The sequence below is a fragment of the Chroicocephalus ridibundus genome, chromosome 7, assembly GCF_963924245.1.
Source record: "Chroicocephalus ridibundus chromosome 7, bChrRid1.1, whole genome shotgun sequence".
Taxonomy (NCBI): domain Eukaryota; kingdom Metazoa; phylum Chordata; class Aves; order Charadriiformes; family Laridae; genus Chroicocephalus; species Chroicocephalus ridibundus.
In genome coordinates this window covers 26,372,082-26,507,133 of record NC_086290.1, presented here as the reverse complement: position 1 = coordinate 26,507,133, position 135,052 = coordinate 26,372,082, and the positions used below count along the sequence as shown (strand labels likewise).

At 43.2% G+C, this 135,052-nt stretch overlaps 1 protein-coding gene and 1 long non-coding RNA gene across 4 annotated transcripts; one reads left to right on the top strand and one right to left on the bottom strand.

Annotated features, from left to right (window-relative positions):
* The first annotated feature begins 16,258 nt into the window (after positions 1 to 16,258).
* On the top strand, positions 16,259 to 122,778 carry CHN1 (chimerin 1). Of its 3 annotated transcripts, XM_063340472.1 has the most exons (14): positions 16,259 to 16,596; positions 16,804 to 16,940; positions 39,613 to 39,651; positions 43,751 to 43,806; positions 49,974 to 50,005; positions 50,838 to 50,951; positions 67,026 to 67,314; positions 89,511 to 89,588; positions 103,210 to 103,294; positions 115,490 to 115,663; positions 116,370 to 116,447; positions 117,610 to 117,747; positions 118,776 to 118,881; positions 121,842 to 122,778. In XM_063340472.1, exons 2-14 carry the CDS (start codon positions 16,820 to 16,822, stop codon positions 122,011 to 122,013), a joined length of 1,482 nt encoding a protein of 493 aa, XP_063196542.1. In that variant the 5' UTR covers positions 16,259 to 16,596; positions 16,804 to 16,819; the 3' UTR covers positions 122,014 to 122,778. The 3 variants fall into 3 exon arrangements, with proteins under 3 accessions (XP_063196542.1, XP_063196540.1, XP_063196541.1); XM_063340470.1 differs by lacking the exon at positions 16,804 to 16,940 and having other exon boundaries at positions 16,554 to 16,596; XM_063340471.1 differs by lacking the exons at positions 16,259 to 16,596; positions 16,804 to 16,940 and adding an exon at positions 39,032 to 39,098.
* LOC134518150 (uncharacterized) lies at positions 26,789 to 67,019 on the bottom strand. The gene is made up of 3 exons (XR_010071884.1): positions 66,268 to 67,019; positions 30,733 to 30,858; positions 26,789 to 28,041 (listed from the first exon to the last, which is right to left on the bottom strand). It is a non-coding gene; the product is annotated as an uncharacterized LOC134518150 (long non-coding RNA).
* Positions 122,779 to 135,052: the final 12,274 nt, after the last annotated feature.

Sequence of the window (135,052 nt, the reverse complement as noted above, 5' to 3'; positions counted from 1 at the left end):
TGAAAAGGTAAAGCCTCTGCGTATTTGCATTTATTGTGTGCGTTGACCAAAGGCAATTAAACTGCACACAACTCGGAGCCCAGTGTGAGGATAACGCCTGAGGCCGCTGTTGCTTCATTGCGTTCTGATTTAGGAGTTATGCCTGTCACTCCAAGGAAAAAAACACGAAGGCTGTATAACAGGGCACGTGGCGGGGGGGAACCAACCCGCTTTTTAATGTCTGCACTGTAAAAAGACCCGGGTTTATATCTAACTATCCAATCCCTGTAAGCTTTTTTCTTTAAAATGCCAGTAGAGGCTGGGCAAAGAAAGAGGTTGCCGTGATGGAACGAGATGACAGAAGTGTTGGATGAGTTGTGATTTCAGCTACCAGAATTACAGAAGTAATTTTGCTGGGAGACAGACACAAACATTTTAATTGGTCATCATAAATGATAATGAGGAGAAAACATAGCGAAATTAAGTGCATCCTAATAAAGTAAGGTAGGTTAAATTGCGCTGAAGGAAACTTCAGCAATGCTTCTTGACATGATTAATATACTCATGACAATGCGTCTAATGAAGGTTGTTTGCATTTATGTGCCGCCTGTTGCTTCCCTCAGTAGAGACATAATTAGAACTGCGCTCATTTACATTGCAGAACAGCCAGCGCGAGATGGGCTTACAGCAGCCTTTTTTGCTTTACGTTCATTTTTAACCGGTGCATCAGCAGGAACAGAGGTATGGTTTATTTAACCCGTGTCTTGTATAACACTGTAGGGTAGGTCCAGATGACACTATCATGAAATAATTTGGATTTTCAAAGTTTTATATTCTTTAATAGTAAGTCTCCTGTCCTTTAAATCTTAATTTTAGGTTTTAATGACTTTTTTTCTTCATGGAATTTAAGATCACGATCTTTCTTGTTCTTTGCTTTCTTCCTCTTCAAAATATTTTTCTCTGAGCCCCTGAAAGCGCGTATATATTTAGTGTGGAATTTCTTCTTTTTGCACATTGCTTCCTTTTTGGTTGCGTTAACTCTCCTTTCGATAACTTAGGAAAGGAATTTCTGCACACCGTGTATCTTGTCCTCTTCAGCTAAAATAGATACGAGAAGCTTATGAAATCTTGGCATTTACCTCTTCCTAGAACAAGATACATTTCAGAATACATATTTAGGTCTGGAAGGACGTCCTGGATCTCCAGTATGGAGTTTTTAGTGTTGAAAAAAATTTCATGATGGATGTTCTGCAGAGCTCCTGAGTGCGGGTTGTTCGCTGGTGGCTTAATTCTGCGAAGTCCATCTCTCTTCAAAGAGAGTTTCTACCTGCCTGGGTGTGGGGTTAGCTATCGTCTAACTACGGGGCTGCCAACAGACTAACAAGACACGTAAACTTGATCCAATTTGTGTAATTATTTTAAGCCTTGCTCAAAGTCTCTCTCCCTCTTCTATTGCCGTTTTTATCACGATGATGTATGTTGTTCTGAGCACTTTTTTTCCCTGTTCATTTTTGAGGAAGGGGAGAGAAGGTTCTTAAAATTTTAAATAAACTACTTAGAATTTTACTTGGGATTGAATACTTAGTCTGAAAAGCGTTGTGAAATGTTTATGCGAGTACATTTGTTGTTTTTAATCCCTAGCTAAAGGAGTAGTAGCTTGAGCTGCATAAATCGATTGGAAACGGTTACAAGCATAAAAAGTACCATACGGCTTGAAGCAAAGAAAAGGATTTGTGCTTCTGGGATCTTCTGTTTGCGTCTGCTATTGGTATTAAGAACAGGGGAGGGGGCGGGCAGTGTCTGTAACCGCTCTGGGCAGCAGTGATACCCCGGCTTACAATTGCCGAGTTTAAAGGCGAAGCGCGGTGTAGCTTCAGGAGCTCTGGCAGCGGAGGCTGAGGAGACGAGCTTCAGGAATAGATTTGGGAGGAGCGGAATGGCAGGTATAACCAGGTTTTCCTCACGTAGCTCTTGCCGAGGGCGAGCTTAATATATCAAAGTACAAACATGAGCTATTACAACCCCATTGAATGCCGTCTGTCCCCAGGTGCATTGAATGCCAGTCTGATGGGTGCGTTCAGCCACCCGTAAGACAAAAGTTAAAGGTTGGGGGTTTTTTTTCCATTGCCTAAAAAGTCCCTGCTCTTGTTTCACTGCAAGCTCGTATTGGCGTGGTACATAAAGAGTATTTCCCTCCCTTTAACTTGAATCACTTGTTCGAGACCATTAGAAGGCAAAGGGGTTGGCTGCTAGTCAATAGTACAGAGAAGATAGATGTCTTCATTTTAGCTCTGGTACCTCATTCTGTACTTTGGTTATCTTGCATTTCTGGGTTTTGAAACCACCTTTGAAACCTTGAAGACACCTGTGCAACCTGCTCTGGGTGACCCTGCTCTGGCAGGGGGTTGGACTAGATGATCTCTGAAGGTCCCTTCCAACCCCTGATGTCCTGTGACTCTGTGAAATACTTTTCCAAGGCACCTTTGCTCCCTCGTACGCCAGCCAGGAGCTTTCCAGCCCTCAGGTTCACCACAGGGGGTGAGGCCTGTTGCTCTTTAGTCAGCCTGAACCGAAAATATTGTCCTTGATAAATCACTGGACTGATGCCTTTTAGAAACTGAATGACTTCAAAAAGCCTACTCATTTGTTTATGCTTAAAAATAAAATGGGAAATTACATCCACGTCCTACATCTAGGATCCTATTCAGGGGAAAAGGGAGACGAGTAAAGAGAGAACATGCCCTCTGCTTTAGCAACAAACAAAATAAATTGCCTTTCTGAATCACAGACTGGCAGGGGTTGGAAGGGATCTCTGGAGATCATCTAGTCCAACCCCCTGCCAGAGCAGGGTCACCCAGAGCAGGTGGCACAGGAACGCGTCCAGGCGGGGTTTGGAATGTCTCCAGAGATTCCACCACCTCTCTGGGCAGCCTGTGCCAGGGCTCTGCCACCCTCAAAGGAAAGAAGTTCCTCCTCATGTTGAGGTGGAGCTTCCTCTGTTCAAGTTTGTGCCCGTTACCCCTTGTCCTGTCACTGGGCACCACTGAAAAGAGCCTGTCCCCATCCTCCTGACACCCACCCTTTCAGTATTTATAAGCGTTGACAAGATCCCCCTCAGTCATCTTTTTTCCAGACTAAAAGGACCCAAATCCCTCAGCCTTTCTTCATAAGAGAGGTGTTCCAGTCCCCTCATCATCTCGGTGGCCCTTTGCTGTCCCCTCTCCAGCAGTTCCCTGTCCTTCTTGAACCAGGGAGCCCAGAACTGGACACAGCGCTCCAGATGTGGCCTCACCAGGGCAGAGCAGAGGGGGAGGATGACCTCCCTCCACCTGCCGGCCACACTCTTCTTGAATAAATTGAGACAATGAAATGGAGGGGGGGCAAAAAGTCCGCACCATTTGCCCGCTATTCCCTCGGAACAAGAAGGTGCTGCATGTCACATCTCAGTTGTGCCAGCCCTTTTCTCTGACACAGAGACGCGTTCCGCGATGATCTATTTCTTCAAAATGTTTACAGTGGTGGTAGAAATGTTTTGTTCTCACTGGAGGTAAGTGGTATAAACATCCTGTTATCCCTGACTGCGTGCTGAGAAAGATACTCTTAAAGGCGATATAATGTATAGTACAGTCATTCCAGTCGTCTATAAAACGCCAACAAACTTTATAGTCAGCGTGCTTATGATTTCAAAACAAGTGAAAGGCTAATATTTCAGTTTTCTTGTTTTCTGTCCTCCCTTTCAGCAGAATTGCTTTACAGGGCTAATGATTTTTGCTGAAAAAATAGATAATCCTTGTAAATGCCAAACAGATGCTGTATATTTCACTGGGTGACAGGAACACTTTGAACACTTGATCATTTGTTGAATATTTAATGAATCTCAAGCTAGTAAGTTCATAATTTATGACTTTCACATATATGTGAATATATAAAAGATTTTTTTATGCCGTCTCTAATGGCTCACCCAAACTTTTTAGAGCTCCGATTCTAGTAGGACTTAAGTCTTTTTTGTTTCTTCTGTAAGTTCTACACCACTCTCTCGAGTGCTGTGTGAGAAGGCTGCTGGCCATAGGGCTTTTAGGGCTCCATTTCCAGCTATGACACAACTGGAATGCTCTTCCCGAGTTGTCAGCATAGTTTTTGTCACTTCTGCCCTTCATAGCGCGCCGCATCGGCTTCCTTGGGATGGAAACATGTTAACGCTGACTTGGATGCTTCCCCCCTGCGCCCTCTTTAAACCGTAAGTACCAGTTTGTTATAAACTCCGGCCTTTTCCTTGTTCCAAAGATCTGGCAACGTCATTTTGTTTCGGGAAAGAGATGTGTGATCTTTACCTGCTCTTATAATTTCACATCCACTTCAGATGTTTTTGGTGTTGCTTTTCACCGATGGGGTAAGGGCACACACCACGGCCCCCTGCTTACCGTAACTGCCCTTCGTAACAGGCCGGGCGTGCTCGTCGGGGTGCATACAATCCTGCGGGCTTGTCTACCTAGAAAACACCACCGCTTTGGCCGAGCCAGATTGTGACAAACACAAACTTTTCACGATATTAAAGTTTTGGTTTGCCACATCTATCGATTTATTTCAGTCCCATTCGTGTTGCTGGAGAATACGACTAAGCAAAATTAAAAAAAAATAAATAAATAACGTGCATACGTATAGCTACTAAATCAATACAAACCCACTTAAAATTTTGCAGTACTACATTTTTTTTTTAAAATATTTGACTTAAACCCAAGCAGCTTTCCTTCAGCGACAATTTCAAAGAAACTTGTGGGTGTTTTATGAAGAGGTGAAGATTAATTTTACCCTAGGGAAGTTGGCTTCCTTCTATAATGAGGCCTCCCCCAGCAAATACGAGAGCAGGATCTGACTTAGCCAGCTGTTAATCACCATCAGTGCTTCTGTCGGTAAATGCCATCTAGCCAAAGAAAACCTGAGTTTTTTCTTCTAACTCGATATTGTGTTTCCTTCTAAGGCCCAAAGTCACCCCTTGGAAGCCGCTGTCACACCTGAAGCCTTACAGTAGCTTAGTCTAAGCAGGGAAGCTTTTTTCCTGAACATTTTCTCAATTTTACTCTTCAGGCGCTCAGAGATGGATGCTATTAGTATTCATGAGGTATTTGAGCGCGGCCATAAGCCTCCCCCCTGAAAGATGTGGACAGTTGGTCTAACCTACCAACAGCCGTGCAGCCCCTCGCCCGCGGGTCCCAGCAGCCCCCGCCGCCGCTGCCAGCCCAGCCCAGCCCCGTACGAGCCAAGAGACCTTGGTGTGAGACCTAGCCTTCAGGTACCTCGGGTATATATTAAAAAACACTTTGAAAGTGCTGGTATGCGGTTTTGTATAACTCAAAAAGCGTTTTTCAAAGCCCATACCTGGAATACCTTTTGGGTTCTGTCTTTTTTTTTTTCTTTCAGAATTCCAGTGGGAAATGAAGTTATGTCAATATTCTGCTTGCTGAATTTTGCTGTATTGAACTGTTAAACAGGCTGCTACGTGCTCAGAGCAGCAGTATTTAGGATGATCTAATGAAAAAAACTTCCTTATAGCCTTGTGTGTAGGTGCATACATACAAAATTAAATGAAGTGCACTTATTGAAGGTGTTTTGACTTTCTGCAAGTGAGAGTTAACTGCACTCTAGTCTTTTTTTTTAAGGAAAAAAGTTAACAGTTCACTTCTCAGTCTCCCGCTTTACTGCAGAGTAAGGGAAATCCTCTTGCTTCGTTATAATCTGATATTGAGAGGCTTATGGACGTTAAAGAAGGTACCTACGTGTCAGCCCGGGGTGAGCCCAGCAGAACTTCGTTGCACCGCTGGGTACCATTCGTCGTACCCTGCAAAGGTTTAGAAAGGAAACGTCGTCTTGTACACCAGAGCTTGTACAAGCTGAAATTAAAGTGAAGTGGCGCAAAGTATTATGAAATTATTTTTTCAGAATAATCAAGTTGTAACCGCTCTGTTCCCGAACGGGAATTATTTTTGGTGCTGCAATCTGTATTAAGGGTTTATCCAAAAAATAACACAGGAAATACTATGTACAGTTACTGGAGCAAGGCATTTTTGGCAGGTTTCCACGGCATGCTCAAAGTCTGAACTGGCCTACGTTCGTCTTTCATTTGAAAACGTGGAAAGATTTTTGGGAAGCGCTGACTACAGCTTAAACTCCCCCCCCCCCCCGAGCAGACGGCTGAAGAGTTAAATAAAGGAGATTTATAAATCTGCAAGTAAAAGTGTCTTGTGTTAGTGATGTCTTGCTTATACAAGACAATGGATAATAAATTATTAACCGAAAGAGGTAAGTAATTCCATTTCCTACTGTTCTTTGCTGCCTGTAACAAGTAATTCGAAACCTGGGAGTCCCTAATTTCTCGGGAACGAAATGCCATCTAGTGGTAACTGCTGATTATCTGGAGCAAATACATTCTTTACATTGATAAAGTTTTTATATTTTTTTTTTCCTGATATTCTACATTTTACGGCACATTAAGCTCTTGAGAGAAGAGGAGGAAAAAAAGAAAAAAAATCAAAACTAAAATTTGGCCTCTAGAATAGACTCCTGAAAAAGTAACTGCCGTGAACTGGCTCCTGGAGCAGCATAACACTTTGCTTGTACAGCAATAACACACAATAAAACGCCCCCTGTAATTATATTTCAATTTATTAATGAATGTAAAGCGGGGATAGGAGACAGCAGTCACCCCCTGCGTGTGACTTGAGCCCACTGACGGAGGCACTCCCGCTTCACAAACACAGCTGACCGAAGAGGGCTCCGCAGTGTTTCGTGTGTCAATGGTTTTTCACACCGTTGTGATAGGGGGTTTTGTTGTTGTTGTTGTTGTTTACGGGTGTGCTTTTTCCATGTGCGATTTGAATTTCTCCATCTGCCGGTCTGTGTTACCCTGTTCCACTGCAAGACGCTCGCAGCAGCGGTCGCCAGGGCTGTAATTAAACCAAGGGTCTCTGAGAGGTATTCTGCAGAATCTAATCATCTGCCCTGGCGATGTCGTTGTAGAAGTCGATGAAGATGGCCTGGCCGCAGTTTGGTGGGCTGTGAAGGAGTTTGTGAATGGATAAAGAAATCCTTCATTTTGATTCTTGTCCTGTGTGATATTTGAAGTAAACTGCGGCAGACTAAGGAGTCTGATTCAGGAGGGCACCCCCAGCACAGCTCACCAAGAGGGTCACTGGAGAGCTGACGCTGCTGTGGGCTCACTGCTCTTACTGGGATGCCAGCACCGGCACTCCAGCACTCATCCAGCCCTCAGGGACGCTGCTGGTCACGTCCCCAGGCCATGGCATCGGGCAACGCCAGCGCAGCTGCAAAGGAAGAGGGAGCAGAACCAGGACAGGAGCAGCACTGGTTTAGGTGGGAGCGAATTGCCATGGAAGCACGTTTAGGTAGGCAGAACAGAGTTTGCGGAGCGCTGGCAAATGCAGTCTGAAAAGCGTCAAGAAATCTGTCTTGTTTGTCCTACCTAAAAATACATGAGGAAATCCCTAGATCTGGGACAGTTTCTTAAATAGCGCTAGAATAGTGCTTTTCTCCGAGTAACAACTGTGGTCTTGCAGGTGTTTGGCTGCATCTGCCTCTCAGGTATCCTGTCAGATACAGCAGGATGCTCTGCAGAGGATACGATTCTTCGCTGGCAGAAGGAAGGTGTTCTGTTGCGTGCACAGGAAAGAAAAAAAACCTGAAGAGCAAACATCCATGCGATCCAACCTTGGAATAAAGGGGAAAGAACAGTGAAAACAATCTGATCAGTAATGATCCATCCAAACTTTGTGTTTTCTGAAGCTATCAAGCTGAACACAAATGTAAGTCAATCAGTATATAGAGCCTACACAATGTTCTTCATTCCTTCAAAGAACTGGACAGAGCACAGGCAATGTTACTTGTAATTTTTTTATATGGGTAATGTTTATATGCTATAAAAAGGAAACATTTTAATGCTGTATAACATGATAATCTAGATTAATGCTTTTATTTTGACACGCTCAGAGAATAAGCTAATTGGATTTCTTTGTCCCATGTTCCTTTAAAACATGGGACAAAGTTTAAGACACATTCTTCTTAAAATATATATCCATCTGGGAGCAGAAAGGAGAGCAGTTTTCCCTTGGTGGCCCAAAGAAGCTGTTTTTTAAGGACAAGCAGCAACTTGGCAGTAGAAACTTTGCCGCAGCCCCTGCTGAAATGGTGAGGGCTGGGTCCCCCTGCTCAGGCACCACTGTACAGCGTTGGCCCAAGAGCTTTGCTGGGTTGGATCTTTACAACATGTATTTCCTTGACTTACTGGGGTTTAAGGAAAAAAAAAAAAAAAAGAAACCTTTTCGGAATCTGCTCCCCTTATCAGTGACTTGTTGCTGCGGATAAACTGAATTCTGACGTTGTCATGTTTGTACAGGCTGAAAGCATTGGTATCGCATCTCTACTGTGTGTAGAAAACCACTAGGATCTGAATTTTGGGAGGACTAAACCAGGAATTAGTTTCCCATATATCGGATTGGGGACTGCGTGAGTTTACAATTGAAGGCGTGAGGTTGAATTCCAGCTCTGAGGCTGGTGTGGTGACGTGCAAGTCAGAGTGCAAGATCGGTTGTGTGATCTCTGATTTTGTTTAAAATAAAACTGCTGCACGCACAGCTGAAAAGCCACCAAGTCTTAGTAATTGTCTCTGGCATTGTCAATTTAGGACCTGGATATCTGCTAATTTAGTTTTGCTTTCTCGAGGGGCTTTCCACGTGTCTTGGTTAACAATAAGTAAAACATGCGCAACCACAGGACGTACTTATTTTATTATTAAAGGAAGGGAAAATAACACTTTTTTCTTCCTTTCCTCTCCCCTTCTCCCCCAGAAAAAAACAGTGACATCAGGTACAGAAATGAGAAATTTCTCTCTCTGGGGACCACATAATAAATTATGCTTTTTGGCCCAGATAAAAGGGCTCAGAAGGCATCAGCTAATTTTGTCCTTTCATAAGGAATCTTACTGTTGTAAATTTATCGTTCACTAAAACTGTTGTGAGACGGGCAGATCAATTAATGAACAGTGAAAATCTCAAATCCTAATTAAATCCCACTGTTACTTCCAAGATCATCTTATTTCCTCTCCAGGAATACTTGATATAAACAGTTTGTTTAACAGGAAAAGCTATTGATCCCTTCAATAACACTTCAGAATCATTAAGAGGAAAAACTTTAATCTCCTTCAGCTCTTTGAAGTTGCTTTGGTTAATGTCATCTCTTTGCAACCCTGAAGAGCTAATGCTGGTCTGGAAATGTATTTCCAATGTTATTTGATGCTGCTTTTTGCGCCCTGCTGCTGTTACCTGCTGGCTCACGGCGTTAGCTGGGCTAAGCGCAGTAAAGCGGAAAGGTACCACTAGTGTGTGTGCTTCCTCGCTCCGTTTGGAAGGGTTTATATTCGCTCTCAAAAGTTTTCCTGGTGGAAGAAAGCCCACCTTGCTCAGAGATTTGTTGAACTGCAAATTAGCTAACCAGTGCTTCTGCTGTCTCGACACTTTGAGACTTGGACATAAAAGCATCTTCAGGTGATTAAGTTCATTGTACAAAGGCACTTGATAACTAGATTGCATATATTTATACATCAAGGAATTCTCAGAACGTTTCCAAAGTTCACTTCTTATTCATATAGTCCATTTTCTAAACTATCACATAAAATTCAACTTTGAATTTGATGCAGTTTGTCTTACCAGGACCTATACACCCGTGTTGATATAAAGCACGTTATTAAGCTTTAAAATACCTTTAAATGTTTCATGTGCTCTAAAACTTGGACATTCTTTCGAAGAACCCTAAGTATCCTAGAAGATGCAACTCTGAGAAGCAAGTTGCGTGAGATAACTAATACCCTCATTAAAAACATTTTTTTAATTATTTTTGAATGGCTTCAGTAACAGATACATTGGCTTCTCTAATAAGTAGAAATCACTTTTAGGGCCCCGGTATTAGAAAAATTAAATAATTCTGCTACGAATGTGCAACTTAAGAATGTTGTCTTAAAGCAGTAAAAGAGTAGACAGAACTTTTCAGCTGGTACTGGGAATAAAACCTGCAAATCAAAGAAGAGCTAGTACACAGAGTGTCTTTTGTGGAGGTTCTATATAACATTTGAGGATTGCAGGTTTGGGTTGCTTATGAGAAGGTTTAATTTCTCTAGCAATTCTTCAAAGCCATCCAGTGGATCTAGAGAGAGGGATCCAGTGGATCTAGAGGAGGATCCAGAAGACTCAATTCATTGCATGAAGAACCACCTCCAATTCTGTGGCACAGCTTATGGCTTGAAGTAAGAGATCATCTGCTCAGGGTTAAAGACATTTTGGAAGTCAGAACTAGAACTATTGTGCAGGTTAATTTTTTTGATGGCTAGTTTGTTCTTAGCTTTTAGTGTTCATAGATTAAATTCTACTCATAACATTTTATTCCTAAGACTATTTTGCCAATGGCTTGCCTTCTGTTTTTTAACTTCCAATTACCAATTTTTTTTCGAATATATACAAGCACTACTTCAACTAATGCCTTAATATGTATTTCTAAGCATGGTGTAAAAAGAAAATATTATGAAAGTTAAATAGAAGCTATAAGCTGCATTTTACAGCCAGTATAAACACACTTGGGTGTTTTATAGCCATCGGTATTATCTCCTTTGACACTTGAGGCTGGTCCCTAGGAGACAGAAAGCAGAAACTTCCTGGAATTTCTTTAATTAGCCTGTTCATTTCACTTAATAAAACAAGCAATCAAAAACATCTTGTGTTTCATATGCAGGACTCTCAAAAATATAACTTCGAGTATGTAGTTCTTACATTTGAACAAAAGCGTAAGCCATTTTGAAATTTCCTGATAATTTAATAATTTTATTAATAACTGATCTTGCATTAGAAGTCTCTGCTGATGGGATATGTTAGTAAGTGTGCACAGGGGAGATAAGGAAGCTCATACAAAGTCTGGTATTAAAGCATATTCAGACCAGCTGCAAATAATCACGCCCCTTTTGCAGTTATAAGCAGTTTGGTCACTCACCTATTTTGATATTGCTTGTTCTAAACATCACCCGGAACCTGTTGCGAGAGGAAAGCTCTGAGTGCCAGCATCAACCCCAACACGCTGAGCACCAGCATTAGGGTGACCAGCACCTTGTCTGCATGCTCGCACCCTCAGGGAGCTCACACCCTCACGGAAGATACGGCTCACTTAGTTTTGGCCAAGTCTAAAAATGTACGTGGTAGTGATTATAAAAGAAATCACTCTGTATTTTCCCTTTCTATATAGTGCACAATTTCCTAATCCTTTTCCAGCCTCCATCCTTAGATTTGTGGGAAACGGTAAGACCAGCCCTTCCTCAGCACAATTGTAGTGCTGGAAGTACCCGTAAACTTCTTTGAAAGAATTAGAGGAGTTTGTCAATGTTTATTAAACAAATAATAAGGTAAAGGTGAAAGCTTGGAGGAAAATAGGAATTGAGGTAGTTCTTGACGTGAAGGACAGGGCAGGATACCTGTCGGAGAACCTGAAAGTAGTCACCTAATTCAGAGCACAAGAAAGTGTACTTCAGATGAATTGAGTCCAGCTTTTTCTGTTCTCCAGCCTACTTATGCCAGCAGTGTTAGAGCTGACATGTCACTGAGGGGGGGCAACGGTGGACATTCTTGGAAAGTGCTGCTGGTTTTATCTGTTGCATGGGAAAAACTGGCGAGGAAGAGTAACTCAGGTGCAGGTTTTCTTTTTAATGGAAATGACATCAAAGATTTTTGTGTGATTTTTCCAAGACACACAGATAGCATCTGCTATACCCTATCTACAGTACCTGTTCATTATGTAATTCTCATCACATTTATGCGCATCTCGGAAATCCAATTAAGTGGGAGCCATAATGTAAAAGTCCTTAAGAATTAGTTTAGAAAGGACTTTGCTCAGGAGACATAGGCAAGAGGGAGCTTTTTTCCTTTGATGCAGTTTCACTCAAAAATGGCATGATGTCTCATAACATCAGTCCAAACACAGCTAATTGTTTAGATGTTCAGCAAATAGTTTTAGTTTAGTTTTAAAATTAAGATTTTGCTGCTTCCCCTTAGATCTTGTGGCATTTGCTTCTAGTGTAACCAGAAAAAAAAAAATCTAACTCTAAAGGTTGTCATTGTCACTTCTGTCTGTTAAACGCTTTTTCACGACCCAGAGAGCCAAAGGCAGGCGCGTTAAGCCCATTTTCCCTTCCACTGATGTGCATCACCTACTGTGTATTAAACCACTCTAAGTTGTTACGGGATATTGTGCAATTCCTGTGATCAGGATAGGATGCCAAATGTGAGCTTATAATGTGGTAGCTGTGATTTAAAACAGAAGGTATGGGGGATCTGTAACACGTATCTCACATTCTTTGGCAATGATTGTCAAATTCAACATGCAAATTCCTCCTAGTAACTGTTACTTTGCTCGTCTATATCCTGTAGATAAAAGGAAAAAACCCAAACAATTCTCACCACAACCTACAGACTAGCATAGATTTCAGTAAAACACCGGTTATGTCTGGTTTACAGAGGTTGTTCATGGCTGCTGTACTTGATGCTGGGATTCTGTCTCCCTCTATGCCTGTACAGCCTTGCGTAATATTGTGTTTAAACGACTTTGCCATTAATAATGAACAACAACAGCGTCCGAAAGACAAGCTCAAATGCCAGTTCTCTCATCAAAGGGAGAAAGATTATCTAAAATGCTGGTAATGTGCAATGACAATTCTGGGTTTGGTGACAGGCTTGATGTTACGTTCAAATAGCTGTCATCTATATAAACATTAATTTTAACTAGCAAGCTTGGGAGTCAGTCTTTAAACTTTTTATTGATGACTTTTAAATTAGATAGAAAAATTGAATTTATCTTACTGAGCAAGTGGTAGAAATCTGCCTTGCTGTTTTTCAAGGAGTAAAGGTTCCATTGCAAATAGCATAAACTCAGTAAGGCAGCCGCCCCCCCACTTCCCACCTGCCCCACAAACTCCCAGCAATTGCACATTAGAAGCTAAATTAAAGTTTGCACGTGACAAGGCTTCTATGGTGCTGTTTTCCTGCTGCCAAGGGGGTATGTTGCAGGAAGACAGTAACTGTGATAAGATGCTACCCCTATTCATCAGGTAACATCTCACCGTGTCTTCACTTTTACTGTTTCACATTAATACAGGACAGCTTTAATTTATGTGGTTTTTTTTTTTCCTTCACACAACATTATATTTACTAGCTAGGAAACTTTCTTTACAGTTGTGTATAAATCTTTAAAAATGTCAGTGATTAATTTTAAAAATCTCATTTATCACTATATGATTAGTGAATTAGTTAAGGTTTCAAGGATAAATGTCAGGTAATTAGGAGCAATTTTGTACCAGACCCTCAGACAAGGTGACGGATCAAAGAAAGGCCTGTGGGGAAAATGGGCCACCGCCCCCGCGGTGCTCAGCACCCAGAGCGAGGGGGCAAAAGGAGAGAGGCCAAAAAAACCAACCCTAAATGCTGGAAACCAAACCCAAATCCCAGTATTGAAATTTTTACATGAAGAATGAAGCAGTAATAACTGGCTGCAGTATTTATGGAGACTTGAGAGACAGGGCAAGAAACTAACTAAAGGACAAAAAGCAGGCCAGAAAATTGCATGTTACACACACACATATATCTATCTTCTGGAGACTTTATTCTTAAAGTACACCTACCAGGTGTAATTATGCTTTTTCTATAGAATGTGATGCTAACGATTTTGAAAAGGAAGGCTTTTCAAGGGCTAAAGTGCCAGGGGAACAAGACACCGAGCTCACCCTTCCTGGCGTTTAAATCAATAGCAAACTACCTTGGTGGCGCAAAACAGGATCCTCTTTTGTGCTCTCCCCTGCAAAAGAGGAACCGCAGGAGCTGGGGTCTCTCCGAAGGAACAGCCCTTCTAGCTTTGTGCTGGTTGCTCCGGAGCATCCCTGTTTCCTCCCCTCGCCCCTGCACAAGGGGACGGTGAGCTCCAGCTCCCTTCTAACGAAATTCCCAGAGTTGTAGTTAAATCATTGTTATTGCTGGTGCACTAAGATGTGCTGGCCTGATAAGGCACTATGTAATTTTAAGATAATGATGTTGTTAAACAGAAATTGCCATGAGGAGTTTAGGTCCATTCAAAAAGCAGGGTGTGGGGGAAGGGACCTTCGCCTAGTGAACTTCGGGCTAATTTTTTTCCTGATTCGCACTTTTGATTTCTTCCTGCTGTGTGAAGGCTACCAGCCTCTGTAAAAGCCAGCGTTGCCATCGGGTAAGATGGTACATACAGTGTACGGCCACTCTCCTTGTCACCCCCAGCAGGTTTCTTGTGCCAACACCTGTGAGGGCACATCGGGAGCTCTGGGTACCAGCCTGCCGGTGAAGCCCTTCCAAAGCTGCGGCTGTTCCCTGCAGGCTGCTGGAGCATGGGCCAAAACATCCTCCCAGACCAAGCACGTAATCTAATTAGAAATAATGAGTGAGCTCAATTTGGTTTTTGAAAACTCAGATCAGCTGCAGAACTCTTCCTGGCACGGTAAAGTACGACTCTAGTAACTAACTGTGAAACAGCCAACACACTTCCCTAGGTTTTAGCCATAACTGCATTTAATGCAAAGGCATTATTAGACAATTGAAATGACTAATCAAATTGCTCAGACTGATCTTAACAACTCTAGTATTGATAATGCCTGTTATGAAAAATAGTGTTACTTTCTCTGGACAGGAAAACATTTCCAATGTAAACATGCAGTTCAGTAGATAGCAACAAAGATTCTGGAGTAGTGGAAGAGTAAAAGCTGGCTATTTAATTGAAGGAAGTTGGAGTGAAAGCTTGCGATTTAATTCCAGGAAATGTAAGGAAAAAAAATCTGTACGAAGATCCAACTTATTTCCAAAAAAGTAAAGCAAAACACTCCACGCACACAAAGCTCAAATCACGTAGGCAGCATGGCAAAGATTTTTTTTTTTGTGCTGCTTTTTTCCAAACAATTTTTCATCTGTTTTTAACCTTCTTTTAGTCTTGCAATTAAAATACTATTTCTCAGTAGTCCAGCTGCTCCATAAACTCCTGCACTTCATACATGCAAAATGAAAACGTTGTGTAAAATCAGGTCCATCATGCTAGAATTCATTTGGGAAGGAATAAAATGGAGGAAATGATCACTCTGGGATAAAATGTTTATTTTTTTTAACTTTGCACACTAAGCAAAATATATCAACGTAAAAATTCTATGCTTTGAAATATTTTACAGGCATAACAAACCCCCATGTTTTTCTTGTATTAAACGAGATTTAAAGATATTGAAAACTTTCCCACACAATCTTTCTTCCCCTTTTGTTCTCCACAAAAAAACTAGGTAGAATTCAGAGTATGAAAACCCACGTGCAACTAAATACATAAAACACCCCCTTTTTTTTTTTTTTTCAGACAGACCTTTATGTTCTAGCTGCACTGTTGAAAGAAAACGCATTTTATGTACGTGCCGACCCGGAGCTGCCTTCACACAACAGGAACCACTAATTGCAGCGGCTGTAGATGCAGCCTACGGACGTGCTCTTCCTCCTTCAGAGTGTCCTACAGCAAAACCCCTGTGCGGAACACCTAGCACCTTCTGCGGTAGCCACCACAGTGGCCCGAGCGAGGGTGGGACAGGCTGTGTGATGCTCCTAACGCCACCTGCACCATCCGCTTGCCCTGGCCGCTGTCTCCGAAACCTCTGCTGACAGCTGTGGATTTGCACAGCTGTAACGGATTAAATTTGAGTAAACAGTTTGTGTCGATCGTGCCCAGGCTGGATTTGCATCCTCAGAAGATACAGCTTGCATGTGAGAGGTGAAGTAATACTTGCGAGTGAAAGACTACTGTATCCCCAAACACGGCGGGTGTGATCATCCCGCGTGTGCTGGGCAGAATCTGCTGAGTGCTAACCGACCTCTGCTTTAAATACCCGTTTTCAGGTTAAAAATGCAAACTGTGTAAAATGAGTTACAGCAGGCACAACGCTGCCTCTTCAATTAAACGCTTTTAGCTCTGAAATTTACAGTCCTGGGCAGTGAAAAATGAGGGTGGCTGGGCTGGCTGAAATGTCTTGCACAGAAACATTTTGAGGGGGGGAATTCCCCAGTTTTTGCTCTCTCCGTGCTTGCTGGCGTTTTAAGTGGAAATTTTCTTCCCGCTTTGAAAAAAAAAAAAAAAAAAAAAAAAGTCCTCTTTCTCACAAGACCGCCGGCTCCCCTCCCCGTACCGGGTGGGCGCAGCCCTGAAGAGGCTCAGGCCGGCCCTGCCGGGCTGTTTTCCACAGAGAATCTCCTCAGGGGAGAGGGGTCGCCAGGGACGGCCCCGGCGGGTGCCCGAGGGCCGGGCCGGGCCGGGCGCTGTGAGGGGATGGCGGAGGGGTTGGCCAGGGCCGCCGTCCCCTCCGGCGGCGGGGGGAGCCGGGGCGGCCGCCCCGCATGAGGGGACGCCGCTTCCCTTTGTGCCCTCGGCGGGCCGGCCGCGTTGCCATGGGAACCGTCCCGCCGGCTGCGGCGGGAGGAAGGCGGGTCGTGTGGCGGCGCAAGATGGCTCCCCGAGGCGGCGGGCCGCAGCGTGAGCGCGGGCGGGGAGTGGGGGGGAGGCGGGAGCGGGGAGCTCCCCGCCGCTACCGCGCGTCCCCGGTTGTCGTCGTCCCCCCCCCCCTTCTCCTTCTCCTCCTCACCCTGGACCCTACCCTCCCCTCCGCCGCCCCGCCCCGCCCCGCGGTCGCTGGTGCCGCCGGGCGCCCCTGACAGCCCGGCGCCCAACTTGTGTTCGCAGGCGCGCCCCGCCGCTGATGCCGGAGCCGCCGCGCCAATGCCAGCCCCGCGCCGGCCGGCTAGCTCCCCCCGCCGCCCCCCGGGCCCGCCCCGCCGCCGCCGTCGCCACCGCTGCCGCGATGGCTCTGACCTTGTTCGGTGAGTAACCGCCGCCTCAGCCCGGCGGGCGCGGGGCTGCCGGCCCCCATTGTCTGCCGCACGGCAGCGCCTGGGCGTGGGCGTCGGGCCCGGAGGGGCTGCCGCAGGGCCGGCGCCCGGCGGGGCGGGGAGGGTGGGGGGGAATAACGCGCCCCGTGGGCAGCCCCCGGTACCGGCCGCGGCGTGGGCTCGGGCTGCGAGGAGCGATCGGGGAATAAAAGTTACGGTGCCTCAGCAGGACCCCCCCGCCCCCGACCGGGTCGCCTGAGGAGAAGAGCGGCCAAGCCGTGAGCTGGCTGGTGAGGGAACCCCCCCCACACACACCCCCCAGCTCTCCTGGGGTACGGGGCTTTTAATTGTCAGTAGCGGTCAGATGCGTGTCTATAATTGTGTTTAATATCCCGAATTCCTGAAAGGAGGGTTTCAGGCGGCTGTGAGTGTTGGTTGGGTTCACAGCTGGAGACGGCGTAGCGGGAACCAGCGTGTGAAAACTGTAGTTTTAACTGTTGAACATGTGGGTTCCCTTAAGTAACGTTATTAAGCTTGCTTATGCTTTAATATGCTTAATTTTACAATGGGGAGGGGAAAAAAAAAAAGAGAATCTACAGACTGCTTCTAGCATCATTAGGTAAATGCAACAATGCAAAGGAAAGCAGAAATTAGCGTGACTAACATCAGTACAGAATTAAGAGGATAATCGGGATACTCTTTCCCCTAAGAAGCTCATGCACTGGGAGTAATTTCTAGTGAATAGGTTTAAGTGATGATAGGAAGTCTATTTGTAGCGTTAAGACTGTGGATTTTACTTCCTGTGTAAACAGATAATTTGTTTTCATTCATCTTGTGGTTCGTGGGCTGGTACAATTTCTTAAAAGACTAAAAACTGTCTCCTGGGTTTTCATAAAATTTGACACCTGTTATGTTATTGTGGCATATTAAGCCTTGTCTGAAAACAAGTTTAGCACATGTTGCAAAATAGTTCTCCGTAGATAAAATCTATGCCGTATTGGATTTAGCTACAGTGCTGTCACCTAAATTTATATTTCCTGCCTGAGTTTTTCAGGATGCAGAAGGTTGTAAATCATAGTTCAAGTGGAGTAAACCGTCTCCGTCGTTGTAGGCCTGATCTTGTTACTTGGTTCATGTGAACCCCTGGATTTCAGGAGGAGCCGGTGCAGGTACAGGGGCCCTGCACATTGTTAGTCGCAGGGTGGGCATTAAATTCTTTAATTTAGGAGCACAAGTGAACACAGAGAGTGCTCAAATGGCAGACTGGCTTTTGTAAAATAGCCTATTGTGCATATTACGTTATATCATTGTAACTTCAGCTTGTTAAGAAAAGGTGTAAGTTGTTACACGGACTTTCAAGGTAAATATTGTAGTTGTCCTTAACCAAAAACCAAATTTTTAGGCTATTGCAAATACACACTTTTTCCATGGTGGGTAGTTTATGTGTCATTACAATCTTTGGCTGCAAAAATTAAGAATATTTTAATTTCAGCTTTTAAATAAAATGGCATTGCTAAGTCAGGTACCTGGTTTTTTTTAAACTTACATGATTCTTTTTTAATTCACATGTATTCTATCAATTTAATGACATTTTTCTATTAATATAAATTTGCATTACAAAGTGAATTGAATTAAGTGTTTTTGTGTGCTATCACTGTTGTTAGAGTAAGTGACATTGATACATGTAGAAGATAATGAGCAAAGAGAAGATAGAGTGGGCTGCCCTGCTGTGTGTAGGTTTTAAATAATATCTTGCCAAGGGTAAAGCCTCAAGGTTTCACCCTTTTAAGGAAACGCAAAGTGATGATAAAACAATGCAACAAATAAGGCTAATATGTGTCAACAAATGAATGTGGTGCCTTTTGTAAATGCAAAAGCTTTAGAGTACATCTTAAACTGTGAATGCAAGGGTGGGAGTGGGAGTTGGGGAAATGCAGAAAATGCGCAATGTGTTTGCAGATGAGGTTGTGATTAACTTATGGTTGAGTTAGCACACCTTAATGCGTTGCTGTGTGTCCTCTGAGCTGAGGTAGCTTGCCACACTGTCTCCTAGCATGTAACAAAGACGGACCACAACATGCTTGCTTTGAACTTCAAGAGCAGCATTCAGCCTCTATCTTGATTTTTGGCAGCCTGTGGATAGTTGCGTTTTCAGTTACTGCACAACAGCCGACCCGTAGTAACGCATTAAAAATACAACTCACAAAAGAGTGTTTTTTAATGTATTTCAATGTGAGCCCCTACCAAAGCAACATGAGCAAATCTGGGGAAAGGCAGAATAAATGTGCCAGAATGATTGTATCTGTTTTGAGGGATTAAGCAGCTATAATTGTACTTTTTTAAATTCACACCTATCTTGTAGAACTGTCTTGAGCAAACAGGTGCTGAGGGAGGTGTTTGCTTTTGTTCTGCTTAGTCACATAAATTCTAGGTTCAATATTGCATTTTTTTTTTCTAACCCGTAATGGTATATCACACTGAACCAAATTTCACACATTCCAGGGCTGCTTCTAATAGGATGTGCTACAAAGCGTGCAAAACTTGAGATAAATTGCCATGTCAGCTTGGGGAGGAAAATCCACCAAGTTTGCTGCGTCCCTTTCAATGAGTGCGTGTGTGTGTGAGCACAGCAAGAAAGAGGAGAGGGATGGGAAATGTCATAACATGCTTTCTCCATGCTCTTGATACTGTTTTATGGCTATTTCGGTGCATAGTCCAAAGACTGTACTAAAAGGGGAGAGGAATAAAGATCCGGGTGATGTTGTTGTGAATTCCATATTAAAACGGACACGCGGTTATCAGGCAGTTGAAAGGTCAGGTATGTCTTATTTTTTTCTATTTGCCAGAGTGGTCGGGATTTTCCAGTTCCTGTTGGAACAGTAACTCCTTTGCCGCTGTCCTCAAAGCAGCACCACAGAGCACTGGAGCACTAACTGCAGTTTGCACTCTTTGGAAAGTTGGCTGGAGAAAAGATCTTCTGGTGTATCAGCAGCATTTTTCTGCTACAGAAACAGGCTGTTACCCTTGGGCTGTATGTGTCTCCTGGCTTCTTACTCCTTTTCAGTTACAGCTTATTGTCCAGATTATGATGAAACATTAAAGCACAAAGGAGGAAAACATTAAGACTCTTCACTTTCTCGGTCTTAGTTATTTTAAAATTCTTTTCGTCATCTTGTCATGTTCTCCCAGTCATGATCTTCCAAGGTATCCTGTGCTGAGTGTTGGCTGTATGGAAGGTGGTAGGGAGCTGCCCCTGTTCCCAGAGCGCAGTGGTACACCAGCTGATGAGTGTGTGGTGTGGGTTATGAGGGAGAGGAGGTCAACTGCTCCACAGAGATGGAGAGTAAGAGCAGCCCCTCTTGGAAGCAATCGGAGGTGGGAGAGCATGGAAGTTGTTGACTGAAAACACACTGTTACTTACCAAGCACGCTGGCTACTTCAGGGAAAAGTGTCATCGCAACAGGATTCATAGTTACGCAAAACCATGGTGTCAGAAATGGCCTGTTGTGACCATAGGTGGTCACCCATATGTGACATGGCATTTTGTGATACCAGTAGAAGTAGGGTTTTAACAGTATATTGAGTTTGTGTTGTAGTAGCCAAGCACTTAGAGTCCAGGTTTGATCTAACAGAGGAAAGCAGATCCGCATCAGCAGAAGACTGGAAGACAGTCAATATATGAGAAGCAAAAAAGAAAGTGCTGCCTGATTCTGTTGTTTGTCACAAATAATAGATGTGATAAATTTGATATCCATATTCGTAAATTGCCTACCAAGAGTTGTCAGGGATTATAAAAATGTCTTTGTCCACAAAACAGTGCAGATTTTCACACCTGGTCTGTATAAATATTAGGAACTTGAGTGGATGTCCAATTCTAGTGCTGTTTTTCATCCTACAGGAGATTCACGTTCCCTTACAAAAGGTTGTGGTGATTGCAGGTGTAGCCTCTTTTTTTTCCTCTCTAACCATTTCTTTCTCCCTGCTGCAGCAGCTGGCATAGTGTATAAGCTGGTGTCTTTTCTCTGCTGTTTCAGCACAAAGTCCAGTGGCTTCATGCCCAGCCTTTGTGAAGCTGGGCTGAAGCCACTTAGAATCATAGAATGGCCAAGGTTGGAAGGGACCTTTCAGATCATCCAGTCCAACCATCAACCCAACTCTGACAAAAACCATCACTAAACCCTATCTCTAAGCACTGTGTCTACCCGTCCTTTAAATACCTCCAGGGATGGTCCCTCAACCACTTCCCTGGGCAGCCTGTTCCAACACTTAATAACCCTTTCAGTGTAAAAATTTTTCCAAATATCCAGTCTAAACCTCCCCCGGTGCAACTTCAGGGAGGTTTAGCAGGGAAGCAGCTGAGGATGCCCACTGATTCTGCTCTGCTGAATCCCTGTGAGGGGTAGCAGTTTCGTAGAGACAGGAAGAACAATCAGTTATGTTGCTTATGTTGCTATGGCTAGACTTCTGAGCGCCCATCTGTTAATACCCTAAGCTGTGAGATCTCACAGTGACACGGCTGAGGTGCGTGCTGTCATTCCACTTGGATGACTCAAGTGTGGGAAAGATAACAAACAATGTAGAGGAAAAAGGAGGGGAAGTGTTAAGTTATCCCATTGCTACTGCTGTTTACTTGTGTCTTTGAATGTCCTGGGAAGTGTATAAAGAAAGTGAGCACTGTACTTGAAAGAAAGATAGTTTTATGTTATGTTTTAGCGCTTATGAGCTGTCCTTATGTTTTATGAATTCCATTTCTGTGCATCTGTTTGCTCATCAACTCTCTTGTGTGAACAAAGGAAGACATTTCAAAACAGCCAGGAGAGATCTTCATGGACATACTTGTCATTAGTTATCCATGCTCTTGCTTTCTTGCTCAGAGCGTGGGAATGGATGAAAACTCACCCTCCTGAATATTGGTGGTTAAGAAATGAGAAGTGAAGCAATTCTCTTTTAATCTTTGAAGTGCTTGCACTCTGATGAGTGGCTACAGATGAATGGGATTAGAGACAGAGCTGTAGTCAGCATGACAGATACGGTTATTTAAGGAGATGATGAACAAGGGCGGTTTTTAGAGAAATTTATAGGGAAAATACTAGATGAAAAGAAACAAGCTATACACTGCTACAGGCAGCAAGAATATGACAAAGAAACCAATTATACCTCCATTTCAGGTGTCCATACATTGTTGAAAGAGCACGCAAATATTAATTTGCCCACTTAACAGAATTACTTTCCACAGCTGCAAGCTCTGGTGTCACACTGCATAGAAGTCATTTTCTATGAATCTATTTAGTGCTATGGGTATGAAGCAAACCTTTTGAAATAAGTTCTTCCATACTTGAAGTGCTAATTAACAAATGACTATTTTAAGTTCTATGCATCTGTGATTACTGGTCTCCAGGCAGACTGTACTTACTGTCTTGTAGCTGCTTCGAAAGGCTGGGAATGCTTATGTTGGTACAAGCACATATTTTCTAATGTGGCAGTCTTAAAGAGAGAAATGAAATAACTTCATTGTTCTCTAAATAAGTGTTTTGCTTGTTCAGGGAAGGCTTTTAAATTTTAGAGTGCTTGGTTAGCTTAGTCACAGGTACATAGAAAGTAAATGTTCCTCTTAAAAATGGCTCACAACCAGGTAATGCCTGTGGATTATCTGCAGGCTAGGAAATAATAAAAAATTAATCTGCTTATTTCTTGTCTTATGTGCAGAGCCTTCTAAGAACAGGAGGTAAACAGATCACCTACAATTCAAGTTGTTGTTCTCTGTATTTTTATATGTGGCACTGAACTACACTTAAAACTTGTGGCTAGCTGTGATGGTAAAAGTTTACTGTCAGAACCCCTTAACTAAGGAGTCAGTTTGTGCCAGAGAAGTGTTTTTGAATCTGTTCCTTAACTGGAGTAGGTAATGGAAGTTTGTTCTTGGAATTGGGGCATTTATAGTAGCGCTTTTGTCATTGCAGGGAGCATAAATGTGGAGTGCTATAGGAATGGTACCTACCACTGATGCTTCCAGGACAAAAAAAATGCATGAAGAACTTCATTGCTCATCTTATGCTCTTGAAGCGGTTTTCAAAGTGAATACATAATCCATGTTGCACTGCCTGTGCTAGATCTTTTTCATCAGTAAAGTAATGAACTCAAAGTGATCTTTATAACTGGGTTACAGGAGGTGCTCTTGAAGTGTTAGCCCTTGCTTAAAATACTTGGGCTTCATTCCATGCCGACTGACACAGGCTAATTTTAAAGATTTAAGCAATTCAGCATCTAGTCACAATAGGAACTTCAATTAGTCTAATTAGAGAAAACAATTTAGGGACGTTAGTACAATGTTTGGGCTTTTTTAACAGGATTTTAAAATGAAGGTGATTTGTTAAAAATAGAAACCGTGTTAGAGAGAAACTCAATCATCCGACTCCCATTCAGGTATCTGCGAGGGAAAGTGTCCAAGTGCTGAGAATCCTAAGATTATTTTCTCCTAGGTGCTGTGCTAACCTTACCTAATTTATAGAACCTAATGAAGCAGATAAGGAGAGCAACCTTGAAGAGGTTTTGCTGGCAATGCAATCTCAAGAAAAAATCGAAAGGAAAACCTGCATCGGAACTGGGAAAAGAAGATGGATCTATTAACTAGTAAATTGGTATCAATTGATCAAAATATCAGAGAAGTGGCACTAACACTTATAAACGAGGATGAAAAAAATTCAGTCAGGGATTCTCAGCTTAGCGCTTAGAAGTGTGCTTCATGCAGTGGCTGGTATAAAATTGTGTTTTCTATTAATTATGAATATTGTATAAGAATATTAAGATACCAGAAGTTTGAGGATTGTTGCTGAAACTGGAAAGGGCAGGTCCAGTTGTGTGCACAAGTAATTAATTAAGATGAGGTTTTGGAATTTTCTCCAAAGAGATTTTCTTGCGATATCATCAGCTCAGGCACACCACTGAACGATGACATCCCTTTCCTCTTTGGCATCAAGTGACCTGCTAGGAAGCAGAGACAGTCTGCATAGCATGGAATCTCACCCAACAGTGTTAAAGTGAAATACACTCTGGATCTGAGGATCCAGGAAGAGTTCCCAGGCTTTGCTGATGCACGCTTCATGTCAACCAAGGACTGATGTTTTAGGTGTAAATCTGGGTTTTCTTCTATTTGTTTTAGACTCAGCTGATCCTTTCTGCCTTGTTGGATTTGGGGACTTTATTCTCTTACTAACTCTCTCCAAGAGTTCTTGGTTTTTTTAGACATACTGAAAGATTTCTGTGTGACAGAAAGCATGTCTTGGTGTCAAGAAAATAATGTGTTTACATACAACGGCAGTACCATATTTATGACTTAAATACCACTTTAATCAGTAAACTCAAAGCATAAACTTAATACAAGCCTTTTGGAAGGCTGTGTTATTTTTGCCAAAGAAAAGCACGTTAATCTGGATCTTCCAAGGGTGCTGGCATAGGTAACTGCTCTGTGCAGTCTGACAGTTAACTGTGCGTTGTTAGATGGTTCTTTTTCCTTCTTTTGAACTTGAGGCTGAGCAGCAGCATCTGAGGCTATTCAGCTGCTCCACCTTGTGGACAGAGATCGTACAGTTCTGCAGAGGCGTGTCTTCGGTTGAAATGGAACAGAACAGACCCAAGGCCTGGCCCAAGGGCAGTTTTGTAGTTACTAACAGAATATGAGATGCTTCCTGCTCCCTCGTAAAATCACGAACTGGCTTGGCTGTGATTTCAGTGGGGTGGATTGTATCTGCCTTGTATGTCTTCATAAATGACAGGAGAAAATTAAAAACCCTCTAGATTTCCCTTTTTTGAGTCTGTCTTGAAAGAAGGAAAAGTGTCATTTAAAGTCACTGAAATATTTGGCCTTCTAAAGCACTTAACAATACTGCTAGGACTTTGTGATTGCATGGCATCTGGGCCTCAAGCACCCTCTCTGGCCAGACACAAGAAGATGCTGGGAAGAGTTCCTGCAGTTCTCCATGGTGTTCCCAAGGGTTTACCTGTATGGTGGAGAGGTGGGTCAATGTCCCGGTTCTCGTCAGGGAGAGGAGGGTTGATCACACCCAGCTGGGAAGCCAGGAATATTTGCTGTGTGTGCAACAGCCTCTGTGAACGTGAAAGAGCCGATTGACATATGACATTTCCAGCACTCAAAATATTTGTTCATCTTCTTCGTAGTTACTGGAAAATGTGCTTGTAAAACCCTGTTTATTCCCATGTAATTCTGATTTCCATGATATACTTTGATACATTCATCCCCAAATTTATTTTTGTGACTTTGTTAGCCATTCTGTTACAAGCATCGTGGAGAGACTGTCAGCCTGCTTAGCTTTTGGTGAAAATTTTGTTTAATGCTGATAGGATGTGATAATGTGGTCTGCTTTTTCACATGACCAAATCTGAGTCCCCTGGGAGAATGCATTAGGAAAACTGCATCCTCTGGTTGTGCGCCACTGTCAAAGTTGCAAGCTAGACCTTGCTGCTCGCAGTAGCTGTGCTTTTGGTCTCGGTCATTTCTGTGGGGAAGCCCACAGTCATGTCCATCTTCAGTGCAGGTGGCAGGATCTGGCTCTGTTGAACGAATGCCGTGGTTGGGGATGGATGTTCCTGATGCTGATGGGAGGTGGTGGTTCCCTCTCCACTCCACTCCTCCCCATCTCCCTCACCTTCCTTTGTTGCAAGAGCAGCTGCTTATAGGTAGCTTTGCCATTTAAGAAGCTGAAATAAAAAACATAGTTTCTGACCTTGATCAGAAACTGAATGTCCTGGGGCAGCATGCTTGTGGGAAATTCCTACTCCAAAAGTAAAGGTAAAACACTATTTCCTAAATACTGGAATTGTTTTGTTGCCCACTGCATGGTGCTGTGCTACAGTGGCCAGCAGAGCCACAACTGCAATCACTTAAATTATATAGCAAGTACAATACAGCATCATGTACAAAGTCTTTGAGCACTGCTGCGGCAATGGAGAAGGAAGTATAAAATTATTCCTCGTGCAGAGTAAATGTGGGACTGTGAAAAACAGAATGATAGTACAGCTCTGAAAAACAAACCAAGAGCTTTAGTGCAGTACCAAACTGTTCCTTGCTCTTGCGTTGGCCAGGTACAAGTCAGTCTCCTCAATGCTGAATTAGTATCTGATATGTATACAATCCAGAGCAGTCTATAAAAGTTGCTGATAATTATTTCGTAGGGCTAGTCTTCCATACTTTTTCCTCTGTGCTTTATGGTTTCCATATGAATCTGGACACAACGCTTCAGTGCGATCTTGAATCATTTTTCATTTAAAAAAAAACAAACCCCAACCCAAAAAAACACAACTCACAAAAAAAACCCCAAACAGGATGTAGCTCTTCCTTACCTCTGCCTTACTGGCTGAACATGCACACATGGGTATATCCTTCCAATAAAGGAAGCATGGTTTTGACACAGCAATTAATTTTACTGATTTCCTTTTCAGACTTTTCAAAGAGTACATTTATAAATGGGACTTGAAAGTTTTGGAAGAAATCTTCACTGGTTTAATAGAGGCAGAGAAGCATTTAAAAATAAAATAGTGATTCTTCTTCCTGGTGAGAAAACATTCAAAAACTTTGTGTTGCATATTATTTCAATGATCAAATTTATACGGTAAAGGAATTATGTCAGGTACATTTTTATTGAGAAATAATATTTGTAGTGTAACAAGGTAAATATTTGCAAGTATGTAAAGGAAAATTACCAACACACACCCCTCCTCCGCCCCCCCCCCGAAAAAAAACAAACCAGAAAAACAAAGTTGTTTGCAGCAGTGAGCTCATGTGCGTATGGCTGTGCTGTTGCTTTATTGTGGTTCTCGGGGAGTTCCTGGCTTCACTGCGTATCTGCCAGCTTCCACATGGTGTCAGAGCAAGCTGTGGTCACAGCCCCCTCCCAGCACCCCTGCCTGCCCCTTGGTGGCAGAGCAGCAAGTGTATCAGTAACTCGATGGAGCATCTCTTATTCCTTAGCTTTTATTGAAACTGTACTGTATATGAAGATACCTTCCACCCCGATCCACCTCCGACTGCATCAGACCAAAGCAAGATGATTGTTTTGCCCTAACTTGCTCTTCTGCAGGTTCAGAATTTGCAGGAGGTGAAAACGTAGCCCCAGTGTCACTGCCACCCCGAAGTATGGTGAGCCCTGGGATGAGACAGAGTATGCTGCGCTCCTGGGACGGTAACTCAGGGGGATGCCATGAGATGAGGGAGTTGCAGACTGCTCTGTCTGAGGGAGAGCTCACAGAGGTTAACTCGGCTGCTAAGCTTGTTTTTTTCCACTTAGTAGAAAGGCCTGTGAGAAGCAGGAAGAGCTTTTTTCTGCTTCTTAAATGCTTTGTTGATGGGATAGCCCTGCTGTTAGTCATGAGTTTTAACTGTAAAAACTCTTCCTTTTTTGGAAGGCATCTCGCTTCTCCCATTGCCGTGCAAGAACAGCCGTGGAAGACATAGGTGGGGCTTGCCGTATCTCAGAACTGTATTAGCATCTACCCTGATTTCTGTATGGAAATCCTGTGTATCGCAATCTCTGACAATTGCTTGCAGCGTTCTGTCTCCCCACAGTCCCAATCAATCCACGTAGGTAGGCCAGGACCATTTTTAAACTATAAACTGGATTTTTGATCTGTCACATGCTACAGCTCTCCATGTGTCTGTCTGTATGTATTTTCCCATGCTGCCAGTTGCCATGATGGGGTTCTTTTTATAAAGTCAAAGTAGAGCTCAAGACACCAAAAAAGCTGTTACCCAAAGAGGCAGTGCTGGCTGGGGGGTTATTGGGTTGGCAAGACTTGGGAATAGAGACACTGATCTCTGATCTGTAGGATGACTTCATCTACGTGGGTCTCTGCTGCTCTTGCCAGCAGCTGTTCCTATTTTCTGTTTAGACGTGACGTTCTGTAGGACAAAGTCTGCTTTTCACTTGTGGACATTCTCACAGGGTCTCAGTTCCAGTAAGGATGCATCAATATCCCAGAAATGCAGCTAATAATTGTTGAAAACCTCCTGTTTAACATGGTGCCACGATAGAGTGAGAGGTAATAAACCTGGGTTTCCATTATTTGCGGACCGATTTGCCTGTGGAAAAAAGGAGAAATAACTTCAAAACAGAGACAAGAAAACCATCTGAATTAATTTCCTGGCTTGGGGGGGGGGGAAGTATGGAGTTACCCAGAAAAGTACTTGGAGGTTATGCCCGAGCATCGATCGTATTGAGCTTTCTGGCCAGCTCTCCTGTTCCTACTGGGCAGTGACAAACCTTTGTGCTCAGCTCTCCTTCCATCAGCCTGTTCCCAGCTCCCCCGCCTGCACAGCTCTGTTTTCATCCTCCCAAAATGAAGGGACAAATGGTGGGCCCATGCAGAAAACCTCTCAGTGTTTGCAGAGCTGCTAAACGACCTTCAAGATGATCGTTCGGCTGTTGCTCCAGCCCCACAATGTGCTGGGTGGCGCAGGAGTGGACCCAGAGCACAGCTTCACCACGGACTGGACCTTGCGCCTACTCTCTCTCCTTTCTCTGGTTTCTGCCTAGTGCAGCAGATGAACTTGCAGAGGAGGAAAAGAGTTATGAAAAAGATGGTTTTAATTCTATGAACAGGGAGAGGCTGGTGGGTAATTATCTTTTGCCATAGTTCTTTGGCTGCAGTTACAATAGTGAGACAAGGAATTGCCAAAAAGGAATGTGAAGTTTTTAGCTTTTCTTCCTGGAGCATCCTTCTTTGGACTATTGGAGGCCTCTTGGATGTTTATATGAGAACAGGAAGAGGTAAGGAATGACACTTGGAGCTTTCATACTGGGGAGGAGTTCACAGCAACTGAAGAATGACTTTTGGAGTAAAAACTTAATTGCAATTCAAGAAAAGACATCCCACCACATTGTGTCCATTTCCCTTTCTCTGACCCTGCCAATAATGTTTTTTAGGAGTTTCCTTCATGACACTATAAAAAACGATCCTGATTCCAGGCAAGGGTACTTTACTTGGTAGTCTGTCCTCCTCCTCCCAACCACGAGTGTTGATGTATTGCATCTGTTCTGGAAATAAGGACGTAAATACAAGCCATATTTTTGCATGAGCAATGGCGTGTGTTATTGATGACTGTTTTAGAAAATGAAAAGTCTGTTTGTAATAAGAATCGTAATAGCTTTGTTATAACTCTGATGGGCTAAGAATTTAAATGGGTCAAGTTTGGGGAAGGAGAAGCAACAGCATCTATTAGACCATCTGACACAGTTAGAGAGATACGTGCTTTGGAACATGTGAGTCCGTCTTGAGGCCAGTTATAACAGGAGTCAGAAATCAGATCTGCTCTTAATTTTCTCCAGGTGACTCTGATTTTTGCCTGGGCTGCTAATGGGTGGTTTGGTTTTGTTTTGTTTTTCCCCCAGGAGGCTCATGAATGCACAGCAGCTATCTTGGTCTAAAATGCAAGGGAGGACAAGTTCTCAGCAGATTTTTACCAATGGGTAGGGAAGCAGGGTCAGTGTTGTGCTCTTTTGTTGCGGTTCAGCTTTTGGTAAAGCCCCAACACTATTTAAAAGTCTGTTTTAGAGCAGGAAGGTGAATGTATGTTCATTATCTCAGTGCTGCGTATGGAAAAAAAAATTCAAAGCAGCCAAGCGAACAGTGATAAAACATGCCTCCCCCTTCAGCAAATTAGGGCATTATGCAGTGGATGGAGGGGTTGTATTTCAAAAGTGCCCGAAAGCTCATCCTTTAGTTAGGGTCTCTTCTGCTCAACCTTGAGCAGACTGACTTCTACGCAGGGGAGGGGATTAATTTACAGCTAGAAGACACTTTTATATCATATCATATTGGTTTTTTTCATTATTAGGGTGACTGCTCGGAATATTTGTGTAATCGAGCTCCAATCAATATTCCCTGTTAGATATGTTAGAGAAATCAAGACAAAGACATATTTTTGTGAATGCCTTGAGGCACTGGCTGTAACGGTTGTCACTGACTTGAAGTTACGGTAAAACTGATGTGCCCTTGTTGGTATTATTAATGTTTGGAAGAAGTAAAACAAGTGATGGGAAATGAGCTCAGTCTCTGTGCAGGCAGACTTTTAAAATTGCACACAAAGAAGGATTTGTGGAAACAAAAAATAGGAAAGGAAATGTCCAAGGGTAAATGTTTTCTCCTACATTACTCTTTGCTATGGTCGGAATGAGAGCAATGTAAGAGCAATAGCCTCGGCAGGTATTTCTGCAGGCTTTCAAGCAAACTTCACTGACCATGTTGGAAACAGCGTCTCCAATGAGAACCAGTCTGGAGTTAATCCAGGGAAGTTTGATTACAGTGTTCAAGTTTGTGTTAACCTGATGCTACTCTGAATTGCTTCAAGACTTTACTGTACTGATACAGAAGATACTTGGACAAATTATCTGTCAAATCTAAAAGATGCAGTTCATCCAATAAAGGCATATTTCTGTCAATTTTGAACTTGTAAAATTAACTCGCAAAAAGACTGTTCAAATAAGCCTTAGGGAGGGTGGGAAAATGCCTAACTCATTGATCCAGCACTTTGGGGATGCAGCCAGCCACAGACAGTTTTGCCACAATGAGTTTAAAAAAAATAATTGACAAGCTGTTTTTCTTTGAAATGCATAAATTAAAGAGGCATATTTGATTTTGAGAACATTTTCAGTTGGAAGGTGTTTATTGTGTAAACCAGACATTGTGGGATACCTTTGAGTTTGTAGAGGTCCTATAGCGAGATGAATCAGAGGGTGACAGAGAGCTGGTGCCTGGCTGTTGCTGTACTTACAGGTAACCTGCAGAGCCATGTCAGGTAGCGTTTCCCATCATGTCTGTCTTTTCTCGGGAAGCGAAGACAGTGTTCCCAGAAATGCTGAAAACTGGCTGCAGCGTGTTGTCTGGGTGCTGTGATACCCTGCTGGGAAGGAAAGCAACATTAAATTCTGTCTTTGTTAAATGCCCACAAGGTGGCACTTGTTATCTTTTTACCTCTCTGAGGTCTAAATTTTTATGCTTGCAGCAACACTAAGAAATCATTTTAGAGGTTTTGAAACTTTTCTTAAACATAAGCTAACTGTGCTTTCATGGGAGGGGTATTTCCCACCCCTCCATTAAACTACGGCCAAGAGAAAGAGAGCAATAGCTGTGTTTGGCTTGTGATCATGGCACATGTGAAAATTCCAGCTTAAAATTAAAAAATAGTTTTAATTTTTTTTTGTTATAAAGGATTTTTAAAATGTTTATTTGTCACCACTCGTGCAGTCAGATGACACTATTTATCTGGCAAAGATGAGGAAAAATGAGTACTTGCTTCCCTTACTTGGGTTAAATGAAAATCTAGAAACAGATCACTTGCAACCTGGCCTAATCACTTAGAAGATAAGTTCATTTAACAGCAGCAGTCCCTGTGATAGGCAAAATATTACTCATTAAAATTTTTCCATCATTCATAAAGAGGCAGTAATAGTAGATCTGCTAATAAAGGGCATTGAACTCTAGCTGTTGTCGGTGGGTCTTTTATTCAACCCCATTAGAAGCATTCCCACAGAATTTATTATTGCCAGATCAGAGGTTTGTGGAGCCCAGGATGCTAGTGTGATCTCTTTCCTCTCTCCCCCTCGAAACTGATGAAATTATTCAGTGCATGCCCTTCTTTAAGCCCTTTCACTTTTGCCGAGAGTGCTTTCTTGTCTCCCACTTGGTCATACTAGAGAAATGGCAGTAGCCCTTGTCGTTTTCTGGGCGTTGTTCACGCTTGCTTTCTCTTAATCATTTTAACTCCACTAATAATTAGAAATCTAATTATACTTGTTTGGAGTGGTATAGGCAAAACCATGTGAGGACGAAAGGTCCTCCCGTAATAACATTTGTCCCATTAAAAAATTCCTGGGTCACAGTGTGTGTGATGTAGCCGCATCCTGTAGTTTTCCTGATGCTTTCATTACCAGTGCCTGTTTTCACTGGTTTGTATCTTTCCCTTAGATTGCATTGTACTCTTGTTCTCCTCCCAGGTGCGAATGCCTTTGGAAAATGTGAAGAAAATAAATTCATCTGCTTTTGTTTTCTTGCTTAAGTCAGTCAAATACAGTTTAATTTTAAAAATCTAAAGCAGCCTGGGTGCATGGGGTTTTATGGACATGAAGGAGTGTAGCTACCTTGCGCCAAAGGTCAAGGCAACAGAGTAAACCTTTGCATACGGGGAGTTGTCGCTGGTGACTGTGCCCTCTGCCCACAGGCTTGAGCGTGTCCCTGTAGGTGGATGGCTTTAGCGGTGGAGTGACTTTCTTGTGTGCCAGCTTCTCCAGGGCTGGCCTGGAAACGGTTGGATGCGGTTGAGCTGGCTATTTATCAAACACACATATAGAATATATGTTCCTTTTCTGGGTTAGATGAAGGTGGCCCGTCCACCTAGTCATAGTCAGTAGTTGGTATCACCCAGAGATGCGTCATGTTATCATAATCACTACAAGATCCCAATTCATCCCACCTTTTACCCCCCCCAACGTAAATTTATTAAAAACAGCCATAATCGGGTCGTTACAAGTCACAGCTGGCATAATCAGGTCAATATTTGTATACTTGCTTGTAAGCTGTGCATTCTGTCAAATCCGAATCAATACCCATGTGCAATTCTTAGTGCAAGTACATAGAATTACTGCTTTTAGATAATCCAACCCCTCCAAGTGCCCTCATCCCGGTTCCTGTAGGGTAGTTACCCTGGATCTTCTCCATAAGTGCCCATCGGCAGGAGGATCTTTTCCAGTCACTAGGACAGACGTTGGCAGCGATCGAGTTACTGTTCATGGGTGTTCTGGCCCCTCCAGCGGTCCTTTCTCTGTGTCCCATGGGATGTACATCCCGAATCTTCTCCATTAGTGCCTGACAGCTGGAGAATCTTTTCCATTCACCAGGATAGGTGCTGGTGGCGACTGTGGCTCTTGATGAGGGGCCACCCCGTCACCCCCCATCTCTGAGCCATTAATGTCACAGTCCATGTGAGGGTTGTCCTAAGTCAGGCGCCCATGCTCAAGAGCTGTCCCAGCTGTGCCCAACTTTAAACCTCGTGGTCCGAGGCCCCAGGCAATGATTCACCGATCATATTGCCAGTGTTTGTAACCTCTGTCTGTCACTTGCTGTCCCCTGGCAGGAGGCAAAGTGGGTAAGCTGGCAGTAGCTCCTTTCCACCTAGAGGCCATTCGCCTCTGTGATCAGCCTGCAATGGTGTCTGCCTGCTTGAGGAAGAGCCTTGATATGTCTTAAAAAGTTTTCAAAGCTCTTTTTTCTTTTTTTTCTTAATTGAAAGGAGATTGTGTGCCAAGAGTAAGATTAAAGTGGCATCAAAGACTCAATAACGGTCTAGAAGTATCAGTCATCATATACAGAGTGTCATAGGGTATATTGCATATTTGGGAATCGGGAGAAAATGTGGCGCTCGGTGCCTGTTCTCAGCCCTGCGGGGATCTTCCCATAAACAAAGGAAATTCTGTGACGCCCTAGTTGTGAAACCTCACGTGTTTTCCACTCGGGCCCAGACCACACGTGTCAACAGGTTCTTGTCATTAATGTCTTTGTTTTTAGGGACTAATAAAGCGACATTACTTTTGGATTAACATTATTTATTCAGTCACTTTTAAAGCCCAACATTTTTTGTAACACAACAATATAATAGTTTTTATTTAAGAGATGGGGAATATACCAAAAAGTTGCCTGAGATCTCTAAAAAAGCATGGTGTTAAGCCCATGTGAGGTATTTGAGTCAGAACTAATTTGTTACCCCCGTGCTGTGGAAAGGCAAAGACAAGACAAGACTGAGCCAGAGGATCGTTTCCCTGTTTATATTCATGTGGAGGAACGAAATGCTGAAGAAGTGTTTGTTCCTAAGAAAACATTTCATGCAAGGCAAGAAAGGCTGACAACGGCTTGCTTTCCTGTTTGCTGAGCACCAGCTGAAATGAACTTCTCACCAGCCTCTGGCAGCAGTGTGCGTGGTACCCTGCTTGCCAGGGCAGGGCTGGGTTGGTTTCTGCAGGACCTCGTGTGACGGGCAGGTAGCAACGCACGGCACTTCTTGCTCTTTGCATCAGGGCTCTGGCTCTGCCCAACACCCCATTACAGATCGTCATTTTACTTACCGCCTGCTGATGGCAGAGGCATAGCGGAGGGCTGGAGAGATGCTTTGTGGAAAAAAATGTGGATTCCTAGGTCTCTCCTAGGAGTGACAAAGGACCTTTGCTGTGTGCCCTTCCTTCTTCAGTACACATGCAATGGACCGGGATATTTTGGCCGTTCTCTGCACCCTCTGCCCTGCCGCCCCCTCTCCTGGAGCCACCTGCCACCACCTTCACCTCCTCCTGCTGCCGGGAGCATGGGGGCTTCTGCAGAATGCTTCCAGCGCTGCTGGGTGCTGCCACAGTCAGCGATCAGCTTCTCATACTTACCCTGAAACCATAGTATTGTAGCCCATCTGTTTTACTACTGCTGCCCAGGGCGGTGGCAGTATTCATCCTTTAATTACCTTAATGCTGTTTGAGTTTTATTTTGGTTGGAGTGCATAAAAGCCCTAAGTGCTAGGGTCTGCTTGGCTGCTTCTTAAAATGCTTCATGGTGGCTTAAACTTAGTTTCTGAAATGCTGTTGGCACTTGCACTCTGAAAAACAGAGATGAAACAACATTTTCTGTTTAACTGCGCTGTTTTTGTGCCTTGAGAATCTCACCAGCAAATAAATTATGGCTTTATTTCTGTAAGTCAAGTGATTTTTATTTGCATCCTTTGGGCATAGAGAAGGTGCTAATAAGGAAGATTTTGAGGCTGAGGAAGAATTTTCTAGAAGTTGTTTTTTGGGCACAAAAAGGAGTCTGTTGTATGGGTCAGCAAACGGCCACATCCGCTCCTCCTGCATCTCTCCAGGAGTTAAATTTTGATACATGCTGCTGCCAAACAAAGCAAGATTAGCATCTCAAAACACATGTTAACACTTACTGGTTAGTGCCTAGGCTGTAGCTTACAGAAGAACGTTTTATACTTTCTTGCGTCTTTTCATATTTATCACTTAGACCGTTCTTTGGTCCTGGATGATTTCAGAAAACATGAAATTAAACTTTCTTCTCCTGATCGTGTTGATGTTTGGTGTGCATGGCTAAGAACTGGCCTCTTCCACAAGGTTCACCACCTGAGGTCTCACCTGTGTTCAATAGGGATATTGCCAAATGAAATCAAAGTCTGGGGCAAGAGCTGCTGCGTCAGCAGATAGTTGATTATTTCCTCCCAGACAGTGTTAAACTCATCTCCAGCGTGATGTTACAGATCACCATGCTGCAGGGAGTGACATACAGTAAAAGACAAATAAAACTGAATTCTCTACAGGAAACTTCACGATAAGTCCTAAATTGCTTTATGGGGTTACCATACGTTGTTAAGCTGCTGCTGCTCTACCCTAGAGCCGGCTGATCTTCAGTGGGGAGAGGGAAAGAACCATTTCAAGCAGAGGTAAACATTTTTATTCTTTCTATAAAAGGAATACACAGAGACAAGCAGTCTAAACAGTTTGAGGCTATAGTAACAGTTTTCACATCTACAGTTAAAATGTACACTCTGAAAGAACTACAGTTGTCCAGATTTATATAAGGGATAAAATGGAAATGGGTAAGAAAGAAGGAAAATAATGAAGGAAAACACTATGTTGTAATGTGACAATTAGTCACATTTGTGTTTATGGAAAAATGCGAGATGTTCTCATAGCATTTGTGTCTGTATATGAACTTCTCCTAAATGGCTGTATGATTTTCTATTCCAGAAGCACTTTTTTGTGCAAGCATGTATTTCTGATGATGACTGTCTGCTTTTCACTTCTTAATTGCAGATGGTTCACACCCAAGATGCATAGTTTCCTTTTTCTTTCATTAATTTCTGTGCTTAAAGGAGGGTACGCTGGGCCCAGAAAGCAATGGTCCTGCCCCACTGGACATTTCTGAAAGTGCTAAGGATTATTTAAGAAATTGGGATGGCTTCTGTCCTTGAGCATTGGAGAGAGAGAGACGGGCTGGCAAACAGTTGCCCTTGGAGAAGCTGAGAGACAGAGAACCTGTCACGTAGGGTACTCAAGAAATGTAGGTCCACATAGGTCCGTGCCTAACTAGAAGCACCAGCTGTTATGGGTCTATGATAAGATGCTTGCTTTGAAGATGAGTTTGATTTTGCTATTGGTTCAGGAGCAAAAACTGATTCCACAGGGTAAAGGACTGTAAATGTATCTTCATGTGTCCTGCAGCATTGCTTCCTCCCACCCCTTTACCTTGCATATCACTTTGGGTCTCAGTGGGATTTCAAGCAGTGCATCAACTTAAGATATTCTTACTCTTTTCTTTACACATGCATACATATTTATACTATGATAGGTCTATTTAGGAGCTTAAAAGTACAGTTTTGTGCATACATCTGTTTCTTTTCTAATCTGTTTCAGGCTGAAAAATTATTAGATACCAGTATGGATTCAGGGTAGAGAATTTGAAGAAGTCCCATTATATTATGTAAACATAAAACTTACACCCTTCTAATCAGAGCAAAATCCTGAAGAACTGAAAAACTGTCATTGCTTGAAATAGTGGGATATTATCAAAACGCCTTCACTTTTAAAGGTTAGGAAGACTATTCAGCACCAGCATCTGTGAGTTTGAAACTGGGCTGAGTTCGAAAAGTGGCAATGTATGTACACGGCCAGTGTGCCTGATGGAAGATGTGCTTGCTGATGAGAGCGCCTTCATGCTGGCAAAAGGCTCCCCAGTGTTGGTAGGATCAGCTTATGCATTTCTGTTTTCTGTAGTGCTCCAGACCTTTGGAGAAGAGCAGCTTTAAGCTGAATTGCGTCTCACTTAAGGCAGAAAATACAGTTAAGATAAAACATGATGCACAGCTTGTAGAAAATGATTTTATTTTATCATGGAAGCATTTAGCAGAGCTGAGATACTGTGCTGATGGGAGCTGTACAAAATCTGAGAACTGACAGCATAGAGTTTATTGCGTTAATTAGAATGTGGTACAGTGTTAGTGAGAAAATGTATTTTGAGTTTAGCATTTTCTGTGTTTTTTTTATCATGCCTTAAAGTGCTTTTTGGGTACTTCAGATGCCTAATTGGAGATGCTGTATGTGGAAGCCTGTGCTATCTGAAAATCGAGCCCTTTTCCTAATAGTGCATTTCAAAATACTGATGATGTGTTAAATGGGACCACATTGATTAATCTTTAAAAACAGATAACTAACACACTGGTCTGATGTTTATGCTCATTCTGTTTTATCTTTCTGTAGTGGAGTGGTTTTAGCAGTAGAAACGTTCTTGCACAGAAACAAGCACTACAGACCCACTGCTGTACCGTTATTACTGCGCTGTACTTGCTGCTACAGTATTTTATATCAGATACCTTTTTTTATTATTATTATTTTTTAAATCACAATAGAAATGACCTTTTGTTTTTTCATTACCTCATGTGGGATGGCCGGAGGGTATTCTCACACTGTAAAGGCAGTAAAGCTCACCGACAGATTTTCTAACAAAGTCCTTGTGCACAGCTGCATGACATAAATCATGCCTTGCAATTTCTGAATGTTAAATGTTTGTTGTATGAAAGTTACTGCTGTTCTTGCCTGACTTTAACAAGGCTTGAGGTTTTTTGTTTGGCACAAATATTGTTGCTTTTCAGTTTTAGAATCATGCTGCCCTTAGTTGTAACAATTACATGGCTTGAGCGCGAGCAAGTATAGGTTAGACTGCCAAGATATTTGTATTTTCGTAACAGTCAGCTCATATTTTACAAATGCAGTGTGTGTTGTCCTTTCCTTAAATTATTTATTTGTAAATTCAACTGGTGCATATATTGCCAAAAACCAGACTGCAGCAAAAGAAAATTCATCTAGTGAGCTGAGAGTTTGTCTAAACCCGTTATTTTTACTTGCAAGTAAAAAAAAGGGCAAGTTTTGCCCTTTTTCCATGTGACATGGCAGTGCTAAGGATCGCATTACAACGCTTCTGGAATGAATCGACTTGCACTGCCTTAATTAAAGGTATCAAAGTAGGAATGAATAACCACAGCTGCATTTGTTGCTGCTGATTTTCTTTCACTGCCGTAGTACAGCGCGGGCTGCTGAAGGTCTCTGTGCAGATCGGAGGTGCTCTGGCTGATCCCCAGGATGTGGTAGCGCATCTGCAGGACTTTCCAAAGATCAAACCCCATCATATGCTGGGGGATGGCAGTTTGACTAATTGCTGCCTTAATAATAAAGTCATAATGAATTGTATTTATAAGCCCCACTACCACTGAGATAGTCCGTAAGGACTGCACGTTCTTCATGCGTAGCCCTAAAATACAGGGTAAAAACCTGAGCAAAATGATAGCTCAGGCAGGGCAGAGAGCGTGCTGGGAGGGTCCGGGCAAGTCTGTGCCAATTAAACTGGAAAATATCTCATTCCGCTGAGCTCTAATTTAGAGATACTTTGACGTGACTGCAGGTGGGAGAGATGGGCTAAAGCAAGTATCTGAAGTACATGGATTGCTTATTCTAAGGGGGGGAAAAACAAAATCCTTTCCTAGCTTCAGGCTCAGTTTTGGAGACCTTAAGGACTCTCAAGCGGAGATGTCACTCAGGCCAAAATTCAAGGAACAAGTTCCCAGATTGCTTGATCTTTACATAACCTCGTAATATAACCTAGAAATTAGGGTTTTGTTGGATGCAGCAGGTAGTCCCAGTGAGCAGACGATTGCAACCAGAGCTCAGAAATGAATGCTGCAGTGAGAAGAGGCTGCAGACAGCAAGGCTGGCTGCGTGGTTGTCTCAACTTGTGACCCTGTTGGTGTGATGAGTACTGAGTAACTCCCACCAGCTCGGAGGCAGATAAGCACAGCATCTCGCAGAAAGCCTCGGTACCTCGCAGCATCAGAACTGAAGCTGGTCAGAGTGGTGAAACCGTGGATCAGACACAAAGTTTGCAACAGAGCCCTGAGCTTAAAATGTCAGATCAGTTGTCAGCAAGTTGTAAGGGTGACAGAAAACCCTGGGATGTTCATATTTTTTTATTGTTTTATTTGAGAATTAAAATTTGAGATTAGAAATATGGTGGTACTTTTAATACATACTGACTGCTTCCAAGCACAGCTTGTACTCAGTATGAAAAAAAACCCTCCTTCTTTTCAAAATCTTTCATAGTATTTACATACTCTGATTTTATTTTAGGAGTTGTTAATTGCTATCCAGAAGAGGAAAAAGCTAATGGCGGGAATAAATTGCATGAAAACAGATTTATCAGTGTATAAATTGAGATTAACAAATAGTTCTGATGTAATTTAAAAGGGAACTCATGGATATATATAAAGTAAAATAACATGCATTCCCCTTCCCCCCTGCCCCAGTAGTCTGGCTTCTGATGTGCATGTTTGTCATTTTGCAATTGTGTTTCTATAGTTTTTATTCTAGCTGGCTAAAGAAAATACCTTTTCATATTTTCAGTTTAAGTAAAGAGGGGGAACTTTTAAAAGGTTGTTCTATACCCTGATAGTAAAAAATTATTTTAGAACATAGGTGCAATATTCATCTTAATAAATACGTAAGTGCTTCTGCAGGGTTATTTCTCTGTTAGAACGTTTCCAACACAACATTAAGATTTGTCATTTTTCTTTCAGATACTGATGAATACAGACCACCTGTTTGGAAATCTTACTGTAAGTATCTCAACAGATTATTTTATTTTTTTTTTCCAAGTCAGAGCTCAAAATGTTTCAGTTGGGTGTTTTAAAAGGCTCATTGTTCTTTTCATTAGAATTTGAGTTTAAGAAGCATCAAGGGGTTCATTACTATTTAGAGACAGGTGCAGGTGTTTATCCTCAAGGACAAGCGAATGCAGATTATTTGGAGGAGTAGATTCTCCGCACCTTACTCACATAAGTGGTCCCACTCCAGCTTATATTGGTTTGGCTGCCTAAACCGGGGCTTACATAAACTCCATTTGTGCCTTAAAGCTGGTATCACTTGCAAACTTTTAGGGTTCCTGTGCTCTAGTACTTTGCATCGCTAGAGTTGAGACTTGAGCTGGTTAGAAAAAAATCAAAATAAGTAGTTTTCCCCCAGAATTTGCTGAGGTAGTAAAACGAGACTGTTTGTTTGGCCCGGTGTGACAAATCACAAGCAGGTTTTTTGAAGCCCTGACTAGAAGGGTCTGGTTTCTTACCAATCTGCCTGCTTGGGCTCTGCAGCTCTTCGGCGTGCGTGCCCTAGCTCAGAGGCAGGTGTGCAGGGCAGTATTCCAGGCGCATTGCCCTGAGACTGAGATCAGTGTGCCACTCCCTTGGGAATTTCACAACCTGCTGGTTTTCATTCCTAATTAAAAAAAAAAAAAAACAAAACCAAAAACAACCCAAACCAAAAACCCCACACACAACAAAAAAACCCCAACAAATAAAAAACCTTAATTTTTTTAAATACAAAAAAATTTAATGTAAAGTAATGACCTGTTGTTTGGCAGTGCTGATGGACATTTGGGAAGACTGAAGAGAACACGTGAGACAAATGGCAGCACAGCAAAGCAGCGTAGCTTCCCGCTGTGTCTCACCTCTAAATTCTGGTTCTTTGTAGACAGAAAAGCCAGAGTGCGAGACGTTTTGAGACTTGAGGAAACATAGCAGGAAAGAAGAGTCTTCTGTTAAAAGCAGATTTTGAAAACAGAATGTTTGTGTGTTTAACACAGTTAACAGTTTAGGGATGTCAAACCTACATTTGCATTTTCTTTTGTATCTATTCCCAAGGCTTGGCGTCTTCTGGCTGGCTAAAGGGATTTGCTCACGCAACATTGCACATGATTAAAATGTTGCTCTCTAAAGGTTGGGAAGATTTAGCACCCAAGAAAATGTAGTTATTTCAAAAAGGCCTCCATCCTGCAGTGAGAAATCTTTACAATCGGAGATTTTGGGTTGGTCTTAAAGTTTTGGCGAAAACCAGCGTTAGGAAGAGAATAAGTGTAAGAGGGCAGATTAAAGTATTTTTGTCAGCTAAAGTATTTATCGTAGAATTAAATGAGCACTAGAAAACAGCTTTTCTGCCACCTATACCAGTATTCTGTTAATGGCTCACAGAGGCTGTCCCTGCTATTGCCAACCTGACGCATCACAGTTAGGCCTTAAAACTCATAAATCAGCCTTCATGTTTGTGTCTGGTTTCCAATTTTTGAGTTGTTAAGGTGATCATGATTACACAGTCAAGATCTTCTATGCAATATGAGCATTAGATGACTTCTGTAAATGAGAGCATCTCATAAGAAATTTCAAAGAGCTTAGGCTGTAAGGATGTAGTCAGATATTGTGAAATTTTTAGTAAAAATTATGGCAAAACTGCAAACACCCTAACAGTTTAGGAATGTCAGGGTCTCTTAAAATACAGTTATGTTAATTGAAGAAAACAGAAAGGCAACAAGTCTAAAAAAAAAGTCTGAAGACTTTTAATTTGTCCGTCTTGAGTGTTTTCTTTAGATGAATGACTTGAATGGTTTTTAATAATTGCCAACATATACAATTGCTGTCATGTAATTGAGACGGCTGAGCCCTTGCTCTGCTTGTGAATCTGGTGGCAAGGCCTGTCTGTGCCTTTTGAATCATCATTTATTATACCAGTAGCTTGGCATATGCCAAGTCAGCCACTTAAAATTAAAGAATTTGCACACAGAATGATTTGAGCAAGCTTTTTTCTTGCAGCAGAAGGCTACAGGATAAAACTGAGACGCTTCGCTCCTTGGTATTAAACATCATTAGTCATGACTGCCATACTTCTTGCTGAGATCTGTGTATTTTGCACCGGGTTGCAAGCATTGGCAGTGAATCACAGCTCTGTACCTTCTGTGAACTTGGGGAACACTGCCTCTTTGTTCGGTTTATTCCATGCCATAATCTATAACAGGAGGGCCCAACCTCCGCAATACTGGAGCTTCGTTGGTGGCTTGCCGGGAGCTGAAGGCTTGGGCACGTTCAAATGTGTGCGCACCCACTGTCCTACACTGTCATGGTTCCCTGTAGGGAACCCTTCCCGTGGGTCAAACCACCCGGTCATGGGGTTTGATTCTATTTTTGCCTCATGAGGGATGAAGAGGGATGTCTTGTTTGACTTCCCTGACAATACTTACAGCAAGGAAACTGTTGTTGAGCAGTTTGAATTGCATACATCGATTACAGGAGGAGGAAAAGGCATCCTGTTTTGTAACTTAACTAGTCTACCTGCTGTGCTTCTGACTGGGTGAAGAGGAATTTCCTTCCAGAAAATCTTTTCAGCCTGGCTTGAAGTAAGGTGGGAAACAGTTCTCAGGTTTTAGCCAGTTTCTGCAGAGCATGCTGATTGTGAGTCTCCACTGCTCCTCTGTGAAATTCAGAGAAATATGTATTTACTCTGTGATTTTAAATTTTTTTTTTTTTTTCCTTTGATCTTGACTACAGTTCTCAGAATTAGATATAGACAAGGCCCGGTGCCATCAAACACAACTTTTACAATAAAAGCAAGGGAATCTGTGTGCCGGGCAAATAAATGGTCATGCTGTGCTTGAAATGAAAATTGCTGTTTTATATACTGGTGTGCTGTTTTTCATCGCTTGCAAAAATCATTTTTGTGATACCACTACAGAATGGTAGGAATTGATTTTAGTAACATCAGGAAAAAACATTAGATTTTGTGTTTGGAACAATGGGAGTGATTTTTTCCAATTTGTCTTATGATTGCCATATCATCAGGCATCTTGCCATTTTCTCCATTCCCGTGTAACTTAGCGCATAAATACAGCATTTGTCAGTGGAAAGAACTTGTGATCAAACGAGTCAAATCTCATTGGGTAAATCAATGTATGGTCTTATTACCTGAAGAAGGTGACGGCACATGCTGTTAGACCATGGTGTTAGTACTAATGATTGAAAGATAATTTAATTTTAAAAGATTACAATTCCAAATGTCCATTTTATCATTTCTAGAGTACTATTCAAGTCCTAACTCAGTGTTGACAGCCTTATTGCAAAGGTGGCTTGTGAACCAAACTCTTTTTGGGGTAGAAGTTGAAAGTCATTCCTTTGGTATTATGTCAGAAAGTCTGCACGTTAATACCATTAAATTTACAGCTGCCTTCTAAAATTTATTCTGGCTTGATGAGGCTTATTTAAAAAAAAAAAAAAAAAGGAAAAAAAAGTGGTTGGGTGGGAGAGATATTAGTAAGTGTATGTCATAATTGGGCCTTAACTGTTTTACCCTGCTACTCAGTTCCTGATGTCTTTACATCTGCAAATGCAAAGGCCACTTTTTTCTGTGTTCAGAAAGGTCATCACTGAGCAGTGGCAAAAGCAGAAGGTTTGATTCTGCAAATTTCTGAATGATTCTTGTAAAGTCTTGATGTATTTCAGGTGACTGAGTGTGTGCCCAGTGTGGTAGGATGGGACTCTATCTGCTTACTGAAAAAGTCTGACAGCAGCCTGATTTGACATATAATAAAATTTAATTTGCATTTATCGTTATTCCTTTTTTGATCTGCTTGATGGAAACTTCCCTGGTCTTAACTCAGTGACTCCCTAGTACTCGATCAATTAATTGTAAAGATGATCAATAATCCCAGTTTGGGAGCAACATTCTTTTTTCTGACACTTGTAATTAATTTGTGAGACCTTGATATATGTATCCTCGCATTAAATCTTGCAGAACATTGTCATCTTTTTTTTTTTAAACAGCAAATTTTAATGTTAAAATGCCTAATTTGTACAATGATTCTGTATTAATCAGAATTTAACTTCTGCCTTCTCTCAGTGTATCAGTTGCAACAGGAAGCTCCCCATCCTAGAAGGATAACCTGCACTCGTGAGGTGGGTATTACAAAGTCTTATAGAGTCCAGTAATTCCAAGTCTATCCTTACTGTTGTCCAACCCAAACAATGGTTCCTTGGGAGACTTGGCGCAGTGATTAGAGTAAGTAGCCTTGGGGGCAGTGGTACCTGGAAATCCGTTTGGTCTAAAAATCAAATTAAAAAGCATTTTGAGTATGATGAGAATCATTTACTGGTTTTTGATTCTTAGATAAATGGGAACATTAATTTTCTTCTCCTTTTTGGGTCAGAAATTCACAGAAGCAAAAGCAGAGCTGTATAGGGAAACTGTACACCTGCGCACGCATCGCTGCTAGATGTATGCAGTAGACCAACAGAGGGAAGACAGAAACCTCCCCTCATGCTGTTCTTCGAGTTGCAATACTTAAGACTATTGAATACTAGTAGCTAAGCTATGCAGAGCCCCAGCTTTTAAGGATCCAAACAGTAATAACGGGATCCTGTTGATACACAGTGATGCAGAAGCACCTGCTGTTGGGGTCAGTTGTGGAGGCAGAGCCCGGATTGCCAGCATGCCCTGAGCTGCCGTCCAGCGGAGCAGCACCTCTCCAGAGCTGCGCTGCTGGAGGGTTTAACTGATACCAAACATCCCTGCCAGCAGGATTTTACTCATAACTGCATCTCTCTTGCAGCTTCAGTTAGGAACCTGGGAAACATTAATTTCCATTTCAAAAATGCTAGGCTTGACTTGTTAAGGAGTATTACAAAACACAGCTCTTACTGAATAACCACTGAAAGTTATTACACTGCTGGAATAAAACTTAAGCATTTTTATCATGCGCCAAGAGAAGGAAATTAATCTTTGAAATATGTTAGTCATTTTGACATGGTATTAAATACGGGGGGACATAGCACTGTCAGGAACATTAATAGCTCACAGTCTAGATCACAAGGAGGATTACTTTACAGAACTAAACAGGCGTTTCTCTGTCATCTTTTCAAATGTCCAATTGTGATTCTATGAAGTAGTCTGTCAGTTTTTAAGATAAAAAGTAGAGATTTAACAAAAGTGAAATACTACATTTCATGGAAGCACTCTTATTTTCCTTTGCTAATTTGATATATTTTTATTTTTATAAAAGGTATAGCTATAGCTGATTGCACTTAACCAAGACATAGCTATAGAAAAGAACAATACATGAATTTTACAAGAAGCAGAGTAGCAAAAAGTTTGTTTCTACTGTTAATGAGGGTCCAAGCAGGGGTATTCTTGTTAAGGTTGTTGTGCATATTATCTTACGTACATCAGATAAGGTGGGATGGAGATTTGAAGGGCAAGATCTATAGAACATAAGATCTGAACTGCGAAGAAATGGGAGGTTTTCCAGTTTTTTATTACCATTGCTACAGTATTGGAAAGGTTCTCTTCTATTTTGTGTGTTGAAAGGGTTGATGATAGGGTTTGATAGGGTATGATGATGAAAGGGTATGATAGGTTTTTTCGTTACATTAATATAAAAATAGCTGAAGTCTTGCAGGAGCTTAGTCTTTTGGTACAGGTTTGTGACTGTACAGAGTGCTCGCCTGGATAGGATGAAGTATTTTATTCCCTGTCTCCAATGGCTTGTGTTTATTGTTGTTAAGTGCTGTCGAATAGTTCCTTTTTTCATCTTCATCTCAAAAGTATTTCATATGACATATATAACATATGACATATATAACATATCACAAACTTCCAGTACGTGTTAAAACTTGCCCTGTGCCAGAGGGAACAAAAAAAGGAGAGAGATATTCTGTGTTTTAAAATACTTTCATCCCAGCCCTTGAACTGCAGAGTAAACCATGGCGTGTCTGCAGCATGAACGCTGTTGTAGAAACTGAGAAATAAAATCTGCGGTTTTTAGAAACTAGCGAGAATTGAGCTAAATAAAATAGAGCTATGAAAGAATCAGTCAGTTTGCAGGTATTTAGCTGGAGAACAGAACATATTAAATACACATTTTCTCATTAAAGAGTCCATTTACCAAAAAAAAAGCTCTTTGAAGCTTATTTTTACCTAATAAAGTTAAAATTGAAAGAATACATTATCAGTGCGCATTTTCCTACTTCTGCATTAATTCGTTATAATGCAGAGAAGTGTTTTTCATTACAAGTATTGAACAATTTATGCAGCTGAGCCAGATTTGAAGTGAAAATATATTCAGCGAGCAGTAACTTGTTTAACCTTTCTCTCTGGTCTCAGCCTCTCCCGCTAGCGTTGAGCTTTGTGATCTGCTCTTTCTCAGCTGGGTTTCTATTAGCAGCCATGCGTGAGTCCGTGGAGAGCAGAATCTTTTCCTAAGTGGTTGAATTATTCAGCTGTATAAACAAATTCATAAATATTAGGAAGAGAATTTTGGTCCAGAGAACATCAAAGAGGTCAGTGGGAGGGAACAACATGTAATTTGGTAAGGTATTAGCACGTAAATTGCTCCTCTTGCCTTCCTGTATTCCACCTGTTGACATAAGCAAGAGTGATGATAAGGGCAAAAAGCACTTGTTAAAGAATAATCGGAAATCACACGGTAAAAAAAAAACCCCACCTTTTATTTAAGGTGCAAAGGCACGTGTTGTACAAGTGCTGATACTGAGAGGTATATTCAACAGAATGACCTACTTAATATGAACTGCTTCTCAAATCCAGAGAATCCGAGTTTCTGCTCTGTTACACCAGTTTCGTATTAGAGCAACACACAGATGAGTGGAGTTACACTGAGGTAAAAAGAGCATTGCAATCATTTGGCATTTTTTTATTGTGAAGGTGCAACAGAGCCAAGGTTTTCAACACTGCATGAGGTTCATTTGTAAAGTTGATGATTCCATTACATTTTAAGGATGTTTGACTTCTGCATGCGGCTTACATCCAAATTGTAATGTTGTTTGTGCAATTAATATTGTATTACCTCCCTGGAATTTGTATTTGTTGGGCATATAATCTTTTATATACACACATGTGCACGTGCGCATGCAGGCATATGTAGGACATCCTTGACTGCTATATGAAGGCACTCTACAATAAATTTTAAATAATTATGTACAGGAAAAAAATCAAACAGACAAATGATGGAGATAATTAAAATCACTGGCCTTTTTCCATCCTGTTATGAGGCTTCATCCTAATTCAGTGCCAGTAGTTAAGAAGCCTGTTAAACAGCATCTCTATGTATCCCTGTGAAAATGGCCTCTCTGAGTAGTCACAAAACACAGCGTAGAGTGGGCATATATAACGTATATCCTTGTTAAAGCTGTTCTTAAAGATGGCTTTATCTGTATGATATTCACACAGTATGACTTCCCAGCTTTCGTAGGAACTAAGCTCTTTTCCAAAGGAATGGCTATGGTAAGGCACTTGCCAAGTCTGCCCCTGTTTATCTGTTCATAAACTTGTTTTCATTGGCTTCGCACCTTGGTTTGAAAAAATCAGAAACAAAGCAGTGATGGATACATCACTGACCTTTGTGTTTCTTGCAGGTATCATAGCGAGACTTGAACCTTTCTTGTGTGTGGCCTCTGCATCAGTGCTATACAAATAAGCCCATTGAAAATAAATATCTCACAATTATTTTTTTCTTTTTTTTTCTAAGTCAGAAGCAATTTTTACAACTGTGCCAAACACAGGCTAAACAAACATTAGGAATGTTTGGAACAGCAATAGGAAATTTTTCCCATAAATAAAAATTCCTGAGAAGTCAAAAGACTTAGCATTCAGCTGGTCTTCACTGGATATAGAAAAAATGAAGTAGCTAAGGCTGCCTTTACTCATGCTCAATGATACTTTGATCCAAAAATGCTACCAAATCAGAAAGAAACTCTGCAGAGGATGATTACAATGTGTTTTCAGCTAACAGCTTTAGTTAAAATGACCATTTTCTTGCTACTGCTTTGATTTTATTTAAAAATGTATTTCCTTTCTTAGGTGGGTTTTAGTTCCGGTCCAGGAGGATGTTTTAGTTTTGTCTCCTTAAGGCCGACTGAGTGTGAAAGTTCTGCTAATGAAGCTTCTGAACGGAACTCTTTTGGCTTTTGGTGCTCACGTGCAACTGGAGGATACGTGGGTGCCTGTGTGTGTCTGTAGCCCAGCTGGTTCTGAGGGAATGAGAAGGCCCCTGCTGAGTTCTTGAAGGAGCTGCCTTAGAGTCTAAATGTACACATGCAATCTAGATATCAGAAAACCCTAACATCGTAAATTTAAAAAGTTACCAAAAAAACCCAGAACACCAAAACCCTGGCAGTAGAACTCAGTGAATTAAGGTTCCTTTGTATTTTTGTATTTATGTACAGGAAAAAAATCAAACAGACAAATGATGGAGATAATTAAAATCACTGGCCACTTATACAAGCAAACATTGGTACACATCAACGTTTACACTGAAGTTTTTGTGAGTTGGTGAAAGTGATCAGTAGAGGCTCAATGTTAACAGAAGCGGTTATTTCCCTCTTTAACTCGTCACCCACCGAGAAGAACTGCAAACCCAGCTACAATTGCCTGGCAGTCCAGCGGAGCTTTTCTCTGATGCTTTGCTCCAGTCACCTGCCAGTTCTCTGTTTCGAATGTTTGCACACAGAGTATAATATTATAATTTGTTTTAGGATTTGCAAGTACTCTGAAGATGCCCTGTCACATTACTAATCCATTTCTGAAATGGAATGCTTTTGCCTGTAGAAATTTTCCAGTTCTGTCATATAAATTCACTGTATTCACAGAGATAAATATAAAATCTCAATAGACAGGCAACAAAACCGTATTCACGACAGGATTCTTTTTTTAACAACTGCCTGAGACTAGTGTCTTGTCTGGAGGGTTTTAGTTAGGAATTGTTGCAAGTTCCTATAATACCAGCAATAAAATGTTTTCACTTTTTCTCCATTCATGTTGTTATCTTCCTATTGAAGAAGTAGCATACATTTAAAATATGTAAGACTTTTTTTCTTTTTCGAAATGATGCAGTCATTTCAGGCCCTTTGAAAACAGTTACCACACCGGTCAACTCTTGTTTGCTGTTAGGTAGGAAAAGGAAGTCTTTTAGAACATTATAAATCTTTCCAGTGATGGAACAATTTTTCAAAAGTGATGAACCATCACAATAGCTTTATACTTGCTGGGAATGTGGAAGAGTTATTATTAGGCTGTACACTAGGATGTAATTTTTGTTGGTTTGGACATCTGAAATCTTTATACTCCACTGAGATAACTGGGGAGAAGTGCTAATTTTAATAGGCTTTTTTTCCGAAAAGATGGAAAAAAGAAACTGAAGTGGCAGTTTACTGTGAGTATTTTGTGGTTTATTATAGGTGGATCGTTTCATACTCTTGTACTTCAGGTTGTAGAACTGTTGACTTTTGCTCCCCAAAGAGTTTCCTCCTTTAAATTTAGCGAGGAGGGATGATCCGGTGGTTCAGATTATCGAGCTGATTTCTGGGAGCTCTGCAGTTCCTCACTTGTCTGTAAACTTCCTGGACAATCGCAGATGAGTTACTTCACCCGAGATACTTAGCAGGCAGATTGTGTTCTCACACCCTTGCATGTTGTGTGCATTTACACTGCATGGTCTCTGGAGCTCGGATGGGCTGGTGTCACGCAGCATATCTGGTGTTGGGGTCTTTTTGGTGATACCACAGATCACACAGTTTAGTCAAGTCCAGAAGCGCAAGATTTAGGCGCTTGACCATTTAATCTACCACTTGCCCTCGCTCGGAGCGGGTACGGCAGTGGTTTAATTTCTCACAGCACTGGCACAAACAGCTCTGTGATGGAAGGTAACTTGTAAATTTAAGAGTTTTATAGATGTTCCACTGTATTAGTGCATGTAACAATACAGTACGCTTACACCCATTAAATGAATCTTTTGTTTCCCCTTTTTGGCAGTTCGTACAAGCAATATTTAATGCTAACAGTTTGTATTAGCAGAGCCCTGAGGATGACGTGATCCACGCAGCTCATTCTTTCTCACTCCATTTTAAGCTGTTCAGAAGTGCAATGTTTCCTGAAGGTCTGCTTTTGGTTTCCCTATATTCCATCCACAGGGGAAATCCTGGGATAGTAGATTATTGTTGTCTGTACTTTTACATTATATCTCTTTCTATTTTCAATACTACATTATGAACAGTATGCTTACTGTATGGGTTCCCTTGTTAAGAAACATTACAATTTCTGTTGTTTCTTCTAGGTAGAGAACAGACCCAAATATTATGGAAGAGAGTAAGTAACATACATCTCTGAAAGCGGTTTATCCAGACACGTTGGTTGATAATAGTTACAGAAAAGGTTGCAAGTGCTTGCTCTGGGCCTTTGTTCCTTTCTGTGTGGCTTGCTCACCATCAGATTATTATCACAGCGTCATCGCTTTCATCTGCCTAAAGTTACAGCTGTGTTTTCTGGTGGATATGGATATCACTGAGCACTTTCAAGGGGTTGTCTCTTTCTACCCCCACCTTCAGTTGGCTTTTACAAAAGATGTTTGTGTGCAGGAAAAAAAAAGATATCACAAATGCAATATAAGTGTACAGTATATATGTGCCTTCTATTTCAGACCACTAAGGCAAAGATGGTTAGGTTTAGTGTGGGGAAACAAAGCAGATCTTACTTGTGTTTCTTTTGGAAAAAGATATGTAGTAGTGCTAGGTTATTACACCAGTAACTACTGAGATTATATGCAGTCCCCAAGATTGTAGCTAATAGCCATAATATCCCTGAATGCTGCAAAACGTTGGATCGCATGCCACTGGCACAAAAGATGTGAAGCCATCAGGAGAAAATGGATTTATTTCTACATATTAAATTGATTGATGCAGATTTAAAAAGCAATAAACTTGTTTCATAGATTTTGTTTCATAGAAGCTTTTCTAAACCATTTAAAGTGACTTCGAATGTGGGCAGAAAGGGAGATGAATTTAAGCTGTAGGTTCCTGCAAATCTGTGATTTTTATATTTGTTTCTTTTTTAATTACTGTGGTTGGTAGTTTTTAAAAGAAGAGGAAAAGGTGATTTAAAAGTGAAAAGACCCGTGTTTCAAGAAGTCTTTGTTCCTTAGATTCCATGGGATGATCTCAAGGGAGGAAGCTGACCAATTATTAAGTGTTGCAGAGGGAAGCTATCTCATTCGTGAAAGCCAACGGCAACCTGGAACCTACACTTTGGCATTAAGGTTGGTAATTAATATTTCATTTTAAAATTTATAAAATATTCAAAAGATTGTACTGTGTTGTTGACCTTAGTGCTTAAACTTCCTTGTGATGGTTTTAATTTTTTAAAAAATTATGGCCTGCATTTAATGAACTGGTACTTTTTTACTGTAGTTACAGATTTGGTATCTTTAACCTTCCCTAACCCCTTCTGAAGTGCTAACATTCCTTATTCTTTGCACCACCAGGATAACAGCAATTGTATTTTTGCTGGTGGTGCTTCGTTTTGCTGTTCTCCCACTATGTTCCAGACATGACCCCATGTAGACACTGGGAGAGCAGGCAGTCAAGAAATAAAAGGCATCTTACTAGTTCACGTGACTACTGTGTGGGTTACTTACTAGCTAGCTAGCTGTTGCTGAAGAGCAATTAATTCTCTCTAGTCCCTCTGTGGAATGGCCAGTAAATCACGAGGTTTTTTTATCTGAACACCTGTTAGCTAACAATGTTTGCAGATCTGTTTCCTCACCTTGCAGAAGTCGTAGCAAGTGGATCAGATATAAATAAAAAACTGAAATAAAAATAACTATTTAAACTATATATAACTAATAAAAAGTTTTAAATAGTTCAATTGCTCTTAAGGTAATGGAGGTTATTTTGGCCTGGGCTGTACACCTAAGTACTGAGATGGGAGATGGTGATTATTAGCACTGTTTTAAATCTAAGTGGAATAGAAAAACATTGAAGGAGAAGATGCTGTTACTGAAAGTTTTATATGGGTAAAACAAGATTACGATTATATATAATTATTTATACGATTATATATAATTATTTATACGATTATATATACGATTATGAAATAATAGGTTGTGATGAATTAGTTTTCTTTCTCGGGGGTGGGGGGGAAGGTATATTTTACTGAGATACTTGTTTCTCTAGTAATAGGATTCCAAATAGAAACGTTATTGACATTTACACTGGTTTGCATTAAGAGAGTAAATAAATTGGTGTTGCTTATTAGGGTCTAATATTCCATTTCATCTACTTCTGCTCTTGCAATAGTCATTTAAAGCTAAAAAGAAAACAGTTGTTGTAACACCTACTCAGAACTCCTGCCCCTTGCTTTGGATGGTGCAGAAGGCACAGGGCTGTGAACAATGAAGCTGCTGAACATCTTGCAGGATTTGTTGATACAGTGTGTTTGACAAATGCTCCTCCAGTCCAGCAAGTCAAAAAATGGGTCTTTTCTAGGTTTAATGGTTTCTCTTTCAAACTGGAAAACCTCTCTGAAAGCAATAAAATCTATTTTTATACCCGATAAAAAAGAGAATGGATAGCTGTTGGTGATCAATTTGGGAGTCAGTCTCAAATGACAGCAAAGCTGTTATCATTGATTTATTTTGAGGAAATTCAGCATTAGCAAAACACCTCAGAATCTGAAACTGCAGCATGTTGCAGCCATTTCGTTATGTTTAAGCGCTTGTGTGGCTGACTTGTGTATTAAGGGCAGTGATCTCCCTGGCTGCTTTCCATCCCACAGCAAGTGATGCTGTGTTGTCTTGCTGTTGGCCTTTGAAGTATACGAATGAGGGTCTTTGCTCTCATACCTTAGATGAAAGTTCTCCGTGAACTGAGCGCTGTGTCTTCCACACATGGGAATTTTACCACTAGGATTTCTTTTTCTCTCTACTAGAAGTATAACAGGAATCTGCATTTCCATTGACTGGAGGCAGAGTTTTGCTCAGTTTCCATTTTTCCTCTCCTTGCAATTATATATGCAGAATGTACCCATTAGCCAATATTCCCACTGAGCGTGTTGCTGACGTTGTAGCGTCTTTTAAAGACCAGGCAATTTCTGTGGTTGGTCTGCTCATCATGACTCTGAGAAATTTGCTGTGATTGCCATGATGAGTTCATGTAATTTTACTGTAGTTTACAGCATTTTTGAGACCAGCATTTCTGTTTGTGTCACTACACTGCCCGACAGCAAAGGCAACTCTGTCTGTACCTTAGTTAATGCCAGTAGGCATTTCAGAATGTCATCTCCATGGCCAGAAATGGAGCTTGTCAGTAGGGTGGTATGTATGGGCAAAACCTTTCCAAGTTTGATGGAGGACTTTTGATTGACTTCAGGGTCTCCAGTTTCACCCTTACTTTGCTAGCTGTGTGAATCAATGTGATCTTTTCATAGTGGGCTTAAATGCCACTCCGTCATTCAAGCAGTCATGTTACTTTTAAGATCGCTTCTGTATGATTTTTGCCTTTCCTTATTTGCCTTTGTTTTACCCCTTATAAGCTGTGGGAGGAACACCAAACAGGTTTCACAGCATTTTACAAAGTTAACCCAGCAATGCTGAAGAGGTGCTCTAATCCTGCAATAAATAGAATAGTGACTATACGTAAAATGGAATATTCATGTTTTCTGATTGTTTTTCAGGGATGCTTTGGAAAATGAATGGAAAATATTGAGTAAAATTTAGATGCTTGATGGTACCCATTGTCTCTTGACTTAAATACTTGGTTCCCTCTGTATTTCTGTGTATCTACTTAACCTGTCTCTCACTGTGTATACTTGTTGCCTGACTTGTCTGTCTTTGACAGTCTGTCAGTTGTGATTAGGACAACTTGGAAACAACCTATGAAGTGTGATTGCATCATAAAATCCCAATTCATTGAGACCTAAGTGTCTTGTGGAAACATTGGGTAGGATCAGCTGCTGTTGAGAGTGAGACAGGGCTGTTTCCTGGCTTGTAGTTGCCGGTTTTTCTGCTGGCGGGCAGGCAGTTCAGTAACACAGGCGGCTCAGCGCACCCAGCTCTGGCAGATGTCTTCTTCCTGCGTTTGTGTCACTGTGCCTGGGAACCCTGAAAAACCCCGCGCACCCAGTCATGAAGAGCAGTTTAGTGAAACAGGATCCTAACCCCTTCTGTGGCAAGGTACGATGTCTCTGTAATGAAATCTTTCCAGTCTTATTTCTGCAATGGAAAAAACAAGATTTTTGTGCTTTGTCCTGAGGAACCAAACCAGCCGGCTCAAATCATCAAGGAATAATTTGAATGCCACCTTTGATTCCACCAGCTATTGCGGCTGATGTCTAAAATCTCCATGGTATGTTCATACCAGCCATTAGTGAAGTTGTTTTGAACTTAGTTCCAATTGTAGTTCTGTTTTTTCTAATATTTTGGTTTAGTGTTACTAAATTAAGTAAAGGCTCTGCATCCTCGTAATTCAAAAAGGAAGATATCCTGCCATTTGTTGTTTGGTTTATTTATTTTATATTACAGTTTATTTAATCAACTTCAACATCTGTTATTTGCTGTGTAGGTAAAGTTTTAGGCATAGTTAAATTGGGAGTTAGAAAAAACGCTAAAAAAACTTTTGGCTACAAAGCAAGCTAGGTATTAGAGGGATAAAGGTAGAACTCAGAATCCTTACTATGACTGCCCAAACGTTGTATTTGTGAATCATCCTCTATGCTGCAAATCTCATTGAGATTAATGAACCTGAGCTCAACTTTGTAAAGTGAGTATTTATCTTCTTCTGGTATTATTAAAAGAAGATCACCTCACAGAGGGCTATGTTATAGGAACTTTGTAAAGTGAGTATTTGTCTTCTTCTGGAATTATTAAAGAAGATCACCTCACAGAGGGCTATATTATAAGGGAAAAAAAAACGGCGTTCTGTCTCTGTCCTCATTGCTCATTCCGATCTAGACTGTACGTATAATGGGCATCTTCCAGAAATGCTCGGGTTGTCTTTGCTCTGCACTGAAGATTTCCATTTGTTAAAAAAAACTTGGTCTTTCCAGAAGATAAAGAATAAACTAGTAATACCACGAATCATAACTCCTTTGTAGGCAGACAGAATCTACAGTTATAAAAACATATTTTTGTGAAATCTGGAACAGATTGGACAATCACACCAAGCAACAGCCCTCAGCAACAGCCAAAATGTACAGAATGCAAATGCTGTTGGTGCATGAAGGTTCTGTTATGGACCATTCTACTCCTAACACAGCTCTTCTGCATCTCACTTCTTTTTAAGTTACTCTAAGGGATGCCCTAAATCATCATAAAATGGGCAGATCTGGGTAATTGTTTGCAAAGAGCTTCTCCCTGGTTATCTGTCTCTGTTAATGTATTAGCACGTTCTCCGACTATGAATGCACTGGGTCAAATAAAAGGACCAGTTCGTAGTCCATTCTGGTATCCACTCTTTAGTAGCCATTAATAGCAGAAATTGAAAGAAAAGCGTAAGAGCAAGATGAACATGTAGTAGTTGTTCCATGGTGTGTTCTCCCAGCCTCTGCAAATTTGCTGTTCAGGGACTTCTGAGCAGGATTGTTATCTTTGCTGCTTTTTCAGGCTTTTGATGGAGAGATTTTTGATGTTTGTCTAGTGGCTTTCTGAGCATATTTTTGAACCCTCGTAGACTTTACTGTCTCCAATTGTAGCATGAGTTCCATGCCCTAACTAGGTTTTATGGGAAGCAGCATCCCTTTTTTGAAGATGCCAATTTTATTGGGTGCTCCCTAGATTTTGTATTATAAAAAACAACAAACAGTTGATCTCCACTTAACCTTTTCCATGCCACTCATGTCACCCTTGCTGTTCTCCTTACATGTTGACGTGTCCTAGGCTATGCATTCAGGTTTTGTAGTGAAGCTGTTCCATACCTTTCATTGTCTCTATCATCTTTCTCTGTGCCTTTCTCTTTCTCTGTGACAGTCTTTTGGAGACGAGGGGACGAGGACTGCACATCCTGTTCACGATGAAGTGGGCCATGGAGTTTTCTTTCTTTGTTCTGTAAACCCTTCTAAATGAATTTTTGACCACTGTGGAGCATTAGGCTCCGATGCTTTTATAGAGCTAGCTTTAGTAGGTCTAAAGATCTTGTTCGTGAGCTGTGATAGCTACAGACGTAGCCTGGCACCTATTTAATGATCAAATATAGGACAGGGCAAATAGTATCTTTTGCAGGCTTAACCGAGGCAGTCAAATATTCTTAGTGCAATACTGTGGAATAGTTAACTGGGTTCAAAGTGAAGATTTTGAATATTTCTTCTTCTTTAATAAGGTAGAAAAAGTGATTCTTACCCAAAAAAACTTTTCAGTTATTAAGGTTGCCGGTGAGTTACAGTAAAATCTGCTTTCCACTTATATAAGAAGCTGTATTTTGATCATCTTCTGATGAGCTATTTTTGCCTACTTTCACCCATTATTGTGCAATTAATTTGCATCATGACTTTTTAAGACCAACTACCTTTTAAATCTAAATTTGCAACAAGAGCGGTTTTGTTTTCAGGAAACAAATTTCTCAGAATTTGTAACAGAGGTGGAAGTATGTTTTTAGGGAAAAAGAAAATGATAATTTAAATGGTTTATTAAGTGTGTGAGTTTGGCTAAATATTCAGAGCCGTCCTTCAAATAAAATTGCTGTTCAGAGCCTAAGAAGGCCTGGGAAATTGTATCAGTTCAGACATTGGATAAAAGAGAATGAAGCACGAACACAAATGAGAGCCGCAAATCAGCACCCTACTACTATATTTAATGCCTGTACTTAATCATGGATGTGGTTTCTCAAAGCTTATTTAAAAAAAAAAGAACAGTAATATTCACCAATGTTTACTAATTAATTAATCAGAGGATGCCACTGAGATTTTTTTGCAACCCTAAGGAATGAAAAAAATTACAAGAGAAAATTATTGTAGGTATGTATGTATGTCCATACATATCAGCCAGTCTCTGTGACAATAAAAATACATAAAATACATTGTAATGTTAATTAGATGTTCCAAACAGATGACAAGAACTGAAAATTCCTAATTAATTCCTGGAGGTATTAGATCTGCTTTATAAATTTGGCGAAAGACTAGTACAGGCCTTAATTCTAGGACCTACAGCAAATGACAGTAACAATAAGACATGGTTCGCAATGTAGCCTTTTGTGGTTGAGAGCTTGTTTAATAATTAGGATGAGGATAAAGAGGAAATGGGTAGAGATTGTACTAGTGGTAGGCGTTGAAGTGTGATGGTACTGCATGTTCTTTTGAGCAGATATCTGCTTTAGCACGTTTAGTTGGTTACCATGGTTTCCCTTCCTGCAAATTCTATTGTTGTGATACTGAGAATGAATTGAAATAAGGCTCTGCAGCATGATTAAAAAAAAAAAAAAAGTAATAATGTTAGCCGTGACTATGAGTCATGTTTTCTTTATGTTTGGGGGTTAGGGCACATTCAAGATTATATGGCATTGGGAGAGAATTCTTGAGTCAAAATAAATGTCAAATATTAGTAATCCTTCATGTTTTTGACCAACTGCATGTATTGTGCAAGGAATTGATACATATGTTCCCTCTCCCTAAATTATGAAATTGCGTTAAGAAACTAGCCACTGATATTTTAAAAGGAGACATAATTGGCAGGCTATTAAAACATAATGCTGCAAATGAACCTTTTTAATTTCAGAGGCCAATTGCTTTGGTAGCCGAATGATGTTCATTTTCAGTGGGTTCTTTTGGGACACGTGTAGTGCTCTTCCAGAACATGCGTTGATTGCCCTGGGATTACTTACACGTGTCAAATTCAACATTTGCAAAAGGCTTCTCGAATTCGGAGGTTAAAACTGTGCATCTGCATTCTGCTGGAAAGCCTAGTTGGACAGGCTGGGACATGGGAGAGGAACTGGGGAAAGAAGAATTGCTTGAAACAACTTTCTATGTGGTAATAGCTGAATTATGGGTGTTTTTTTAATTATGACTGTAGTAAAATTTGGTCATACTTTATCCTGAATCTGCAGCTGATCTGTAAGCAGTCAGAGGGAGCCCAGCAAAACAGGAGCTGACTGCATTTCTTCACTTCACCTTGGTAACGGTATCGTGACATCATGTTAGTTGGTAGGCAAAAATTATAAAGACCATTTTAAAGACTAAACGTTGCATATCTCTCCACCTGTGTGGTTTTTACCTGATTTACAACTCTATGCCAGGCACTCATTGGCAGTAGCAAGGGCTGAGTTCAGTTCTGAGAAGCCTTTCTAAAATATTTACACAATATTCCTTGGTCACCAGCTGAGAAACCTGGGAAACTCCATATATGCCTGTGTGTACAGACACGCGCACACGCACCACCTTTAAAGCTTAGCTGGGTTAAATACAATTGCTCCAAAATGTGGTCAAACATACCTGTGGGATAAATATGTTTCAGCCTGACCCATTTTGATCAGTTTTCTTTATTCTGCATGAAATGGCAAAAGAGTTCTCCTTCCTCTGTGGCCAGCCAAGGAGGCACTTGGGGACGGACTCTTCCTTCTCCCACAGGCTCAGCCTGTCACACTTCCATAGGCGCAGAATTCAGGCGAGTTTCAAAAATTGGCCACTCAGGTATCTGCGGCTTATTTTAGATGAAAGAAACAGTTCATGCTTAAAGCTATTTTAATAAGCTAACACAACAGGTATGCCAGCTAATATGCTGGGCCTTTTTTTTTTTTCTCCTTGTGAAGAGCCAAATATTTCTTTTATGAAGGCTTACATTCTGCTGAAACTAAAGCTGTCATCTTGTTGGCTGGGTACATCACACGAGCTAGTGCTAGCCCCAGGGGAAAGTGTGCTGATAAATTTTGGAGCTCGCTTTTCAGCTCCAAAGTAAAACAATTGGACCTCTATTTAAATGATCTTCCACGTAAAAGAAGTTTCTTTTCCTACATAAAATTTCATACTAAATAATACACTCTGTTACTTTGTCAATAACGTGGAAGGTTCAGCTACCAGTAAACGGTATAGGTGTCCTGCATGTCATCTGCCTTACGTAAGTGCACCTGGGCAGTGCTGAGATGGCTTCGCTTAAGTATTTAGAATAATAATAAATAGCTACTAACCTTAATGAGTAATTAACTGGCTACCTAGGTCCTCCCACAGACTAGAATGCTTTTTTCCTTATGGTTCACGTCTTCTCGCTGTGTTCCTGTTCTCCTTCCCTCCTCTTCCCATCTGTTGTTGTTGTCAGCTCTGTTTTCTTTTGGCTGGGGTGTCTAATTTATCTTTGGCAATTCAGTTTGCTGCAGTCTTTCTCCTGCTCGTGTAAGTTCAACACTTCTCAGAGGAATATTCTCTGCTTTGGTGGTGGTGTGAACTTTTTGGTAACTTGTCCAAGAGCTGTCTGTGCTCAGTGCATATAGCTCATGTTCATTTTATGCCGCATCCTTCACCTCTGACTGTAGCTCCTGCTGCGCCACAAAGATCTACTGTCATCTGGTGCACAGTGGAGCCATTGGGCTCGTGAGGCACTGCGGTGGAGCTCAGAAGATCTGGGCTCACTTCTTGGCTTCACATATGACTCGGCTCGAGGCTTTTAAGTTTTCCGTGCCTCATTTCTCCATTAGAGAGGATATTTTCTTTCCCATGTTATCTCACATACTGGTTCAGTACAAAAGTCTAGGATCTCTTAAAAATGACCCAGACAAACTGCAAGTTGTAGCCCATCTCTCAGACTAGCCCCAGTCACAGCTCCTGAGCAGGAATTTGTGTTGTAGGGTGCTATTTTTATGGTGTATAATGTCAGCTTGGGTTGAAGCTTTTAGGTATTGTTGGAGTTGAAGTAGTAAAAAGTCAAATTGTAATGGAATCAGTCGATAATTAAACTGTGTATACGTGTACATAGCATACATTGCGCTCTCCTCTTCTCCCCTATCAAAAGGATACATATCTTTTGTGTCCTCTGCAGTTTCAACTGGAATGCCTTTTTGCTCTATTGCTTTCAGCAAATGCTAGTTAGAAATGTATCTTAAAGTTGGTCCTCTTGGTTGGCCTCTTCTTTTGTATGCTTTTGAAATACGCATTTATAAATTTTTGTGTTTGGAGAAACAACTTTTTTCCTGTACTTCATCAATAAGCAAAAGGTCCTTCAGCTGTAGATACTGTGGATGCTTTATAAATATGTTTTCAAAATAATACCCAATAGCCTCATACTGTTGTTTAATCTCATAATTGTTTTCAACAAAACATTTATGAATTATTCAAACGCTAGAACAACTGACAGCAATAGATGTTTTCTGTCCCAGTTTTCCTCTTCCTTCTCTCTCTTTTATAGTTGTTGTAGCTCAGCTGAGTTAGGTATAGCTCCTTCTGATTTGATGGCTGCTAGGAAGCAAGAGTCAACCTAATATTTTTTTTTTCTTTTATAACTTGAGATGAGTAAATGAACTCTAACAGTTTAAGTAATAAACTGGTATCTGTCCCGTGTACTGCTTCACTTGCACGAAGGAAGAAACTGTATTCCAGAAAACCAGAATATAATAATAGAAAAGCTATTGATCTTTATCGATCAGCTGTTAGTAGCCCCAAAAATTCTAACAGTGCATGTTGCATATTTCATTTTGCATGATTATGCTTGTTTGTTGTTAAGGAATGCAGCTTTGAGGAAAAAGTGTTTTAGAGAGCAGGATGAGTATGTTGGCAAATCTCACTGCGAAAAAGCAGTGAGTGATTACTAGAAGATCAGAGGTAGAATACATTGAGAAAACAACTTAAGTAGCAAATTGTGTAATAGCTTTAAGTAAGTTAAGTAAACTTGCATTGTAAGGTTAGGATTAACAGTGGCTTAAGGCAAATCAGATTTGCCAAAATCTCTCTGGAAGAGAAATCTTGCTGTAGTTATTTTTAATCTAAGGCAATTTTTAATTTATTTTTTTTTAAATAGAAATTTAGAGACCTTGAACGACAACCTGGAGAGTGTACATCAAAAGACAAAACAAAAACAGGAACAACAAACAATGTTTCTCCACTCTGCTCTCCAAAACCCATTTTTGCACTTGCGAAGCTATTTTATGATAAGGATATTTCTTTGGGTTTTCACTTGATGTCTACCTCTCGGGTTTGCTTGATATACTGAATTGAAATATGCATATTGTCTGAGTAAGATAAATTAAGACCAAGTTGCTTTTAGAGTGAGAAAACCTATAGAAGCAAAAAAGAAATGTGACAGTCGTGAGTAACTTAAACCCTTGTAGGAAAAGCTGCTCTAAGTGAAACAAAAATGACCATGTTTGAGCATGATGCTATGGCAGTTCTCTCTCCGTAGTATGTGATTGCAGTGGAATTTCCATTACAGATCTGATGTTGTCCTACTTCTAAATTTACCCGAAAAACAATAACATGAATATTGTTACATATAAGCAGAGTAAAATGTGCACACACATTTTGAAGTTTGCTGAGCAGACCCTGGTAAGCGTTGACACCTTTGCTTAGAAGAATTAAACCAGAGTTCTGCTTTGAAGTAATATGAAATCCCTCAGTAGCATGAAGTCACACTGTAAAATTAACTCTTGGAGAACACTTCTTCAAAATTTTTGGTAAAGAAACATAACTATTTGCTTGATACGAAAATAGGAAAGTTACTAACATTCCTGCTAATAACATTGCCAGAAGGCGTGTTGACATAGGTTTCCAAATACTGCTTTCATTTAAAGAGAAGATACCAGGCTTTTACTGCTTTCCCATGTGTGTATAGACTTCAAATGTGTCTTAATGACTAACCACTGTGAGCCTTTTCCCAGGAGGCATGGAGGTTTCATTGGGTAGAAAAAGCAGTACAACGTTGCCCAAAACATTGTTAATTGATGCTGATTCAATCATCAAATCAATTCTATATTTTTATATAAATAAAAAAAAGATATAAAAAGTTCAAATGGAATAGGGCACACTAAGCACAGCACTAAGAAGAGGTAATACATCTGTACCAGAGCTTCTCAGAACCAAACAGATTATTTTCAAATGATCTATCTCTGATCAAGAACATTAAGAGTGATCTTAAGCATTAAGTGATCCTACTGCATTTTAATCGCATACATGGTCCTCGATCAGCTGACATTTGTTCAGAGTATAAGATGGTGAAAATCAGCTGTTAAAAGTAAAGACATGGAGGCAAAATAAGACTTTTCTTATTATTTTGTTAGATTTATTTGGGAAACACACCATTACAAGTACCAAGGGCTGATAACACTTTCAGTCTTCCTTGTTTCCAGCAGCTGTTACCTACTGCCGATGCCCCAGAGCAGCTGTCTCTCTCTCACTTGTGTTGTCCCTGGCAGTCCCCATGATCCCCAGGAAAGTGACGTTGCTCTGGTCCTCGCTGCCTGCTGTTTGCACAATACAGTTTTCCTCTTGGACAAGGAAGTCTGGGCAGTGATGCAGGTAAAGAGTCTTCAGTCTCAATTGAGACAGACTGCTGGAGGCTCTTCTGAAGGATACAGCACCAGCTCTGGGTTGTTTTTTTTCTTGATTCCGATTAGACAGAAGTGAGTTGAAGGCTGCATTGGCATGGGGTCAACGCGTTCCAGTTCCAGCTCTGGGATTGGTTTTCTGTTCTGAAGGATGCCACGCTTTGTCCATGCTAAACTAAACTATCATGCATTCCGCCAGTGCAATGGGTCTCATCAGGTTTTAGGGATAGCATTATACCTAAGTAATGTTCATTCAGCAATAGTCAGGCAGGCGGCCAGTGCTGTCCTTCCAAATGGCACCGGAAAACTCTCTGTAGTGACTGTACTCTGCCACCTTTCTCAGCCATGTCAGGCAATGAGGATTTTTTGTCTCCGCTTGGATAAAATGCACCTTTACTTTCAATCCCTAATGCATTTGATTTCATTTACACGTATTGTGTTGCTGTAGACTACTGCTGAGGTTTTGGAGATGATGCTGTTTGTCAGGCAGGTTCTCTGGGAAGATGGTAAGTTCCACAATTCCCAGGCTGTCCCAAGAAATGTTGTTGGCAATAAATAAATAAATAAAAACCAACAACCCAAAAGTAGTTGCTCTCAGGAGTTGGAGACCTTCAGGGATAACTGTGTACAAGAGGTTCTGGCTGCATGCAAGACCTGTGTTTCTTTGACAAGGAAACGTGCCAAAAGAGGATCTGTGGGATTATTTGTTTTCTTTCACATGAACACAGCATGATTAGGAGATAGTCCTGATTGCAAGATTGCTTATGCTTCTGTGGCTTTTTATGGAGTGTCAAGCCTCTAGTCTGAAGTGTTGGTTGAGAGTTTTCAGAAGTTAGAGCTGAAATTCTGGCACGTAATTTTAAGTGAGACTTCTACCTTCTGGCCGCAAAGCATGTTAAGACACTTTTTCTCCAAGGGAAAATTAAGTCCATGTGACCTTCAGGCACATGTATAGAACTTTGGATTTCCCAGCTCAGTGTATGAAGATGCTTGAAACTAGTAAGGACACAAGTAGCCCTGAGGGGCGTTCACTTTGTGGTCTGGTTGCAGCTACACATTTTAAATAATGCCTTTGTCTGGATACTCTTCTCATCATGAAACAGCCTGTGAAAGAGGTGAATAGCTACTGTACGATTGTGTATGTGGACTGTTAAATCCATCTTCTGAGATGGTAAGAAAGTGCGGATGGGCTCTCGGTCGTTCACCACTTCTTTTTGTTTCACCAGTGAATGCTGCATACAGAGTAGGTGGCTGCCTCTGAAGCCCGTCTCTCTCACGCTATGATACCTAATTCAGCTCCTCGGTCCTTTATTACTAGCCACATTTGCTCTACTATTTAATCCATTTTCCCACGTTGTTATCTGCTCTGCCCCACTGGCAACCAAAGGGACTAGACAGAGTGATTGCTTTTCAGACAACTTGGAATAAAAAAAGTCTTTTTTCTGTAGTCCTGCTGCTTGCAAACAAATGCAGAATGGACACAATGAGACTGTTTGACATGTCAGAGGTCTATTTCTTTTTCTTGGAAAAACATCTAATGTTCCCCCTGTTTAAACCAAAAGAGAACATACATTATCTGTGTCCTGCTTTCTATTTCTTAAACAAAAAGCAGCTGGTACTAGCGCTCGCCTTTAGGAAGAGACCATCAGGAAGTTGCAATATCAAATCTTGGCTCTACTTAGTTGCCACGGTGATGTATAATTAACCAGGCTGCAGTAATGTTATAGAAAGTAAACATAGGGAAATATTCTTGCTAGTGGAAAAGTTTAAACCATAGTTTTAAGTAAGAATGAAGGGACTGAAGGTTACATTTTAATTTATCATTTGCAATTGGACGTGTATGTTTGCATTTATATTGTGATTTTATGAAAATGGTATCATTGTGGGGTCAGGAAGAAATTTAAATGAGTTTGAAAGAAATAAAACAGGATTCTGAGACACGTTCTTGGCGGTGCAGTCTTTGTAAGAGATTGGCATTTCATTGGTTTGTGGGGATTTGGGGTGGGGTTTTTTCCTCTTTGTTGCCAATAGGATTCTATTTGAAAAACAACACATTTCCCCACAACATATCCAATAAGAAATTAATAGAGAGAGAAAAGTTTGATTTGGAACAAATAGAAAATCAGATAAAGGCAAACCATTTAATGTTGACCTCGCGCAGCTGAGAAGCAAGCACCTTTTCCAAGTTGTTGTGACGCTGATGCAGAGTAATTTGTTTGTCTAAATACCTTTCTTTAAGTGGTAATTGTTAAATTATCGTAATGTATTTTAAACCGAGAAAGCTGAATGTACCTTTGGATGGCCATGCATGCCAAAAGGAATCAATGTGCAGTTCCTCAGATCCATACAGGAGGAAGTTTCCGTCTGTTAGTGAGGTTTATGAGAGAGACGAGTTTGGGTGTGGAGGGCTGTTAAAGAATTAAAACTGCGGAACGTTGTCTATGAGATACTCATATGCTGAAATGTGGGTCAGGAGCCACGGGATAAAGATTATGTACTTTTGGGAATCCTATGCCTTGTAGCATCTCTCAAAGACACATTTTACGGGCAGCAGCCTGAACAGATGTACGGCGTAGGGGCTGCTCAGTACAACACAGCTGGGGTAGAACCATGCACCTACTGACCCTGATGGGAAGAGGAGTAATCTTTTGAGAACTTTTATTTGTTCTCTGCATTTGGCCGTCTTGTTCTTCAGAACTTTGTTTTAGACTCTGAAGGATGTTACTACAATCGAGACACCATGTGTACTTAGTAATAGGCCCTGAGAAGCTTTTCTGTGCCTTATCTTCTCTTGATAAGATTAGTGTAATACTTTCTCTTCTAGAAAGCTAAGAGCAACAAGTGACCTCCAGCTTGTTTAAAACTCTGCTATAAGTAGTGTCAGAGCATATGTTACTGCAGCAGTTCACCTGCTACGTCTCCTAATAAAAATAATTCTATTGCATACTGTCATTTAAGGCCTGTTATTCTTCACCTTCCAACTTGTTCTGTCCTCCTGTCAAATTTGAACATCGCAGCGCTTGTATGTACTCCACGTGCGTTATCCCACTGACTCGAGCCGGAGACAGTGAAGGTTGCTCACTTTGGCGCTGCAAAGTGCTGAGCACTCTTGGCCGGCGTTGACTTCTCTGATGGTGGAGGGGGATACGCGAGGAGCACATCTCATGGTCAAAGCTTGTTCACCATGTACGATGCTGAGTAGACAGATGCTTTGAAGAATGAGCCTGAGCATGTTCCTACCCCTTCTGCTGTAACTTGGGATATTATCTTTCTACTTCCTGAGAGACTTTTATTGATTCGGAATTGCATCCTGTGATGAAATTAGCATTGGGTAAAAATGTATTTTTTTCTGTCATTTTGTGATTTCTTGCTTTTGAGTTTAATTCAGTGAACTTTTAGTTTGCGTGGCATAAAAATGCGCATAGAAGTACCAATTCCTTTCCAGTCAAATGCCCAGGTAGTTCCTACGCATTGTGTCCTCTTTTCTTACTGAGCAGGATGCAGATTCCTGAGGGCCCCCTCACATTTGAGCGTTGTGTAAAAATAGCAGCTCCTGAAGTTACAGTCACTGTCAGGTTATTGATAGGGGGATGGGAAGGTTTGGCATTTTGTTTCAGAACACAAGAAAAAAAAACACATCAAAGAACAAGTGGTTTTGCCCATATTTGCAAGAAGAGTGCAATATTTCACCCGAGGCAAGGTCTAAAATTATGCTTTCCCCTGTTTGGCAAGGCCCCATTGAAAAGGAGCCACTTCAGCAAAGCACCAGTGTTTACCTTGTTCCTTAACATCTCCTGCGAAGCATTGGATTGTAAAATGAAAGCAATCCATCCTTTCAAATTTAGTTTTTAATATCTATTTGGCAGATCTGACCTCACGAGGGGGCCCGATACCCCGAGCAGCCGCCCTTGCTGCTGTCTGAGCAAGGAGTAACACCGGAGTGAGCTGTGAAAGCAGCTTCTTGCCTCCATCTTCTCCGCAGGAGAACAACCTGGCTGTTGCCAAGTGCAAACACTGGTGTGTTTTCATATGTTTAGATTGCTTTCAGGCAGAACATTATTGCAGATTCAAAGCAGAGTTTTTTAAAATATGCTAATATTCAGGTAAAATTGGCATACTTACGGTTGCTAAGAGGCTGTATCGAAATCCTATTCCACCCCGACTGCATAATTGCTAGCATCAGATAGTTTACGCGTTATGTATCCTGTATGTTACAAAGATTTGCTTGAAGCTCAGGACTTAACAAGCATAACACAGAAGGACTTTTGTACAAAGCTGGAAGAGTTAGTCCTTGGCCTTTGGCCAGGAATAAAGAATGCTTGCCCTTGTGCCATTTTGTCCTGTGCTGCTCCAGTTCTGGCAGCGGTTCTGCTTCAGTGTAATTGTTGGCACTGAAGCTCAGCTGAACCCTGAATGGCCTCTTCCTGCAAGCAAGCAGGGGCGCAGAGGTCCGAGACGGCATCAAAACTCCGTATTGATCAACTGTAATAGAGGATTCTATTATGAGAACTCTTCATATCAGAGCCAAGCAAATTGACTACGCCGATGCAGTAGTAAAGTGCTAAAAAAAGCCATAAAGAGTGTGAAGTAATTTTCAGTTTTTCCACGGGATAATGGAGGGGCTAAAAGAATAAGGGAACAAACAGCTCCTTCTGGGACAGTCACTGTTTTGGCTATCTATCTGCGGTTGTTGTTGATCTCTCCTTCCTATCTGTGCTAAGTAGTAGTTGAGTTTTTCATTCTCGTCTGGACCAGACACAGAGCATAGTCACAGCTTTAAGTGATAAAGTGTTTTTTTATTGTTTGCAAAGGCTTGCTTACTCTTCTTTATTCTGCTTACTGTTCTTTAAAAAAACAACTTTCCCATTTCATTGAGGCAGATTTGGAAGTCAAACCAGAAACTTCAGACTCTACTACGATGGAAAGCACTTTGTTGGGGAGAAACGTTTTGAGTCCATCCATGACCTGGTGACAGATGGATTGATTACTCTTTATATTGAAACGAAGGCAGCTGAATACATTGCCAAGATGACAATAAATCCAATTTATGAACACATAGGATATACAACTTTAAACAGAGAGCCAGCACACAAAAAACATATGCCAACCCTGAGAGATGAACATGATGGCAAAGAGTCTACAGGAGAGGATGAGGTAGCAGAAAAGAGGGTAAGCAACTGTTAACCCACGCTCTTTTTTCTGTTAGACTTTTTATTTTGTACTTTTCACCCTCCCCCTCGACTATAAAGTGCTACAGATATCTGTAGATATTTAGTCTACATATTTATTTTCAGTATTGCATTAATAGTAATATTTAAACTGGTTATAGGGGGTTTTAATGGTAATTTTCGCATATTGCAGGTTTCTATGATTTGGAGCTTAGTTATTTATCATTGTGAGGTCCTTTCTTCAGGTATTTTCGCAGTAATAGATGTTACCATTAAGCTACTCCTTTACTTCAAACGGGCTAACAATATTTTATCTTAAATTTGTTTACAGTGTCTAAACCAACTGCCCTTCGGTCAAAAATTATATTTCTTAATATATTGAGTGTTCCCCAAACAAATGCATTCCATAATCTATTCAGCAGTCTGCATACAATGACGGTAAAGTTGTCCACATTATAAATAAGCCTGTTCATTAAGATGATAAAATGTTAAAACATTTCACTTGGCTAAGTTCAGCCTGTCAGAAGCCGACAGAGCTATTTTTGGCCTCAGCCAGACTTACGAAGGATTGCTCTCTTCAGAGAGTTGCAGTATCAGCTGAGAACTAACTGCGTCCTGGATTATAAAAGAAAAACGAACAACAAAGAAATCTTAGAACCGGTGGAAACAGAAATATTAAAAGAGGTTGGGAATGTATCAGGCAGACAAAACAGCTGCCTGAAACTTCATTTGTGTGACAGAGATTAAACTTAAAAAGAAAACATAATGTAAATTCCGTCATGTTAAACTAAATACTTTATTTATTGAAAAGCAGACATATGAAAGACCTTTTAAATTGTATTATTACATATGTGTAGGTGTTAATGCATGTATAATAGTCTGATATGCTCCCCTATTTCACAAATTTCAGAATGATGTTAGGAGTATCTAATAGGCTTATAGGGGTTAGAAAAAATGCGAACCTCGGTTGGGATCATCTGTTTGCCTTTCCAGTCAGAATTATGTCTGTGATTTCAGTTTTTCTTGAGGTGGAGGAAAGGTCTCACTGACAATTTCCAACATACATGACTACTGTAGTGAAGCTAAGCTCCATACAGAGTCCACGGAGAGGGGAAGCTCATAGCTTTGGTCCTTCAAATCCTTCTCCAGCAGAGTCTGTCATCCTGCACTGCTTTTGCTGAGAGATGAAGAACCCAACTTAGCTTAAAGTATGAGTCTTCACTGTTATCAGATCATTTTGACAAAAGAGATACTGCTGGGGATATTGATGCTAGCTGACCATGTTAAATATCCAATTTCTTGCCTGTTAGGTACCAGTAGTTGAGGGGTGACTTATCAGTTACAGTTCCTGACAGCCACTGACTTGCAGCGTGCTGTTTCAAAAGGATTTTTTTTGCGTGTTATCACAGAGAGTTCATTATAATGCAAAGCCTGGTGGAAAATCTTCTGTAAGAGTTCTGGAAGTCACCGCTTTCGGTTCCTTTGGTAAAGTTAACTCTTCCTGCATTTAACATCTTACAAGTGATAACAGAACTCTGTTGTGTCACAACGTTTTTTAGACTGACGAAAAGTTTTCACAGTAAAGGGATTTCAATTATTATTATTGAAGAATTATGTTTTTTCCATGGATCACATGGTGTTATGTCAGACTCATCAACAGGGTACGCCTATTGGAATATTTTTCATGAAATAGTTCAAGAACTATGAAATATTTCTCAGAGGTTGAAATTTTAGGTGAAAAACCTTTAGAGAGGTTAGTCAAGTAATTGCAACATCCCACCCCATTTGTCTGTAATTTATAAGCAACTAAAGTGGCTTCGTCTGCAACATAGTTCGACAGCAATGGTGTTGACTGGCTGAAGCCCAGCTTTTGAACCTTTTCTCTTTATTTGTCTTGGAAACATGTTGATGTGGACACAGCGAGGCACACAGACATCGCAGTACAGTTAAATGTGGAGATTTCAGTTTAATTTTCAAGTCATTATCCGGTTGGGATTACTACCTGTGGCTGTGCGGGGAAGGCCCGGTGTGATCCTTTTTACTGTGGAGTGGTGCAGAGGTCTTCACTGGTGCACATCATCTTCACTGGTTTTACACCTCTCAGGGCCTTTGCTGGAAGATGACACAGAGCGTCTTGAGTGTCACTTCACCCAGTAAATCTCCAAGGGGAATAAGGCATTCAACCCCATGACCAACACCTCATCCCAGTAGCAACCTCAGCATTTGGAACAAGCCCCAGCGTCAGCTAATGCTTGCCAGATCCTTTCTCCCCCCTCTGTTAGCCACAGGATGGGGGGAGGATGGGAAGGGGGAGAGGTACGGTGGTGGCCTCGCTGAATGTCGCATGGGGAGTGGTGGCTATGTGCAGTGTAGGAGTGGTGGGGAGAAGAGACCTCAGAGGGCTTACCCAAGTGTCTGCCACCACCGCCTGGGGGACTCGACGACTTGCACACCCACTAAAGCTGTCACCTTGACAGCCTGGGAGAACTGTTTCAGGTTCAGCGGGGTGAACGTAATGGACTAGCTGGACGACTGTGCAGGTGGGTGACTGAATCCCATCTGGTGGTTAATTTTATAGAAAAAACATTGAAATCATGAGATACATACTTGTTCGACAAATAATTTGCATTTAAAGCATGAGTACTGGATGACAGGAAATATTTCTCTGGCTTTTTTTAAAAACCTACCTACTATAAAAATTTAAGAGGCTAGCACGAGAAACAGGAGAGATTAAATATCCGCGTAAACAGAAGAGCCAATTTCTCTGCTAGTTTATAGGCTTTCTTTGGTAAAATAATAATAATGCAATAAGGAAAATATACATATCCTCTACTAAATTGCTCAGAAGATCATTTTACCGTTTTTGTATAGGCTTCTGCTTCTTATTGAAATTTACTTGAAAACTTCAATTAATAATAATGTAGTATTTACCTTATTATGAAGCATTTAATCATGATATAAGGAAGCTTTCTTATCGGACACTTACAAATAGGACAAGTAGTTTTTCCTTCTCTTCAGTGGGAGAGGTGGCAGTGATTCCTGTTGTCCAGTATAAAGAGAATATCACTGAAGTGATATTGACAGTTCTAACAAAGAACACAAAGGAAATTGTCCAAAATCCAGAAGAAAAAAAACCATTGTCTTATGATCCAAACAGCCGAATCTGTGTGCTACAACATTAGCCCCATGGTGAGGATGAAAATTTCTGCAGGGTACCGTATTTGGCAATTAATGCATCTTTATCAGTTTTATACTGTAGCCACACAGCTTCTCCCTGTGCAGTGTGCTTCCTGTTCTGTAAAGAGAGGAAGAAGTCTGGGTCTTGAACATGGATCATCCTGAGCCAAAATACATTCCTAGATTTGCAGACTCTGACGCTGTTCAGATCCGAATCTAAACTTTGTGCCTGCGACTGTTGCTGAATCCCGTGTGGGTGGCGTATGAAAGATAAATCCTTCAGAAGAAGGAAAGGAGAGACACAGACTCTGACTTGGGAACAGCTGGTGGGAATGTAGTTGCGCTTTCTGCCATGAAGTCAAGTGGAGGAAATTGGGCAGCCAGAGAGCACACCTCAAACTTGAGAATGGAATATTAAAGAGCACTTCATCTAGCCTTCAGTTTGGTGTGGGGCAGCAGAAGGGAACGCCACAGATTTGTGTTAGATGCCTCCCAGCATGCACTGATAATACTTTATTTGTTCCCCACTCTTTTTAGCAATTAATTTGTAGTAGAAGAATTCAGCATGCGTTGGGTGACTTGTCACATGCAATGCATTAAAACTGAGCCTCAGTAAAGGGGACGGATTTAAAGACCGTGAAAGATGAAAAGACAGAAATTATGCAATCATTAGATGAGGATTGTAGGACACAAATCACAATACTCCGAAGTACTGAGTCCTGCAAGAGACCATATTGTGGCGTGATTTAAGATGCAGTTTTTAATAGGAAAATCATAAGAATATAATCCACTGCGCAGCGTGTGCTTCGCTGATTATGAGAAGGAGTATAACTGCTTACCATATACAAGTATATATTAAAAATTAAAATTAAAATTCCTGGTTAATGATTTATGATTTTCATAACCTATGAAAGAAACTAATAAATAGAGATAACTGGAGGAGTGCGGATTGAAAACAGGAGAGTGCTTGTCATGCTCGAATGCCCTGAATAGATGCGTTAGCTGCTGTGCTAAAAAGGTAACGCTGGTTCCCAAAACAGTCTGCAGATTGTTCGGAACTCAATTGTGCAGCCATCGTGGTCTGTGTGTTAAGAGAGGGCTAAGATTCATTTGAAAGAAGGCTTCCCATGTGGATTCAGTCTGTATGGCCTAGCGTGGAAGTGGAAATAATACCCAGTATCACAAGATTTACTATTCCTCCCGTGCCTTGAATACTGATGGATCTCTGTACGTTCCCCACTCTCAAAGATAATTATGGCCTTGGAGCAGATGACTTGATTCAGTTAAATACCTTATGAAAATGGTAGCTCTCAGAAATTAATAAATACCTAGATACATATATCAAAGCCGTTCTCAAAAGCCCTACAAAACTTGATTTTATTTTCATTTTGACATGCTTTTGAGATATTAATGTAAGAAGCTATATGAGTGATTTAGTCAAGATTTAATATTTGTTAAGAGAATATGAAATAATCGGTTATGAGTTATCCCGTCTTTCAGAATGAAATGCTGAGGTTAATGTTAGGATAGTAACTGAATCACATCTATTCATGTTTACTTTGGTGATAAGTGCTATTTCTTCAAGAAACTTCTGTGGCTGCATATCAATTAAAGACCCCTTCTAGACTGTACTATATTCAGTTCAGTTCCTACAGACAGAAAGAACTAAGAGCAGGTTTGTGGCAGCAGTCACCCAACAAAAGCACTCTTTTGTTCTATTTTTAATGACCTTAGTGGTGATACCATTTTTTCCTCCATAGTGATGAAGGCTGATTGTCTGCAACCCTGTGCAAGGAGATCTGGAAATGTAAATCTGTGTCATTTTAGTGGGAAACAAGCTTTTAAGCCTGCCTCTGAAGATAACCCAGATCACAAAGTTAATTGCAGTGTCTGTGTACATTTCTAACGGATTCATAACGGCTTCCGCATCCAAAATCAAGGGTCATACTTACGGGCGTTTGCAGAGGGACCAGTCTCACTTTCCAACCTTGAACTGACACTGATATTTTCCTTAATGACACTACTGCTTTTCTGCTTTTGCTCTCAGTCAAATCTGTTAGTGAGATCTGCTTTAAACCTTCCTTCACCAAAGTTTATTTTATCTTCAGTGCAAGGACATCAGAAAATGTAGCCGAGGGAGTTAGAGTAGCCTGTTGTAGAAGCATAAGGCCCCTTAGCAAGGTCTGTGATGGAGGAAGACAGCTTTGAACAGCACTTTGGTGCCTAGGAATGCCAATGCTGGGACCGATAGGAACTAAGAAGAAGATGTTGTCTTAATAATCAGGGAGGAAATTGTGCTTTGAGAGTGAAGCAATCTTGATGCTGGATGTTGTATATTTCCATTTACTTGAATTAACTTATTTTTATTAGAAAAGATGGGTGTTTAATGTATAAAACTCTAGACAAGCCATACCTATAACAAGGATAGCAGCAAAGCAATAATGTTTTTAAAAATACAACTAATAAATGTTTACCTTAAAGTACATTTAAAGACACAGGAGACTGAGCACTGAAGAATCCCATGGGTTAACTTGAGGAGATTGTCAACTCTTTTCTCACAAATGTTCCTTTCCAGTCCCTGCGCGGGTGTCCATGACAATCACTCTGTAAGTTTAATGTAATTTATAAATAAAACATAACTCTGCGGAAGGCAAAAACTTCTATTTATTTTTTCTGGGTTTAGCCCATCTTTCAGCAGACTTCAAAGCACAGACAACTTTGTCAATACCAAGAAAGTTCCTAGCAGGATGAAAGACAAGCCTGCGTCTTAGCTAGCTGCTCCCGTGTATCCGCAACATCGTACTCTGCAGATTGCCCCGGCCTCAGTCGTCTTCATCTTCCCTTTCTGTCCACTAGCATTTATGGTGGTAGGGATCTAGTGCCATATATGTCATTATATATGGCACATACGGTTCAAGCTAAGACTGCAAATGGTTATGATGCCCTTTTATAAGCATATGCATTTTTAACTTAACTGTTCGTAAACTAATAATAATAAACTAATATGTTTATTAAGATCCACGAAAGGCGAGCAAATCGCACGTGCTGTCCAGTGTGCAGACATCAGCACAAAGAAAATTCTTTTCTCCAAAGTGCAGGGTGCTTTTTCTACTCATAATCACTGAGAGTAACTTAAGCCCTTATTTATGTTCAGTGTGGCAGTAAAATTGATACACTAAAAAGATTATATAAACTGGTCTTGTTTTAAGATTCAGAGCTTACAAATGAAGCATAAACTTTGCTAATTTAGTTTCCAGATCACAGAATATCTAGTTTTTCTCTTTTTGGTATCTTGTGCTCATAAAGGATAAACTAGCAAGCCAGATTTGTTTTTTAAGGGTTTCTCACTGGACCTGTAGCTCAGCTCCAGTGCTAAACATGGTCCCATAACTCTCCTGTTTTTCCCAGGCCAAATTCTTTCTTCTCTCCTTGCCAGCTCTGGTCGGTGCTCAGCTGTGCTCCATTAGTTCCTGTGGGTTACAGATGGCATCCCAGCTGATTCCAGTTAGCCTCGCAGGACCTCACCTGCCTGCCTCTGTGTGTGTGCGCACACCTGTGCCTCCAAAGCACGTTCATTTAATGCTCACACAATAATGTGTGGGGTTAACGTGAAATTAAAGTCGCATGCTTGTGGTGGTAGCCTGATTGCATATTGCTGGTCTGGCATTACAAGGTTCAAAACAAATAAGGCTCCACGAACTTCAGACGGTGAGGGATGGCTTAGGTCAGGTTGCATTTCAAATGCACGGTGCGCCTCCCATCATGGTGCTTCTCCTGTAGACAGGTTTCCCCCGTTTTGTAGGTGAGCACGGTTGAGGATCAGCATCAGCATCCCTCTTCAGCCTTTTGTCATGGGTACAAGTCATTGACTGCTCACTGAGATGACTTTTCGCATTACTTTCTGCTTTTTCATGTAAGTGTGGCTCTTCTATGGTCTGACAAAGACAGAGTCTCCAGAAAGTCCGGTGTCTAGTTATACTGAGACAGGCGGCTGCCATGTGAAATCGCGATGGGGGTGGTTTCTGGTCTCTCAGACTCGCAGACCAGCGAAAGTGTGGGGAGTAATTACCCTGAGTGTATACCCTGCGCCTGATCGAGCCTTTGTAAAATGAATAGTGTACATAACTGTTAAAAAGGCTGTAAAGCAGTACAGTTGCTGTGCAATTAAATCTGAAGAATACTGGTTGTGTTGTTACTGATAAAATGAAACCATTAGCAATGAATGAGCTATTATTCTTTTCCTGTATTTCTCAGTGTTGTGAGGTAAGTCAGGGTGAAGCCCTCACCAGCAGTTCTTTTCAGGCTTTCTAATGCTTGGTGGTTTGGATCTGGTTACGTTTTTAATGCCCTTCAAAAAGCATACTGGATAACCTTAGCTTCTCTTATGTGTACTGGCAGAAGTTTCCTTCCTTTTTAACTGGGATGGGATAGGCTAGTGCAGGGATCTCAAGGAGGAAGGAAGGAATCTCCCTTAGCTTTTGAAGAGCCAAAGAGGATCAGTTGCTTTGGGCACTCTTCAGAGGGAGAGAAATTTTTCCCATCCTGGTGGACACAGAAGTACAGAGGTCCGGCTCAGCTCCTGGTGAGCAATGGAGAGCTGTCATGGCTTTGGTCCTAACACGCTGTAGGAGTCTGCTCTTAACTTCCCTATGGGCCTTATACTTGAGGTTTCCAAAAAGGCTGCCTAGATGTATAGTGGGGAAGCCTCATAGCCATATATAAGGAAAATATAATCTTTTTTTCTTTTTTTTTTATTCTTAAAAAGTGCTTTCCCTTCTCACAACTGAATAATCCACGCAGTGGCCACGGAAAGGAGAAGGTGGGTCTCTTTCAGAGCAGTCTCTAAAGCAGGCGTGTAATTGTCATTTATTGCTTATGCAAAGAGCTTTCCGGACGGTGAGGGACTGCAGTGGGTTGCTAGCTGGCAGCTCCCTCGTTTGTTGTTCTCTTTCCTTAGCTGTGTGAGTTTGGGGTCTTTTTTTTTTTTTAACTCCTCCTCCCATCTGGCATCTCCTAATTATTTTCTATTACTAATCACTTCTACAGGAAACAGGCTGGACTGTTGAATTAAGAGCCCTGTAAAAGGATAATTTTGTTATTTACAAGTTTCTTACCTCACTTAGACTTTATAATGTGACACTGTATAGCCGGTGATAATCACCTTGGGCTATGATTGTGTCTAATCTCATAAACTGGGCAGGGTCAGGTCTGGTCACTAGTCGAACATGAGAGGCCCAAGGAAAAACCGGAGCTGCGGGAAGCGGGGTTGGTAGCCCCTCTGGCTGTGAACTAATATCCGACATGTCTTGTGTTTTATACCCTCTGCAACGCTGTGTAGCCTGCGTAAATCTGTGCTAAGAGTGTGACTACCAGGGATTTTCCCCACTTACCTCTATCGTTATTCAGATAAGCTACTTCTTCTCCTTACTGTTTGCCGGGGGGGGGGGGCACAGAGTTAGATGAGAGGGGGAAAAGCATTTTCCATTGGTCACTGTTTACATGCTCACAAGTATAAATACATGTCATTTGGCTTCTGGACAAAGATGGAAAGGACATGGAGCTGTGGCGATCTGGTGTGTTGCCCCCCCCGATTCGGTTAGAGAATCCCTTGATAGGCAGGCACATCTGCTCCACTAATAATTGCCCATTCATAAGTGGTTACCAAACCCTTAAGACCCATGAAGAGCAAAATGCTTGTTTGAGAAGTGGTAGCAGAAAGAGTAGTTCGAGGTGCCTAAATGAAGTACGAGACTGTGAAAGAAAAAAAAGAACCACCATTTATCATGGGGTTAATGCTGCAGAAGCTGATCTCTTCTAGCCCTTGTTTTTTCCTTTTAATCTTTCACAAGAAAAGAAGGTACTTTCAGATAAAACTTCTTATGCTTAGTTTTCGTCTCTAGTTGAATGTTTTTCTTTTCTGAATTTGAACGAAGTAAGGAGAGCAGTTTTGTTACTAAGCTCAATAAACTGCTTGCTCTTATTACTTCAAACCTGTCACACTCGTCATCAGCGAAGACAGCAACTCTTGACAGTTTTGCAAAGTCTTCCTTTGATCATTAATTCTTAGAACATAAAACTTTTCCGTATTTAACCTTTTTTTTCTGCATGGCGTCAACAGTTAGAAACAGCGTCGCTTCTGGCGTTCACCGTTCCTACAGTCGTAATGTTTAAGGAAGGTGAGAATCATCACGCTGAAAAATCTGATTCTCAGTTGATGAACGGTCGTTGCTCTAATCCTCCTCATCTTAGTATTGATATTCTTCACATCCATACAGCTTCCAAGATAACTATGGGATGGTGTGTTTCTAATAGTGAAGTTCCTAGTATAATGCACTTGGACTGTATTGCTTTTTAGTGGGGATTATTATTATTGCGTTTGGTTAGAGCTAAAGCATTTTGAAATAGTTTGCCTAAGGAACATTAGAGCTAGTATCCCAAAGTATAATATCCTCTATTAAACCGTAGTGATGTGTGTGTGTGATTTAGTAAATTTATTTTATCTTTTCCAATTTGTGAATTAGATTAGTGCCACTTAGAGGCAAGAGCTTTTTCCCCTTCCTGAGAGGAGTGGAGGAATACTGTAAACATAGGAAAGGCTGTATTCCCAATCTCCATTCTGCATGTAATGGTGAAATGTTTTAAAAGCTCTGTGCTTTATATCATGTATCAAATAGTTTATTGGTTGGAGATTTCTAATGATTTTACACTGCTGGAAATCTCTCGAAGCATTTACCAAAGTTAACGATGGTGAATTACATTTGCATTCAGGCATTTCTGTGAATTGGCTGATGATTAGAGTAATGATGTGTTTAAAACAAATGCACAAAAATTGCAGAAAGTATTGCGCGTTGTTATCTTTCGCAGAATTTGAAGTGCTCAGTCTCTTAAGTGACAGCTTCTCATTCCCTCCAGCCTCCAGATCCTTGCTAGCATTTGTCGCAGCGCTGCAGCCGGGTGCCTGGAAGCTGCCTGTCACCTTTGTCACATGCTGGAGTTTGCAAGGCAGACTCACTGCTCAGGAAGTGGATAATGCTGGGAACTTACTGGATAATTATTTTTGTTTTATGGGCCTTATGGGTTAATTCTTGTGGGCCATTTTTATTGTTGAAAATTCAAACAACCTTAGCGTTAGAAACCTTGAGCAGCGTCACTTAAAGTGCTGGTTGATGGTGGCAGTACAGATAAAAAATTGCCCTGTAAGACAAGATTAAAAACATGACTTAAGTTAGAAAAAAAGCAGTTGTGCTGGATTAACATTTTGTTCATTGCCAATGAATTTAAGAAATGGAACCAAATCCCAAACTTAGTCTTTCAGCTTTGACGTGCCCTATACGCAAAATAAGAGCTTCTGACCAAAGCCTCTGAAATCCCAAATGTCAGATCTTTGAGTTACTGATTGGGACCTAGGACTGGTGTATTTCAACTGAAAATAGACATCAACTAAACATTATATTGCAAGAAACCACAGACTTGCCGGAAAACAAAACGATCTAGTTGAAGATGTCCCTGCTTACTGCAGGGGGGTTGGACTAGATGACCTTTAAAGGTCCCTTCCAACACAACACATTCTATTCTATTCTATTCTATTCTATTCTATTCTATTCTATTCTATTCTATTCTATTCTATTCTATTCTATTCTATTCTATTCTATTCTATTCTATTCTATTCTATTCTATTCTATTCTATTCTATTCTATTCTATTCTATTCTATTCTATTCTATTCACAAAACACCCCAAAGGCCCTCCTGTGTAAGAGAAGTTGTATAACCTGTCTGCCTGCCTCTCCCCAAAAAGGTAAATAATCTACATAGCCCAAATTTATGATGGGGGAGTTGCATTGCTCGCCCCATTTTGAATCATTCAAAATTACTCAGTTTTAAATGAAGACATTATTTAAATTTGTTTCAAAGACGCTGGGTTTGACCATTTGAAACGATGGTTTCTTGAGTGCCCTTCTCAAGAATTTTTAGCAGTTATAGCTTCCTCTAGGGAAATGGGATGCTTCCTGCCCTTACATGAAAATGTTCATGGCAGAGGCATTTTAAAATGTTAATTAGGAAACTAAGAGGGAATAAATAGGGAAGATGAACCATATGTGGAAAAGGAGAAATAAGAAAATGGGAACGTTGGTCAACAGAATGTAAAATGAGCTTTTTCTGAGAATGTGATCAGGGATTAGAAGATTTTACGGGTGGCAATAAACTGATAATTTGATAATAACTGATAATTTGACTTTGGGAGCAGAGGATAATCCCACTGCCAATTCCACTCTGCTTTCATTCATTGCAGGTTTCAAATCAGTCCTGATTTAAATAGAGATTTATGCAAGGATAGTGGGAGCCTACATGAGAGACTCATTTGAAGGATGATCAGCCTACCTCGTTTTCTGAATCTGCTTAATTGCATTGTGTAAAATGGATGTAGACCTTGACCCACAGTGCTGGGGCACCTCTGCCCATGGACGCACATGCACCTAGAAAACTGGGAATGGGGGTCTGCAAGGAGCTGATGGACTGCGATGACTCTGTGCTGATTACACACATTTTGTAATTTTTCTGCAGTTAAGTGGTCCATAAGCGGGTTTTCACCGTTATAGATTTTGCAAGTATGTCCGTGTCACAACTCTAGTATTCCTTCAGGTTAAAAATTGTTTTCTCCTTGATTCGTGGGGCCGAGTTAAGGGATAATTAAGGAAGGATTAGGAGACTTTGCACTCTTAGTCTTATTTATGCTAAATAAGTATGATTATGGACTGAAAGTGTGTTGAAGAAAGAAACTGTGGCAGCACATGTATCATAGCAACATAGCTTATTCAGGAAGTGGATAGATTCAAAATAGAGCACGTGCCAAAGGAGCAGGTGTAGTCTGAAATACAAAGAGTGTTTGGAAATTAATGAGCTGCAGTTTTCAATTATAACATACATTGAATTATTCTAAATTGAATTACTGTGTAGAACAAAAAAAGGCTAATATTAGATGCATTAGACTGCCAGAAAAGACTAATGTGAAATGAATATTATACATCAGGTAAGAAAATATTAATGAGACATAAAAAGAAATTTCCATACTGCTTGCCCATGCTATACCAGTAGCAAAAGCTCCTATTCCATGAGGAATAAATGAAAAAAAGCCTAATAAATATGATAATAGAAGGACTTTGCGGATTACATGATTGTCACTATCCCTAAGTGTATACATTTTCAGCTACAAAAAGATAGAGGCTCATTGTAAAAACTGCTTTTATCAATATGATTCTTAAATGGATAAAAGAAGTGTTGCAAATTATTTATTTCATAAAGTTTGGCCGCTGTCAACATTTCCTTGCTAGGATACAGGTAAGGTTCCTCACCAAAGGGTATGGTTAAGCTTTTTGATGGGCCTTCTCTTTTTTTCTTTTTTAATTTTTATTTTTCCTTTTATTTGAGGAAGTCCTTATAACTGTGGGTCAGATGAGAAATAAACTATCACCAGTCCCTCGCGGTTTCAGAAGATTAGTCTAACAGCCTGTTTTCTCATATGATACTGAAGTGTAGTATATTAGTAACAAAGGGCATTTGCCAAAAGAGGGGCATTCATGCAGCTGCGGATTTGCATTCTATTTTGACTGTTATCACTCCTATAGTGCACCTTGTCTTGTGGCATTTATAAAAGACTTTTAAGGTCCATTTGGAATACAGTCTGCCTTGACGTGTCACAAGTCAAGAGGCTTTTGCTGGAGCGACTCCTCACTGCGATGAACATCGGTTGTGTGTCAGTCACAGCGGCACGGCTCTCCGCAGGCCAGTGAGGAGACACGCCACAGGCCAGGGAAGGGAAGAAGACACGATGCTGTTAGCTGAAACAGAAAATGATGACGAGATGGAGAAGCTGCTGAGGAGCAGCCTCTGCATGTTGCTGGGCAGTGTGAGGCTTGCTCCCTTAGGCAGAGCTCCTTGCTCCATCAGCTCCTCACAGGGGGAACGGTTTCACGAAGGGTAACGGTTTTAACTGAAAGAGGGCAGATTCAGATTGGATATTAGGAAGAAATTCTTTACTGTGAGGGTGGTGAGGCACTGGAACAGGTTGCCCAGGGAAGCTGTGGCTGCCCCATCCCTGGAAGTGTTCAAGGCCAGGCTGGATGGGGCTTTGGGCAACCTGGTCTAGTGGGAGGTGTCCCTGCCCATGGCAGGGGGTTGGAACTAGATGATCTTTAAGGTACCTTCCAACCCGAACCATTCTGTGATTCTATAGCTGCAAGACAGACCTGTCTAGCCCCGATTTAGCAATGCGTAACGGTGTAAAAGTTAAACTATGTGAGCAGTCCTCCTGGTCTCTCTGCTCCCGCCTTTCCGGGGGAGAGGAGTGCCTGGCATAGGCGGCTGCTGTAACTCACTGTTTAGCTTACCACCTCCATGGCCCAGGCTCCTGGCAGGAGGAGAGGAAGATAGGATGGACCAAAACCAAAGCTATAAAGGATGGAAGGGTGGATGGAAAGGACCGAAAGCAAAGCTGTAAAGGACAGCTTCGTGTGAAGGATTTACTGGAGACAAATTCTGGTGTTTCAGGAGGCTGCTGTCTTTGCTCATGAACTGTCTTGAACCCTTTGCCTGGGGAACAGTGATGCTGCCAGCCCCCTGAGGCAGGGAGGTGGCATCTTCTGTGCTCTACCAGCTTTTCATCCTCTTCTGAACTTAACCAAGTTTGGCTGGGGCTTGACCCCCTTTTAATGCAGCTTGTTTCTCCAAGGAAAGAAGGGGGTTGTGGTAACGAGCTCCTGCAAAGCAAGGAGAGAATTGCTGAGGCTGATACCTCAGCTTGAACTCATGGTCATGGGGAACTGCCTTCCTCAACGCAGTCAGAGTTAGGAGTGAAAAGAGGTCGTTTCTTAGCTTTCTGGGTAGCTTTTGTCATGGTGTTTGATTGGCACATCCTGCCTCTAGCGTCACACAGCTTGGTAGCAGCTCTGCTTTTGTCGAGCAGTCATATCTTGCCCTTGCGAGCAGGCTGGTAGTCTCTGTTTATAAGGGAAGGGCTGGAGCAGTTGGTTATTTTATTACCTGGGGCCGTAGGGATGTCCTGCGTTGGTGTCTGTAGGGTGGCTTACCTGTGGCTTTGGTCAGCTCAGGACCAGATCAGGACAAGGCAGAAGCCCCAGGAGGATGGCAGGACTGTGCCGTCTTGCCCAGAACACAGCCCTGTGAGGAAGCATGTTATTATTTATACAGCATAGACGAAGACGTAGCTATTGCTTGTAAAACCCAGCTTAGCACCATTATTAATTACAACATCCACGTCCCTGACAGTGTGCATTCCCACATGGCGACCCCTGTGGTGGCATTTGTACCTACGGAGCGTGAAGGAAATCCCCAGAATTACCTCCGCTCCTTCAGGGGACACAGCGGGCCAGTTGCTGACCTGAGTAAAAGCTACGTCGCTCGATGTGAGCAAAGTCTTCCAGAAACTTCTTACTGCGCAATTTTTAGTTTGTTTTGCCATGGCTAGGTCAGTGGTTATATACCCAGATAGCCCCCTCCCTCAGAAAAGAGATGTGCTGTTTGCCACTGAAAAGTGCCTTGCTTTTGTGCCACTACCCAGAACAGCAAACGTTAATTGTTTTTGCCTTGTCAGTTATCGAAAGAGAGGGATAGTCGCAGTGGATGCTTTTTGCCAGCGCGCGGTTTCGACTTGTCGTTTGCAAAGGCTGATGTTGGTAACCGCCAGGAGCGAATCCACAACGCGTCGTGCCACTAGGAACAAACTAAGCCAGCTGACCTAGAGCCGAACCAGCTGCGGTGACCGGTAGGTTATAGGACTAAAGCTGCAGATAAGTGACTTTTCTCTTGGCTTCCCCTAAGATCTCTTTGCTTTTTTTATGAGTGTGCTCCCTTGTTATGAAAACAAGGGTACTTCAGGGTATTTCTGGGAAGCACATCAGTGCGATCATAAAATCTTCCCAAATAATGCTAGTACACTCTAATTGTATTGCGCACTACAGTACCAAATGACCTCACTTTTTATGCAGTGATTTGTAGCAGCAATATTGGGCAGAATTTTTTCCATATTCTTTTTCCATAACTTTGATTTAGATTTTTTTTTTTAATTTAACAATCATACTTTAAACCAAGCCAACACTTTGGCTGATTTTGTTTAATTAAGGTTTTAATTTAAAAAAAAAAAAAAAAAAAAATTAAAAACTTCTTTTTAAATTCTCGGTATAAAAATGTTCACTACCCGCTGGGGAAATCACATACACTTTTATCAGAAATAAAAATTGAAAAATGTAAAATAAATATAAAATAAATATAGAAATATAATAAAAATATAATAGCCATTTCTTTAGCTTCTGCAAGAAGCGTTTCACTGTGAGGTGGGGGGTGGGAAGGTCTGATTTAATTAGAAGCCAGTCCATTTGGAAAATTTTCTTATAAAAAATGGAACTTTTCCCAGCAGTAAGTTTTCATCATTCAACCACGTCTTAAACCCCAACTCCCCTGTGGGTAGCTGCGGACTCAAAGCGGGGTTGTGTGTTGCCTGAGGATCCCGATGTACTTTGAGCATTGTGTGAGCCCGATGCTGTCTGTGTGCCAGGTGAATGTGGCTGTGTTGGAATGGCGGCAAGAGAAGTCTTACCCTGGTGGCTGAGACCTGCGTGATGGTCCTTCCCATCCAGCTCCTGAAATATCAACCTTTGGGTTGAACTTGGAATAGCGTTCCTACCCTCCGCTCTCATCGTCTGTCTGTGGGCAGAGGCTATGCCTGGCATCAGCCTGTCTACAAGCGAAGAAAATGAAATGAAAACAGCCTATCACCAAGTCTAAATAAAAAGTAACATTTTGGGCTCCCCTTGCCCCCCCCTTGGAACAATTCGGTGAAAGATATGACTGGGAAAATTACAATTTAGTATGGAACAAGCCTCCACCAAGAACTGCATTGAGGAAACTGGGCTCAGTTTCACAATTTGACTGATTAGCTTTTGAAAATCATGTACCGAGCCCATAAAATACGCTCATAAAGCGTTTGGGCAAGGAAGGATTTTTCTGAGCGTATACATTTGGCTAAGTTAGCAATACAGCGAAACAGAACACAGCAAAATATACAGTGGCTAACCGCATAGCAACCCAAATGTCTTGTTTCTGTAGATACGTACAATAGGGCATCATCTTTGATTTTTTTAAAAAAATGCATGCAATATAACTGCTGGTTATTATTATTATTAAAATACATTCCTTAGAGGGAAGGGATCATAAGTCTGAAACAATAAAGGCATATTTAGTCATAATAACATGGAAATGCCATATGAGAATGAAAAGCCTGCAGTGCCTTCGCGAGACAAGAAAACACGATACTGTGTTTGAGAGAGGAGCCAGGCGGCCGTGAAACTAAACACTGCATCGTTTGGAAATGCACGTGGGGTTCAGGAGGTCTCATCAAGTCTAATCTGGGCATTTTAGGACTTGTTGAGTTTAACCTGACTCTTGAATTTTCCGTTTTGTTGGTTTGGGTTTTTTTTTTTCTGAGGTGGTTTTGGTTTATTCCTCAACAAATGGGAAATGCATCGATTTGCCTTTTTAGAAGGATAATTTGGCCGACGTTGACTGAATTGTGTGACTGCACTAAACTTACATAATGTGTCTGTCAGAGAGTGACTAACTGGAATTTACTGCAAGCCATGGAGGACTTTCACATCAATTCTGTGGAGTCTTCGTAATAAGACTTACTGGTTGTGAGATTAGTACTAGAAAATAGGCGTACATTATCCAGCTAACACCGAGAGCAAATAGTGCTCAAGAAAACAGCTGTTTCTCCCGCACCCTGAAGGACTGCTCCAGGGGGAAGTAAGGAAACCGGAGTCCCGGTAGGACCTAGGCTGAACCACTTTTATAGTTGAGGTTCTACAACAAATGAGAACATTTGAAATAGCAAATTACAGTCTTTTTTTTTTGTCTTTTTTTTTTTTCCCCTTTAGTCCCTATGTACAATGTAGAACCTCTAAACAGATGTCTTGCTTTAAAGGTTGTCACGTTACTGGGTTTGGGTTTTTAGTGCTCATTTAAGTGACTAAAATGTACAGGACAGAGAGGCTGCTCCAGTGGTGGGCTCTGCTGAGAGGTCGCTCAGCTATGACTTCCAGTCATGCCATTTTCAGTTCACCTCCCTCCTGTGAAACCACGTCCTTAGATTAAAGTTAAAAAAGACAGCCCTGCAGTTTCCTCCCTCATGGAGTCTTACAGAATCACAGAATGGCAGGGGTTGGAAGGGACCTCTGGAGATCACCTAGTCCAACCCCCTGCCAGAGCAGGGTCACCCAGAGCAGGTTGCACAGGAACACGTCCAGGTGGGTTTGGAATGTCTCCAGAGACGGAGACTCCACCACCTCTCTGGGCAGCCTGTGCCAGGGCTCTGCCACCCTCAAAGGAAAGAAGTTCCTCCTCATGTTTAGGTGGAACTTCCTCTGTTCAAGTTTGTGCCCGTTACCCCTTGTCCTGTCACTGGGCACCACTGAAAAGAGCCTGGCCCCATCCTCCTGACACCCACCCTTTAAGTATTTGTAAGCGTTGATAAGATCCCCCTCAGTTGTCTTTTTTCCAGACTAAAAACACCCAAATCCCTCAGCCTTTCTTCATAAGGGAGGTGCTCTGGCCCCCTCATCATCTCGGTGGCCCTTTGCTGTCCCCTCTCCAGCAGTTCCCTGTCCTTCTTGAACCGGGGAGCCCAGAACTGGACACAGCGCTCCAGATACAGCCTCACCAGGGCAGAGCAGAGGGGGAGGATGACCTCCCTCCACCTGCCGACCGCACTCTGCACAGCATATTGCTCCCTACACATGCGATGATTGCAAATGTCTGTCACAAACAACTAACAAAAAAATAAAATCAATACGTTACTTAGAAAGTATTTTCCTCCTCAGATGTCTACCTCTTTTTCATCTGGTATGTAGCAGACTATCTAATAACTGTCCCCATTAAGGATGCCTTCAGACAGCGTAAGTTTTAAAGATAACTGTTGGGAAACGAAAGGGCTGTGGAGAGGAGACACAGTTGGCAGGTGGGAGCGCAGTAGCCACTGGTGGAGAGCAGGCAGTGAATCGAGAGTAGGCCAAGGGTGTAAAAAGAAGAGCAGGACCTGCAGGCTGCTAGGCATGGACCCCCTGGTCCATGAATTCACACCTGGAGGTGTTCAAGGCCAGGCTGGATGGGGCTTTGAGCAGCCTGGTCTGGTGGAAGGGCAGCGGGGTTGGAACTAGATGATCTTTAAGGTCCCTTCCAACTCGAACCATTCTATGGTGAATGCGTGTATGCGTTGTGGAATTATGTCATCTGAAAGCAGTTGTATGATTTTTAATTGCAGCATTACTTTATGATAGGGAAATATATGTAAAAAATAGATAACAAAGATAGATTGTTCATAATTTTTCAGTTGCTAGCTTTATGGCTTTAACTTTCTTTCAGTCGAGGTTTGTGGTGTGCACAACTACAGTGCATATGGCACATGTGACGGGCTGTAGGTGAGCCCAGTATTCCTGTATTTGTAAACAGCCGAAAATGCTTCGCACTGAACAATGGGAAGCTGATTTATGTAAAACCAATAAGCAGTCTGAGTTAGGTTACTGTAACACAAAGTAATGTTGGAATTAAAATTCATAATCTTACAACTGCTTTCCAGATTATAATGCATTTTCATAATTACAGCCATGAGATAGGACCTCTCCCTGTTGGGTAGTTTTGCTTACCTTTTTATTGGCATTCTTAAGATCTAATTTTCCAGAATCCAGAGATCAGTTTCTACTAACGCGACTCTGAAGTGCAATTGAAAATAAATCAGTTCTTCAGAATTAGGAAAAAGGAGGCTGGTAATTAAGGAATAACTATGTCAAAAACCAAATATGCGCTCTACCAACGACTGAAAGGAAAATTCAGAATGCTTTATCTTGCTTCTTAAGTGGAATTATACAAAATAATAGGGGTTGATCCAGATAGCAAATGTACTCTTGAAAAACGCTGGGCTATTTATTTCCAACAAATTCAATTTTCAAAGAGTTTAGAGTCCCTGGTGAGGCCACATCTGGAGCACTGTGTCCAGTTCTGGGCTCCCCGGTTCAAGAAGGACAGGGAACTGCTGGAGAGGGGGCAGCAAAGGGCCACCGAGATGATGAGGGGACTGGAAAACCTCTCTTATGAAGAAAGGCTGAGGGATTTGGGTCTTTCTGTTCTGGAAAAAAGACGACTGAGGGGGGATCTTATCAACGCTTATACATACTGAAAGGGTGGGTGTCAGGAGGATGGGGACAGGCTCTTTTCAGTGGTGCCCAGTGACAGGACAAGGGGTAACGGGCACAAACTTGAACAGAGGAAGTTCCACCTAAACATGAGGAGGAACTTCTTTACTCTGAGGGTGGCAGAGCCCTGGCACAGGTGGTGGAGTCTCCGTCTCTGGAGACATTCAACCCCGCCTGGACGCGTTCCTATGCAACCTGCTCTGGGTGACCCTGCTCTGGCAGGGGGTTGGACTAGGTGATCTCCAGAGGTCCCTTCCAACCCCTGCCATTCTGTGATTCTGTGAGCCTACGTTTCCTGAACTCTACAATTTGCTTACTGAATGTGTTGTCACTTAAAGCTGTTTGGTGAGGATGACTCCTGTGGGGCAGGTTTTAGGTCCACTGTGTTCCATGGGGACTTTTATGTCATGTAGTCCTTGGGAATGAAATGGTGAAGTGGCTTTAGCTAGAAAGGAAGGAGAGAATGAGGTTGAAAGCCTGTCTGCTTCCTGCTCCCCTGAGTCCCTACTATTCTCACACTTCACGTAGATGAGGTGGTCAGTTTTTGCCATCTCTTACTCCTCACCTCCTTTTTCTTGGTCTCCTGTTGCCATGGAGTGTTACACTTAGAAGGACGTGCAGAAAAATGCGAGAGGGGCATTTATTCACCTCCAGCAGAAACGAGTAGTTAAAAGCAAGACAGGCGGATTGAGGTAGAGGTTGGAAAAGTGTTTCTCAGTAGGATGGATCAACCAGCCTCCTGTCTGTATTGAAACTGGGAGCTGAGCCAGATACTCCTAAGGCCCCTGTATGAGCTGCTAATGCCCGACAGCTTCATCCTGTGTAATCCATAGCCAGTGTTTCGATTATTAGCTATTAACTTGCATTGCAGATTCGCGGCTGGTGAAGCACGTACGTTGATCCTTAACCTCTGCAACCTGACCCTATGCTGAAACCCAGCTGATTTTTAAAACCCGTAGAAAAGGTTTTGGTGGCCACGCAAGGGAACGGAGGAGGGGCTCGCGGTGAGCGTTACTCTCGGCTGTACTGGCAGGATCGAGCTGAATGGTAACGCTGTGATCCAGCTGCAAAACACACACCAATTCCACCCAGAAGACTGCGACAAACTGTGGTTGTTACTGAGTCATGAGAGTTAAAAATACCTTTGCTGCAGAAGGGAGAGCGGTTATGGTGCTGCAGGGGAGGGAGGGCTGTGTCCTGGCCAGCAGCGCAGGCAGGCTGTGCCCGAGGGAAGCTCTTCTTGTGCCCTAAATACCGGGACAGCGGTCAGCCCCAGGGTGTAAATCACTGCCATGCTAAGTCAGAATAGAGGTCCGTTTTTGCAGTCTCTGTCAAAGACTGTTCACAAATGCTTGGAGAGCACTGGAAGAAAAAGGGCAGGAGTTGGGTGGCCATCATGGTGTCCCCTCCTGGCCGTCAGTGAGCAGATGAAAGGAGCCCCCCTGAGCTGCGCCGCCTGGGCGAGCAGCTTCGGGTGGATACGGCATGGGCTGCCCTGGTCCTTTGTGAGCCCAGGACACTTTGGCTCTGCGGCGGAGCGTTAATGTTGCTGGTGTGAAATACTTGTTCCCTTTGGCTTGTGTGAGGGGTAGCGAGGACCACATTGTCCTGCGCACGTTTCATGGTCAGTCGCATCAGTCCAAACAGCAGGTTTCCGTCTGATCGAAGAATAATATGTTTTATAATATGTTCATAAACCCCTAATGAGAGGCACCACAGAATTCAGGGCTTAGGTCTTTGGTTGAAAGGGTGGTGAACTTTTTTTGGTAGCATTTATGTTCACATCACTACCAGAAGAGGCTGATGGGAGTTTGTCGAGCCTCTTTTTACATGAAAGGCGTTGAAAAATGTAATTTTAAAGGAAGAGTGATGAGCGTCAAGGGTTGCGTTAACTCCTTACCTCCAGGCGCCCGGCCCGCGTCAGACGGGGGGGGTCGGGGACGGCCGCTTTCTGTGGCGTCCCCCGGGGCTGCAGTTGTCCGTGCGCACCTGAGGATGCCCCGACACCCCGCGAAGGGGCGAAGCGATGCCATTTTGCGGCGGTGCGTGACTCATCCCTGGCTCTCAGCCCTCCCGCTGCTACCTCTCCCGCAGCCCAGACGGGGAGGGGGAGCGGCGCTGCCCGCCTCGACGGGGTTTCATTGGCTGCGGACGCGGCGAGGAGGAGGAGGAGGAGGAAGGGGGGGGTGTCCGCGGAGCCGCCCACGGGGCGGTGCCGGCGCCGAGCGGAGTCGCCCCCCGCAGCGGGCAGCGGGGCGGGAGGAGGGCGCGGAGGCGCAGCCCCGCCGCCGGGCGCTGATGGAGGGAGAGGCCGCGGGCTGCTCCCCCGCTTGCCGCACATGCCCGGCCCGCCGGTCGCCCACCGGCAAGCCTGACCCGCCTTCCCCCCCCGGCCCGGCTGGAAGGGGAGCCCGCCTCGCTGAGTTAGCCCCGCGGTGAACGAGTGCCCTGCCACGGCCGCGCCGCCCGCCCCGGCAGTTTAGGTTCCCGAAATGGTCTTTTGGGGTTTTTCAAACCGAGTCTGATACACACACAAGGGCGCGGATCGGTGCTGGGGAGGGGGCTGTTCCTCCTGCCCCTCGGCTCCAACATGCCGTCCAAAGAGTCCTGGTCAGGGCACAAAGCGAATAGGTCTGCGGTGCACAACTCGAAGCAGGAGGGCCGTCAACAAGATTTATTGATAGCAGCCTTGGGGATGAAACTGGGTTCTCAGAAGTCGTCCGTGACAATCTGGCAACCCCTTAAACTCTTTGCTTATTCGCAGTTGACGTCGCTTGTCAGGAGAGCAACGCTGAAAGAAAACGAACATGTTCCAAAATACGAGAAGATTCATAACTTCAAGGTAAGACCCTATGCTACTTATTTATTTTTAATGCACAGGGACTATAGTTCTTATTTTAAAATGGGTCCAGTATTGCAAGGAAATAATATATATGCAGACTGTGACTTTTTGGGAACTTAAATGCTTCAGTTAAATCTCATTGCTGGTTAAATCAATTAGACATCTTTAGACCATATCAGCAGAAGAATGAGGATTTTGTTGTTGTCTGCATGTATTTGTTTGAATAATATTTGCCGTATCTAGGTTCCCTCTTTTATTTAGAATCGGTTTACACCAAGAGGTGAGAAAAACTGGCAAAGTTTTCTTTCCATTCAAATGAATGTAGTTCAGCTCCGCTTATGATAATGCGATAGTGAAAAATCTTTTGGATCTGTGATTAGAGGATTAAACTGATCTTATCTGAGTCTGTCGCCGGTAAATAGCTTTGGAGGTAAGAAGCATGTTCTGCTGCATCTGGATTGAGCAGATGGTCTGCATTTCCCTTAGTTTCTGGCTTTTCTCCTGTATTAATGAATTGAGTGTGTTGAAAGCAGCATGGCTTATACCATGGGGCTATTGGAGCTGCTGGCATTAGCAACTGCCTTGTGTTTTAATAAAATTTACTTAGTCTTCTATGTAGCTTCTAATTATCGTTTTCATTATTTTAAATAAGCGATGCTTTTTGGTAGGAGACACACACGTCAATACAACATGGGCACGTTTTGTGTCTGTATCGTTAATAAGCGTCCAGTAAGGATTTAGTAAATGAACCTTTTAGCAGTCAAATGCATTACATAATAGGCAGGCTGTGTTTGTAAGACTAAGTGAATTGGTGTTACACTGAATTCCTGTAGATGACGGTACAAACTTCATATATAGTACCTGAAGCCCAGATTTTGTCTTTAATGTGTGGGTTTTTTCCCCCGTTTAGCTTTTGCTTTTATTTCTTTTAGGAGAAGGGGAAATCAGTAATGTAATACTGGCACCTGATGATATAAGCATCTGTTAATTGTCTCTTATTTTCAGTTTTGATTTCCATCACGTGCCTGTGCATGTACACATGTGTGCACATACATGTATTTACCTATCGTCCATGTGATTCTATTTAAACCACCTTCTGGCTTTTGAGTTCAGATAATCACTAAAATTAGAAACTTTATATGATCAGGATGTTTTGTTTGACTTGAGTTCTTCAATAAAGCATGATTTTGAAAACCATGTACAAAATGTTCTATAAAAAAGTGTGTAATATGAACGCTTGGCATAAAATAATCCTGCTGGCTGTCAGTTAAATGCAGAGCATTTTTTCACAGGCTCCTGAGGTCTCCTACAGCTCTGAAATGTCTTGCAACTTTCATTTGTTCCTTGAAGTTCGAAGACAATTCTTGCAGATAGCGATTTTCCATGTACTACAGTGTATGTAGGATAATACGTATTTAATTTTGCGCTCATTTGTATTCCTTAGTTGCTTTCTTCTAACAGCCTGAAACACATCTGTTTTGAAAATAATCCGGTAACCTGATTTTCATTGCTTTGGGTTTGTTTATTTGTTTTTCTTCCAGAAATTTGTTTCTGGAAAATTTGAAAGCTGTGAGTTTTCCAGTCTTTTTTCAAAAACAAATTACGCGTCTGATCCAAGGTCATAGGTACAGCACAGACTTTCCACACAGATTGTTTTCTTTATGATAGTTGTACTGTAGTTCCTTTATTCATACAGTTGCTAGAAAAATATACCTTGAAAGGTAACTCTTTTCTGAAGTCAGTGAAATGGAGTCACCTTACGCAGATAATTGTTGCTATAAAAAAGTAGAAGGGAACAAACCCCTCACCCCGTAAAGGGTGCATGGCACCCAACCTGCCTGCTGAAGGAATGCTGCTGGCGTTCGCAAGCTCTAAATGCGGCCACTGTCCCATTTTTCTAAAAAAATAACCTTACGCTCTTCATAATTCTTGTGTTATGGATCTGAAATGAGTGGCCATCCTTAGCTCATGCGCTTCTCTCCTTTATCGGCCCTTGCATCTGTCAAGTTTTGCTTCTCGCGTGTGTAGACGTCATCATTTAAAATCTCTACAGAAGTCTCCTAGGTTGCCTGCCAAGCGGCAAATGTGCCACCCATGTGGGAAGGAAGGAAATGTCAGTCCCAGAGTCTTCAAGCTAGACTTTTGAAACAAGACAAGAAAAAAACAACCCAGAAATGAAATAAATTTATATAGTCTTCTAACCAACAGCGACTGCTGTCCCCAGAGGCTCCACTGGCAAAAAGGAGGGCGCAGGCTGCCCTGTACCTCCGCGGCTAATCTTCTCTTCGTTATACAGGCAACGAGGCAACAGATAGGGACCGCTGGCCCTTTGCCAGCTGCTTCTTTGATCGGGCACATCGCTAGTCACAGAAATGAAGGGGTCTCAGATATCCCTTTATACTGGAAATGCTGTAACATCCCAGCAGAGGGAGGAGAAGTGGAGAGTCATTAATGCGCAACAACCAGCAGTTGTCATCTTGGAGAAGGGAAGAAGACAGCAGCAGCCGCTCTGGAGACGGGCTGGGGCTAGCAGATGCCCGAGGGGCTTGGCCACAGGTTGGGAGACCCCCGTTCTCCCTCCGCTCCTCCAGCTCCTGTCCCTGTGGGGTGGGTAGCTGGGGATGCAAGTGGAGTTTGAACCCTCGGAGCCTGTTGCCTCCAGCAGAGCTCAAGTCGAGGAGCGTGGTGGCAGAGGAGCAGTGTAGCGATGGTCCGCACAGGAGTGCGGATGCCTAGGGAAGGGGTGAACACAAAAGCTGCTTTTAACTCTTAAATCATCAAGAGGCCTCCCGAATAAGTCTGTTAAGCTATGTTTCACTCCGAGGGTTGTTCGAAAGAAGAATGTGAAGACAGCCCTGCTAGGAGTGCTGACACGGCTGGGTTTTTGAAAGGTGTTTGATCTTATTTAAATCTGCTGGAATGTGAGTCGTCTCCTGCCTGAAGGGAGCAGGCTGGCCAGCTGGGGCGACCGGGAGCTCTGTGGGCAGAACTGGCTGCTGATGGTCTCCAGCTCCGTAATATTCTCCCAACTGGGGAGGTCTGGTCTCTCACGAGCACATCTCAAATGCAAATACAGAGTGGCTGAATTCTCTTAAATTACTCTCCATAAGTAAAGAAAGGGATGATGATTTATAAATGTCAGGTCTGACTGAGTTTTTAATGCCCATTCCTCAGGATGAGAGCTAGGTATTAAAAATAGTTGTATTTTTTTAAGCATATTTGAGCTTTTTTTTATGTATAAAAAGTTTTCAATTAATATTTCTGTGTTCTCTAGAAATCTAATATAAAAGATTCATTTTCTGTTAATTCAAGTCTATCAGCTGAGAGACATCTACATTGTTTGACACAGCATTTTATTTAGCTCTAATTGAATAACAGGGTTTGAAGGTGAGGTAGGACTGGGTGTGTGACTTGATTGGGTCTGTCTATTTGCATATTTGATTTCTTTTGCTTTTCCTCCATATACTCCGCTTTTCTGAAATCCAGCACGCAGAATGAGATCCCCTGTAAAGAGAATCATCAGACCAAATCAGGACAGTCGCTTCACCATCCTCAAAATTTCAGCTCCGCCTTCTTTCACGGAAAGGCTTTTCCTCTCGTTTGGTTTCTTACCCATTATGGGGAAGAAATGTCCCCACACTCTCTAGTACACACGTATCTAAACGGACACGTGTGTGTGATGGTTATCAAGTTCATACTTCCCCCCAGAGTAGATGAACAATAGCATCTTCTATTTGGAAGCTCTGAGAGATCTGTGGGATGCTCTTTGATTTGCTGACGAGGATCTCAGCTGAAGCCAGTGGTGTTACTTTCTTACAAAAAGAAGCTTTACCAGAGGAGAAAGTTCTGTAACAGTTCACAGAAGTGGACAGAGTAAATTGATTCCTAATCGTTCCCATAAATTTATTCTACAGCTGGATGCTACCAGTAAGAATACTTTTTTCTGTCCTTTATAAATCTCATATTTGCTTATCTTGTCCCCAAAATGCAGCCACTGTGATAGCTTGTAAATTAAAATACAATTTCTTACCTAGCCGATACCCGATTCATTCAGTGATTTTAGGGGGAGGAAGCAGCTGGGCGCCTCCTGGGCAGGCGAGTGAAGGAGGAGCTTCAGGCAACAGCAAGAACCTCAGATTTGAGGGGAAAAGGGGCCTGCGGCAAGGTGCAATGGGGATTGAAATGTTCTGGGTTGGTTACTGAGAGGAGGATTGGGGGAGCTCTGGGTTGGGATGTGTGAGGTGGGCTTTAAGCCAAAGGACTTACACAGCAGGGGAAACCTAGTTGGGTTTCAGGTTACCCCATTTTCTGTCTCCGGTGAGGCAGTTTTTATTAGGGTACTGAACACGCAGGATTCCCCTTGCTCAGTCCTCCGGACTTTCCCTCTCTGCATCTCCTCATGTCTCCATCTCCCCGCTACATCCCATAGTTTTTTGCTGTTAAAAAAACAAAACAAAACAAAACCAAAGCACACCACAGTTATGCCTAATGAGATACCTTCTGCTCTGAGTCCATCCCTACCTGGTGTGGAACATCTTCTGCACCTCCTCCCCACCTGGTGCTATGCTTTGGACTTGGGCACTGACCTGGATCCTTTGCCTGCTGTTTGTGTGGGGTTGGAGAAAACAGGAAAACCGTGCTTGAAAAATGGTAATGGCAAGGAGGGCAGTCATGGAAGAGGAGCATTAGCTGGGAGTTACAGGATGATAGCTTAAAAGGAAGAGGAAAAGGAAAATTTGAGATTAACAGCAAGAAATCTCCTGGGCAGTGAAACTTGTTAGTCAGTGCAATAACCTCCCCATCACTCAGCAAATTTAAAATAAGCCTGGACAAAACACCTTAAAGGTCTTTACTCCCCTCCAGCTTTGTGTGACTCATGGGCCCTGGGGAATTTTTAGCTCCCTTGGCTGGTTATAAGTATTCCTTCAGATGCCTCTGGCTCCTGATGGCTTGAGCCAGCGGAGCGCTCTGCAGGTGTTTCGTAACTGCCGATAGTCCAAGGCATATAACCACCCTTCTGCCCAGATCAGTGCTGTGGTGCTTCAGTGAAGCAAGAAGGTGTCCGTGCCTGTCAGAGCTGGACTGAAATCTGTATTTCCATGCATCATTTTCCCTAGGATATTGTCTCATTTCTCTCTTGCTCTTCACAAAATAGATATGTCCTCCAAAGACTATTTTTTGCTGTCTTTCCGTGCGGTATTTGGTACTGTCATGCTGTTTCTTAGTTACTGTCTTACTAATGCCTGAGACGGCACAGTCAATTAATTGTAATAAATAACAGTTGCGGGGTTGCTTGATGAATCGGTGAACATTCAGAACATAATTCCCTTTCATGCCAACACTCCTTCCAGAGAGGCGAGACGTTTTTCCACGGTTGCTTAAGCCAAGTCAGTGGAGATGCTGATGAGTCTTGTTTGTTGAGATTCCTCATCTCCCTCCTCGATTTGAAGCAACATCCCGCCTTTCTCTTTGAGGATGACCCATTTGAAAGGCTGAGCGGGGAGCTCCAGAGCAGAGACAATGTACTTTTCCAGAAATAACTGGAGGTAGAACGTAGCCTTAAACATGCACAAAAAAGGGAAGGCTCAGGTGAGAACCAGTTTCTACTGGAAAGGCTTTGCCAATGTAGACAGATTCAAGCATCGCTTTAATGGAGAAACTGCTGATTTTAACAAGGGTTACTCTGCCGGTGAAATTTGTACTACTTCTCTGAAACAAATAAGCTGGCCTGGCCCTTGCCCAGATTTTACAGGTGTAATTGCATCTGTGCTGGGTGTCTTGCTCGTGTAAAAAGTCATTGCAAATCGCTTCCATGCCAAATCTTATTTTTCTGACAAGAGCTGCTCAGCAAAGCCGTGCCTAAACCCTGGGAACAGGGAGATGGAAAGTGCAGAAGAAATGCTGTAAAAGGACCAGAAACTGTAACAAACTCTTACTATATTAAGCAGAGCCATTTTTCTGTGACTTGTAACATGAACTCGTTTCTATTTCTGATCTGAAAACTGGGGCAGATGCCGATTTGGGGTCTGGCCCTGCTGAAAAGAGGATGCTGATTTGTTATTAGGTACGGACCTGGTGCTGAACGTGTTTTCAAAACATTTTGAAGTGAGTCACGGCACTCAGATGAATATTCAGAAAGAGAGCTGGGTGCCTCTAGCACAGTCCCCAGGGAGAGTCTCTCTGCGTTCTCAAAGATAAGAAAACCTCAGGAAATTTGATGTTTCTTTTAGACTCCTAGCACTTGAGGGAAGAAAATGTTCAAAGGCAGGGAAAATATCTGGAGAACAAAACTGGAGGAAAAACTTCCGCAAAACTTCTGAGAAGATCTCGTCAGCTCTATGTTGTTGCTTCTGAAACTCATAGTGTATTATAAGTCAGTTCAAGCCAGAAAAGCTTTTAGCCATTGATGGATTTTAGTCTCCTACAGTATTTATTTAATGTTACTTTTACTTTTTTGGAAAAGCCAGGGCTTTTCCAAAGCATATTCCAAATAGCACAATATTATTTAACCCTTTCTGGTTTCTTTGTGCTAGTCCCTGAATTCAAGCTTTGCCTCTGTTTATTAAAAAAAAAAAAAAAAAAGCCTTTTTTTCTAAATCCTTAATTTACTGGAGTTGTAATTCCTTCCCACCACACCAGTAGTTTTATTAATCCGCAGGTGTGGATCCTGCCAGTCTTCCATGTGCACAGCCGCCAGAACAGACCAGCCCGTGTCTGTGGTGAAGCTAGGAAGCGCTCTGCTGGGGAGGCTGGGGAGTTTGCCTCGTGGAGCACATAGCGCACGTCACGCTCTCTCATAATCAACAGCTTTTCCTCAAAATTAGCCTTACCATCATAGCAAAAGCATTTCTGTAGGAATCTCTTTGGGTTTTATAGTCTATTTACATCATTACATATATTCTGTTTACATGATTACATATGGCTTATATAGTATCTATATATATGCAATTTTCAGTCTAAGGATTTTATTCAATTTTCACCTCTAGTTTCAGAATTTTTAGCATGGACACAGGTATTAAGTAACTTGGACCTGGAATAAAATGGACAATGTTCCAGTTTCTAGATATATGGGGCTTGGACTAGAGGACCCTAAAAGGTCCCTTCCAACCCAACACATTCTATGATTCTACATCCATTTAAAGAAAATCTGCTATTCCATCCTGAAAGAAAGGTGGCAATTTTCATTGAATTTACAAGCAAAAAAAAAAAAAAAGCCAACAACAACCAACAACCTGCTACTCTCCAGTTTTTCGCTTTGGCTCTGGTAGAGCATGACCTAACCGCAATTTCCAGCTGTTCCCATCTCTGCTGACATGATCAGCGCAAACCAGAAAGTAAACAAGACATGACAGCACTTCTGGCTGCAAGTGGAGGAGGACCTGGAGGAAGGTTTGCCCACTCAGCATTCGTGTCAGTGTACCCACTGGCGATAACGATGCTATTTATACTGCACACTGTGAACCATGCAGCGTTCAGCATCTCTCCTCTCAAGAGCTGCTGGACAAAGTCGTCGGGGTGATCCCAGACTGGCTCCCCACGTTAGCACCCCGGCTGGTCTAGGCAAAGTCAGCTCTCGTTTTGGAGAAGGTGTGTTCCAATGGTCTCATTTACTGTCGTTTCTGTGACAACCTTTGCATGGAAGCAATTATCGTGCAGATACAGCTCTGCTGTGTGGGTTGTCATGGCAGTCTTTTCACTTCTCAGATTACTCATCGGCAGCAATATTTGCCTCACAGGGGGAATATCATGTACTGGAATATTGGGAGTGCTTGAGACCCTTGTTTTAGAGGCAGTACCTAATCATTGTAATATATGCAATGATTAAATTGAAGCGTTGCCCAAACTGATAGTGGAGTCGATCGACTTTCTCACTGGTTTGTGTTCCCTTCACATCCAGGCAATCTCTGCCTGGACCAGGGATGGGTGAAAAGGGCAAGCCTGTTGGGTGCCAGCATGGGTACGCTCGGTGCTTGATAAAATCAACTGTGGCAGGGAAGACAGACATTAATAATATAGGCTGAGTTCATTGTTTTAATTGAGACTTACGATGTCTCCTGTATCCAATTAAAAGCTTAGTAGAGTCCCAACAGGCAGAATCAGTTGATGGAATTGCAAATCAGCTAGGACCACTGAGCTGACAGCCTGCATCAGCAGTGTCCCGTCATCCTTGGGAATTTGTTTGAAAGACAGTATAGCCAGCAGAACTGTGCCCTTGGAGCACCACACAGCGCAAATGTTGGATGTGTGCCATTTATTCAGTCCTCGGTTGACCTGGTCTCCTCCCCCAGCACCAACAAGGCTTCTGCCCAGAGCGTAGGACTCTGGTAGCCCGAGAAGGTAGATCAGAAATGGTTTTTGCCATCCTTTTTCAAGTTGATGTATTTCATCCCAACACAGATGGTAGTGTCTGGATTTTGCCGAAACCCGTTATTCTCACCAGCCGTTCAGCGTGGAAAGTCATGGAAGAAACTGCGCTGCTCTGTACGGAGCAGGGGTCCTGATGGAGCAGGCATTCGATGAGACCACGGCAGCACCCTTTTAACAGGGAGGGCTTTTTTTGGACGTCACAAAGACTTTGGTTTTCTGTGCTCGGTGCTGATTTTTGCATATCCATCGTTTTTCAGATCCAGCCTTGCTTTCTTCCCAGCAGTGGCTTTGCTAAAGCTCTGCCGATGCGTCGTGTTCTTTCGCATCATGTTTGCACAGCACTTTTTGCTGATATTTCCTTATTCTCTTCCTCCCTGCCTTGACAAGTGATATAATGTAAGTCTCCCAGTTACGAATACTAATTAGCTGCTGGCTCATTCTTGGTTTTCAGATAGCAATCAAGGCTAGCTGAACAACTGCCTAGTAAAAACCAAAAGCGTAAAAAATAAGTGGAGTTACGAGATAGATGGGTAACTAACTTCAACAGTGACCTTTATAGAGCCTGAGAAATAATGGTGGGAGATCTGCTTGAGGAGTTCACAGCTTGTGGTATAATCTGTTGTCAGAGCCGCTTTTTCTGTTTGGTTCTCCGAAAACTTTGTCTCTTTTTCTAAGAAATAGTTTAATTGAATGCAAAACAAAAATAAAGGAAATTCTGTAACACTTATTCATCACAGGAGTTAAGCTATTTTTCCCTGCGTATAAGAAAATGTCTTTCAAGCCTAAGCAAAAAGCTGTCCTCCTACGTAAAATCAAAGTAGTTAGATGTTTATTATACCTTGCTGGTGTTGCAGGAGAGTTCAAATGTAGGTGTAAGCCCAATGTGAGGTTCTCCTCTTACCGCAGACTTGCAAGACAGCTTAGTAATAGGATTTTATCTAGTTTTTGAAGCACGTATTTTGCTTTAAAATTATCTAGATTTTTCTTTTAAATTGAGTATTTCCCCTGGAGTTTTACAAATAAAGATTAGAACTGGTTTATCTTCCTCTCCCCGCTCACCCATTTTCCACATTCTTAGAAACATCGCTCACAGTTGAAGCCTTACGGAAAGAGAGAGAAAAAGATTTTTGGGGCGGGAGTGAGAATGAAGGGTTGGGAGATATAAAGCCACAGTTGGCAATCCTGCTCTCTCACATTTTATAAGACAGTAAAATCTGCATATGGCAGATGCTCTTTTTATAAGGGGAAAGAAACCCCTTGTAATTTAAGTCAGGATCTCTGGGATTCTGCTGGGTGTGTTTTCAGAAATTTTTTCTGGAAAGCATGTTTTAGTTCTGAAAACAAGCAAGTCACTTGGCAGGTTTTTAGAATGGGGAATTAAATATAAAAATCAGAATGCTGTATTAAAGAGTGTCATGTAATAAATGCAGTATTGTTTGCAGGTGCTGGCTCTTGAACTAGCAAAGGGATGCAAACGTGTTTCTTTTTAGTGTGCTGCCAGGTCCTGCTCTGCGGCATGAAACGGGACCAGAGGCTCTTCTGACCTCAGAAGACCAATTTTTCGCTATTTTCTGGCACCGCTTACTGTGTCTGATTTCATTTCCAGAGGTGGTGCATACTCAGACCAGCACAGGGTTTTAGATGTCCAGTTCCACTCCGTGGCAGTGGGAAGATTAACACTCCGGTACCACTGAGCTCTGGGAGAGGACAGCACTGCTTAGAAACCCCAAAAGAAGCTCCAGAGCCGATCCTGTGGGGTCGTGCACACCAGGGACGGAAGGACAGTATGGCCTTTGGGCCTCCTAATTGATGTTGCCAGAGAAGCTCCCTATTACGTGTCAGAGAAAGGATGAAGCAAGGTAGAGCACGGAACATAGAAAAACCTACTCTCAGCTTTTAATTTGTTTTGCGTTTGCAGTCAGAATAACGTATAAGAAAGTAATTTTGATGGGGCGGCATAAAGCTGAGTAGGCTCTGGATAGATCTTCTGACAGAACTTAATTTCTTACCCGATGATATGGAAAGGCATTTCAGTATTTGGATGGGAGGAGAGAACAGTGCTAATGATGCTGAGACAATGATCCTGCAGGGGAAAGTCAATCTTGATCTTGTGAAGGGTGACCAGTACACGCAATGTTGGTGGGGAAGAGGAAAGTCTGCTTTGTCCTTGTCGTTTTTAAGTTGATGAGTCGTGTAAACTTCTCCGAGGGGTGAGCTGAGAGCCAGGAGGATGCCAGGGGAACTGGCTGTAGTAGAAAGGTGATTTTTTTGTGTGTCTAGGTCAATAATTGTTACTAGAAACATAACTAGAACTGAACTCATAAAATATTGGTAATAATAAAATAAAAAAAATAAAAATGAAGGGAGGCAAAACGTTGGAGCGGCAGATTTGGGATGTGGTAGACCCTGTAGAAGAGTTCCCAGGGAGAGTTCAGAGGAAGTGGAAATGCGCAGACCATGGTGGGGAGCAGGAGGCCAAGAAGGAGGGATGTTCACCGCTGAAACAGCAGCCAGTTAGGGGCTGAGCACCTGAGGTTTGGTGAGTATCAGCACTGGAGACGGCCCTGGAGAGGCCAGGATGGGACCCCAGCGCCCAGGGAAAGCATTAGAAATGCTTCAGCAGGTGGCACGTTCAGTGAATTTGATTAACTGAAATCAGCAAGCAGAGAGGCACAGGATAGTGTCACTCTTTTTATTTAGCGAGAAATATTAATGTGGTGGAATTTGTTCTTGTTCTGCTTAAAGAAAGAAGTTAAAATGTCAGCATTTCAAGGAACAAAACAAAATCTCCCCTCCTTTACAATCAGAAATACTAAAAAACAAAAAAAAATTTAAAAAATCTCTTATAAAACTCAAAAGGACTCTGAAAAAAGATTCTTTTTTTGCTCAACCTTTTGCACTGTTTTTTGGTTTGGTTTGGTTTTTTCCTTCAATTTTCCTCAACAGAAATTTTGACAAATATTTTTTAATAAAGGGTTTGGGGTGAATGTTCATTTTACAAAAAAAAAAAAAAAAAAAAGAAGGTGACTGAAAGGAAGCTTCCCCCCCCAAAAAAAAGTTCTGTTAGTCCTGCAGGCATTAAAGCACAGCGTTTTGCTTGAGGATTTTAGAATGTGCTTGTTCTGGGAAGGGAACGCTGCCAAAGCCCTGGAAAAAAACACAAGGGCTGAGGAAGAAAGCCAAGAGGATGTGGGTAGTGCAGGTGGATAACGGAGGGGAAGGTGTGAAAAATCTCTTTGTGGTGAGAGCAGGGGGGGTAGAAAATGGAGGTGACAGCTGCCGAGAGCCTTGTCATCGCTCGCTTTGTGGAAGTCAGGTGGAGCTGCAGGGAGAAGGGGGCTCGTGGAGCACATCACACCTTCCAAAGGTGCGTGAGAGAGGGTGCGGGGGGCAGCTTCGCACCATTAGGTGGTGGAGTCTCCATCTCTGGAGACATTCAAACCCGCCTGGACGTGTTCCTGTGCAACCTGCTCTGGGTGACCCTGCTCTGGCAGGGGGTTGGACCAGATGATCTCCAGAGGTCCCTTCCAGCCCCTGCCACTCTGTGATTCTGTGATCACGCTTCCTTCAGAGATGCTCGGCAGTGTAGGGATGGTGGTTATAAGCCTAGCCTGGCGCAGGCACGCACCTGCGTTACTCTGTGAACTCAAAAGTAACTTTGCAAACTAACACAGCCATCTACCTCACAGCTGCCTCGTGGGCAGCAAACGCCCAGGAGGCCGCAGACCTCCCCAGAGCCAAAACTGCGACGTGGTCTCAACTGCTGGGTGCTGCTCTGGGTTGTCACGCCATTGCGGTCACTGTCACCTGGGAGCCAGCCGCTGGTTAAATCAGTGGCGCGGGGGATGCTCGCCACCTCCGTCAGGGCCACTTGGCGTTTTGCTGTTTATATCCAGAGCCCTGTGCAGATGTCGGGCACGTGTGTTTCAACCAGCTCCTCCTCTCTTCTGCTCCACGCTCATCCGAGCAGGCAGGGCACGTGCGGGGAGCCGCTGCCTGCTCTCATACCCGCTCCGTAGCTCCAGAGAACCGAGTGACTTAAGCCTAAAGCATTTTTACTACGTTTCACTGCAAATTTCATTTCTTTATGATCGGTGGTTACTGATTTTTTTTGTCAGCCTGTCTATTTTAAAATAGAGGCTGGAAGGCTTTTGCGCTGGCTGAGGAAGTAATGATTTTCTCTGCAAAGAATCCTGTGGTTTCCTACCGCAGGAACTTTATCAGAATAACATCAGAAGCAGCTAATGGTGGCTGCAGGATTTGTAACAAGCATGTGAGCTGGGATTGAAAGCAGCATTGGGCTGGGTTTTTTTCCTTCCTTAGCTTTGAATTTTTTCCTGGTTCGGTGGATTCTTGTTTCCGTTTACTAGGTTCATTTGGATTTTCAATATGTAGCATTAGTCTGAAAAGAATAATTTCCTTTTAGAGTTATTCTAGACTGGAAAGCCCCTAAGTGCGTTTGCAGTATTTCAGTGTAGCACTGGTATTTTTGCCTGGCAGGACTCCCTCTGCCTGGGGCGAAATCCTGTAGCCCCCTCCATGTTTCACACGGTACCTTATGGAGAGGGGAGGGCAAAGCAGAAGACGTTTTGAATTGAGAGGTGGACTCTCGCACGGTCGCTGCAAAAGCCTCACCTCGTGGCTAAAATCCTCCTCAGGCAGAGGGATGCCGAGGGGCAGGAGAAGGGCTGCGACCTGCCACTGCTCCTCTGCCCCACACGGTCTGGGAGCAGCCCCCCTCCAGAGCTGTTTCTGCTGCCGGACACTCGGGATGGAGAGCTCCCGTTTCCCATCAGTCCACAAGGGTCTTGGCAGTTAAATCACAGAATGGTTTAGATTGGAAGGGACCTTAAAGACCATCTAGTTCCACCCCCCTGCCCTGGGCAGGGACACCTCCCACTAGACCAGGTTGCCCAAAGCCTCATCCAGCCTGGCCTTGAACACTTCCAGGGATGGGGCAGCCACAACCTCCCTGGGCAACCTGTTCCAGTGCCTTACCATCCTCACATTAAAGAATGTCTTCCTAATATCTAATCTAAATCTACCCTTTTTCAGTTTGAAACCGTTACCCCTCATCCTATCATTAAATCTTTCTTAGCCTTTCTTTCCTGCAGCGATGAAGGGAACCTTCCAGTGACTGCACGTGGTGCCTTCAAAGAAGGGGAATTCTGCCTCGTTTAGACACATTGATATTGATGGCAGTGAAACAGTTGGGTCATTTTCTGTAATTTTTCTTTCTGCTGTTGTCTTGCAGGTGCACACGTTCCGGGGCCCGCACTGGTGTGAGTACTGCGCCAACTTCATGTGGGGCCTCATCGCTCAGGGAGTCAAATGTGCAGGTAACAGTCGTTCGGTCTTCTTTTCCTAAGGTGGTCCTAATGTTGTAGCTATTTAAGGTGCTGCCTCCTCCACTGTTAACGCTGCCTGGCAAAGGTCTGATCTGACCCCTGTTAAAATCTAAGAAGGGAATGCGTCTGCTTTGCTGCTGATGGTTTCAGGTACCACAGTGATGCCGAGCACCTCTCGGGCACACACAGAGGGGAAATGATAATCATCATCAAGGGATTTATTTCCCCACCACCACCACCTTCGGAATGGAGGAGACAACAGGTGGATGTGTCGTTAGCTTTATTTCTTTTATAACCCTTGTATGTATTGGTAGGTGTGAGAAGCTCACCGAGGGTCCCGATGTGCGAGGTGGGCAAGCAGCAAACTCCACGTGGCTGCTGTGAAACGGGCGTTGAGGTTCATTTTCTGTGGAAGCCAGCAGATTCCCGGTCCGCCCTAGGCCCTAAGTCATGTCTCCTACTTGCAAACTTAGAAGAAAATAAGGAAAGGGGGTGATGAATAAGGGACGCGTACCGAAATGTTACATCAACATCCAGGTGCCGGTCGAAATGTATTACACGCATGTGTGTCACTGCAGGCATTTCTGGGATGAAGCCTCTCTGAAGTAAAGCAGTTTGACAGTTTTATTGGTATGATTCTTCTGAAAAGAAAGGACAGTCAGCTTTTTTTCAAAGGCAAAAAAAAAAAAGGATCAAAGTGATCAAAATAGTTTACTGAATTTAAAAAGTATTTGATGGCATTCTGGCAAGCAACCACTTTTATAAAAATGGTGCAAAGAAATGATGTATGAAGACCGGCGTATGTTGCCCTGGAAACTGAATTTTCAAGCTAATTTAAGAAAATCTGCTCTGTCTAAAGCTTTCTGAAATCTTGTCTCAAGCAAGTAAGAGGGCTTTTTATCGCAGAGCTGCAAAATAATGTAAAACTTAAAGTAATTCATAGCCAAATGTGATTAACATATTTTAAAATCTTTCCCCTGTAATTACTTGAATGCAATATTCTGTCGTTATCAATAGGCTTTGCACTGTCCAGGATGTGTTTGAGAATGCAGCCCTGTTTTAAGTAATGATTATGTAAAACTGGCATTTCCTTTCTCGGTATTTTCCCCCTACTAAGTATTTAGGGTTGCAGCCGCATCCTTCACTTATGAATGAAGATTGTTGGATTTTTACTGCTGATGATTTTGCACAGGGTGTACAGTGCTAAAAAGGAGGAAGAAAGATGAGGCCTGATTTTGTTCTTGACTTGTTTTCTGATTAGTCATTTTTTGATGACACGTGAGCCAGTAAGTGTGCCATCTTCCTTCCTCGCCTGAAGCAGATTCCTCAGTTTGGGCATTTAGGAGAAATATCAGGTATTTTTCAGATTTATGTTCAGTAGCTTTGATCCAGGAAATCAATAAAAATAACAGTGTGAGGGCTCACAATGCTGCATGGCACTATGGAATGAACAAATAATATTGCTTTTAGAATTAAACCCGAAGTGCTTATGATTTTATACTGCCTCTTTTTTCTTTTTTTTTTTTAACTGAAGTAGAGCTGATTTTCTGGTTTTATGCAGATTTTTCTAAATGGTGAGTTTCCAAAAGCTTCCAAAGCCTGGTTTTCTGTCCTCCTTATGAGGATGGTAGTAAGTGTTGCGTGTCTCCTTTTTTTCCTCCTTGCAGTGTAGAGGAACATATGTGTATTAGATGACTTCATAGGTTCAGAAACTATAATTAGGGCTTTCTATCTTGTGTAAGGTTTCATATCGGTGTTGGTAGCTTCCAGTAATTTCGATGATCTTATTTATATTTTAAAATCCCACATTGTACGACCATGCTTGCCGAAGCATCAGCAAGGGGTAGGGGGAGGCTGAGGATTTTCTGGCCGTGCTCGAGGTCTTTGGGCACCACCAGGCGAGCCGCTGATGTGCAGCATCATCAGCCAGGGCACACGGAGGAGCAGGCGAGGAGCCGTGTGGTGGCGAGGCTGCCAAGTGGCGCTCCAGCGGTTGGGCTTAGGTGACCTTTAAAGGTCCCTTTCAACCCAACACATTCTATGATTCCTCAGCCTGGCAAGCCTGGTTGCTGGGGTTGAGGAGCAGGAGAGTTGGGCTTTCTCCAAGGGCATGGGTTGCAGCCGACCCACCTCGCTTGTCCTCCCCTCACCGCAAGGCTAGCTTTTAGCCATGAGCCAACCTCAGCCACGGCTGACAGAGAACTAGGGGCTCCCCAGATGATAGGACGAGGGGTAATGGTTTCAAACTGATGGAGGGGAGATTTAGATTGGATATCAGGAAGAAATTCTTTACTGTGAGGGTGGTGACGCACTGGAACAGGTTGCCCAGGGAGGTTGTGGATGCTCCATCCCTGGAGGTGTTCAAGGCCAGGCTGGATGGGGCTTTGAGCAGCTTAGTCTGGTGAAAAGTGTCCCTGCCCATGGAGCTGGAACTCAGTGAACTTTAAGGTGCCTTCCAACCCAAACCATTCTATGATTCTATGATTTTATTCTCATAAATTTCATAGGAATCAGTGGCTGGCTAGAGGAGAGGGACTCCAGGCAGAGCCCTATGGAGGTGGAGATGGCAGGACAGGCTCAGCAGCTCTCCAGTCTGTCTTGTCTGTGCCTCACCTTCCGCAGCGTCTACCTGATCCTGTCAGCTGAGGCTGTCCAAGCCATCAGAGCGAGAAGCTCTGCAGCTCTGGCTGTATGGGAGGGAAGCCGGAGGTGCACAGATATATAGTAAGGACCTGTGTCATGAGCGTTAACACTCTAGTGTGGAAGAGCTCAGGCTTGAGTGCCATGAGTTTGGCTGAGTTTACAGGGGTCTTAAGATGTTGGGGGTTTTGTTTTTTTGTTTTGTTTTTTTTTAAAAAAGTAATCATTTTGCTTCTGAACTGAGCCATTTTAATATGGAAACAATGAGGCACAGTAAACAAGGAGCCACATGAGGCCATTGCTTTTCAGAGTGGGTTCGTACCTAAAAAAAAATGACAGCTTTTAGCAGGAGGCATCCCACTTGCATTCAAATGGGGTTCAATGCCACTCCAGGGAAAGCCACAAAGTCTGTTTGGTGGCCTGTATAATCATTTTATTGAAAATACCTATGAGCAAAACTGCACTGATCATATGTAATTTTATACTTTTTAAAGCATTTGCTTTTTATAGCAAACAGTTGCACATCTCAAGAGGGCTCTATTTGCTGTACAGAAGTGATAAGTTTAACGAATACAAATGGATTGCTGCATGGGCTACTCTCAACTATTTTAAATCCTCTACTCTGCAGAAGCCCAAAAACATGCGAGAAGGGAAGTGTGGGACAGTCCAAGACTGAACGACAAAGATAAATGTCACCCATTGCAGAAAAGAGGAGGAGGAGCCAGAGGGAAAAGTGCAGCTTATTTCTAATGGCTGATAGATTAGTTTATGTTACACAAACTAAGCCAATCCTTTGAAAAATAATAAACCAGAAGCAAACATTCATAGCAGTGCACATGCCATAGCAACCAGCAAGGATGCCTTAGCAACTTGACCTGCCTTGACTCATGCTTTGTTGCAGCCTGGCGTGACTAAATGTGTCCCTCTCTGCCAAAATACAGCCTCGAGGGCGTTCAGTATCTTGTCAGGTACAGTCCTGTATGATTAACCCCTGGAAGATGGGTTGTCCTTAGCTTACCCTTGTTGGGGTTTTATGGCAGACGAAGGAGGAGGAGTACGTCTTTTCCTTCAGCAAAGACGAGAGGTGAATGTAGGCACCGTGTTTGCCACCCAGAGGCTGGCTACTGGCTGAAGTAAGATGTTGGCTGTCATCTTGACTACAAAGGTTTGGGGATTTATGCAAGCCACCGAACATGGGAAGGCTTTATTATCTTCCAAAATTAAGACTTAGGGTGATGTCCAGGGTTTGGATCCTGAAGGAAAAGAACTGGTGGACTTAGTTTGACTTCTGCAGGAGGTATGTCCCTCAGAACAGGAATAATTTCTTTTTCATTAAATGTTATTCTCTCAAATTTGATCTTTATTTCATCAACTTCTTTAAAGTCCAGTTTGGTTCCTTAGATGAATCCCTTTATCAGGCATCTGCCCTACTGCCCCGGAGGGTCATGCTTCCAATTTTTGCATCCTAGCCACAGGCCCTTAACATTTTTGTGAGATGAAGACTCATCTGTATGCAAGGAATCTGCCTTTTCTGACGGCATGCTCCGTCTCCAGCATGCTTTCCTGCAGGCTTTTGCCATAAGTAGAAATGACTGAAGAAGTGTTTGAAATTATAATGCCACCAGCTTGTGTAAACACTGAAGCTCAGCAGAAGCTAATGAAGACATAAGAGTTTACCCCTGCTCAAAATCCAATGCATGAACTTAAAACAAAAAGTATTCTTAATTACATTTCTCCTATGTAAGGCTCCCCTATGCTTGCAGGGCTCATCCCATTGCCCAGAATGCGTTCGGGAGAGAAATTATAACGATATCCAAAGAAAATTTGCAGATAAGCGGCAGGGAGTTCATTTTATGAATGATGCAAACACATAACACCCGGTAGCATTAACGGAGAATAGTGTGTGTGTTCTCAGAGACTCCAGCATGGCATTAATGTCGCTGTTAGTGTACTACCCAAGCAGACTTGTAGACCTGTCAAGCTGCTGCGTGTGTCCTGTCCCCCTCCCCAGCCCATCAGAACTGTTTGAGTTGCTGGATCATCTGCTCCTTCCTCTGTACCCTTTTGCTTGTTGTTCTTCATGAGTAAGTGATTTAATCAGATTTTTTTGGAGCCGGCTGATTTAAGAGCATTAATTGGCTTATCTTAAAGGAAAGATGATTTCTGTAATAAAGACTGTATTTCAGTAGATGCTTTTGATATGGTTTTGGGCTGCTTCTTGTAACCCCAGGCAGCACCGCCCTCTGAGACTGTATGTGAAGCACCGTTTCTGCTGCAGTGGTAGATCTGAGATATCTCAGCCTGCCACCCGTGTGGCAGTTGCCTGTCTTTTGTTTCCCTTGGAGTAGGTACCTTCTCCCTGAAGAACTGAGAGAAATAATCTTGCAGCCGAACTATCAGCGTGGGGGCAATTGGCTGCCCCTGGCTGAGCCCAGGCAATATTGCTGCCAGCCCTGGCCGCAGTAAGCCCCAGGAGTTCATTTTCAGAAAAGTTCAAGTGCAGTCTCAGAGCAGGATTGTTTTGTGAATTGCTGCTTAAGTGTTTAATTTCCCTGTTTCATCCGTTTTCTTCCCCAGCAATTGAAAAACGTACAACTGCCCCATTTCCTTTGCTGTTTTGTTTTGCCTCACTATTAAATCCCTTGCGTTGGACGGCCCTGTGTTGCTCCACTGGTGTGTAAGGATGAAGGAGACCACAAAGGAGCCTGCCCATCCTCGGGGATTAGTTGTGCAGCCACAGTGCTCGTGCTTTTAGTGCCTGGAAGAACGGCTGATGCTCTTGTGACAGTAACTCAGCAAAGGGGAAGGCAAAGCGTGCTCATCGTCTTGTCCGCTCTCGAGGTATTTTGCGTGCCTCGGTCATGATAAGGTCCCGTTCTGCCCACGCCTGTACCTTAAAAACACATCCGAACTTCTTCTGAGGTGTGCGCCCAGATTCTGCTGATTTTTCTGACTGTGTAGTGCACAGACAGTCAGCCCGAAAGGGGGACAAGAGCAAAGCAAAGCCACAGAGGTCGGGGCTGTGTCAAGGGTACCGTTTGGAGAGCAGTCCCTGCCCACCTGAGGCAGGTGGTGATGCTCTTGGAGGAGACGCACGCTGCCTGACAGGCTGTTCCACCAGCTCAGGATCCGGTGGTGTTCCTGCGAGGAATGAGCTCCAGAATTTTGAAATGCTAATCAGGCAGCGGAGCCTTGCTTCAGAGCCGTTCCCATGGGGAAGCTATTCTGGAACTATATATTCTTGAAACTGTTAGTCCTAAAAGCGGCTTTATCTCCAAGCCCACACAGACCTGGAAGCCTTGAGCAAGCCAGTGGCCCATCAGGAGAGCTGTCGAGGAGGTAGGCAGGTGTCATGGCAGGAAGCCGGGAAGGTTTTTGAACAAACTGTCTGTGATCTTTCAAAACTCCTGTAAAATCAAACCATCGCCACCAAACGTGTTCTGCTGGAAGAACGTTTCACCTGCGTTTTCCAGCCAGCTTTTGGAGGCACAGATACATGTATTCTTTTGATTTAGGATAAGGGGGGATTTGCTTGTTGGATGGGCTTTTTTTCTTTTTATTTCAGAAGCCCTGATTTTTCTGTAGTATTTGGTAATTTTGTAGCCAAGTAACTACCTGCCCTCTAGAAATTCCTTCCTAAAGAATAATGTCCCCTATAGTGCATGATATAGTAGTATGGATGATAGCAGGTTTGGGGGAGCATACACATATGTTTGGAAGCAATTTTTGCCATGGCGCTGCTTAATAAAGCGGCTTAAGATGCTGGTGGGACCAACGATGGTCCCAGATGTGCATTGCACATCAGCAAATGGCACGTGCGTAAGGCAGTGTAGCAGCTCCGGGGTTGCCACCTGGGCTGGACCAGCTCTGCCAAGGAGGAGAAAGAGGGCAGACCTTCGTAGCATCCCCCTGCCTTGTGCTTGGAAGCACAAAGCGGGGCCAGTGGGATCGCTACGTTCACATGCTTGTTCACACACACTGCACTCAAGGGAACAGAAAACATTGCTTCCTCTGCCACAGAAAAGAGCGTTAAATTATTAAAGGAAAGCTACTAGCTCATGGTTGATTTATGAGAGCAAATTCCTTTATAACCTTTTCACCCTTGCTAAAGTAATGATGCCAATACTTTGTGCTTGAGTAGAACCCAGCATCTCCGTATGTCGGCTTTCTGAAGGCGGGGGCGTTACCCCGGCAGGTGGGTACCGCATGGACCTGCCCGAGGCAACGCAGCTCCGCGCTTCCCTCCCACCCTTACCGTAAACCTCGCGAGAGTCTTCCAGAACTTTTTGCAGACAATGTAAATCTACCTTTTAGCTCTTAAAGCTGCTCCTCAGGGTGACAAAATGCATAAATTTTCCGTGGGATAATTCAAAAAGATAATTAGAGTGATGTATGTAGCATACGGTATCGTTCCAATGGAGCATGATCAGAGGCCATGTTAGCTGGTAAATCATAAAGCAAAAGAAATCTAAAACTGACTAAAATCAAATCAGCAGTATAACAAAAAGTGACAGCTCAGTGTTTTTTAGTCTCTGCAAATATTTATAATGTGTGCTCATGGGGCGGTGTTAAGGAGCGTATATCTTTTGGCTCTGCTCATGCATTAATATGAACACGTTATTTGTTCTTTCAGCCCAGTGGACTAACACCAGTATTAGCTGTTTCTAAAACATTACCAAAACTTTTTCTAGGTATCATAGGAAGGTATTGTCAAGCTAGTTTTAAATTTAAGACCTGTCATAAAAGTAATGTCACAGCCCACCTGAACTCCTAGATCAATACCCTATTAAAGTCAGGGCAGCTTATCACAGACTTTTAAACCTGTCATCTAAAATTAATCTTTTTTTTTCTTTCTTTTTCCCTTAAACTTCCAAATTTCCTATCAACTCTTGAATTTACAAGTGCGTTTTTTTGGGGTCACGTTTGGTATATTTGAAGAGTGGCCACGGCTCGATAGCACTGTAAAAAGTCCCTGTATGCGTGACTTACAGTTCTAGTCCTGACAGATCACCTCTGTGTAAGGTGAAATGCTGATGAGCTGTAGTCCGCAGAAGTTTTCCTATTGACCTGCGAGGCTTCATGACTGCATCTTCTAAAGCTGACCTGCATTATTGCAGGATTTATCAGCAGATACGATGCTTTAGGAGGATTTTTCTTTAGCTCCTCTTCAATTTGTGTAGCCGGCCAGCAGATAAGCTCTGATGAACTTCAGTAAGAAATGGATAAGGCTCCTGGTTACTTTAGATCCGGAGTAAAGCTGCTAACGCCAACTTAGCTATTCTGGATTTATTTTGATATAACCAAGAGTAAATAGACCCTAAATTTGAAATCAAATGAATCCTCTTGGTCTTAATGAACCCAGCCCAATCATGAAGCTTGTGTGTGGACAAGGCGAGCAGTCCTAAAGCTTCACCACGTGGCAGCACGCAGAGATTCAGGACTCGGCTTTCCTGTTCCTTCCCAGTTTATTCTATAATAACGGGTTTCGAAGCTTTCATGAAGCATCTGCAACGAGAACAGAGGGCATTTTTATTTAATAATATGCAATTTGCAGCATAATTCCTGTCTTCCAGTACGAACAAGCAAGCTGAGTATAGAGTAGAAGGCTGGCGCGTTCCCAGTGGTCAGTGGAGAAGGCGGCTGACCTCCTGCCCGGGCGCCTTTGACCTTGTTGGAGTTACCAAGACAGACAGTCATCCTTCATCCATGCGTGACTCTGGTTATCAGCTGAACCAGAGACTAGTGGCTGACACGTGCCTTTCACGAAGTACTGTTAGCTCAGGAGAGGGGCCCACCTGGTAGGAAGCACAGTGCCGGTGAGTTTCAGCTTCTTTAGTGGAAAAAAATCCAATTTTTCTCTTGCAAATTCACTGAAATCTTCTAGAAGTATATATTGATGCAGAACTGGTGAAGTGAGGGGCTCTCCTACGCTTACTTAAGAGGTAAAGAGCCTTGGTGGTTAGGAGGATACCACACAGCCCGGTAATATTGAACATAGTGCATTTTCTAAGCCTTAAGCATCTGAAATATTTCTAGGTTTTAAATGTTTCTCAGGAGTGTTTGTAAGCCCTTAAGCAGTGGGCGGGTGTATAAAGTCTAATCAAATGCAAAGGGAGAACAAACGAGAGAGGAGGAAAATTGACTTTTGCATTTGTAATTATTATTCTGGTATTAATGAGGTCAGATCCAAAGCCCGTTTGATTCTATGGGATTAGCAATAACAGTTATTTTCAGAAGCAAGGCTTTCACACTGAAAACATCTCTGTAAGGTAGCTATTTTAATGCAGTGAAACTTTCTTCTATGTAAGTATAATTAGGATGATCTCAGTGAATGCAATAATTGTTTCAAATCAAGTATAAGATACTTGGAAGCATGTTTTTCCTTTTTTTTCTATATTTTAATCTTAATTATCCTTGGATTCCCAGAAGCCTTACTCTGAGGTGTATTGCTGTCTGTGTGAAGCAGCTAATTTGCACTCAGAAAATCGCTAGTGAGTCCTCAGGAGCCGGACGCTGCCATTCCGGTCTCGTAGGCATCATTTTTGGCAAGACATTCTAGACCGTTTGACGCATGTTGGAATAGGTGCTTCTTACAGCAGTTGTAGGAATGCTATATATAATAATTACATATTACTGGAAAATTATTGGAAAGTTAGGGTTTTGAAATAAAGGAAATAAAGAATTAAGATTTCCTACATGGTCTTAATGTGCTTCCCTTCTGTGTGTGCATTAAGATGTTGCCTCTCATTATTTGACCACTTACTATTTTTACTCCACAACGTCATCCTTATTCTGGAAGCATCTATTCAGTATTTTGTCTTCTTGTTGTTAGTGTAGCCATTGGTTTTCTTAATAGCACAGTATCCAAATCTTAGACCAAAGACAAGTAATTTCTCCTCTGTATTTCTCCAAACGTCTAATGAATTTGTTTCTACAAGGCCCGGAGGAGGCAAGACCAGCTTCTCCTTCCCGTCTTACAGCTGAAGCACTGAGACGCCAGGGGATTCATGATCTTTAAGGTCCCCTCCAACCCGAACCACTCTGTGATTCAGGTCACACGTTTCCGGTGAATTTGGATTCCCTGGTTCAAGCGCAGAGGGACTGGATTTCTCAAAGTTCAGGCAAACCGTAGCGCTGGTGATAGATTTGTAAAGCGTAGGTGGAGCTCCCCTTCCCCCGCTCAGAGTGTCTTCGTTCCACACCCCAGACCCACAGGTAGGCTAGGGGCCATGCACGAGGAGGTTGTCTCACCATGCACCTTCCAACTGGGGGTCTCAGAGCACTTGGGTAAACGTGGGGTTTAAATACGTGGTCAGGGGAAGGCAAGTGCTTTGGCAGTTACTATTTCAGAGGCAACCGAGCAACCAAACTGAACTTCTCCGCGCCAGGAGAGGGCTGGGGGTCGAAGCAAGCGACCGAGGCTGGGCAGGCTGGTGGCCATGGTAGCCCCGCCGATGCTGCTCGTTTGCAGGGGGCCAGCTGCCGCCCTGCCTGGCTTTGCCCAGGGTGGGGTTGGCCACGCCAAATCACAGCCAGGTGGGAAATTCAGCATTTGCAGCTCCATCGTGTGCGTTAACCATTCCTCACGAGGAAGGGAGTCGCTCCTGCACAGAAATAGCTAACGAGAATTCTAATCAGCCATTTCATCGGGATCCGTGCGCATTTTGACTGATCGAAGGTGACATGCCGAACTTTAATTGCAACCAGAGATTGGATGTTTTACAGAGGATCCTAAGCGACAAAGCTGGATGCTTTACAGGCCTGCTCAGTAAACAAAGTGCTTTTAGCAGCAGTCTGCAGCTGACTTAGTGGAAATTAAACTTAGCGATGAAGTCTGGTTTACCGTTTTGGAAACAACAAAGTCAAATAATCTATGGAGTGTTAATGAAAATACAAGTATTGGCAAAATCTGTGGGAATGAAATACAAAGGGAATCTATATAGACAGATACTCAGTACTGCAGTGGGAGAGGAAAGTAGAGATTTTCATCAAGGCATCGTTCCTTCAAGTTCCTACATCCCTTAATTCTGCAGAAATCCAGGGGACTCCGTATGGCAGTGGAGAAAAGTAGAGAAACGCTTGCAGAAGGGGAGCCTCGGTGCATACCGAGCGCGTGTCAGAGCATGGCAAACGCCCTGACGGCGAAGGGCCACCTTTCTTGCCGGTTGGCTAGTTCTTCACAAACACCTGTGAGTCTCCGTTGCAAAACAGGAGGAATGGCAGTGAAAATGGAGTCACCGGGGGCTGCCGTGGGCCCCGGGCAGTGCGGGAGCCTGCCTGCTGGTGTTAACTGCAGCGTGTGCTTAGCTTAAAGGGGACTGTATTGCTCTTCCCATCTTCACTGTATAACTGGTGATGTTTTCCAAGATATATTTTTTCCCCCAAACCCCGAGTATTATGGTTTTGAATGGTTTGGAGCAGAACAAACATTTTTCTCTAAGCTGATTTCAATTAAGTTTCACTTAAACTAAATCTCATTCTCAGTATGTTTACAGTAAAGCTGTGGAGTTGTTTGTTTGTTTTAAAAAAAAACCACAAACAAATTTTCCCTAAGTCCTTTTTAAAGTAAACAGAATTGTTTTGCTGCCTGCCAGTGCTTTGTTTCGGAAACACCCTGTGAAACGGCATCGGAATTGCAGCTGCTGTGACTTCGCGAAGTCCTTTGTACACTGCTCAGTAGCAAGAAGCCACTGACCAGCTTGGTGACCCCTGTGTCTACTTTTCAGCTCCCCTCCGAGCTGGGAAACGGGCCCTGTCACTAGTGGTGCTACGCACCGGCTGCCACATCTGGCAAGAGCGTTGGGATCCCTCACGTTCAGACCTTGGGCCAAGATGGGCTGCAGAGGGGTCGTGGCCTTCTGAGACCCAGTCCCCACCTTCGTCTCAGCCAGGAGGTGTCTCATGCCACAGTCCGACGCTACACTACTTTACAACTGTGTTAGGAAATTCGCAGCAACTTGGGAAGGAAGTTTAGATCGTGATAGCAAAATACAGAACAGTGGTGAGGAACATGATTGACCCTTAGATCCTGGTTCAAAAAAACATAGGGGAAGTTTGTCACTTTGTGTTAAATCTTCCAGGGATAGAAGAAATGTCTTGGGTAGAAAAATCTGTCTTACTTCAAGTCTGTCCCTGCCTCGTGCATTTGACGGTTAAGAGGTCTCCACAGAAGTAATAGAGCAGGGTGAGTTTAGATTAGGCATTAGGAAGAAGTTCTTTACAATGAGGGTGGTGATGAGACACTGGCACAGGTTGCCCAGAGAGGTGGTGGAGGCCCCATCCCTGGAGACATTCGAGGCCAGGCTTGATGAGGCTCTGAGCGACCTGATCTAGTTGAAGATGTCCCTGCTTACTGCAGGGGGGTTGGACTAGGTGGCCTTTAGAGGTCCCTTCCAACCCAACACATTCTATGATTCTGTTCTATGATTCTAGTAGTTGCCAGATGAGGTCAGATCCTGCAGGAGCCATACGTACTCCGCAGTACTGACCTTGGGATACACGCTTTCACCAAACACCAGCCTAATTGTCTTCTCGTTTTTCTCTCAGATTGTGGTTTAAATGTGCACAAGCAGTGTTCCAAGATGGTCCCAAATGACTGCAAGCCAGACCTGAAGCATGTCAAAAAAGTGTACAGCTGTGACCTTACGACGCTAGTAAAAGCACACTTCACCAAGAGACCAATGGTAGTAGACATGTGCATTAGGGAAATTGAATCCAGAGGTAAGGCGTAGTTAATGGACTTCGGTCGCTTTACTGATAATCCGTTTAGATTGATCTGGGTCATCTGGGTTTCTGCTGAATGTATGATTGCTCCAAACAGATTTGCACGAGACATTTTATGACTGCCAATTACCCTGCACAGCTAATATTCTACTTTGCATTATTTCATGGTTCATAGCCGTTTGTAATTTTTATAGATTCTGCCAGAAATTGCTTAATGGACGATTACTGCTTTATAGTTATATATTGGCACCTATCTTTGCAGTAATATTTTTATTTAAAAAATTAAGTGAATGTGCTAAAAAAAGGCGGTTAGTATCGAAGAGTTTCCTCTTGCTAGTTCCCTTAGCCCACACTGAGCATCCTCTTCTAGAATTAGAGTATTTGTTTTCTTTCTGAAATAATGAACATCAAGTATGCTAATCTCGGTTATTTTTAAATTGGTCGTAATTGGTTTACTATGTTTCTTCAGCTCTGAAATCATTTGTATAAACATCATTTAGTGCTGATATGACAAGGCAGCTGATGCAAGGGACAGGGTTAAAAGGCCAGGATAAGATATCGTTCTGAAAGAAAAGCCTGATAAGGCTTTTAAACCATGCCTGCTTTTTCTGCCTTAGATGAAGCACCTGGCAAAGGAAGAACTGGGTGGAAAGAAACTGTAAAATTAAGACTAATTTTAATCTTGTTAAAACGTTCGTTGCAGGTCTTAATTCCGAAGGACTGTACAGAGTCTCAGGATTTAGTGATCTTATTGAAGATGTCAAAATGGCATTTGACAGAGGTACAGTCTTTCCTGCATGCCAGCTGTATTAAATATACAGGATTTTTCTGTGCCGTTCCTGTCTCGTCTCATGCTCTGCTGCATCAGTGCGCTGGAGGAGTCCGGCGGCTGTGCCGGCAGAAGGGGAGTCTCCCCATCAGAAAAAGCCTTATCAGCTTCACTTTGGCCTTTATCACCAAAATCTCCTTTTCTCCTTCCATCAGTATCTGTGCCTCGGTAATGATGTGCGTAGGAAAGGACGAAGCTTTCTGAACTACTGCCCTAGTTTGCGGGAAAAACTACGCTCAGGGGGATGGGGGAGGGATAGAGGGCAAGCGGTGAAGCGCCTTAAGAGGGCTGTGCAACTTAAATCCATCTTTCTGGATGAAAGCTCCAAAATAATAAGATGAATACAATAGCGCAAACCAAGTTTGAATTACTACAGTCTAAAAGAAGGTCAGTGAGAACAAACTCTTCTCTCTGAGAAAAGGCAGTGGGAAAATTAAAGGCTTTCCAGCTGCAGTCCCCCTATCCCAGTAGAAATGAAGGCCAAAAATCCATGCTGGAAACTCTCTCTCCTGTTTTTCCGGAGGACTGGACCTATTCAGACAACATCTGCCTCCTCTGCAGCGTTAGCAGGGTGGGGGTGCGCTGGAGAAGCCAAGTTCTGGATCTGTGTCCGCCGCGGTCAGGAGTAGGTAGTACGCTGTGGCTAAATGGTGAACACGTGTTTTTCCTATAAAATGAGGAGGCTGTGGACCAAGTTGGTTTTCTTTCTTTTACGTTTTTTCCCCGGACTTCCCTGATTTCTCATTCAGTGCTGACAAACGTGTTGTTTGGCAACGCAGTGTGTTCAGAAATAGCTAAACTTCCACACGTTTCTACAAGATAGATACTGCTAGATCAGGCAGCGGGTTTTTTTCCCCCCCCCAAAAAACCTGTATTTTTTTGTAATCATTTGAAACGAAGAAAGGATAGGTTTCTTTATAAAATGCTCGAGGTTTTCACCCCGAAACGATGAACTTCCCAGCCCAGTAATTCTGTTTTCCTTATAAAAGCCAAAATCTGTAGTTGTGTCCCTTTTAATAATGTTTGCTTAAGCAAGTTATTATTTTTCTTATGAATTCTGTTCCACATCGGTTTACGCTTCCAAGGCTTTAATGTCAGTGTCTTCTCCACACAGATGGGGAAAAAGCTGATATTTCTGTGAATATGTATGAAGATATCAATATTATCACTGGTGCACTTAAACTGTACTTCAGGGATTTGCCAATTCCGCTCATCACGTATGATGCCTACCCAAAGTTTATAGAGTCTGCAAGTAAGTATGACGCGTTTTCCTCCTAGTTTTCATTCTCATCCCTTCCTTCTCCTTTTTTTTGCAGTACTTGCCTATTGATTTACTAGCTGTCCCATCAGCTCTTACCCTGCGTGCCCTATTTAGTAAGGATTGCAGGAGGAAATATGCACTGCACGTTACGGGGTGCTACGTGACCATGGACACATTTTTCTTTGCCTTTGTCACCAGGAATGCTTCCTTTTCATCACACGTGATGGATTACGTTGCTTTTTATGTCTTGCATGAATCCCTAGTACTTGCCTGTAACATTTAAAGTCAGTTGGGTTTGTGTTGCCAGAAAGAAGGTGATTTATGAAAACGTTTAGAAATAAGATAATAAGCCATTTGTTTCCAGAGGCGTCCATTCGGAGTGTTTTTAGAAGCTGATAAGCGCTCGTCCTAAGGCCACCTTCGAGGGTGACCTTGCAGACGGCGAGTCTGCAAGCGCAGGGGTTAAGCCCAGCTGGAACATCTCTCCCAAGCATCCTGGCTGCCTGGAGCATCTCTGCGATGTAGCAGTCACACCAGGCACACCTGGAAAGGTGTGAGGGGGCCATGGGTAGAAAACACAGGCCAGATGCTGGGCTTATCGCTCCTCCGGAGAAGGCTTTTTTCCAAGTAGTACGGACACAGCCAAAGACGCTGATGGCAAAGTTCCCAGTACCTTCTGCTGTCCCAGGGTTGCACCTGTAGATTGTTTGTGCAAAACCACTCCGGTCAGTAAGGATTACGAAGGGATTTATTTTTTTTTAGTAGGCTGCAGGGAATCTTTTGGCGGAGTGCAGTTTGCTTTGGGGAGTTTTCTTTGTCCAGAACCAGTCACATCCCGACTGTGCTCCGAGCACTTCTCTCGACAGGCAAATCTTCCACTACGAGGTTTGGATAGGTCCTGGAAATCAGTAATCCAGCAGAGCTGTGAGACCCTGTCCCCTCTGCAGGCCACCAGTGTTGTCTTTCTGTGTGTGAATTCTGGCTGTACGCGTGGTGACAGTTGAACGTCTGCGTTTCAGAAACCACCGATCCGGATGAACAGCTGGAAATTCTCCATGAGGCGCTGAAACTGCTGCCACCTGCACACTGTGAAACGCTACGGTATCTCATGGCACATCTGAAGAGGTAGGGGGACTAGCTGGAGAGAACGCTAAGCCAAACTCATTTTTAGGAAAGTCCGTGTTGGGACCTGCGAAGAACTCCGGGCAAGGCCCACCAAATTCTGGAGACAGACTGTGGCAGGGAATGACAGTCTGCACAACAGCAAATACCCAAACACTGGTTTTTATCCCACTTACAGCACTCGGAAAGTGCTTGAAAATAAATAAGTAGAAAACCCACAGTTTTGAAGCACAAAAGTCATCTGCCTAACAAATTTGCACTATATCTAGGGTTACAGTGAATATTTATGGTAAAAAAGCCTTTAGTCCCTCTGGGAGTAATAAATCACTCCCTGGGCAAGGAACTAATTCAGCTTAATGGCTACAGACTGGTATCTTTTTCTGCTGAGTCTCGTCTCCCCTGGTCATCCCTGACACCCTAAAAAAGATGGCACATACCAGGCTTGAGCTGCTGCCAATTAGGCACAGTGTTAATTGGCCCTCACTCACCTGGTAAGCTCTGCCAGTCATTTAGTGTGGAGCCCCTCGTTCCACCCGCCACCTTCTCGGAACCGTAGGAGCCTAAATCCTGTCGGAAGTTTCCCGTTCTCCCTGGGATAAGGTTGAAGTTGGTCAGTCGGCTGAAAAATTGTTAGAGAGGGGCCGACGGATGAATATCCCGTACAACAGCCCAGGTTCTCTTTCTTTCAGGAAAGCAGGGGAAAAAATCAACGTGGCGTGTTAGGGTACCCATTTTAGTTTCTCAAGTAACATGAACTTATTGTCAATATATAAGAATCATTCCCTTTCCTTAGAAAAATACTTTATTTTAAGCTCCCTTCTGCTTTTTTCCTTCGATAGTTCTTCTACGAGTAGGAATATGTTGGCTCTGTGGAGCGCCTCGGGCAAAATTCAGCTACAGGGTTTCTGCCTGGTTTGCCCATTTATTTCAATGACATTTCTAATGGGCGTTTTAGAACAGACGCAGGGATGAAAGACTCAGGAACAAAAAACCCACCCACCTTACTGCTTGTGAAGTGTGAAGTTGATTTTTTCTTACCCTTTTCTTACCTCCAGTTTCTTCAACTGGAGTAGCTGCTGCTGCTCCAGTTAGCAAGATGCTTTTTCAGATGGTGTTTCTGGTGTAGGTGAACGATAAGGGAGAAGGGGGACAAAAATTCACTCACTTTTAAACTTCCTTTTAATGCATTTGCTAAAAAGAGCTGCGGTGCTCGGCAGGCTGTTGTCTTACTGCTGAATTCAGGTAATCAGACACAGCTCCCTTATCGGGAATAATTACAAACACAAATAACTACAAGGCACAGCAGCTTGGAAACATCCGTCTGACCTGTTTCAAAATAAAAAATTAAGGCAGAAGGGAAAAAAAGGAAGAAAAATCTTGAATTTCTTTTATATATACACCAAAGCTTGGAAAGATCAGTCTGACTTGTTTCAAAATAAAAAAAATCAAGGCAGAAGGGGAAAAAACGGAAGAAAAATCTTGAATTTTTTTTATATATAGACCAAAGGATTTATGCAATGCAAGATGCCGCAGTGGTGGAAAGAAAAATAATTTACCCAGATTCTTTCAGTTGCTGTACCTGGATTCTTAGTCATTTCTGAGAATCCTTAGGGATTCTTTAAACCATAGCGTGTATTAAAACATGTGCGTAATCTAACTCTGTTTCCTTGAGCGAGGCAGTTCACCGGGATAAACCGAGGCAGAAGCTCGGGCTTCGAGGCACGTCTGTGTCTGCTGCATCCGTGGCGGTGGGCAGCAGCCATGGGCGACGCCGTGTCGGGATCCCCGGGGCAGGGTGTCCTCCATCCCGCCACCACCGTGCGGGACCCAGTGTTGCCCGTGCTGAGGCAGGGCAGCGCGGGAGACCACAACCTGAAGAAACACCATCCCATGACCCTGGAGACCATCGCGGTTGGGCAGCAGCGACCCTTCTGGCATTTGCTGAGCAGAGGTGTTTCTGCAATAGCCCCGGCAGAGGATGCCTCTCCCGTACGCATGATTTTTGGGCAAATTACGTTTCTGGAGGTGGCCTGCGAACCTGCCCGCAGCTTTGAACGGGTCAAATTCCTGTGGAGCAGCAAAACGTGGCCTCCCCGCCTCCTCCTCCTCCTCTGCAGATGGGGACCAGGCGGCGGGAGGCGTCCCTGAGCCGGGGGCTCGGCTGCTCGGCAGCTGCTGAGGTCCCCAGAAGAGGGAAGGGTGGAAGGGGGCCCGTCAGAGCCCAGGTTTAATGACCTGCTTGGGCCGCCGTGCAAATGAGGTTACAGTGAGAGCCTGGTGCTTTCAAAGCCGTCCCAAAGTGATGATTCACTTTTTTTTTTTTTTTTTTTTAGTACACACCACAGGACGTAATTTGTCTTGAAGAGGAACCAGGCGTCCATCCGGGCAGGGTTAGCCTGTAGTGCCTGGAGGCAGGGAATTCACGTGGGATGTGCTTCCCCGCCATGGCCGTCGTATGCCTGAGAGAGAGGGGAGCAGTGTGACCATGTGGGGTCATGCCACCAGGGGAACCTGGGCTGAATCCCACCTGGCTGGGCACAACGGCACGTCTCTAGTGGCCACAAAACTGCTCATGTACTAACAAACACCCTCTGCTCCCCATAGGAACGGCCTCCGAATGCTGCCGCTCTAAAGAGCGAAAGCAAAATTGTTCTGATGTGTCTGAATTCACCCCTTGTCCCCTTCCCTCGCCGCGGAGTTCCAGCCCCTCCTGCAAGTAAACGTGGGCCGTGTGCGTGGTGGGAGGACGGAGACATCCGATTCACTGCAAACATCGTTTGCACTCACTAATGAGGGTCCCACCCGACGCCTCCCAGTGTGTCCTGCTGGAAACAGCAGCCTCTGCTAGGCTTCGGGGGGAGGCACACATTTCATTTCCCCTCCACTTCCCCCGGTTTTCAAGCAGAGGCAAGCATAGTTTGGCACCGCAGGAATGCGAAAAACACTGTCCTTATTTTTCACAGAGTAACGCTCCATGAAAAGGAAAATCTGATGAGTGCAGAGAATCTGGGCATAGTTTTTGGACCAACACTCATGAGAGCGCCAGAACTGGACGCGATGGCTGCGTTGAATGACATCCGTTATCAGAGACTTGTGGTGGAGATGCTTATAAAAAATGAAGACATTTTATTTTGAATATTTTGGGGGTTTTGTAATAAAAAAGGAAGCAACAGTGTTCTATGGATGAAGGAATATTTTAAAGTAATTTAATGGCTCTTGTCACTGAATTCCATATCTGCTAGAGCTTTCGATGTATTCAGGATAAAAATGAAGGAACTCTTTGTCGTTTCTGTAGTGCCATTCAGCTGATGTTGAAAAAGGTTAACACATACTTTCCAGTACTAGTAATCCTGGGTGTTTATCATGTTAAAATAAAAAAAATAAATAAAAAAGGCTGAAGCTATTGCATGATTTGCTCCCTGTTCTCCCTGTTCTGGTGAGACTCATTCCATGAAGAAAACAACTGAACTGGTGCGGCATCTTTGTTCTGGATAGTTTGTGGTTGTAATTCAGCATGTTTCTCCGTGTAAACCTGTTGTGAATTTGCTTTTATGTTCTATGTAATTGGTTTCTGATACTAAAAAGAAAGCCGACTTACGTGAAATGGAGCCTCTGGCAGTTTATTGACGTTTCATATCATTCTCTGCCACTTCGGGGGCTGATTTCTCCTTGGGTTTCTTACAGGTTTTTTTCATCATATAGTAATTTGTTTTTAACGGGAACAAAATGTGTACTTTAAATGTTACTTTAAGTAATTCTCCATGATGTTTATGGTGGTTGCAGTGAAATCTGCAATGCTGCGCAGTGTTCCTTTATTATTATTGCTATTTCAATTGTAATTTTGTATTTTTATCTGGCATGCATATATTAATTTATTAAATTTTGCTTTTAGAACTCTAACATTAAGCTATTTATTTTTACTTAATGAACATATTTCAAAAATACTGGGGTTTTTTCATTTTTTAAATTGTCACTTGAACGCTGAGCAACCTCTGACTTAAAAAGAAGCGAGTTAGACTTTTACTGGTTTTGACAAGACCATTCTGATCTAAATCCTTTGGAGCCTGACACTTCGCTGAGGTTCCCACAAACCTCTCTGTACTTTGAAAATTTCTTTCTTCGTTATCCAAGATGCCTCTCAAGAATGCTTCAGGACTCTTAACCGAACCCAAACAGTGTTGTAAAGGCAGCTGCTGTTCCATATTTTTTATATATCTATATATATATATCTCTGTAGTTACCTGTGAACGAACTGGAGCTGCAGTTTACCGTTACACGGTTGTAGCTGCCCAGAGTAGATGGATCCAGCGCTGAATTCCGAACGCAAATACACCAAGAACACTTGGACCTGCCCTGCAAACCTTTCTTAGCTGCCTCCTGGGGTTCAACTGTGATGCCACGTGAAAGGAAAGTGCCCAAAACTTATAAACAATTTCTCTGTTCGCTCCGATAAAGCGATGCGTAAAAAAACCCACTTGTCATCAGCCTGGCTGCGGCTCCCCTGGTGGAGACGCTCCATGCGTTGATGCTCTGACCCCAGGAGCGTGGCAGAACCGCCCATCCCAATGGAGTGCCTGTCCTTGGGTAGGTGCACGTGGAGTTTCACGCTGGTTTGCAGTCCTTGCGAGTGTTCACTTCTCCATTTCTACAGTTTCTGACCACAGAAAAAGGTGTAGCTAGCGAGTTGGGTTTGGCATTATGAGTAATTCCTGGCTCTAAACACTCCTGGTGGGGTTTCTTGGGGCGCTGCCGCCTCCGGGAGCGGCAGACAAGGCAGCAGCGTTGCTTGTGACCAAACGGTGTCTCCGTGTCACCCACCTGGCTCTCGTTCTCCACTGCTCTGTGCATGAGAAAATACGAACATCAGAGAAGATCGATGGCAAACGGCACATCGATTCGATTCAAAACTTTCGAGGAATGCTTTGGAGCCTAATTATCTTGATGAAGAGTGGAAAAGTCTAATTATTAAGGAAAGCAGAACCCCCTGGCACAAGGCAGAGTGGAGGAGCCGGGGGGTAAACGGGGATGGAAAAGAGGTGCCAGATGAAACAGCAGGTCCCGGAGAAGTGTTGGAGCTGCCCTCGGGGGGGCAAGGGAGGGTAAAAGGGCCAGCTTGAAGGGCTGGCAATAAAAGCAGGGAAAAAGGAGTGAGCGAGTGTGGGACCTGCAGGGAAGAAAGGCATAATGAGGTGCGAGGATCAGGGAGACGCTTTGGTTGGGCGCCAGCCCCAAAGGGGAGCAGCCAGGTGAGGCTGCTGGGGCAGCAGGGAGGTTTTGCCCTTTCCCTCCTCTCAGGCAGACAACACCATCCCGAGGAGGAGGAATAATCCCCCGGCAATTGCGAGCAGCTGTGCTGCCCTCCCGTCAGCAGCACGGAGCCTCCCTGCGTCCCACCCCTTCCCTCATGTCCCAGCCAAGAGAGGAGAGGGGAGGAGAAGGCAGGTCTCTCCGGCAGCTCCTCTGGAAGTGGGGAACGGAGGACTCCAGGAAGGAGAAGGTGCACGCTGGTAAGCTCGGTGAGTGCTGCTCCGGGCTGGGGGGCTGCTGGGGAGGCAGAGCAGGGGGAGGATTTAAGAGAATCTAAAGTATCATCCTTTTCTTCTCCCTCTCCCTCTATTTTTTAACCTTCTGTAGCACTAAAAGTTACTTCTAGCTGTAATTTGTGTATTAATTCGTGCACATTATCACTTTATTTATCCCGATGAACTGACGCAGCTGGAAAACTGTGTATCTCCGACCACAGCCTTACCCCTGTCCCCCAGCCCAACAGCAATGGCCCATGTGCTCCCCAGCCACGTCTGCCTCGTGCTCTCCAGCAGCCGCGTGTGTTCATGGATACCTTGCTCCAAGCCAGCGCCTAAACATACCGCGTTTCCCCCCGCCGCCTCAGCAGCACACGATGCATTTCCTCGCTCCCCTGTTGCCTGACGGCCTTGTGCATCCCGGTGCTCAGCCCATCCATCGCTCCCGCCCTCCCTTCCAGGGTGCCTGGCAGGGACCCTGTGGCTCTGGCTGACCCTGTCTCTGCAGTCAGCTCCCTGCTGTGGCACTCTCCCATGGTTCTACTCCTAACGTCATCATGCCCGTCATCAGGAGATAGGGTTTTTTCTAAATAATGGTGGCGAGGTGTTTGCATTCCTTGTTACGTGCTTGTCCGTGACACCTAATGCCACCACAGCTAGCTGTGGCAAAAGCATCCTTTTCTCAAAGCACCTGGCAGGAGCTGACAGGGGACACGGCTGGAGGAGGACATGGCTCTGCCTCGGCCGCCCTGGCTGTGGCGGTGGCACCGGTGTCCTTCGGCAGCGCGAGTGAGCCAGAGGAGCACTCGGCTTAACTCAGCAAAAGGCATCTGCTGTTCCCCATTGCTGCGCAAGCACACCTGAACCAGGTAGTCAAAGTCCCACTTCTAAAGCAGATTGTAGTAAATAGGAGTAATTAGGATAATTAAGTCATCCCCTTGTGTGATATATCCAGCTCCTCTGTCTCCGTGGAGCGCAGGTGGGTGCTGCTGACAGTGACGGCTGCTCTCCCCGCTGCACGGATGCTTTCGACTGCCTTTAGAATCGATGATGAAAGGTGCAAAGCTGGATCAGAGTCGGGGGGCGGGGGGGGGAAATCCCCAAAACAGCAAGCCTAGATTCTCTCTGGGGATAGTCAACCCCTGCGATGCATGCAGGGCAAACAGGGTTTGTTAGCTCCTACCAGGCACCGGTCTCCTGCTGGAGATGCCTTTTCTCCAGCAAAGTTTAACAAGTGACTTATGACCGTGGAAGTTCCTGCAGGAAAGGAGAAAACCTGAACGGGGACCCACTGCTGAGAGAAGGGCAGTGGGTTTGCTGCCCAACTGAAAAAAATAAAAATAGCAAACAAAAAAAAACCCAAATCCCCCAAAACCCCCAGCTCAAGAAGCATAGTTTCTCTTTAACGCCTGCACGCCCCCTCCCCTGGGAGCTCCCTACTGAGTTACAGGAGCTGGGAGGTCAGGCAGCCGAGTCCCTGCTGGAATAAGTGCGATTTATTCTGTCCCGATCTCAAATTCTGATGAGATACGAAGGCAACTGCCCACCAAGTGACGATAAAACTTCAGAGTATGTTTAACGCCAGATAATCTCCGTTATTCAAATAATTCAGGCTGGCAGTGTCTGATAACCGCGCTGCCCACCCGACACGTGCAACCCTTGGAGTCAAATACCCGGGTTGTGTGTCGCGTTGGGAATGTGAGATGGAGGTCAATGAAATACTTGCCTGACTTTGAATCCCTGGAATCTGTATCCATTGGCTCTTTTTTTTTTTTTTTTAATCTCTTTAACTTAATCATGATTTTCTATTAAGTAAGTAGGCAAAACCCTTCATTTTACTCTTGTTTTTGTTACTGTGCTAACGAAACTCTGGTCTTTCCTGAGTGGTAACCGTTAAAGCAGGTAGCGCAGAAATAAGCATTGTCTTTGCAGTAAATTTGATATTTCTTCTTGCTAACCAGGATGATAATTTGCTTGGGCATATAAGCAATTGTGTGATTTAAGCTACATTTATTCAAATTTTTAATTAAATGCAAAAAACTAGTATTTTTAGTATTTACGTTAGTTAGATGACAATACAATAAATAACATAGGCCTATAGAAACTAAAGGTTATGTGAGTTGATTTGTTCTCTAAACGAATTGATTTCCGCCACGAATGCATGTTATCTCCAGTTCAGGAGTTGACCTTACTGTCTCCAGTGCCACAGGCTGCGTGTCTGCAGCACAGCGTGGGGCCGGGCAGACACCGGGGCCACCTCGCTGGCAACATCTCGTCAAAAGACAGTTGGCCACAGTGGGGGGGAAAAAAAAAAAAAGGGAAAGAAGGGATTAAAAGGAGAAAAACCTTCTTCCTCAGACTTCTAAGGGAGAAATGAGGGGCACTGGCAGGAAGTACGAGTTGGTCGCAGTCAAGGAACTTGCACAGAGCATCATAGAATCGTTTTGGTTGGAAGAGACCTTTTAAGATCATCAAGTCCAACCGTTAACCTAGCACTGCCAAAACCATCACTAAACCCTATCTCCAAGCACTGTGTCTGCCCGGCTTTTAAATACATTCAGGGATGGTGCCTCAACCACTCCCCTGGGCAGCCTGTTCCAGTGCTTGGTAACCCTTTCTGTGAAGAAATTCTTCCTAATATCCAGCCTAAACCTCCCCTGGCGCAACTTGAGGCCGTTTCCGCTTGTCCTGTCACCTGTTCCTTGGGAGAAGAGACCGACCCCCACCTCTCTACACCCTCCTTTATGAGGTTGTATGTATGAGGGAAAGCAAGTCTTAAAGGTGGCTAAAGGAAAACAAAACTATTAAAAATTATGGAGGTAGTGAATAACTGTTAAAAATGCATGTCTAGTGAAAGTTAAATGTCAGAACTATTGGGGAAAAAAAGATATTTAGGACAGTGCTTGGGGCCATCATTAGGAGCTTTAGCATGACAAAGTGGGGAGAAAGAAAAAAAAAAAAAAATCTTGTGGCAATTTCAGGAAAGCTCCCGGTGGTGAATTAGCTCAGCAGCTTAGCACAGGGCTACTTGACCTCTTACCAGCCGGGCCGCAACTGCAGCTCGGTGGGAAAGATGTCCCAGCTCCCTGCCGGAGGGATGCGTCGGCATACCCAGCTCAGACTGGGGTGAGGGAAGCGAGCTGCCTTCTCAAACAAGAATGTGAACTTCTGCTCAGGCCAGACCAGCTAACAGGGTGGAAAAACCTGTTATTTGTGATTTTATGCAATACCAAATTTCTCCTGCCCTTCCCCTTCCGTCGGCAAAGGAAGAAGCAAAGGCTTCTAAAAGGCATAGATGATATCCTTGCTCTGTTCCTGACCTAATTTTTGCATGCTGATGAATGTTCTGCAATGTTTTTATTATAGCTATAATTATATTGCAATAAGGCGGGGGGGACACCCAACATTTAGAGAACCTAGCAATCAAAGATTTCTTTTTTAGTCATGCAAAATTACTGCTTAGCAACTGCACATCGGCCCTCAGAAGCTTTATGTAATGTGAGAGAAGGAGGGTTAGGAGATGTGTCGTGGATTAAAGGGAATGCTGAGCAAACCGTGTACGGGAAGAGTGTCGTCTGCTGCGGCAGGAGCGTGAGTAGCCGGCAGAGGACACGTGCGGGAGAGCAGGGCGAGAGAAGCTGGGTGCGGGGCTTGTCATTGCACCCCCAGCTGACCCTCCCCAGCGTCCCCTCTCTGCGCACCCGGTCGGTTGGCCCTGTGGGCTCTGCATCCAACAGAGCCTGAGGAGCCCGGGCTGATGTGCCGAGAGGAAGAAGCCTTTCGTTGAGTGATCCGGCTCTTCAGTTCTTCAGCACGCTCTTCCTCTGCCTGTGGCCATGGGTGTTTCAGGTTATACCCTTGCGTGGACTGATTGTTCTTTCACGCTGGCCTGATTTGCTCTCCACGTGGTCTGGGCCGCGCCACAGGGATGATCTTCTTGATGCCACCTTCTATATCTCAATTTGGACAGCACAATCCATGAACTTCTCTAATGTCTGTTGCTGGTTTTGTGGTCAGAGGACCGTTTTTTCTTATCTGATCCCTCCCAAGAGAGACGTCAATAAGCTGCTCAAGGAATTTGTTTAAAAGCTTTTAGTTGGGTATCCTTTCCTATTTCTCATGTAAGTATTTTGTCTCAAGGACGTACGTAGCTCCTTGTATTACTCAGGTCGTTATCGCTATTCTGCCTCAGTGGATTGGAGCAAACGGTTCTCAGGCCTCTGGGAGCTTTTGATTAATGTATTTCCTGAGGCAATTAGGCATTGTTTTGAAAAATATATTTGGCAGCCAGCCAGGATTCATTTTCAAGCACTGTCGCCTGTAATTTTTGTTTCTTGCATTCAAACTCAAGGTTTGATAGTAAACCTATTTTCTTTGTGCCTCTTTTTTCCATGCCTTATCACTAACTGTGTCGGTAATGCAAATAGGATTGTCCTAAATAGTCAAATTACTCTTTTTGTAGATTACTATTCATAAGGTGGTGTATCCTAAAGCTTACTTGAAGGATCGCTCAGTAAACCCGGAAGGACTTAGCACAGCACGACGCTGTTGCTCACTGCTCATCTCCAGCCCTACTCTGTTCTCAAAAGGGAGATTCCTTTAATTGCTTTTTTTCCTTTTACCCCAGTTCATGTTCTCCAGCATTGTGATGCTGGACATACATTATTCGTACCATGCTGTAACTCTCACATGACATCTTCCAGTAAACTACTGGAATCTGGGTACACTGAGACTGCTGCAAGGTGGGATACGCACCACCAACGTGGTGGACTACAAGGCGCCTCACAAAGAAAGAGGTTTGAAGCCCGGGTGAGCACCTTTATTGGAAGCAGGCAGAAGCCAATAATCAAATACACGTGGAGGAGCCGTAGCATCCGTCGCAAGCTGCTCCCTAGGTGAGTTGCAATGACGCTTGCAAATCCCTTCCTCACAGAAAACTGTGAACTCCTCCTGGAAGTAGTTCCCCAGCCCACACACCATCTTGACTTTCAGAGAAAAGGCATCATTTCCAAGTGTGTTATGATACAGTGGATACATTGTTTTTCAATCTTGTTTAAAAAAAAACAAAAAACCCCAAACAAACAAACAAACAAACAAAAAAACAACAAAAAAAACCCTAAAAAAACCCCACCATAGTCCATGGGCAGCTCAACCTTAATGATTTCAGATATGGTGTGATGCTAAGTCTCTACAGCTCCTTCGTGCCCCACCACTGGAGGGAGAGTTGTGGTCTGCCCACGGCTTACTTCGAAGTTCTCTTTCCGCAGCGTAAATCAAGAAGGGTTGGTCTGAAGTTACAGCAAAGAAGCGACGGGGCATTGCCTGCTGGGGTATCAGCAGTGGAGGAGGCTAAAGGAGGAGTTGGAGGTCCTGCTGTGGAAAGTGTGGGTTGGCTTGTTCTGTGTCCACCCTTGGGTTGGAGATCTCTCCCAGCACTAGGAGGGATCTGACATTCTCCTTCTCTTGCGCTGGTGGGAGGAAAACCCCCACTGATGTTCCCTTTTCCATCTGCAGCTCTCATACCGGGTTTAGCCTCGCTCTAAGCCATCACGTCAGTTTGTTAACAGCGTTGATTAAGAACAGAAAACAAACCTGCCAGTGCACCTACACCCGAGTCTCCTTCTGTTCAGAGTAACTTGAACAGTGAGCTCAACACCTTGCTAACCCCCATTGCCCCCTCACTGCGGTGTGCGCTTACCAAGACGTTCCCCCAGATCTCGGGTGAGGTGTGTTGGACCCCTGTCAAATCCCAAATACGGGTGAGCAGGGAAAGCTGGAGTTTGGCTTTGTGTGCAATCCCGAGTACAAAGCTAGTGCGGGCTGTCACAGGAGTGGGAACCACCTCCCGGCTTCTGCCCGGCCTTTGGTCCCACCAGAGGGTGCCTCACCACTGCAAGCCCCCACCCCTGCTGCAGGGACCCACAGCCCCCACGCGCCGCAAAATATACTCCCAAAGTGGGGGGTTTTTTAATAGTTTTTAGTTAGCATGCTGAAGGTGTTTCTTGAGTTGAGGGCACGTTTTTGTTCTCCTGTTTTGTCCGTGACAAACTCAAGCTTGTAAATTCCCTGTTGTCCATCACAAGAGGAGTGTGGCAAGGATCTCGCCGCCTGCCAAGGAGGCAAAACAAACTCCGTGTGACAGGCGAGAGCTACACACCAGGAACCGGAGAAGTTGGTATTTTCCATTAATTGCCAGCAAAATGCTGCACGTGTGCTGGCAAAGATCCCAATGTAAGCAATAAAAGTGCATATTTTGGCATGAGGTCAGTCCTGGGTAAAGCACGCATCAAATCCAAGCATGTCACGTGCAGGAGCAGGAATCCGTCCCTGGGAGCTGATGGACAGCAGGGGTAGAGGATGGTGTTTCCTGCTCTAAAACACTGCGCTGGCTCAGCCAGCACACCGAGGTAAATGTTGACTTTTTCAAGGCGACCGCTGCAGCTGCAGGTGAGAAGGATGCTTTGCAGAGATCCCCCGCTAAGTGTTTTCTGGGATCGGGGAGGGGAAGCGCTGCGCGCGAAGGGAGAGCGAGCTCTGCCGCTTGGCCTAGTTGCAGAATTAAAAACAAAATAAGCTCGTTGCTGCGTGTTTATCCTGCTAATACCAGTAACGAGAGAATCTGCACTTCAAAGCTAGATATCCCAGGGCTCTCGTGGGGTAACAGAGGCGTCCGCAGGGTCACAGAGGTTTACCCCAGTTGCACTTAGGGTGCAGGTGTGATGTGGGATGATGTAGCATGCCGGCCTCTCGCCACGGTGCGAGCACACCACGGGAAGCAGGTGAGGTCCAGAGGATGTTTTTGCTCTCATCCCGTAGCCAGGGCTCTGTGGGGAATGTGCCATGGGGTGCTCCATGTTCCAGAGCCAATTGCTTTTGTATTTGGGAGTGATGACATTGCAAAAGGGTTGTAGTCAATTATCTCCTTATGCCAGCAATCGGAGAAGAGCCTGTGTCAGTTAAGAGCTAAGATGTGATTTATGTGATTTCTGTATTTTATTTTTTCCCCCCTGTGAACGGGATAAGAGAAGCAGATAACCATTGCAGCAGCTTTTAAGCACCAAAACATACTTCCCCCATTGCCAGTTCTTCTGTCCACTGGCCAGTAGTGGAGCTCTCCCCAGAATGTCTTCAGGAAAACTTTGGGTTACAGAATACTGGCCAAAATGTGTCAGACCTCATAGAGCTGAACAAGTGGCTTGCTTTTATGTAAAGCTGAAATTGAACAGTCTGCACTGCAATTACTCCAATGGAGAATCATCTGCATTTAAAAACATGTATGTGTGTTTAAACGTGTAAATGTGAGCATCCAGAGATATACTTCAGGCTATATGCTCTCTGTGGTCCCACTCATGAAAGCCACCGTATGAAACGAGGTAAGGGCATGATATGATATACAGGCATTTCCAGTGCCAGGGTCTACTTTCTGCACTTGTAGTAACTCAACTATACGCTTACAAAAGCAAATCAACATCAGAATATGTACCCAAAGTATAATGTGATGATATAATGACATGTCCAGCTGCTGGCACTTCCAGGAGAGTACTTGGAAGCCCAACAGTTGCTTAGACGTTGCCTTGGATGTCTCCACTATCAGGACGCGGCAGAGCTGGCAGTGCCCACCTGGGTCCCCGCTTTGACACCCAGGCCGCTGTCCCCGGCCAGTTTTGTTGTCAGACTTGTGCCCCACAGGGTTTTTCTGCCTCTGCAGAGAGAAAACTTCTGGCTGCAGACGACGGTCAGAGCAAACTGCAAGAACGGCTTTGCAGCTGCTGAACCTGCGCTGGGCTTGGCACCAGCTAGTGGCAGTCGTACGAATACGTTTACATCTAGTGGAGCCTGGGTGTGTTTTCTACCTCCCGAACCGAGTCTGTGCGGTCATATGCTGCTTAGACTGGGCATTGGTGCAATAGCGCTTCTGGGCACAGGGATGAGGGCGTTCCTGGTTCAATTAGGGAATAACAGTTCAGATCAAATTGCTCTTTTCCCCTCTTTTAGTATCTTTAGGATAAATCTCTTACCTGGGTGGTTTTTTTCTGCAGCAACAGATAGTAGTGGTGGTCTGTACCAGGCTGAGTGCATTTTCCAGCTGGTGATCTGTGCTGCTGGGAAAGGGCAGAGTTTTCAGCAACTTTAATACAGGTGTCATCTAACTACAAGTATAAGTGAGATTTTCCTGGCCGCAGAAACAGCATATCTGAGGAGTCCTGCTGTGCAGGAAAGTCTTTGTGAGGGGATGGACCCGCAAAGCTGTCCCTTTGCTGTCCTAGCTGCTCTAGCGTGGCTCACGCAAGCTGCCGTGCTGACAGAGCAGCCCACAAGAGCAGGGCAGAGCAAACATCACGTCTAATGGACTTGTCCTCTTTCGCTGTCTTGTTTGGCTCTCCAGCGTGACTCATCTTGGTCCCGGAGATAAGCCCTAGTCCTCTGACAGCAGCCCTAGAAGCCGCCTTGTCAGGGATGATAGCTGGGAATGAATTTACCGCTGCTTTATTCAGCAACTTTATTCAGCTCCAGGGCTGGGTTCCTGGAATTTCCGTAACAGAAAGGCAGTGTGAAGCTGCAACCCTCTTACCGATTGCTCTGACGCTTGGTGCTGGTCAGCTTGTGCCTGTCACCTCAGTCGATTGTATTTGCAGTTATTTCTGGTCTCCGCTCTCGCTGCCGCACATGCCTTGCTCCAGCTGGGTAGACGGGCGTCTGTTGCCAGTGTCATTTTCATGTGAGCAGCTTGGCCGTGAGGATTGATGCCCCTTTGAAAGGGAGCAGCGTTTCTCCGCACCTGCAATAGGTTAACACTTGTGCCACTGATTTAACTATGTATTTTGTGATTGTGGTTTCTCCACTTGACTGTAGGCCTTTTCCTTGCTTTTCTTTCCAGACTCAAGTCCTTTTTTTTTTCAGAAGCATCCTTCTAATTAGATAAATGTGCACCATGTCTATGCTATAATATGTAAACTCTGTAACTGTAGAGGTTAAGATCACCACTTTAGAGTGAGTTCTTGATATTTTTGATTCATTTGGCATGTGTAATAGGAAATAAAGAAAAGAGATGCTGAAAAGAAATTTGCTACAAACATCCAGGAGGAAAAAAATACGTTTGCAGGATGGCTGAGGTGTGTCTCAGTATGGAAAACTGCAACTTTGAATTTCTTGATTTGTGGGTTGAAATCCTGTCTCTCGATGCGTACTAATGCGTATATTAATGTTCCTGGCTTAGCATATTCTTGTGGGCACTGGAACGAGCAGGGGAAGTCCGGTTCGTTGGCATCTCAAGGCTGAAATGAATTCCTTGAATGCATTTCTTCTTGACAATATTTACTCCCTCTGTTTTGCTCTTGCAAGCGATTGTTTGCGATCGTGCTCGCCCAAATGCCCGCCGTGTGCCCGCCGCATCTTTCTTAGCAATCTGTTGCCATCTGGTGGCAACAGCGTTGAGTCGCCAGACTGGTGCGAGATGGCTTCCAGCGGGAAATGTGTGCCGTACTGTCTATAACTAGGGGCAATCTGGTAACAAACACATGGCAAGTTCACAAATCACTTGTCTAACCATCTGCCTTCTCTTACCCAGTGCTGCCATAATCTACTGTCACCAGCAATGCCATTTCTTCTGATACCAAAATACATTTTAAAAGGCATATTCTGCATTTGGAAGCTAAAAAAGCCCAAATGGACACTGCTATTATTTTTCAGGTTTTGTGCTTTGATTTCCCTGATGTAATATCTACCTCTTATCTATTCTTTTTATTAATTTCACTTCTGTTTCCCCCGTGCAGGCCCTGCAGCCTTTGGAGCCCCCTGCTCTTTCCACTTGGGTGTTGCATTTATTGCATTGCAGTTCTGTGACAAAGATTTGGGTGAAAATCCTGTGTTCCTCACTCTGTCGAAAGCATTAGGTATTCTGCTCACTTGTAATGTAATGCGGCCGTATGATACCACCCTGCCAAAAAGACTTATCTGCAGTAGCATTTGTTCACGGCTGACTTCTTTTGGGCTGGAGTGGGCAGCACTTGTTCCTGGTACATGAGTGGAAGGAGCGATGCCCTAAATTCAGCGAGCGGTGAGTTCTGCTTCTTTCCAGTTGAGATGAATGAGAGCTGGTCTGCCAGGTTAGCATGGTAGGAAGTGGGTTTGTGTGGCACAGGGCGGGCTCAAAACCCAATCCAGAAAGCTTGGAGTTGAGGTAGATGTGAAAAGGGTTTTTCTGTGTGGGAATACAACATTTGTCCAAAAAACCTCTGAATACCTGGAAGGCAAAAAAAAAAAAAAAAATACCCTTCTTACCAATGGATCAGCTTCAGGCACTTGGTGTAGCTCATCCCCTCCCCTTGCTTTTTCACCTTGGCCATAATGGGTGACATGCCCCTGTTAACAACAAACAGCATTCACTTTTCTGTCCATATTTAACCACAGCAGCTCGGGTTTCCTTGATTTTTTTGGAGAGGGAAACCGCCTTGTGTCTCTGCCAGTGAACATTCCCTGCAGCCAGGCTGTCGCTCCCCAAAGGCCTTGTCCAAATCCCTGCTCCTGCCTCTTCCAGCCCGAGCTCTGCCTTCCAGCCAGCCTGGTGGAGCTGGCTCCCGGGTTGGGGGCTGCTCTCAGCTCAGCCCAGCTGCAAGAGAAATAACCCACGCAAAGGCTGCAGACCTTTGGGG

Bases quoted from the DNA above. Each gene is read 5' to 3' on its own strand.
- CHN1 (XM_063340472.1), top strand. From the start codon at position 16,820: ATGCCGGAGCCGCCGCGCCAATGCCAGCCCCGCGCCGGCCGGCTAGCT. The intron at 50,006-50,837 runs GTAAGTAACATA...TTTGTTCCTTAG, and splicing joins CCCAAATATTATGGAAGAGA to ATTCCATGGGATGATCTCAA. The intron at 117,748-118,775 runs GTAAGTATGACG...TCTGCGTTTCAG, and splicing joins AAAGTTTATAGAGTCTGCAA to AAACCACCGATCCGGATGAA.